Source organism: Pseudopipra pipra, chromosome Z, assembly GCF_036250125.1.
Source record: "Pseudopipra pipra isolate bDixPip1 chromosome Z, bDixPip1.hap1, whole genome shotgun sequence".
Classification (NCBI taxonomy): domain Eukaryota; kingdom Metazoa; phylum Chordata; class Aves; order Passeriformes; family Pipridae; genus Pseudopipra; species Pseudopipra pipra.
Window position 1 is genome coordinate 37,869,979 of NC_087581.1, and position 144,179 is coordinate 38,014,157.

Genomic DNA, 144,179 nt, shown 5'->3' on the forward strand with positions numbered 1-144,179 from the left:
CATTCTAGAAGTGGCAGAAAGCAACTCAATTGTTTTTTTTATTTGTTCTGGTTTACCTCAAAATGCCCATAGGGGTTTAATGTTTGGCTGCTTACTCTTGCTCATTGCTTCTCTTTTCTCTACAACATCCTTTTTTTTATGTTCATGGCATGTCCTAGGCCATAGAAAGAGCTGACATATAGGATACATAAGGGAAGGATGCTGATCTGTTAGAGTTTTCATTGCATTGCAATTTCAAAGGAAAGAAAAATCTCTTCCCAAATAAAGCTTCAGGAAAACACGGTACAGTGACAGTAATGCACAGACCCTCCAGATTGAGTGCAAGCTGGCAAATCCTTTATTGATGGTCAAGCCCAGATTTCTATAGCCCTCAACTACATAAGAGGTGACATAACCATAGAACACGTGCTACTCTCCACCAGTCATTCTCGAGCTCGTCCAGTGGGCATGCGCAGTCGAGAGCTGTCTTTGAGGGCCTGCTGCAGAGACTACATTTCCCATCCTTCCTTGCGACAACCTTCCTGTAAAGAATTAACCCTTTCCCTACACAACCTAAGAGCAGAATTAATTCATCTCCCCTTCCAAATGCAGAATCACAGAAGGGGTAAGGTTGGAAGGAACCCCAGTGGGTCTTCTGGTCCAATTTCCTGCTCAAGCAGGGTCATCCCAGAGCACATGGCACAGGATTGTGTCCAGGCAGTTCTTGAATATCCCCAGTAAGGGAACTCCACAAAGTCTCTGGTCAATTTGTTCCAGTGCTTGGTCTCACACACAGTAAAGAATTTCTTCCTCATATTCAAGTGGAACTTCCTATGCATCTGCTTTTGCCCATTGCCTCTTGTTCTATTAATTAGCACACTGAGCAGAGCCTGGCTGTGTCTTCTTGTCACCCTCCCGTCAGATACTTACAGACATTGATGAGATCCCTTCTCTGTCAGTTTCTTCTTGAGGCTGAATAGGCCTAGCTCCCTCAGCCTTTCCTCATAAGAGAGATGCTCCAGACCCTCAATCAACTTAGTAGCTCTCTGCTGGACCTGTTCTAGTTGCTCCATGTCTTTTCTGAGGAGTCCAGATCTGGATATAGCACTGCAGACGCGACCTCATCAGGGCTGAGTAGAGAAGCAGGATCAACTCCCTCATCCTGCTGGCAATGCTCTTCCTAATGCATCCCAGGATACCATTGGCCTTCTCGGCCACAAGGGCACATTGCTGGCTGATGGACAGCTTGTTACCCAACAGGTCATTCTCACAGATCTCCTTTCCAGCAGGTCAGCCCTGAGCCTGTGCTGGTGCCTGATGTTGTTCGTCCCCAGGTGCAGGACCCTGCATTTGCCCTTGTCGCATTTCAGAACATCCTTCTCTGCCCATTCTCTCCAACCTACTGAGATCCCTTTGAAGCTGCACAGCACTCTGGGGTGTTAGTCACTGCCCCCAGCTTTGTGTTGTCAGTGACCTTGGGGTGCCTCAGGAGGCACTCTACTCCTCCACTGATGAACAAGTTAAACAAAACTGGGCCCAGTACAGAACCCTGGGGGACACCATTAGTGACAGATTTTTAAAACAGATGTTTAAAAAAACCCAGAAAAATATTGGGGTTCAAATTTTCCTGTGCTGTATGCACTATTTCTAATCACATTATTACTGAACTTCAAACCAAAATTGGCTAAAAAAGTAGCTAGGTCCCTGCTGAAAGGCAAACATTAAATAAACATTGATTCTAATTAGCTGGCTTATTTGAATTATTTAAAACATTTGTGTTATTTTGGTAAGGAAATGTATTTTTCACACTGTTTTAGATCTAGGTGAAATTATCATTGTGGATAGCCCTTTGAATGGCTGCAAAACACTACTGCTTTTCACAAATATCAAACACCTGTCCAGTCCTGCTGACTTCACTGGGATTGCTAAACCTCACTACTTATGAAAATCAGACTAAGCATCTAACAATTCTTTGCTATTGTGGGGCACATCATCTTGGTATTTCAGAAGTAAAGGCTGATGAATGAAATCTGAAAATTTAGGCAAGCATATGGCCACTATTATTAGAATTTGGAAGAGATACATTTTCTCATTATTTTTTTACCCTAAATGAGTAGATTTCTCATTCTTAAAGGATTTGTCATTCCAGGTCTTCTAGCTCTTGAAACCATATTGCATTTGGAAAGGTTTCCATTAGTAAAGATGGTAGAGACTTTACAAAAATAAGTGATTTCAAGATATTTCCACTAACACAGCCAAAATCTTTTTCACATAGCTACCTAATATTTTGGTAGTTTCAAAAGCAAAAGTCAACGCTTCTCTTCATGAATGTTTCATGCAACCTGGTTTAGAAAATAAAAAAACCATTCCACTCTGTGTAACTTGTCTCTTCTCTAAATCTGGGTATGTTTTGTCTTTGGTATTACAAGCAGAATAAGCATGTGTACCCTTTCCCACTTCAAATTTTCCCTAGAGTACCCCTGATCTACATGATTTGACAAATGGTTAATGAAATAAATTGCAGTTGCTAATATTTATTTTTTTTAAAAAAAAGCCTATATAAAATATGGGTGAAACGCTCTGTGTGATCGGATCATATTTAAGGAACATGCTTATAGGCTTATAGCCCATAAATATGTGCTGCAGTGCCATCAGAACTCCGTGAAGGGTTTAAACTTTGTTTTTCTGCTTTCAGTTTTCATCCTTTACAAAGGTGGATGACATTTCAGAGTCCTCTTTGGTGGCCTCTGCCAACCACAGTTCAATACCATGGAGATTTTTAACCAAGGATAGTATCACTTAATAATAGGTTTGCTTTCACTTTAAGAAACTGTTTTCCTTTCCAGTGTTCTTGGATAATATGTCCTAGTCTGGTTAAACAGTTGGTTTAACCACATCTCTGAGCCCAGGGATCTCGGCGTAGACATGGTTCAGTAACTCCTGTGCAGCACTGCTGTTGCTGGAGCTGTGTTCAAGAGCTGATGAGCAAGCAGTGGTAGCAGCTTAGAGGAGGAGGAAAAAAGGTTGCAGTGGACAGTCAGCCTAGGAGGAAAAGACAATGACTTTTGACTAGGATGGTAATAGCTGCTTCTTGAGGTTAACTACTCCCCTTCTGACAGCTCTCTGATCAAAAGGTTGTAATTAATCACATCTGCTGTCCTGTAAAAGAAGAGAATACAGCATGCATAGTATTACTGCACATTCATGCCTTTACATTCCTGCATCTTGGCTACTGACACTGGAGTTTCATGTTAAAAGGGCCTAAAACTCTAAGACTCGGTGCTGGTAGATGATATTGTTCTACATGGTGATTCAGGGAGTCTATCTGGGACAAAGAAAAGACCCCTGAGTAGAATAAGGAAATATTAACTGTCGCGGTCCGAAAAGGGGGGGAGGACCGTGGCACTACATGAGTCCAGGACACGAGGCTGGGATGCAGGCAGAATGATTTATTCAGGCGTGCGCAGGATTCTTATCGGTTCAGGCAGGGAAAGGACCAGAACATAGCGTGGGGTATCAGACAGACAAACGGGGGAGCAAATCAGGATAGGGGCACAGGCAAAAGAGGTCGGAACGTGGGAGGAACCGGGGAGAGAAGGGGCGAATGGAGGCTGTTTCCTCCCTGCAGCTCCTCCAGCCAATCAGCAGAGAAACAGGGGAGCAGGGAGGTGAACAGGCCGGGATATGCCCGGAAGATACAGATTCTGGGGGAACATACAATGTGTGTGTACATAATAACTATAAAGTCTGCATCATAGAATCCGTTCAATCACTGTACATCCTTTTCCACTTCTGAGATTTTCCCCATTCTGATTCCTAGTCCTTCACAGTTAACTGATAGGCTATTTAACTGGACAATAGGCCCTTCTGTTCATGTATTCCTTTTTCTTTTTTTTTTTTTTTTTTTTTTTTAACAAGCTGGTATCTGAATGTGTGCAAAGATAATTTGATTCAGAGAATCTGCTTCTGGAAGTTAAAAGGACACCACTGAGAAAAAAGATCATTCTACCAGTGAACTTATCCTAGCTGAGCTGTAGGCTGAGCTCTTGTACCCTGCAGTTATCAAGTGGGCAGGAAGACAACTGCACTGCTGTAAGGTACATATTAAAATCAGAAACTGAGACGTCTAAGGGGAAGCAGTAAGAGTTTAACTGTACATATATTGAATGCTCTAGAGGTAAGGGACTATAAGCATACTCAGCCCCAGTCATGAAATGCAGTGTCTTCTTTGTCAAACCCATGGCTGATGCTTGTGAACTCTTGCTAGCAGGAGAAGAGATGAGAAACAGCTCTCATCTGGTAGTTCTTAGTTTGTCACATTACACTTATTAAAATCTAACTTGGCAAATCCTTGAAGATCTTTTTCTTAAAGGAGTGCTTCAAGCAGTGAAGCAGTGGATTTTTTTTTTTTTTTTTTTTTTTTTTTTTTTTAATGCAAAGGGACTGTAAAGCTTACTTTGGGTTCACAAAAGAAACTTGGATGTTCCGTTGTAAACCAAGATCACATGGGTGGTCTTTGCTACCAGTCATGCAAAAAGAGTATGACAAATGTACAGTTTCCCTCTTCTTTTTCAGTGTTTCAGAAAGCTAAGGCTTTTCCTTGTTACAATAACTCATATTGGTGTTGTGTAGTTTTCTATCATGTTGTACTGGTTTTGGATGGGATAGAGTTAACTTTCTTCACAGTGACTAGTGTGGGGCTGTGTTTTGGATTTGTGCTGAACACAAGGCTGACAATTTAGAAATGTTTTTGTTATTGCTGAACAGGGCTTACACAGAGCCAAGGCCTTTCCTGCTTTTCATACTGCCTCACTGGCGAGAGGGCTGGGAGTACGTGGGAGACTGGGAGGAGGCACAGCCAGAGCAGCTGACCCCAACTGACCAAAGGGATATTCTATATGACATCATACTCAACATATAAAGTGGGAGGAAGAAAAAGGAAGGGGGGGGATGTTTGGAGTGATGGCATTTGTCTTCCCAAGTCGCTATTACGTATGATGGGGCCCTGTTCTCCTGGAGATGTCTGAAAACCTCCTTGCCCATGGGAATTCCTTGTTTTGCTTTACTTGTGTGCACAACTTTTGCTTTCCCTATTAAATTGTCTTTGTCTCAACTTGTGAGTTTTCTAGCTTTTACTCTTCTGATTGTCTCCCACCTCCCCTGATCCTTCTGGGGGTCAGTGAGGGAGCAGCTACATGGTACATGGTCGTTGGCTGGGATTAAACCATGACACATGGAGAAAACCTCAGAAAAGAATCAGGTCCTCCTGAGATGGGTGCCCACAGGAGAGCTCAGAATGTTGAAAGAGTTCATTTTTAACCAGTCACGCACACTGAAGTGGCCCACTGTCCTGAATTTTCAATAACAACTCAGAGGAAACTTCCCATCACTTGACTGTGTCAATGAACTTCTTGGGTTTTATTCACCTTGAGGGTCTTACTCATCTAGAAGCCAATCTGAGTTTCAGGAAAAGATGCCTGTGCCCTTATTCTACTGTTTATAGCTGTTAAAAAAACACATTAGAAAACATGATGCTGTTATTTCAGTGTTCACCTAAAGGTGAAAAGGGCAGGAAATTGATTGTAACCTCAGGCTGTTCTTATGCTGTTGTTATTCCATTAGACAAGAGAAATAAAGAACGATACCATGCATTGGTAGCTAGAGATCCTATGTGTCGAGATGGACTTCTGTCATACAGTTATTGAAGGAATCCAGTACGGTATGGGGATACACTGCAGTTTATTCTTGAAAATTAAGCACTGCTTGCACATCAGAGAGAAGGGATCTGAGTTATCTCCTGTGGCCAAAGGGTGAGTGGTTTCCTTTCTGCCACACTGTGACTAGAGCATTGACCTGTATTTCCGTGTGAAATTCCAAACTGAAACATTTTGGGGATTTTAAATAATCACTTCCAAATAGTCTTCTTTGTTGTTGTGGTGGTTTGTTTGTTTGTTTTTGTTCATTTGTTTTGGAAGGATCAAAGTCATTCAGCATAAAATACTCTGCTGCAAAGATAGTAAAAGTGTCACCCTTTTTCAAATAAGCCCTTATTTGTCAAGGTTTGCGTGGTTTCCAGATCTGCTAGGTGCCATGTTCTTTAAGCCCCTGAAGTCTGAAAAGAGTTCAGGAGTAGCTTCTGGCTGGGGTATCTACAAATATACTTGGGAACAGAAGTCCACTATATAGCATAATTTCCTGGGAATACAGTTGAGCTTGTTGTCTTCCTGAGACTGATGCTAAATCCTCAAACTCTGACACAGTGAAAATACAGCCTTTCTAAAATCCCCTGACATATTTTACGCACTGTTTAACCCTTGAGAGATACTTCATGTATTGGTTTAATAACAATATCTTTAGCAGATGAGATGTCTAATGAGATAAATCCTCTTTTCTTTCTCTAATTTTCCTCCTCCCAAATATTGGCAAAGTAGAAATTATGAGGAATCTGAATGAAGAAGGAAAAATAATAATTTTACTAAAACCCAGAAAGAAACAAAAGCAAAAAAACCCAACAGTAGCAGAAAAAATCACCTCGCCACCCCCTTCCCCTACATTAAAAGAAAACCTGGATGGATATGTCATTCAAAAAGAAGTCCTATGCAGCCAGGGTGGTAGCATTGGTTCCTATGTAGCAAATCACATCAAGTGACAGTGGTGGGGCCAGGCTGACACAATGCAGTGCTGGCACTGGGCAGTCACAGGTCAAGCAACAGCAGCGCTTTGTGCAGCTTCCCAAAGGGAAAATCTACTCTATCAGCAGCAGTTGGTCGTGCCAGGATGACTGCGCTGGGGCCAGCAGTCTAGATCCTCCTGGTGGTCGCTGTGGGGCTCCTGGAAGGGAAATTCCCGAGCTACCGACGTGACTGCGCCGGCAGCGCTTGCACCCCCACTCAGCTGGGGCCGAGAGTGTTGCAAGAGCCACTCTGAAAGTGGTCCATGTTGCATGGAGCTAGGGCAATTCTGGTGGTCCTTTCCATCTGCAACTACACCCAGGAACAGGAGAACAAGTTCCATAAGCACTGAGGATTTTATCCCCTGTCTCCTGAGTTTCCTGTGATGTTTCACTTCAGGGACCATACTGCTCTCTTGGCAGGTCCTGAGATGCTGGGGACAGTCCCTCTCTGGCTCATCTTGATCAGGTTCCCCGTGCTCTGAACCACTTGGTTGTACGAAAAAATTCACCAAAAATCTCTCGCATTTACCTGAAGCTACAACACTTGTGACAGAAATTAGACTTGGCCATACATGAATGTATATGTGCATACACACAGGGCATTTTTGAAAACATTACTTTTTCCGGAATTAGATATATGCAGTATATACCTTTTCAGCTCCTTTGCTGCTCTAAACCAGTATTTGTCATGGGGTCAAACTGCAGTGCTCAGTACAACTCATGCCGTTCACTCTGAACCATAATTTGTCTTGTCCAGATTGCTTTGCTTTTACCACTGCAAAGCCATTCCCTCAGCCTTGTATGATTGTGTGAGACTGTCTGACTTTTGTTCAACTGGTGCTTCATGGCTTTCCTTTTGCAAAATCCTTCCTCTGTCCAGAAAGAAGGGCTATTGCTTTTCCTCTCGTCCTTATCATGTTTTTCTGTTAGTCCTATGGCTATCTACTGTATCTGTTCTGGGAGCAATGTAATAGTATCCTGCTAGCTCCTTAAGACAGGTATTAAAATAGACAATATCACAGCTCCATTCACATCAGCAGCAATTGATAAAGTATACATGAGCAAATCCCTCAAATCAACACAAGGACTAAGTCATGAGTGGTTGCCATGGTACTAAACTGTATTTTCAACAAATAAATGATTTTTCTAACTCAGCTCTACATATGTTACGTTAATGTGCTTGAATTATACGCAATGGCCTACATCTTCTTACTTGTGTATATAATATCTCATATAAGTTTAAAAAGTAAAGCATAATATGATGTACTTACATCACATGTAGACTGTATGTATATCATATGTAAAGTATATTGTGTTATTGGTATAGATTTAAGCCTTAAACCCTCATGTGTATCTGTATCCATAAAAAACTTTAGCATGCCTTGGAGCTGAAGTCATTGTCTTGGTTTCCTCAAGCTGCACATAACATGCAATGCAATGAAAGTCAATTAATGCAATACATTCCATGCCTCCACTTACGTGTCATAGACCTGATTCACTGATGCCGTCCATCTGTTGGGCCTAGAAGCGGGAATGGTCATGAAGAGTTCCTTGTGATCTACTGAATATGGGATTTTGAGAGACAAGATCACAAAATGTGTCACTGAGCACATCTCTCTCCCTCCCTTCTATTAAACAGGGTTAGATTGTAGACAAATCTGCATGTACTTCCAAAGAAGACACACCTTTGTGCTGTGAGCATAATACTGACAGCTGCAAAGGAAGACAAATGTCATAAACAGGATGCTTCCCATGAGCCAGACTATGTTTGATTAATGTTTCTTCCTTTCCATTCTCTGAGTCACTCCCAGTCTCTTTTAGCTTCTGTCTTTCTGTCTCACTGTCCCCTCTCACTTTCTCAGGTGGAAAATAGGATGTGACCCCCTCAGTGTGTCTGTCAAACATTTTGACTCTTCAGCTAATCTTTGACCAGACCTGACTGTATTCCTTTCAGTGAAGCAGATGATTGGTTTCCAGTTAAGCCTTTGGAATCCTAGGGCTCGGGAAGAATAACTCTGAGCACTACATTTGAGAAAGCTTTATTAACAAGTTGAAAGTGAAAGAAAGGTAATAATTGCATTTAAACAATCAACCAAAGCAAAGCTCACCTCAGGGTTTATAAATTTGTAGGGAAGACATAATTACAAGGGGCCTGTGTTGCTACATCGCTTTTGCTTTGAAAACCAGACTGCCACCCCACTCCCACTGGATGGATAATTGGGTCCTCATAGGTCTCTTGAATCAAAGTAGTGTTGCAGTAAAACTTTATTTCTCCAGTGCTCATTAAAAGAGAAGCTGAATGGAAAACTCCCACTTTGGGGACAGGATTAGATAGCCCTAGATTATTCCTCTTCCCATGCCCTTTCAAGGTTTTTTGTTTCTAAATCTGCTCAGCAAGAAAAAGTAAATTGCCAGAAGTGAGATTAGTGAAGAATATTGTCCCAGGGACAATAAGGCTTTATTGCAAGGCTGGTATGAGATCCCTGCTTCAAAAAAACTACAAGACCTGGAGGTGTGTGAGCTCTTAATTGCCTACTTCTGAAAAACTGGCAGTGAAAAAAAAAAAAAAGAGGAAGAACAATCCCATTCAGCCATGAATTAGCCTGGATCAAGTCCACTTGCTAATCAGAGTTTAATGAGGATGCTGCTGATCTTAACATATTCAAAATGTTCAAAACTGCCCTGGCTTCAGGTTTGTGCAGTTAGTATTTCCTCTCTGCTGCCACTTGTGCACAGAGGCCATCATGAATCTTCGGAGAACATAATTATATCTGGGACAGGCATGGTAGGGAGAGTGGGAGAGTATGTACTTCAGAAGGAGTGAAAATGTAAGGCTGAGAGTTACTCTGTTAATTCATTCCCATATCATCCAAATTGTCTACGCCTCAGCTGTTGGAATAAATACCTTGATTTGCTCATTGTTAATCAGACCCACAGAGCTTGGATATATAGCAGGATTTCTAATACTGTATCACAGTCAGCCTTTATCTGCCCTTGCTCTCTCACAGAATCCATGGGATAGTTGTGTGTGCTGGCCCCAGGATTCAAGAATCACAGGTCACACCACTGGCAACCACAACTGCCACTTACTGCTTCCACAACCCCTGACAAAGACCAAATATAGCCACTGTGCCAGAGAGCTCAATGTGTAATACCAGGATATGCTTTGACTTTTGCTGGCTATACTGAAGTTAGTGAGTTAGCTCACTGCAGTAGCTACATGACTGAAAGCAGAGGCATTTGTGCATACAGTAGGCTCCAGAGCACTGGCAGAAAGAAGTGGGCACTGGCAGGTACCCTTTGATCCTCATTCCTCATTCCCATCCTAGTGTTTTAAACTACGTGCTATAGTGGCACAAATTAAAAAAAAATATCTGAACAAAGAACAGGAACTCTTTGATACCTTCTAATTACAGACTTGATGTGGGATATGGGACTGGTCACATGAGGCTATAAAAGCTTTTACATAAACCTTTCTGGTTTATGTAAAAAACAGAGTACTGCTCTATCCAGAGCAGTATGTGACACTCAAACCATGAGAAAAAAAGTACCACATCTTCTTCTGTTGTCCAGCACGATTGGGGCCATATGGTTCAGTCAGAGACTGCTGATCAGCGAAGATGCTACTGAGTGCAGTTACAGTGGGTCATGTACATGCTGTCAAGTGCTCAAAGCTTACTTTAGCCACAGCCTACCGTGCACAGTCTAACGAATCTAACAAACTGATTATAGGACTGAACTTTGTACACTGCGAGGAATGTGTTACACACAGCCTGATTCACCTTACTCTTATTTTATACTGCTGTTGAGTTCAGTAGAGCAGCTCATGACTTGCAGCAATTTGAATGAGAGGAAAACCAATGGCGGGAGACCATGGGTGTCTTTCTAACACTCAGATTTTTCTTGTGTATTATCTGTCTGACTCTGTAGAACAGCTCTTCGAAATGGCTGGGAAATTATAAATTTACTATCATATGTCATCAATAGTTCTTGAGGGTTTTTTTTGTTTAGACTGAATATTTTCATGACTTTTACTGGTGTGGCCTCACAAAATCCAACATTGCTATTGGTTTTAGTGAAAGTAATATGTTGAGGCAGGATATTATTAATTTGAGGTTGGAACTATATGTAAAATGTACAGTAAGTGAAATTGATCCCAGGCTTTCTCACCCTTAACATTCATGCCATCCATTATGTAGTTGGAAGATTTCAAGTACTTTTTTTGCAGTGGTATCACACAGAGAGATCAATCAACCAACCAGATATTTATTTTTTTTCTCTTAAAACTAGAGGAGTAGTATCAATGTGGCAGCAACTTCGGTGTTTATTCGTAAAGCTCTAATGTCTAGTGTTAAGAAAGGCAATGTTTATATTGACTATGCAAGGGATTTTGAAAAACTAAAACTTGCTCAGTAACTAAAATTGCCTTAGGTAAACAATTTTTATATACATTAACATTTTTAATGAAAAGGCACTTTTAATCAAATATTCGTTGTCCAAAGGGCATCTTCAAGACAATATCCCATTATGGTCTCTGTGAAAAAGGCATTGTCTTCAAAGAATACTTATGCAAGCATGGTCCAATACTGCAGAAATGCAATATAAATGCAATTTAATGTAATATGACCCCATTGCAAATAATGTTTTCGAGCAGCAGGGGAACTGAGAAGGGAAAAGGCAGGGGCAGTTTATACTTCATACATTTACATCTAAATATATTTTATGCTTTGAAGAGAAAGATTTTTAGAAATGCTTTGCAAAATCTGGATAAAAATCTGGATCTCTGTAAAGCTTGTTCTGTTTTTGCTGTAATATTTCATCAGTTTTAATCACTGAAACACTGGAATCCCAGCTCTTCTTAAGTACTGTGCATTAGCAACCAAAAACTAGCCACATCTGCTTTTTTGAGTTTTCACATAGTTTATGATTCAGTTTTCCTGCTTTTTTTTTTTTTAACTAAGAGGCACAGCTTATCTAAAAATCTACATGATAGAAACATTTTGTGACTAGAAAGAAGAAAATATGTTCATGTAACCTGAATATAATCGAGATAATTTCAAAACAGCACATAGTTCTTGCACCATTTAGAAGCAACAGCCTACTTTCCAGCAAGCAAAATGATCCTATCTGATAATTCAGCTTTAATAAAGATGCTTAGGTAAGCCCAGACAGATATGAATAATTTATGTTTAAGAATGCTGAAATGTTCCATCTGGATGGAAAATTCTTAATTGAAGCATTTAGACATTTCCAGAGTATTTTTTTTACATTTTCAAAATGAAATGTTTTCATATTTTAGAATCAATCTTTTATCCACTTTTCATTCTGTATGTTGCTTTACCATTCTGACATTTTGTTTCAGTTCAGGACAAAACCAAATATTAAAACATCCCTGCAGTAAGAAATTCCACTTTTGGCCCAGGTCTGTTTCTGATAATGAGCAGCATACAAAGTTTTTGAATATGTTATGAATGTAAAAAACTGTTCTTATTTTATCCAAATTACAAGGGAAAACTTGCCAGTGATTTTAAAAGTGCTTTGCAAGATACAGAATCCTGTTGTTTCAGAGTGATTTGTCAGAATTGAAAATATATAATTCATAATATATACAATAATATATAAAACATTTCTAGGAGCTTTAAGGAACACCCATAAAATAAGATTTAGAAGACAAACTATTCAGGCAGTGTAAGGTCATAGTAAAACTCAGTGCTTACATTATAACTAAAAAAGATTAATAGTATTTGTAGAAGGCCAGTGTGTAGCTCCAGATCCAAATTATTATCATGTAAATCCAGTGAAAGAAGGCTTAAACTTTCCTATGAGTGTTGAAAGACTATGTGTTGCCCAGTTCAGGCTTGATTCTTGTGTGTTTCTGCAGATGCCCTGTTTACGTTGAGCAGATACATGAGAAAGATGGATGGATGCAGATGATGTAAAGCCATCACTAGAAGCATTGGACCTTACTGCATTTTTATTTGCCCATGGGAGGCATCCAGGATTACCTCCCATTGGAGCCAGGGAAACAGAATTTAGCTCCCAGTATAGCTTTATGCACCTGTCCTGTGCATAGAGGCTGCAGTAGCCACCCTAGCTGAGCACTGGCAAAGTACAGATGAACATCCTATCATGAAAGGAAGAAGAATGGTTGGGCCACTACCACTTTAGCTGTTTTGAGCTACAGACTGGAACAAACCAAGCTGTACAAAAAATATGTATATCAAAGCAGCTACTGGGCTGCTGTAGCTATCTGCAGGAGACTGTGGCAGCCTGGAATCCGTGACATGAAAAAGGTAGTGCAAAGAATGCTTGAACTCCTGAGAGGCGCAGGAGTAATTTAATCACCCCACTGGCATAAAATAAATGTGAATGAAGGAGAAAAGATGCTTACAGTTTACAATAGGCTCAATAATACTGCATGCATTTTGAGCAGGTGCAAAAGAACAGCACAACAAATGCTTCCAGAAGGTTCCTAAAAAGCAGCCTTTCTGCTTAGATAATTTTTCAAGGACTTGGTATGCAGGACTGAAACAACATTTTAAAAAGGAAATTTCCAAGTCACGCACTTCTTCTTTGAAGGGGTTCCCAGTTCCTTCAAAACTGAGAAAGGGTTTGTGTTCATTTCAAGTTTTGGGTGAGAATTTGGGTCAAGTTTCAAGATGGTTTCTCGACCTCTAATTACTATTATTAGCGTTCCTAAATGGATTCTTTAGAAAATCCCTTGACTAAGGAGGGCTGGAGTGAGCTAATGAGTATGAGAGTGAGAAGAAGGTCCTTGTTTGAATTTTAAATACTCCAGCTCACTAATTGGTGACTACGGAGAATGCTTCTTTTGGAGTGAAGGAGTTCAGGGGCAGGTGGGAGCAAAAACAATATTTTTTAGACCTGTCACTTTTAAATATACTCACTGCTGCTTTGACATGGCACTAAATGAATTTTTAAACAACAATAAGTAACCTTATCCTTCCTTTAGGCACTTTCAGGACTTAACTTATTTTTGTTTCTAATAAATGATCTGGGCAGGTTTTTCCAAGGTCTCATGGCTTTAAAGAAGAATAACAATCTCTTATGATCCTGGCAACAGGATTATTCTTTTCCAAATAAAAATGAAGAGGCAGAGAGCCTTGTGCCTACAGCTGTGTTATGTGTTAGACCAGCAGAGTGCCCACTGACAGTACTGTTCGAATTGGACACTCTTTCTGTCTTCCTATATTTCTGTTTCTCATGTTCTTAGTAAATATATTTTTTCCCACCATTGCATGCATCATTGTCACCCTCAGGACCCACCCTCATTTTTTTCTCAGAGGATCTACAGCTGTGGCAGTCTCTTCCAACACAGAGAAGATGTCCAGTCTTTTTTTTTTTTTTAACGGACATCTATTTTAGTGATCACCACCTGAATGCAGCTGAGACAAACTCCATTGTTTTTCTACTAATAAAAAAAAAAAAAAAGATGAAGAGTCCAGTTACAAAAGTATATATTTCTTCTTTTTGTTTACAAGACTTGAAAAAATGCAAATGTGCAACCTTATGAGTCCCTCATGAACTTAGAAATTATGTGGACTCATGCATTAGTGCCATGAAAACTCTGCAGATTGGGCTGTACCTGGTATTTCAGAAAGCATTTCTAAGTCATGAATAACAGAGAATTGAAGTGACTCCATATCTCCAGGAACACCTTCTTTCTATATGCCAAGTAATCCAATGAACTGGAATATTTCATTTTGACTGATTTTTTTACCAATTATTTTTCTTTTACAATTGCACATATATAGTCAATTTCATCCATCTGAAGCCATACAAAGTTTAAAGATTAATTAGGGTCAACCCAAACTCTCTGTAGTGTATAATGTTTGTGTTTCCTGGCTGTAGAGAGAACTGAATCCCACAGTTCCATGGTGACAGACTAGCTGGGGGTTGATGTCTGACTTGAAGTAAATTTCACACTTGTTTTCATCTTATATGTATGCTTCCAAAGCCCTGATTATTCTTCTACTGACAAAATAAAGGAAGCCTCATTTATATATGAAAAATTTGCTTCTATGTATGACAATGCTTTAGCACCAATGCGAGGCAATTTTGCTTATCATTTTGTATTTATAGAGGCTAATAAAAATCTGCTAAAGGTTTTGCAACCTGATTTTGCAAAATGGTATTGACAAGAATGAGTTTAGTTAATCTAAACTGTCCCAGAAGGGGTCAAAATGTGCTTATGCATTTTATGACGGATATAGAATTGCATGATGTGTTGTGGCCCAGTCTTGCAATATGCTGAAGCCTGTTTGTTTTCTGGTGCGTTTCCAAGGCACCTTGGCACAGGCTGTCAGACTGCATAAAATTCTCAGGCTGTCAGACTGCTTTCCTCCCTTTCCTCCCATTCTTGCATAACTGTCTCTCTCAGTCACTCAGTTTTGTCTTGTCATTTTGACTTACCTAAGGAGAGACGAGGCAATAGATGTTAGGACTAAGAGGAGAGACTACTTATACTTGCTCTTACAAAGTGTTTTATAATACATTGCACAGAGTACCTCTTAATTTTTGTTGTGTGCATTTTCATCACACTGGAGGAAGAACCTGACTGGAGTAAAAATGGGGGTAGAGGTGAGCATGCTACTACACTAGAAATGTAGATCTTGGCTCCAACTATCAGCTCTGTAGAGATGTTGTTGCTTGCTTTTCCCATTTTCTGGGCAGACTTTGCTCTGCTCCTCAGGCAGAGGCAGGCAGCTGTTTTCAATATCCAAAGGATGAATCTTGAAAGAAGTTCAAAGTGCCATCCTTGCTCTCTGGCAAAAGATTATGAAAATATTTGACTGAGACAAGGGATGGCAGCAAGTAAGAAAAGTTGGCAGCTGCTTTCTACATGAGCTGTGGAGTCAATCTCTTGGAATGAGAATAGGTCACCTAAAATTATTCTCTCTTTTTATTAAGGTTTAAATGAAAGCAGATTTCTGTTCCTCCTTCCCCATTCCCTTGACATGCCAAGATGGTGCTGTCTGTGGGAAGCCAGGCACATAATGAATGGGATACATGGGACATATGGAATTGGTTTCCATCACTGATAGACCTGTGGCTCTTCTCCTTAGACCTGTCATGACTTCAGTAGTTGAAAATTAAGTTGGGCACCAGAAACGAACCATGAAGTAATTAAAAGCTACTTCTCATTAAACATTTAGATTCCTACAAACCCCATGTGCACAGAATATGTCTTTCTCTTTGTGGCACTGTGCAGATGCTTATGAGCCTCCAAAGAGAGGATTCAAGGATCTGGTCAAAACTAATCAACCCTTAGTTTGCCAATGGCACCTACAGATTAGAAGGAAGGATGTGGATGGCTTTTTGTAAATATTTATCCAGGTTACAATCTCTGAGATGGACAGGAGTTCTCCTTGCCATGCCTGGTACAGAGCTCCCAGTCAAGAAGCACTATTCATGCCCTTGTCACTCCAGCCAGGTTCAGAGACTCTGGAGAGCCCAGGAGCATTCAAAGATAGTTGTCTTAACTGGTTAATGAGTTCAGTGCCAAGCATGTTTTGCAACCTCCTTAATAGTCTCAGACATAATAGTGTGACTCTTAGGGTGTCCTGTGCAGGGCTAACAGTTGGACTCGATGATCCTTGTGGGTCCTTACCAACTTGGCATATTTTGTGATTCTGTGAAGTCAGGCTAGAATTGGCTCTACTAGTTATGCTCCTGCATAGAATTCCAGGCATCAGCTGTCCTGGAGCATATGGAAAACATGCAAGGTCTTGGTTATATTCATATTTCACAGATACTCAGTGTTACTTAGGCATCTTGCAGAGTTCAAAAAACCCAAGACCTATTGACATCAACGACAGGAATTGAAGAAATCAACAGTCAAAGTTCAGCTTTGAAAATCTGATCTAGAATTGTCCTAACTAAAAAAAATTTAAGTATCTTGAGATACAGGCACTTACAACCATGGCTATGTGTCACAGAGAGTCATTCTCTTGGGCAGAGATGCTAACTGGTTGTGGGGTAAAAAAATGGACACCTAATTAGTACTTAATTATTTCAGTCCTAGGCATGTGGATAGTCAGCAAGCACATACCTGCACATCCTACAACAAAAGCTGAATTCTTTCTGCCTGGCCAGCATATGTAGGGCACTTTGAAGGCTGAGCTCTACCAAACACAGAAGCAATGTTCCTTGTAAGTATGGTTGTTTAACTTGTACATCTGCTTTCAAAAGAGCAGCAAAGTCCTGCAGCTTGCCAGACTCTCACTGGAATGGTCCAAGTCTCAAGCGCTGGGTGTAAGGAATATATCTATGCAAGAAAGAAGATGATGAGAAAAACAATAAAGAAGTAGAGTAAAAGAAAGAAATCTTGAATATGTGGATGTTGCTTTCAGAAATAAGACACATCTGTTTGGGAAATGAAATCTTTCCAAAGAAATGAGGAGGGGTCAGGGGAAAAGGTGAAACATTGCCAATGAAATAAAAGAAAATCTCAAACTTTCCCACAGAAGTCTTAATCAAACCAACATAGAAACAGAGGAGTTAAGAACAAGGGATTTATTTACAAGAAGGAGCCAAGGCAAAGATTTCCAGACAGAAAAGAAGTGTCGTTAAAACTGCAGGAGTCAGGAATGATGGTAACCAATATCATCCAGCAGGTCTGGATACATTTCTGTTTGCTTTTCACTTTTTATGTGGAGCGCTTTGGCAGGTCCCAAGTGTTGAAGTCATCTTTTGTACAGATCATTTTCAGTGGTTGTTCCTCCCATAAGGCAGATCCCGCCTCCCCTTCATCTGATTAATGCAGCTCTCAAGGCACAAAAAGCAGCAGAAAACTACTAGCTCTGACCCCAGAATTTGGTCCCTCCATGGTACTGTCACCATATCAGCCTCTACTTACAGCAGGATCTTGTCTGAGAGAGATGAGTGTTTTCAGGCTCTGTTCTTCCTTAGCAATTCCAGGCTGTCAAAGAAACCCCTTGGAAAACTGTCAGCCATCATAAAATCGGTCAGCCTCCAATTAATTTGTGTGGCGTGAGCCCACCTGGGCACTGTACTAGCATGGGAGAAGTATATTGTAACTCTTGCCCCTAACACCCCTAATTTCTGCTGGATGCAATTCAATTTCAGAGTCAACCTACAGGTACTACCATGGCAGAAACAGCAAATTGGAAGTTTGGTGCCTAACAAATATCCTCTGATTTTTTTTCTATTATGTAGCCGGTTCCCCATTGTATTGACAGAAAGCTGATTGCAATAACAAATCTCCGGCACTGGGCAATTTGAGTATCCTACTGTTGCTTTCAGTAGTGAGGATTTTATAGGCATTCCTGTGAAAAACCCACCTGCTGTGGGGTTGCTTTCTTCTCCATAGATCCACAGTCTAAGTCCCTCTTTTTGATTGAATTACTAGGCTTCAAAGAAGAAATGCGCAGTAGAGTATAGCGAGTCAGGAATCATAGTGACAGAGAAAGCAATTGGTATTATGGATGCATTGTAATACCTTACTTTATTAGTAGTAATGCTTGAAAGAACATAATTTTTTTTAGGAATAGGCTGCTTTTTAATATCCTTCTTAAAATGACCTAAAGAGTATGCAAAGGCTTCATAACTTTACTCTTGTATTTTGTATAATTTGAGGTGCCTAACAATTCAACATAGACATTGTCATTATCACAAAGCATATAAAATGTGGGTGGTGAATACTGCAGAGAGTCCTCATCCCTAATTCGGACTCCAGAACAGAATCTGGCAGTAAAAAAAACTTTCAGACCTTCATGGAAAATGAAAGCTTAAGTCATAAGTAACACAGGGAAAACAAAACCAAAACCAAACAAAAAACAATGGCGAATGAGAAAAATATGGGAAAAATTCCAGTGTCTGTTCCCGCTAATGGCATTCCCACTTGCAAAACCAATTTTAATTTCTTTCAGCAGAGACATCTACTTATAACGTGCTGGATTGTGAGTATGTCTGCTCCAGAGTACTGGTAATGACCACACTACCTATATGCCATGTATCACTTTTCTTCCTTAGAAGACCATAGGAAAGAAAAAAATCTGGTGCTTTTGAGTCAATTGTTACGTTTGAAACTGCAAAGCAGCCATGTGCACTGAACTACTGATGGGAAGGTCACATATTTAAAGTTTTGCAGAAATAGTAGCCAAACTGCAGTGTTTAGCACTCTGCAGGGTTTATCCTGCACTTTCTCTTTTTTTTTTTTTTCCATTGGAGATGCAGGATTATTATGGCTCATTTAGATTGTGCTGTTCAAAGCAAACTCAGCTATATTTAGTGTTTTCATTAGGGAAGGATACACACCTGAAGAACAGGATGGCATCCAGAGGGACCTGGACAAGCTTAGGAAGTGGGCCAATGGGAATCTTATGAGGTTTAATAAGACCAAGGAAAAGGTGCTCCACCTGGGTTGGGACAATCCCCATTATCAATACAGTCTTGGAGGATGAACCGCTTGAGAGCAATCCCATCGAGAAAGACTTGGGGATGCTGGTGGTTGAGAGGCTGGACATGACTTGGCAACGTGCACTTGCAGCCCAGAAAGCCAATTGTATCAGTTGGCAGAAAACTACAGAAAGCCACACTGCATCAAAAGCAGTGTGGCCAGCAGGGCAAGGGAGGTGATTCTGACCCTCTACTCTGCTCTGGTGAGATCCCACCTGGAATGCTGCATCAAGCTCTGAGGTCCTTGGCACAAGAAAGACATGAACCTGTTGGAGCAAGTCCAGAGGAGGGTCAGCAAGATGATTAGAGGGATGGAACACCTATCCTATAAGGGAAAGCTGAGAGAACTGGGGTTGTTCAGCCTGGAAAAGAGAAGGCTTTGGGGTGACCTAATTGGTGCCATCCAGTCCCTGAAGGTACCCTACAAGAAAAAAGGAGAGGGACTATTTACAAGACCATGTAGTGACAGGACAAAGGGTAATGGCTTCAAACTGAAAGAAAGTAGGTTTAGATTAGATATTATGAGAAAGTTCTTTGCTCTGAGGATGATGAGGCACTCGAAGTTGTGGATACCCTACCCCTGGAGGTGTTCAAGGCCAGGCTGGATGGAGATCTGAGCAACCTGGTCTAGTAGAAGGATTGGAACTAGATCATAGAATCATAGAATCATAGAATCATAGAATCATAGAATCATAGAATCATAGAATCATAGAATCATAGAATCATAGAATCAGCTGGGTTGGAAGGGACCTCCGAGATCAAGTCCAACCCTTGATCCACTACCGCTGCAGTTACTAGACCGTGGCACTAAGTGCCACATCCAGTCTCTTTTTAAAAATCTCCAGGGGCGGAGAATCCACCACTTCCCTGGGCAGCCCATTCCAATGTCTGATCACCCTCTCTGGAAAGAAATTCTTTCTAATATCTAACCTAAACCTCCCCTGATCTTTAATGTCCCTTCCAACCAAAACCATTCTGTGACTCCATGATATACTGATGTCTTCACTTATCCAGGCCTTGTTCTACTATTTTGTTAACATCATAAACCCTAAACTTCCAAAGATTTACTTGGTAATAAATGTAAAATCCCATAGGCAGTGAATATGGATAGGGAGCTTTCATTTCAAACACTGTTTGGAGAAACAGTGACTACTGATCAATAATTGTAGCCAAATTCCTTCATAATAAATACCTTGAGACCAAAGCCATTGCAAAGGGTTCAAAAGCAAGCCCTTGAGGCAGTCAAAGCTACACTTTGAGAACAATAGAAAGAACTTCTAACTTTAAACTGGAAAGAAAAAACTGAAATAGATCTTGTCTTGTTGTAATGGTCAAACAGTGAAAGCAAGAAGTGTTTCTAGCTTACATATAGAGAGTAACTATGCTTTGCTCCACTTGCTTTCTAGGATTCATGGCAAGCCAAAAACTTAGAGCTTCAGACAGGGAGACCAAAGTGGAAATGATACTGAACAGTGCCTAGCTTTGTTGTGTTACCTAAAAGAGAGAGGAAGATCTCAAAATCTCTTTGGTGAATTGGAAGTTAGATACTAGGGGAAAAGTGGAGCCTTCATTTTCTGATTTTCTGTTCAAATGAAGCAATTATTTGCTGACCTTGGGGTCTGAATTTCAAAGAAAGCTGAAGACAGGCTTAGACCTGCTGCTATGGCAAATTCCAAAATACCCAATTACTGACCTCTGGAGGAGTCAGCATTCCTGAGATTAGAGTCACTGGGAGTTTACTTCACAGACTCACTTCTAATAATATACTATAGTGCAGACACCATTAACCTGCCTTTTTCAGTTAGCAAATAAGATATGTCTCAAGGCAAAATAGTTATTAACAGCCAGTGGTAGGAGTTACATCTCTAATTGGAAACAGCAACATCTGCAGTGGAGTGTAATAAAAGTATATAACAAGTGAATATGTTAGTGGATTTCCATTCAAGCGTTCATCTGCATTTTGGAGCTGAATTCTATTTTACAGATGGCAATGTTAGGCCTTACATTAGGACTTGCCAGCTGCTGGCTCTTCTGTGGTCTACGGTCTCGAAAGACAGACAGCACATAGGTAATTTTGTCCCTTCTTGAAAACATGTATTTGACTCTGTTTCCAGAAACAGCAGTATAGTGGATAAGCAATCTGAGCTTTTGCTTGCTATTGTCCAGAACCAGATTATATTTCCAGCACTTTTAATTGCAGTTCCACGCAAGCTCTATGAAGGAAACATCCCCATCCATTCAGTAAAAGCAAACAAACCTATTTGCATGTTCAGATAATGGAAAAAAGCCACAATTACCTTGTCCCAGCAGTTGCAGATGGCAATGACATTCACATTTTAAAGTTTTGTAGAACAATGCCTTCCTCCACAAACATCCTAGAACAGACAACGCGCCAGGGGTATGTTGCAGCTGATAGATCTAGGAGCCTTTTCACCTTTCATTACCACCTTCTTATTTCTTGTTAAACAAGGTTTGTTTCAGTAGTACTACCATAGTCATCACAGCAAAGTGGTAGAGTCGTTCATGATTTAGGTGGTGAGGTGGTGAAGCAGCTCAAGCACACAAGGACTACTAGGCAACAAGACAAGCACATAGCTTCCTTCTGTTTCTTTGTATATCTGCCCTGAGTTTTGCATAGATAACTATGTCCTTTTACTAGGTATATCATGAAACTTAAAACCTGTAAAAAGAAAGCTGAGACCCCCAATGGTTTGTGAAGCTTATGAAATTCTTATTAAGCCCCAAAATATTGCAGCTGCACTTTCAAGAAACTTTTGCCAACCAACTTTTGGAGCCGGTTGTGTTATGGAGCTGTTCCCATTGCACCTTTCAAATGCTTTTGCCCGCTTTCAAATGCTTTTGCCCGAGTCTATGGCTCTGATCAGACTTCTTAGTGCTTCCTCAAAAGTATGGTAGTAACTGCTGGGAAAGGGAGATATTAGTGACACGCACAGTATCCTGAACATCAGCTCTCATAGATGTGAGTTTTCTCTAAACTCCAGAATATGCATGTTTTTCTTGTAGCTGTCCTTTAGTTGTAGCCAGATCCCATCCCCTGGATAGGTCAGAGGAGTTAGAAATAGAGGGTCAGCACACTGATGTATCTACTTCTCTGCTATTAATGAACTGGGGCAGAAATCAGACACTCATTTAATTTGTGAACATAAAAAAATCAACAACAAAATTCTTCAAATCTACAGCCTGCCCTAAGCATGTACTGTAGTAAAATAAAATCCCTAATAAAGTATCTGTGAAATGAAAACCAAACACCTCCATCTTTTGTAGTTCCAGCCTCCCCTAATGGAAAATGGCTGTATTTCAATCAGCCACATGTCCGAACTGTGGCTGTTCTCATAAGACTGAATTCTTCCCTTAAATGAGATCCATTCAAGAATGTGACACTGTTGTTTCTCTTTCTGCAGACCTACATGACAGTTAGAAACAGCACGGAAATGAGCTCAGTCTTGCAACACTGTGGTTCTCTTCAGAGATGCTGAGCCCTTCAAGCTTCAGATGAAGATGTTCAGACTGTTGGAGAAGCCAGCAGCTCTGGATTGCTCAGGAATGCTGTGGCAGCCAAGGAATAATGGTGTGGTGAGGCATTTAGGCAGCATTGGAGGCAGCTTTGAAGAGCAAAGTCCCTCTAAACCACCAGAGTGGTGTAGAGAGCTGCAAGTGGGAATCACATCTGATCGCAAAGAGCCGATGCAGTATCCTTAAATGGGAGAAGCCAGGCTGACTCCTTGGTATCTCCCATCTAGTTGTTTTGCTATTACAGACACTCAGCATGACGCAGCAAAAGAGAACGGGTGAATAGTTACAGCACTATAGTGATACCCATTTCTATTTAACTCTCTTTGCATTAATCAAGCTGTTTAAGTGGGCCCTAAAGTAAATATGAATTGAGTTGCCCTGGAGTCATTTGTTTGCTTCCCTGGGACAGCTTTGCACAGCAGAGGCAGAACTGTCTTTTACTGAAGCTTCATCAGACTAAGAAAGACTAAAATGCTGGAATAACTGATGATTTTAAATAGATCTGTTCTTCTGACTTTTGCATCTCACCCCCAGGGAGTGTGAATATAGGGCAGATTGCTAGAAAATGTTACCAGAACTTGTTTCAGTGACTTGTTGCTTTCTATAGGCTCAGCTGTTTGTGCATTCAAGGTGTCAGGATTTTCAACTTTGCCAGCTTTTTTTCACTAAACCTTCCAATGCAAATAATTTCCCAGATTTTGACATATACACTGATATGGTCCAGGCAATTTCTTTTTTTCAGCTGTTCATTGTATGAGAGTTAAGCAGTGTTAAGCCTTGTTATTTGTACCCTTCCCTATAATTCTATAAAACAAAGTCAATGACTTTAGATAGCAGATGAAGCTGGCCATGTTAATTTAAAACAAGCATTAGCTATTCATGGTAGTTAAATGTTCCATTCCGATAGCAGAAATTGATGTTCACAGAGGTGACTTATTTTTTGTCTTTTACTGTGTTTTCCATGTGGAATAGTGTGCCTATCTGAACAGCCTCTTGCACCTAGTGTTTTCTACTAACTATCTCTGTGTCACTCTGTGCTTTAGACCTTCCTCAAGACATCAGAATTTTTTTCTCTTCTATCATCCATAGGGAAGTGTGTGGATTTTAGGCTGCATCAATATGGCCTTTCCTGTCGTGTTATCTTTCCTAGAGGCTGACTTCTATGCTTCGTCTACAGACTTGCTGCAGACACATAGACTGCTCCTGATGAAATTATTTCCTGGTGGAAATTATTGTGTGGGCACTTGGCTTGTCTTTACAGCTTGCTGCTGCATGCAATGATCTGGAATCTAACTGTTGTCAAGTCCCCTGGTGCTGTCTGCCCCAGATAGCCAGGTCTGGCTTCCTTGTGAGCAGGTATTCTCTGCATTCATTTTCGCCACATCTCCACGAAGGAATGGTTCCTTTTGAAAACCATAGAATTGTCATGGCATCACTGAGAGGTCAGTTTGTGCAGCAGCTCTGGACAGGGAAACAGCAAAATGTCTCACAGAGTCATTTGAAAATGAGCAACTGGAGAAAGATGAAAGGTTATGCTTGACACCTCACCAGTGGTTCTGCCCCTGGGAGCTGGCCAGAGCCCCTCAGGAGGCTGTCTGCCCCTGTGGGCCCTTGGATATGCCAGGCTTCTGCTCAAGGCTGTGCCAGCCATGGGCCTGTCCTTTGTACTCCTCTGAGCAGAGAGCATGAGGAGATGTGGTCCAAGAGAAGGATCCCAGGAGCTGGCTACCAGTGCAACAACACAACACTTTTCCACTGCAACTGCTCCTACTTACCTGGTCAGTCAGCATTACAGTTTTAAGAACCTTTTCGTTCCAATAATTTGCTCTAACATTCTTCTATCAGCAGCTTCTCAAGGGCTAGAAATGTTTGGATGTTAATACTTTAAGCTACTTTTTGAACTATGAATACAGAAAAAATGCAGACGCTTTTGTTGCAGCTTAAGCCAGCCTAAGTTCTTATTTTCTTCCAGGCCAAAAAAAATTTTTAATCAGCTTCTTCTGAACTTGGCAAGAAAATGTCCCCCTGGCTGAAGGTAAAGAGTGAACACACAATATATAGGCCAAAGAGAAGCTTTCCCCAGGCTTTAGTGGTCTGAAAATTGGGGTGCCTGTTGCTGTGATTTTGGCACTGTAAGAGTCCCCTCTCTACTGGGGGATCAAGTGAGCAGGGGCAACCATGGTAGGGCTGTTTGTGCCATAATGCCTTGGCTATCAGAGCACTCCATGGGTCATGGCCAGGATCTGGAGGCTAGAGCTGCCACCTTCATAGTTCCGTATTTTACGCAGCCTGCCAGATTTTCAAGAGCTGCCTCATAAGTAGTCCTGGACTGCTTTGAATAACAACCCAGTGCTCAGCACATTGAAAATCCACATGTTGATTTCATACCTTGAGCAAAAATGCCAATAAACTGCTCCATTTGGACTAAGGAAGGTGGGACTGAACCCCTTTATAAAAGGGGTAAATTAAATTATGAGAATGTAACCCTTTAAGGGAATGAACAAGAGACACTGACTAATGAAACTCAACATGGCAAAGTGCTTAAGTTATGTTTTGCTTAAAAGGTGCTAATTTACTGCTCTTTGAGACACCCAGCTGTTCTGAGTTCTCCGACTTTACAAATTCTAATGGTGAGACTTTGGATTGACTGGAAATGATGGTTCCCTAAAACCTCAACTTCAACACAGAATCCTCACAGCTACTGATGCTTGTGACACCTCACACAGCGTGTGCTGCAAATATAGTTCAGATATGATACTATCCAAGTCATTACTTTTGCCTGTTAGAAACCCACAGAGTTTTAGAGACACTTGATCTGTTTCTGATGTATCTTTGAAGGAACTAATGACCATGCTTGCCTCTCAGGGGATTTGGAGGCTGGTGATAGGTGGTGGTGGGCGATGGGGGAGGGCAGGGTGGGTGGGTGGGTGAGCAGGGGAGAATGAGGCAATTGCTCAGGGAGAGTTAGAGGAGAAGAAGGGATTACTTGAGACTGGATTTTTGAAGGTAGGTCTCAGATGCACTATCAGGTAACAAGTGGATTAACCAGTTACTGTGCATCAGATGACCTGTAGTAACCAAGCCTGAATTCCTGTTAGCCTAGCGCAAACTAAAGCTAAGCACATTAGCTAACTCTTTTGCTAAGACCAATGACATGACCTTTAATTTGCCATGTTAAAACTCAAAATCAGTTCCTGATGATCAGTCTATCTTTTTGTCAGATAGGATATCAACAGTCATGCCCAGCCTTAGATGAAGGTTGAGGGCATAGAACAGGTATGAAACGCGTGATACAGAGGAACTCAGGGACGTGCCAAATCTAGGATTATAAACCATGGCTGCAATTAAAGAGATCAGAGGCCATCACTAAAGAGACAGGAGCAAGACATAAGGGGAAATCCATAGGGAATGTCAGGTCAGGTAACTGAACTTGCTGCATATTCTGACCCTAGACTACTCAGAATACCCAGATTTGGTGAGCAGCAGCCCTGGCTGTGATGAGGCTGCAACTGTTGGACTGCATGTGGGCTGACAGATATACTTCCAATATCTAAAGCTGTAGGCATCACTGCTTTCATTATATTTCATTTGTTTTGGTTTGCCTGCATGACTTGGAAAGGAGAGACCAGGTGATGTCTTGACAATATGTGAAGGTGTCTGTCATCTATTGTATCTTGAAAAGAATAATTTCCACAGTTATTGAGAAGTTTCCAGTAAGTAACAAAGCTTCTCTTTGTTCCTCAGATCGAATACAGCCATAAAAAAAATAAAAAATTCTTGATCCCTACAAGCCCTTCCTTCCTCAATTTCTGCTTAGATTTTCAGGCTCATCTAGACTGAAAGCTCATGGGTTTTTTGCTGTTATATGGTCACCATAAAACAGTGGTATATTTCAGTCTGAATAATTTACTTTTTTTCAGTTTTTCATATATGTTAAGAGCAAAGTAGAAGAGAAGGGAACAAAAGTGAAGGTTCCCTAAGGAAGTTCATTGGTTGATTCCTATTCTGACCACCTGCACAGCGCATACAGTGCAAAAACGAGATACAACCTCAATTCACAGGAACCCTGGCTAGAACTGCATGTCTTTCATAGTTATATGCATTACATGGCACCAGTGACCAAGGATGTAAAAAATTAACCTGTCCAAGTAATTTTCCTTGTTTTCTTTTCATGAAAGAAGATAGAAATAGGGAAGTCAGTGTGATAAGGAATTGTTTTAAAATGTTTAACCAGTTGAGCATCAGGTCCTTAGGTGTAAATCTGCATTGCTCTGGGACTGTATGAACATCAGCCTAAAATACTTGAGGCCTTGATAGAAAACAAGTCAGTAGTGAAATGAAAAGTCTGCTGTAAAATTTAAAATGTGAACAAAACAATAAAAGAAACACAAGAAACCACAGTGCACAATGTTGATAATCAGATGGTGTTTTATTCAAACCATCTTGTTAGTTCATATGAAACTGCTGGTCAGATTCAAAACAGAAGATTGAGACGTTAGAATGTAATGCCATTTTTGTACTCTCTGCTTATGCTTCAGTGGAAAACCCTAGAATTAGCCCTAAGGGGTAAAAATATTTATTTTTTGAACTCAAGCCCTGTTTTGTAGTTTTGTTGTTTTTTTGAGGGTTGTTTTTTTTTAAGTATGGCAAAAATAAAATACCTAATAAAATACGACATGCACTTACTTACTTCTCTTTACCTCTCTGAATCTAAAACAAAGGCAGATCAAAACTCTAAGTAACATTTGTTTATGAAAAGAAATCATTTCTGACAATTTTAATGACAAGTTTGAACTTGATGTGATTTAAAATGGGCAAGTTACAAGACCTAAAAAAGTGGGGTTTTATAATGGAAATGCTGACAGACCCTTAAATTCAGCAGCATTGCTGGGCGCCACTAATAAAAGGTGGCAAGGATCCAGAAGTATTCACAGCTGCATGTCTAAACTTTATTGAGTATCTGACTATAGTTTGCAGATCCTCGCCAGATCATAACTCATTTCATTCTGACGCATTCCAGTTTATAATTAGTGTTGTACTAATATGTTCCTAACCGGTACCAGCATATCCTTATTTTTTTTTTTCTCCTGTAAAACAAGGCTGTTCCCCAAACCCAAGGATGCACTGACATTTGGCAAGAAGCAAGAACTGCTTCTTTCTAAATTTTTTTTTGAAATTGTTTTTGGTTTTTTATCCTTGGGCTAAAATATGTTAAAGGCCAATGTCTGTAAATGAAGCATGAAGAACACTGAAACATCTGTAATTCCCCAGGCAGAAGAAATAAAAAAATTTCCAGATTTCTCTAAGCAAAGTATTTTACTTGTCTTTAGCATTCAGCGACAAAGCAAATTGTTCTTAAAATACATCAGTAATAGTTTGTAATTAGAAAATAATTGTAAAAGCAAAATAAGCAAACACAACTATTTCAGAACTTTTCCAAGTAATAAAATAGCTGTGCTAATACGTGGAAGGTATAAACTTACTTATTTAAATCTACTGTTGTGTGCCTGCCACCTGAAAACCAGGACATTTTGAGTAAGCGCACATTTCCATAGCTTATTTGTGTTTCCTGGCTTCACCAGTCTTTGAAACATGAACTCTTTACATGCAGGGTTGATCATTACTGTTGTAATTGTTTTCTATGTTCTTGGCAGTTCTTTTCCAGTGGCTGCTGTTAATTTCCAAACTGCTTCATTTGTCTGGCCATGTCTCTGGGCAATGACCTCTGTTGATGATGGTTTTGGGGCAGCCACGGAAGATGGACTCCAATAGCGTATAATAAGTCTTTCCAAATGGTGATAAGCTAATCAGCACTATTTTGGAAATCTTTCTGAAGTCTTGAGTAGAAGCACTCTTTGCTTTCTTTAGAGAGTGCTTCTGCCAAGAGTTGAAAGGGCAATGGGGACAGCACCCCTGGTGGGAGTGGGGTCTCCTTTTAGGTAGCTATACCCTTATGGCAGTTGATTGAAAGACACTGAATTTTGAGTGAGAGTCCTTCCATTCCACTAAGAGGGACAACCCTCCCACCCCATTTTGGAAAAAGAACCTTATTTTTCTTTTCAGCTAAGGTCCTAAACACAACCCAAAGCAAAAATCCAGTAGGATTTTGCATTTTGCAGTCTGAATTAATCGGGAACTGAAATCCTAAAATGTAATAAGTTTTTTTGGCTGACTATCTATGTATTGGTCACAGAGACATGAGTAGGTATATTCAGTTGCTGATCCAGTAAACCATTTCAATGCTTAGGGTGAAATAAAGGATGTTATATTTATATTTTATCAAGTGTAACAATAAAGGATGGAAACAGAATTGGGATAATGAATTAAATCATCATTATGACCCTTTTCTTTTAAGGTATTTAAGGTTAAGAAAGATAATATACCTGCATGGTGATCAATATTATATTTCTAGTGCTTCAAATTAATGTTTTGGGTCTATGAACAACTATAATTGCAGAAGTTCCTTTAACACATTGGTTTCTTGACTTTCTGTGAACAATGTACATTAGCTCCTCAGTGGCTGAAAATTTAGAACTTTTCCTAACCAATTCATAGAGAAAACAAGGAGGACAAAGTCTTCCCACCTACAATATGGACCTTTGTGAAGGTGAAGAAAAACTAACCTTTGATATTTCACAAAAACCAGTTTCATATTCACTTGAAATGCTGCACCCCTTTTTTGTTTTTTTTCTGATTCAAGGCGACAGGCACAACATGCAGCTGCTTATCACTCAGCCCAACATAAACCTTATAGCCTTCAATTAAATTACAGACTAATGTTTGACTCACATTCAAACAAGTATGAACATACATGGTGATGAAAACAGGTGGTAATTCTGCAATTTTCACAAGAAAGAAAAGGAAGGAAAGGAAAAAGAAAAGAAGACAAAAACCCCAACAAGATTAAAGAAAAAAGTTTTAGGTCTGTATTTAAAGAGGCTTTTGGCACATATTGTGGAAGAGTTGGCTTCTATTAATATATTTTTCCATTTTCCAAATTACTGCTTTTAGAAAGTGAAACAACCTGACAAGTCGAAATATGTCTTACCTGCCTGCCCAATATTTGTACACAGAGGCTTAGGTGTTTGCTCCTGGCAGAGTTGTGTTAACTTCATACATTATCAAGAATGAAAAAAATGCTCTTTGGCCTCAGAATTTGTATAAGAGTCCTACTGCTGATCTACAGTCACTAGTCTTAAGGAGGCAGATTATGGGTCTACCATACCGATGGGTGTGTCAAACTTTGTAACAAAAGGAAAGAAAACAATTGCTACTATTGTCCATGAAAAATTCAACGGATCAGACTCAGAAATACCACATACGCTTTTTAGGTAAAAATGAATTTTCTTAGGATTTACTAAAAAATATTAATTTCTTTATGAGTTAAAATAGATTTTGACCTATTTTTAAACTATCTTTGAAGAAAATTAGTGCAAGATTCAGACCTGGATCATATCTGAAATGATTTTAATGAAATCACAAAAACAGTTCAAAAATCATCTTGCACACTGAATTTTTAATGTTTAATCATCTGTATTGTCACCTGTTAAGAACAACATATCTCCCTCAGTATTTTTCTACTCTTTCTCAAAATGTTTGCTATATATACTATCAAAAATATTTCCAGTTTTTCTCAAAAAAAAGCATGGGTGAAACAGATCTAGTCTCCAAAAGGGAGCCCCACTTATTTTCTTTCTCCATCTGGGTCTGAGTGTGATATCTACCACCAGATACTAAGGACAGCATAGGTGAGATATATAGGCACCTGGTTCCACGCAAGACTCCATTCAGCCTCCGAGACATCCTTGCAAGGCTCACAAAAGGGGCAGAGGCCTACAAAGGTCCCTATTTGGTATCCTGGAGGGTAATGCAATGTTTCTGAGGTTGCAGTAGGCTCCCATGTCAAAGCAGATACCAAGAGCCTCATCCTGTGAGCCAGGGTGTCCATGGGATATCCCAGAACTCAGACCAACAGATCCTGAAGCCTGCAGCTTCTTCCCCTCTGCAGTGGATGAAAGGAACCAACAGGAAGTCCAATCTTTTTGCTGCAGCTGCCATTGCACTTGCTGAAGAGCAAAGGTTTCCAGCATTTTTTAGATGACCATGCTGCTGCTTTAATAGCAAAGAAATGAAACACAGGAAAAAAAATATGTGAGAACAAGGCTTTTTATTTAGAGGTCCTGATTGTTCTCTTGCTCCAGGGATTATTTTTTCAGTCAAAGCATCAATAATAATTTAATTTCACAAACTATTATGGACTATGATGAATGATCACAGAATGAAAAGAAGATCCTATGAAGATAGGCTGAGAGATCTTGTCCAGACTGGAGAACAGAAGATCTCTCTGGAGAGATATTTTAGCAGCCTTCCAGTACCTTAAAGGGGCTTATAAAAAGGATGGAGAAGGACTTTTTATATGTGCAGATAGAGACAGGACAAAGGGCAATGGTTTTAAACAGAATTAGTGCAGATTTAGATTAGATATTAGGAAGAAATTCTTTACTCAGAGAGTAGTGAAGCCCAAAGTTGTGGATGCCCCATTTCTGGAAGTGTTTAAGGCCAGCCTGGATGGGGCCCTGAACAACCTGATCTAGTGAGTGGCATCCCTGCCCATGGCAGGGGGATTAGAACTATATGATCTTTAAGGTCCCTTCCAACTCAAGCCATCGTATGACTGTGATTCTAATAGGCACTTGTTCTCTGCCTGCTGCTCCCTTCCAACAGTTGTTTGCCATTTTGCTCTTTTGAGTTCTTTCCACTGGTTTTCTACAGTTAGCAAGTATGATTTAATTTCTAAAAGATCCCAGTCTACATATTTGAGGCTTTGAAACCTTCATGCACATTATCCAAAGTTTCCCTCTGTAAATAACATTCAGATTCCATTTTATGTCTTTGTTTTCTTGGTGGAAATTAAGATTCATGCAAAGCATTTAATCTTCAGGAAATAGATGTCTTGGAGTCTCTTTCTCCTCTGAAATTGAAAATACACTGCATCTAAGTAGGACTTAGTTACTTTAATCTCTGGCCTTTGTGTAAAAGGCAGGGAGACATACTGGTTGACTAAAATATTACTTGGCAATCATTTTGTCTTCAGTTCTGAATTGAATAGTTTCATGTGTACAATTTTTCAATTTATCATTAATATTTCTCTCTTTCATCTTCCTTTGTCCTTCCTGTTTTGATTTCTATTTTGATTTTCTATTGCTAGAGACTTTGAAGGGAGAGCCAAAATTACTATCATCTAGAATTACCAGCTCTATGAGCAAAAGTACTCTCACAGCACTTCTTGGTGATTTTTTTTTCTTTTTCTAACACTATGTTCTCTGCACACTCATACACAATATGGTGTGTGTCCAAGTCCTCTGCAAGAATGAACTCTGTGTAAAAGCACAACTGTCTTCTGCTCCAAATGATCCTGGTTTCATGTTTAACATTTGCCAAGATGATGATACAACAAGCAACTGTGCACAGTGAGAGAGTGCAAAAAACTTCAAGACTGATCTTGAAGATGAGGAAAGATCCTTTCTTCTTATACTTAATTTACTCCAAAGTCTTTGTTTTAAATTAGATTGCAAGATTTCATAGCATTCAGATCATGACATCTGGTCTGTGCTTGTCTGAACTCTCACTGAATTTTCCCCAGTTCAAGCCAAGAAGACAGGTCCCAGAGCTGTTACCACAACTGCCAGTACTTGGTGCTGGATTTGCTGAGTCATGAAGGAGAAAACCAAGAAGAAAGGAACTCATGCATCCATTTCTTCACTGATATTCATAAGCTGAGTCACCAGGCCTTTGACTACTGCACCCAACCCTTACTAAAACACTGGTTTCCAGAGAAGAAATCAAATTGTGATTGTTCTTGACAAGGTAGAAGGGCAGAGGTGCTGCTCTGCTCTGCAAGACAGCATGGAGATGAAAGCAGTGAAACTGAGCTCTGCAGGCAATGGAGAAGTTTAATCATATTTAAACACTAAGAAACTGAGGATGAGACAACTACGTGACAGAAGCAGGCACTTCACCTGCCTTCTATGGGCCTCTGCAAACTATTTCCCTGCAACTGCTGTGTCTTTCCAGGATCATGCAGTTTCCACCCCCAACCACCATGGTTCAATTGTCCCAATGTGATGTACAGTGTGTTAGTGCTCAAGAGCTGTGGGACCCCATCACCTTCCAGTGCTCCAAGGGCAGTGCTGCCACTCATGGCAACCTCTGTCCTGCCCTGAGTGGGGCCATTTGGCCCACTGTGCCCATGAACTCCTTCTAGTGCTGCTGCTTTACCACTGCTCTAATGAAAGTGAGCTCAACTTCAGAAAATGTATTGTATTGAATTCTAAAATCTTATTGTGGACTGTGATTTAACTATTTTCAAGCATCATTGAGTCATGTGGAGTTTTGTTTTTCCCATTTAGCGCTATTGGTAACCAAAGCCAGATTGATAAAGCCCAGACTACATGGTGCAATATCACAAGAAAACTTTATGATCTAAAATTACACTTGAAAACATTATTATCATATATCTTATTTAAAGTGGTAAAGGAGTAAAAAGGTTTTTCTGGAGACTAAGGCAACTTCAAAATCTTCCATTCACATTCATTTCTGATACATCAGAGTCCCAGGAACTGAGAAAGAGCAGATGTGGTCCAAATGGGACTAATTTACCCAGACTGTTATTTTAAAACATAGTTAATGCAAATACAGCATTTAAAATTGGTCATGCCTATGGCAATATCTTTTGCTGAACTTATATTAACAATTTAAAGGTATAGTAGTCTACAAAATGTAGGGTTAATTTTCCCCAGCCCTCTTAGAGCTGGAGTTGCTCCTGTAGCCAGACGCTATGCTTTTGATTATTGTTTTTACAACTAAGCATTTGTGCACTTTCAGGTACTCTCGGCTTTAGCTCTGAGCATTGGACCAATAGCATTCTGGGCTAAACAGACATCTGCAATTTTAGTTATAGTATTTCATGGTCTGTTTCTTCACCTTATTTTTTCAGTCTGTATAAAGAATAATAGTCACAGTTGGTTCTGTGGAGATGTTGCTTTTTTGACATTGAAATTACTGTTTGCACTTTTCTCTAAACTTTCTATGGAGGAGCAAATGTTTCCTGAGTAGTTCATGCTACCAGTTACCAAAATGTTTGAAATGCAGGGAGGCGTGCTTGCAGCATGCTTTCATGCCACATAGAGACATTTGATTCAGCTCATATATTGAACACAGCAGACCATAGCTACATATATTCCTCCTGTACCTTTTCCTGCAGTTTACCAACACTTAAAAAGGGTCTCAGGAGCTGACAGGTACAGCAAAGCAGAGAACAGGGAAAGCCAAGGCTACTGATCAGGGTGACATCAGGAGCAGCTGCACTTTGCATCCACAATGTTCATTACACCTGTGTATGGTTGTTTGCATCCTTAATGCTCATACCTGTCCCTGCCTTTACCATCCCCACCACTGCCACCCTCTGCACAATTCTCATCCTCATGATTGTTGTGGGAAGGGAGCAAAGTACAGAATGGTCACAGCAGTAAGAAGCAAAAATGAAAGGATGGGTTTTGATAGCTGAGGCTGTGATGGCAGGGAAAGGAGAAATGGACACATTTGTCACCCCAAGGAAATCTCATCCAGGGAAGCTATCATAGGATTAGCAAGGCCAGCAAGGCCCTTGCAGGAAGCAGACGAACCATACACTTTATGTAGCATTAGGCATCTGACCTAATTACACAAATTACTGTGTGCCTGGGAAGTGCCCTCATCTCTCTGCTGACTCTTTAAGGAATGTAGTGTTGATCCTCTGAATCATACCTAAGTGAGATGTCCAAATTTGATGGTGTGAATAACCCTCTAGGAGTAATAAGTAAAACCCTGCACAGCTTAGTACTGGCAGGAAGTATGTTTTGATAGTAGTCATGTTTACCATTCCCAACTGAATAAGCATTACTCTTAGAGTTGACATTGTTGTGAGAAGACTTACAGTCTATAATTTCAGTATCTCTTTCTACAAATTCTGTAAAGTTTACATAGCATTTTAACCAGTTCCCTCACTGTCCTGGACAGCAGCATTTGCAAAGCAAGAGTTTAGAAAAAGGCATCTCTTTAGGCTGCCACTCTGCACACCAGGATTTCAATTCTGAAAAGCAATTAAAGAAGTTTTTGTGTTCCCTGAAGACCAGGCTCTATTACTATATCTAAGGATGAATAACGAAGTCTCTACTCACATTTGAGCTTCTTCTTCTATTTGAGCCCTGATTATAAAAGATAAAATGTCATCCTAGCCTACTGATCATCTATAGGATACAGAAATTCCAGAGTTCTTCCCTGGTCACTCTTCTACTCTACAACTTTTTTGCTTTCCATCCTACTCTGATGAACCAATTTATCTACAATACTTATCTCTGAGATGATACACAGTGCCAGAAGAAAAAGCAGTCTAAAAGTTGCAGATTATTTAGTAATTTAGACGTAGATTATTTAGTAAGTGAAAATCTAAAATGGAGAGTGAAAATATACTCTCAGAGTGGAAACAAAAAGCCACTACTGAGTAATGGGATTTGAAGATGTTAAAGGTTTCTTGCTTCCTTAAAAAGCTTGGCTTTTCCTTGTTCTGGGTTGACTAATTGCCTTGGCATCTGTTTTTTTAGCTAGCAGAAAGGCTGCAGTTTTTGTGTTCCACCCTTTACTCCCTTGTTGGTTAAATCATAAAAATGCAGGGCTGAAAGCATGCTTGCCTACCCTACGTAGGTTGCAGCTGTTTTTCTTCTGTGCTTTACCTTCTGTATATCATATACCATAAAGTTGTCTCCTGTTCAAAAAGAAAAAGGCAGTATAAGGACAACGTTAAATTCTTTCAGTACCCACTTAATGCACAAAGAGCATCCTTCAAGCTTTGGGCATCATCAAAATAGAGAACAATGGACATGCTACCTTTCTCTTATTCATGATATATTATTGGATCTGAGAGAGAATAGCCCATTGAAGCAGCTCTTGCCCCTTCAAACTTTTCACGAAGGAGGAAGAGCGCTTTGATACTCAACTTTGAGCTGAGAGACGTCTTAAATCTTTTCTGCTGTTACATACTGCTTTAAGTTACTGTTCGACTACTGAGTCAGGTTTGCAGAGCACAGGTAGACTTCTTGGTCACATCACTAAATATGGAAATCTTAAGTGGCACATCTAGGTTCACCTTCTTTGAAAAAAAAGAAGTGCCTTAATTTGAAGCAAAACCTGTTTTATGTGGTACAAGAGCCTACAAGGATAGATGCCTTAGAGAAGTAGACAGATAGAAGGAGACAGGGGGAGAGAGAGAGATAGGCATGCAAGCAGGCAGACATTAGAAGACCAGTCCTTGACCTTCATATGCCAAAGAAATTATTTTTGTTTGAGGTGGAGGAAAGTCAATCCCTTAAGAGAAAACAGAGGAGGGGTGAGAGGTAGTAAGGAAATGAGTCAGACACAAAGAATTGTTGGCAAATATAGGCACTTCCTAGTAAAGGAGGACAGTTTTCAGCTGATCTAATGTTAAAAACCACAGATAATATGTTTTTTATTTAGTCCTCCTTGTAGCTAGAAATATTAGAGTCTAATAAATGAGGAAAAGGGGAGAAGCAAGACCCTTTTCTCTCTCTTCACTGCTTCCCCACATCACACAGGGGAACAAGCTGAAAGTCTGAGTGTTTTTCTTTGGTTTTAGCTATTTTTTTTCCTCCCTAGATAGGAGCTGTGAGAAGTTGTTTCACTGTAACCATTTAAAAAGAGGTAAAACATGTGGTTTCTTCACAGGGCTGTTTCTAATCAGATTGAATTAACTTGTGTAACTGTGTAATTATAATGTTGATAACCAACATTTTATTTTAGATTTTATTAACCAAGGAACTCTGAACTACTCTAGATTCGTTGATAAATCCCCGAGGTCCTTCTTGCTGCAGAATCTGCTGGGTCTGGAACAGCCACAGAGCTTTCACAATCCTCCTGAGCACTCAAATTAATTGCAATCTAAGGGGCTGGCCAGAGACTTACCCAAATCCTAAACATTACAACCTAACCAGTGTGGGATCTATCAAGGCATAAAGCCTATGGCTTATCAGTACTTCTAAATTAAAGATGCAGTTATGAACAGCAGAAACATTGGGGGCAGCACCAACTCAAGTAGAAACAGTCATGGTCAAAAACAAAGAATGAGACTTTTTTGCTAGCTTGGAAACAAACCAGGAGGGAAGAATAGGAGTATACCACTGCAGTCAAGGATGGCCAAAGTTAAGCAAATGAGGGATAAATGTGGAAGATCTGTAGTTTGTGAAAGAAACTGAGCTGTAGAAACACTGATAAATTGATTTCTGAATTGGTATAAGCCTTTGTTGTAAAGTCACGATCTTCAACCACCAAAAGTTTGTTGAAGAAATGCATTCTCCTGTGAGGTACCAACTGAATGTACTGATCTGATTTTATTCTCGTAAGTCCGAGGAATCAGAAATTGGAGTGGCACCTCTGTACCTTGTTCCCCAAAGTACAGAGCTGCCATAATTCTGGAAGGCAGAGCTCCTTCTCTGACAATGTCACCGGGATTTAAACAGCTATGCAACAAGGTGTTTTTATTGTCAGTAGGGCAATCACTGTATTCCCATTCCCTTGCGAGTTGGGAGGGGATTCTTTTCCTATTAAATATATATACATATATATGATCTTTAGTACAATTTCAATTGTGGCAGCTCTTCCACGCAATTTTCTCAGTGATGTGCTTACAGCAGGCTAAAGTCACTGTATTGGCTGTTCTGATAGGCAGAGAAGGAAACTGTAGCGTATAGGTCCTGGCTGCCGCCTTCTGGCAACTGTTTCATAGGAGGTCAGACTAGGCTAGCCTGTATTTGGTCCCTTTGGGTTTGACCTATAAGTCTGTGAGTTTAAGGCATTGACAAAATTCCATTATCTTCTTTCTTAGGTATAGCTATGATGAGACATTGTGCCTAGATGAGGAAAACTGTGCATAAAGAAGAAAATACCTTAACATTTTTATCACAATTCATGGTTAAAACACTGTGAACATAGTGAATTAGTGTTATAAGTTTCTTTTTCTTTATGATTCTGTCATGGATGTTTCAATATGCTTTTCAATATAAATTTTCAATACACATTTCTGTTGGGACTGCAACAGTGTTGACCCTCAGTTTTGCTTTGGATGTCAGACAGAATGAGGGCAAAACCAGCCAAGCAGCATCCTCTCCCACTGTCCTTATGTTGTTAAGATGCACCTAAATGATAACAGGTCTCTAAGATTGTCTATATGTACCTCAACATTCTGCATACATCACAGCTGATGGCGCATACATCAGCTAATGACACAGAGACGTTCCCACTGGAGAAAGTCCATATCAACCATCCACTCCCATTGCAATTCAGGATAAGAGAATGCAGCATTACTGACTGCTCATACTGGTGGGTAATAGTCAGCCCAGAAAGCCTCAATGTCAGAAAAAAAAATCAGCATGAAATGAGTATTAACATTGTTCAAAATGCATATTTTGTTTTACAAACATATTTCAAAGTGGAAAAGAGCTCCAAACGTACATGGCGACTGAGCTCTGTGCTTTCTGTGAGTTACAGCATAATCATTCAGCTTGGTTTTGTTCCTTCAATTCTGTCATTGCTATAAACTTCAGCAACTAAATCTTTTAGAGAAATTACACCAGGCACAACTAATTAACTGACTCATTTATTCATTGCCTGAAAGTATGCAGCGTTAGCAATTCCTCCCATTCATCCCTTTTTGTCTCTGACAGAATATACAGTGAAACACCGCTAAATGAACTACCAGAAATTCATTCAGTCTATTGTCTTTTTAAGCAATTTTTGTTGTGGAAAAAGTGAAGCAGACTACTGCCACCAACAGAAATACTGATTGAGCATGTATAAGTAACCTTACACTGACAGGAGTTAATCAGACCTGTGACACAGGTAGTAGTCACTCAAGACAAAATAACAATCCCTACAAATTTTAAAATCTTTTTAGGAAACAAGATATGCACTATTCATCTTAATTATTTCAGATGTGCTCCAAAGCATTTCAGAGATCAGCCAGAAAAAAGAAATAAGCTGCAGTGTGCTCCTTCCAACTTTCTATTATCTGTCATCATATGGGGTATTCCTCAATCTATCATCTTGAATAATTTTGTAGATGTAGATAGAATCATAGAATCAGCTGGGTTGGAAAGGACCTCTGAGATCACCAAGTCTAACCCTTGATCCAACACTGCCGTGGTTACTAGACATAGCACTAAGTGCCACATCCAGTCTCATCTTAAAAACCTCCAGGGACGGACAATCCACCACTTCCCTGAGCAGCCCATTCCAATGCCTGATTACCTTCTCTGTAAAGAATTTCTTCCTAATATCTAACCTCCCCTGGCAGAGCTTAAGACCATGTCCTCTTGCCTTACTGATAGCTGCCTGGGAGAAGAGACCAACTCCCACCTGGCTACAACCTCCTTTCAGGGAGTTGTAGAGAGTGATGAGGTCCCCCCTGAGCCTCCTCTTCTCCAGGCTGAACAGCCCCAGCTCCCTCAGCCTCTCCTCATAGGACTTGTGCTCCAGTCCCTTCACCAGCCTTGTTGCTCTTCTCTGGACCTGCTCCAGCACCTCAATATCCTTCCTGAACTGAGGGGCCCAGAACTGGACACAGTACTCCAGGTGTGGCCTCACCAACGCAGAGTACAGGGGAAGAATCACTTCCCTGGTCCTGCTGGCCACACTGTTCCTGATCCAGGCCAGGATGCCATTGGCCTTCTTGGCCACCTGGGCACGCTGCTGGCTCATGTTCAGCTTCCTGTCAATCCAAACTCCCAGGTCCCTTTCTGCCTGGCTGCTCTCCAGCCACTCTGTGCCCAGCCTGTAGTGCTACATGGGGTTGTTGTGGCCAAAGTGCAGGACCCGGCACTTGGCCTTGTTGAACCTCATCCCATTGGAATCAGCTCAACTCTCTAATCTGTCCAGGTTCCTGTGCAGAGCCCTCCTGCCTTCCAGCAGATCAACACACTCCCCAACTTGGTGTCACCTGCAAATTTGCTAGTGGTAGACTAAATCCCCTCATCTAAATCATCGATAAAGATATTAAACAGAACTGGGCCCAACACTGATCCCTGGGGGACACCACTAGTGACCGGTGGCCAACTGGATGCAGCCCCGTTCACCACCACTCTCTGGGCCCAGCCATCCAGCCGGTTCCTAACCCAGCACAGAGTGCCCCTGTCCAAGCTGTGGGCTGCAGCTTTTTCAGGAGTGTGCTGTGGGAGACGGTGTCAAAGGCTTTGCTGAAGTCCAGATAGACCACATCCACAGCCTTCCCCTCATCCACCAGGCAGGTCACCAGGTCATAAAAGATCAATTTGGTCAGACAGTATTGATGTAAACAGGATTTCTGAGCAAAGATGAAGAATACTAGTGTTGGTGTTTTCCTGTAAAGCTTCAGCTCGAACTTTTGGTTTACCAGTACTACCCAGGGCTTTCAAAAAGAATCATATGGATGCTTGACCTGTAAAAGAATCCATAGGTAAAATATTTCTACAACTGGATATGGTAGAGAAAAGAATCAACCAGCATATACATTTTCAACATAGGTGCATATTAACTAGAGTTTCATTAGAGACCAGCATTTGAGAGACAGTTTTCTTTTCAGTCATGCTTGTGTAGGCTTATTGATGACAGTAAATTTGAAAATATCTGTTTGAAAAGTATATTTGGTCCTATGTATTCACTAAGCATCAGAGGATTTGTGCTTTGTTTGACATTGCTGTATTTAAGGATATACTTTCAATCTTTCAAGAACAATTACACTATCAACATCTAAATTGGAATTTGTTGAAATACGGGCACTACTGTTCTATTTTCACTGAGGGTTTGTGTCTCCACAGAGGCAACATGGATAACCTGATGTGGCAGTTGCTCAGAATAATCTTACCTTTTGCAGCTGAAGTCCCAGTGAATCAGCTTCATTCTGTGGAAGTATGAGGACACTGCCAGCAGGCACCAAAAAATAAATGGTAGCTAAAGAGTATGTTGTCCTCACTGGGTCATAATTTTATGTCTTTGCTTAAGCACAAACGCCATATTCAGAACTGAATTGCAACAACCCTGAACTAGGTACTTGCCTCATCCTTACTTTCTTGAGCAATGGTAATTGACCACTATCTGAGACCAAAGAATGGACTAGGTGGTATTCCTATGAGTACATTGCCATAGCAAGCACCTTCATGGGGAGTTAGGCTGAAAGAAGTGTGATCCCCATTCTCATCAAGAAATCTTCAGTGGACCAGTAGGTCCATTAATTTTATTGCATTTCTTTGGTAAAATACAGTGACCACGCTTACGTGGTCATGTTTTTAAGGGTAAACAGTGACTGCCTTGGAACAGAAAGAGAAAAATCTCCTTATACAAGGAACAGGAGATCCAATCTGATATGTGGCAGTCCCACCATGAGATTCTATGGATCACTGATGAGTCAGGTTCTGGCCAGATCACAGGAAGGCCTCAGGAGAAAAGTGGGGAGATGAGCTGGCATTTCTGGTGCTGATGTCGCTAATTCTTGCCATGAGCTTCACAAAAGGTAAAAGGGCAAACAGCCACCCAAAGGTAGGAGTCATGCCTGAGTAATTTCCCCAGAAACTTTGTCAGTGAAGGACTCTTTCAAAGATCACGGTTGCAGAATGAGACCTGTCTGCTCGAGGTCCTTCTCTATTTGGCATTTACTTTTCAAGATGGCAAAGGAAGTCACACCATTCGTATGGCATGACTGCGTAGCTGCCATCTCACCCACTCTAGCTCTCCTCCCATGCCTAGGAGAGAGAGGAAGGAGCCAAAGGCGTACTCATCTGCCTACTTAGATGGCAGTCTTTTACAAATAGTAAGTTTGTAAATTTTGGCAGATAACAGAATGAACAAAGACCAAAAAGAATGGCCAGAAGGACACCATGGAAGAGAAATATTTTTTTTTCCCAAAAGAAAAGAAGTTGGAAAGGATATTGATAAAGAAAAGAACATGAGAGGAACATAAGGAGGAATGGGAGAAGAGAAACATGAATTCAGGGTGATGTAGTGGGGAGTAAAGAAGACAGAGTAGGCGAGAAAAGAAACCATTGCAATATCTTGCTAAAATGAGAATAAATAAATAAATTATTTATTTATTTATTAAATTTAAATAAAAAATTATTTATGCTTTTATTATCATGCTTGATTCTTGATGTGAAATTCATTCCTCTTAGTTAAGGTCTTAATTAACCTAATTACTATCTAAATTACTGTCTAAGTGCCATCTAAAGATGTTTCTTTCCTCCTGCAACTCATTATGGAATTTTCTTGTTACTTTGAATATAAATTAGAGAATTTGTGTAAGCAGTCCTACATACACAGCACTAGGTTTCAGAGCAAGGAAAGGGTACAAACACTTGGAAAAATGGTTCTTTGAATGATACCAGGCAATACTGGTATCTTAACAGATCTCTTAAAAAAGATTCTTTTTTGACTAATCAAGCAATGTTTCATCAATCTGTAATTATTTCTGATGATGTAATTATTATTAAGAAGTGTCTGTATTGGAGAACATTTGCCTTTCATAGATTTTTATTAATTACAAGATATTCTATGACTTGTAGCACTTTCTGCAAAGGATTTTGGGACAATACCACGTAGACAAATTATGGGGCATACTGAAGAATTCTCTTCCCTTTGGTAAGCTTGTGGGACAGGAAAAACAAATCTTATCATTTTTGTACCCACGTGGAAGTGATAGGCACTGTCACATCTCCTAAACTTTGTCTTATCATCTTTAGTTTCTCGTATCCATATGTTACTTTTCTATCTTGACCCCATGACCTTGTTGTTGCATCATTTTTATAGTTTTTCTAGAGAAGCAGAAGTGGTCTAGAAGTTGGTGTGTTTGCTGTTAGAACTTTCAAAGTAGTTTATCTTATATCAACTAGGAACAAATAAATGATGTTGGGGTGGAGATGCCAAAGAATTCAGATTTAGGCCATAAACAAAGTATTAATTTTGTCTCATATAGCAGACTCTGCTGAAGCATCTTTTACTGTTATCCCATCTACCCATTTCAAGTGACATAGCTGGAGTATGGGAAATGAGAAGTAGGCCCCTAAGGAGGGAACTCACATGTTGGGTTTTTTTACCACATGATAGAAACACAAGTTAGAAGGTAGCCCTGGCAGAGTGAAAGATGTATTTAATCTCTGGGTGCTTTTGGTTGCATCATGCAGCTTAACCAAAATAAAATTAGCCCTTTCTTCTAGTTTGGATTTTAGAAAAGAAATAAAATAGTTAGCACAGAAAATAGTTAGCACACATTGTTCTTCTGATTTTTTTGTCCTTTTTTTTACTGAAGGTAAGCTACCAAGAAGCAGCTCTGAAAGGGTTCCTCACCTTGGGGCCCTAATAAAGTCGACCTCCTTTGCTCATTCACATGCTGTCTTAACGTGTATATATGCAGATTCACTAAAAGAATGTGATGTCTGAATATCAGACTCATAGGAAACCAGCTTAAAAGAATACTTTTAATTTTTTGTTACTCCCAAAAATATATTTTGAAGAACCTAGCGGTGTTTCACAGTTTGGTTAATGAAAGATATTACTCAAAAGTTGAAAGTCATCTTGAACTTTTTCTTAATGAGAAGATAAACATTAGTTCTGCTGATGCTTTCTTTCTTTTCTTGAGTAATCTGACTGTACCCCATTTCCTTTGAATTTTGATCTTTTCCGCTTTGCGTTATACCTCTTTCCAATAGTATGGTATGAAATACTAACCAAGCACAAGCTTTGTTATGAAGGCTTTCTGTGGCTAGGACATCAGCAAAACAAAGACTTTCAAATTAGCCTCTACAGAAAAGAAGCTGTCCTGTTGACATGTTGTTGCAAGATCTTTCTTGAGAACTCTATCACAGCCAGCTGAGCAATGGCCTCATGCCATTAAGCTGAACAATTCGAGACTTTGCTGTGGATGCAGAGGAAAGAGAAAAAGAAGCCTACCGAAGATGGACTGTAGCCCTAAAAGAATCAGATGTACAGATGGACTGTAGCCCTAAAAGAATCAGCAGAAGAAGAGGACTTTGTTTAAGACAATGAACATAACTTAATAGGAGAAAAGTTATCAGAGTAGAATGATGAGTTTATGTTAAGTTGGTATTTGCAAGTTGAATGGTAAATGCCTATCCCCAGTTTCGTAATGGTTTGTTCCTAGACAAGAGCGTCACCCCTCCTACTTTATCCATGTTCATTTGTAGTCCCTCCCCTTGTGTTCTGTATCCAATTGCAACCTTCCCTTTAATGAACTCCTCCCCCTGTTTGTAATACTCCAGAAAGTTCTCTGAGCTCCCCTATATGAAGGGGAGCCATTTTAATAAAGTGTTCACTCCTGCACTACCTACAACCTGTGTTGGACCCTGAATGGACATTCCCCGTCACCCTTAGCTGGGCTGTGTTACTTTGCCTCTTTTACTTAGAGCTGAAGAATGTTTTGACGTTTGGAATACCCTACAGATTCACATGACTACGAGAAAAATGAGGAGATGCAAAGGATGGGAAAAATAATTTACATTGTGTGTTAGAGGCTTTCTGAGGCATCTCAGAATCTTTTCTTCTGTCACCTTTTTAAGGTGTGCCTGGACGAGGTGATGCACACAATAAGATGATTCCTCATTTCCAAACTTATGTGCCAGCTGCAGCAGCAAACTTAGAAGCTCAGTTTTTCTGGAGAGACACAGGCAATTGCTCCATTGGTGTGAACAGTCATATTGCTTTCAGCACAGTTTGGACGATTTACATTGGCTCGAGAAAGTCTTGCATGGTGAATTCACATTCTCATTGTGACAGAGACATGGCTCACAAACCATGTGAAGAAATTTTGGGGGATTTGTGACCCCACAACCATAATTTTAAGCAGTTCTTCATGAGAAGGAAAGTGCTATTCCAGGAACAATTTGTGATTTCTGAACAATATATTAGCATACAGTTCTGAACAGGAAATTAGTTCAAGACGCAAGTTATGACTGGCAGACCTCATTTATATGCAGAGAAAGCATCACCTACAGCTTTCTTGAGATTGGCCTGTGCTCAACATGCCTTCACTGATTACATGAGTTGCCTGCAGCTCCGTTTTGATTGCACACACTGTATCCCCATGCTCTCTTGCAGGAGAGAGTTACACAGAACATGCTGTTCCATAGGAACTTCCTTTGACAAGAAGTCTGTCTTCTCTGTTATGTCTATCATACCAGACATAAATCAGTGTCAATATACCACTCCAAAAACAGTCTGGGCCTGCTCTTCCTTCAGGCAGCCTTAGACAGTTGGCACACACTGCCTCTGTCCCAAGATCTGGAGAGAGGCAGGTGCTCCTACAGCATTCCCAAATATATGAACATTTGTCAACTGAAAGAGAAACATGAGTTTCATGAAGAGGCAAGATCTTCCTGTCTTTGACCCTGTGAGGTTTTTTCCTATTTCTTTTTGACTTTGTGCATCTTATCAGTGGCTCTTTATGTCTGCCCAGTCTAACCAATTGATTCCTTTATCTTGTGATGCTTTTGTAATTGGCTTGTAATAAATTATACCCTGCTGTTTAAGAATGTGTCAAATATTGTTTTAACTTGTCCAGTGCAAATGATTGAGAACTAGAGACTGAATCATAAAACAACATAGATTTTTGCTGGTATTAAACAGACCCTTAATAATTCTGCTGTCACTTACATCTACATAAATCCAGTATGAGTACGCTGGCCTCAAGTACTTTCTCAGCATTTACACCACTGTGAGTGGTGGCAGATTTTAACTCTTCATTCCTGTGGTGAGATAGATGGACTCCAGGCCAAGATATACAGAGTTCATTGGGAAAGCAGTGAGTAATGCTACACAGTAATTCCAAGAGACTAAATTAAAAACATTGGTGGTTGCCTGAGGATGCTATATTCCTGAAGAGTATGGCTAAGAAGTACCCCCTTACTTAGTACCTAGTATTGCAATGAATCTACCATGGATAAAACCAGAAGTTCTTAACATATATGCCATTAAACTAGGTAAAGTATTATTTCCTGTACTAACAGGACTCAGATAATATGAATAGGCCGTCAGGCAAAGACCACAATTTTCTGAAAAGAGCGATTGTTTTCCCTATCACTGTGAGTCAATCTGGTCTCCGGACTGCTCCAGGCTCTTCTCACTGCAGCAGACTAGCCAACTGCATAAAATTATGTGTCAAGGCTTTTGGCAGTGCAACCTGTTTCCCACAGAACACCAGAGAATTGAACTCTTCATTTAAGTCACTGACTGGACTGCAATCATTGAGCTCTTTCATACAGGCTAGAAAAGCTCATCTTTCAGCTGTTACTTTGCATGAGGTCTTCTTTTTCCATTATTGTGGCCACATACCACTGCCAGTTGTACAGATTAAAAAATAAATGCTATAATCCTCCACAGGCCCTTGACAGTACCGTTCACACATCCTAGGGGTAAACTTTTACTCAATTGCTTCAGAATTTCATTTAAATAAAAAATCCTAGAAAGTAGATGGGATGTTTTGTACTGCTTTACCTGCACAAGGAGGTGCAATCATTCTCTTCATATTTAAAATCCTGGGCATGAATCATTACAACTGACCCATATAGAAGCAAGGAGGGTCAAAGCCTGTTTTCTTTCCCTCTTTAAAATGCCAACAGAATTGTACGTTAACAGTGACTCATGTTAACCTTAGCTGAGTTGGTTGAACCTCAGGAACCCAAAGAATGACTGTTGTTTTATACATTATTTAGAGATTCCCTATAGAGACTCCCTTTAAATGAGGAGTGTATAGGCTGCTAGCTCTGGCATCTTGGCAGGTGTTTTTGATGGCATGTGTTAGAAATCAGGTCCCACCTAGGGAAACCTGATAATGAGACAGATGGCTGCTGTGGACCCAAACTTTTTCTCAGCAGGGACCCAGAAGTGCAGAAAGTTTTGGTGCCAGTGGTTTAGAAGTGGCACCCTGCGGTGCTGATAGCAGAACTTTGTCCATAAGAGGTACATTTATAACACTTTTTCTGGTCCCTGTAGTTCACGTTCCTTTGCTTTAACTTAGGACATGTGGAAAAGCGCACACATACTGTTAACATATCTGGTACAACTTCAAATTGAATGTGAGCATTTGCTCTGGAGGAAAAATTCTGACAGATTCTGTGCATTTCCTGGCTAAATTTGGTCCACCAAGATTTACAGCAGTGACTGTATGATACACATTGTTTTTTTTTGAAAGTCTTTAGTTTTGTCTTGTATCTTATTCAGGTCTCCAATTCTATTTACTGTGTCTAATTTAGGAAGATCCTCTGTTTTTTTGTCCACTTCATGTACCTCTTGGAAAATAAGTGAAAACGGGCATGACTCAAGCAATAAAAAGTCCTAAATAAGGAAAAGACAGATAGGCACTTATGGAACTTTTAAATGAAAACCTGACACAGGAAGAAGAAATAAGTCTAACAAATAAACTTCTTATTTGTTGAAAGATCAAATAGAATCAAAAATTGAGCAGTAAATAGAACACATCTTTACTTTCCATGCTGCAGAACAATAGAGCTCTCCTTGCAGACAGAACAATTGGAAGAGCTTGAAAAACTTATCATTCAATTCTTCATGATTTTTTCCTCCATTGTTCACATTTATATGTAGCCAAATCTTCAAGTCTTGACCTACATTATACTCACTCCCTGCCAAGACAAAATTGACACTGGGCCTATATTGTTGCTAATGCTAGAGTGTATGAAACATTAAGGGTGGTGTTCTCACAGCTACTGTTTCTCAACAGGGAATTTCATGGCCTTTTGAAGTAATTCAACATATTGTTTGCAGAAAAGTTCCAAAGACAGCTAGGCACCTAAATCACTTACTACTTTGAGAACACTGCTTTAGAAGGACTAAAATGAAGTCAGGAGCTTGGCCAGAGACAAGCAGAGTTTCAGGTGGGAGTCCTATAGAAAGTATTTAATTTATAAGCCAAAGTGAGATTTCTGTGACTGCCAACCTGCTTCAGGCCCCAGCTTGTGTCTGACCACCATGCAGCTCCCTGTTTCATGTATCATCGCCAGAGATCTTGGAGTGGGAACTGTGCTGACAGCCCTTCTGGCAATGCTCAGGGCTAGGTACATGTCATTCCTCTCTCATAGCAGCGTTGGCTGTACAGCATGATCAGTCGTTGAAACTTGCTCTGGTTGGTAAACAGAGCAGGAGAGACTTGCAAGATTCACAGGGAGAAGGTGTTTAGCAATGTTGCTCCTCTGTTTCAATGAGCACACTGAACACAGAGGGTTCTTCAACAGCTTCCCAGCTTCTTGCAATGCCATGCACAGAGCCAGGCCTTACTTGAAGGAAATATGAATTCCCATGCCACAATTTTGTTTCTGTAAGCCAAGTCAATGGAATAGTCACCCTTCTGATATTTGTAAATAAGTTAGAGCAGCATTTCCCCTGTTGGAATTAACTGAGTACCTAATTACAGTGAATGAGAACTATTCTTTCGTGGCCTAATTAGAATATTGAAATACTGTACTTATCCTCTACTAAGGCCCATGTACATCTGCGTGACCAATCTTTCTTTAAAAAACAAAACAAAAGCATCAAAATGACACATGGGCCTATGTGTTGGTAAAAAGACAGGAGCAAACTTGTGTATGTCCTACCATGAAGGTATTTTCTGTGAATTGGGCCATAGGATTGCAATTCTAAGCAGCCACACAATTAATTCTTCAGTTATGCAGTCCAATTAGGACAAATGCTTCCTTTCTAGTTCAATTAGAGATGGGTAAGCTCGTTTGAGCTTATTTGTATAAAATATGTGCTCATTAAACAAGGCCTGGATTTTGTTCAGCTTGTTAGAAATGTTGTGAAAAAAGAGCTTTCTCACACTGCCTCTGGCCTTTTTAACCCTTAAAGAACCACAAGTCTGACAATGTATCAGTTACCCTCGGTGTACAGTACACTTGCACCTCCCAGAAAAAAGGTGATTGTGCTACAGTTGGTACATTTGCAAAATTCATGCAGCCATGGAGATAAATATCTGCCACCATCAGATATCACTTATTGCAACACCTATCCCTGTGGGCTAATGCAACTAACTGAAAATGGGTTCATAGGGTTTGTTCATCTTTTCAGAGCCCTGGCAGCAGAATGAAAGAGAAACTTCCTGGCTGACACAGAACCTGTCTGCTGAGAAAAGAGCAGGGGACTTACGAAACAGTATGTGAATATCTCTATGGGGAACGAAAGCAGAAAGGTTTACACTAGAACTATACAGTATGAAGACACAAAGGGCACGAAGTCAGTTGAATTGTTCCAAGGAAAGACAATGCCAATGATTTGAGCCTACTGTTTTTCCCCTTCCCTCCTCTAATGTTAATTATTTCTTTTGTGAACTTGTCTAGTCAGCAGAGAGTAGTTCACTTCTGTGATGAAAGCACCTGCATGAATCTCATGCTGAAAAATGTCCTGAAGCAGGACATCACTTATTCAAACAATACCTGCAGAAAATCAAGCACTCCATCCTTGTGAGCAGGGCAGATTTTCTTCTGACATGCTCCTTCAGCCTTGGGTCTTTGAAGTGGAAAGGACGAAAGATTGAGCCACCTTCCAGGCTACATGTGCCACAGAGAAATGAAGCCTTACCAGACTGTCAGGCACAGCTGAAAGCACCCAAGCCTTGGCAGAAGCCGTGGTACAGGGGCAATGCAGAATAGGAAGCTCCCAGATGGCTAGAAAAGGCATGAGGGCAGACTGTCAAAGATTAAAATCTAATTTATCCCTCTTGGATCCACACATTCCCCCATGCTGTCAGCAAAATGGACAAATGCAAATCACAGGCTACAAAGTGGTAGATGGCAGCCTCAGCCAAATGAGCTCTGGGGCATGACACAGCTATCTTACAAATGCAAATCCACTCCTTTTCTCCTGCACTCGAGGGAGATTAAGCATGGAACAAGTGCGCATTCAAATATTGTGTGCACAAACACAGCTCTTGCCCTTTGAAATCCTGGCCCTGAACACCTCTAGTTTCTGCTGCAATGATTAGACCTTTGGTCTGACAGGCAGAGGAGGAGAAAGCTGAAGTGTAGTTCCCAGGTCTTCAGGTGATTTCCATAGGGCAGAAAGAAGCCCATAGACTAAACAAAGCTTGGATTTGGGGGTTGGAGCTACTCGTTCAAAAGCTGAAAGAAAATGGCGTGGCTCTGGAATCATGACTGTCTTGACCTATGAGCTGCTTGCAGGCATTTGCAGGTTGACAAAACCTTTGAATCAGAGGGAAGATGTAGCACATATACAAGATGATGTTCTAAGCTGTGCATCTGGGACCACATCCAAAGTCCACTGAACTTAACAGAAACCTGGACTTCAGAGACCGTGTAATGATATAGCAATGACACATAACTCAGTCCTACAGGCAGAGGTTTGGGCTTTCTCCAGTGCATGGTGCTGAGTTTCTTACTGCCTCAACATCTGCACTTTCAGGATTGCCTCGTGTGTGATATATGGTGTGAAATAAAGACATTGTAATTTTTAAAATTTTATTTAATTACTGCAGATTTATGATGACATCATGGTATTTATGACCTTGTATTTTCACAGGTGTCATGTCGTCATGTCTTAGTCTGAATGGTTGCTTCATTACAGCTAAATGGGATGAGGTTGAGGGGAAATGCTGGTTTTGAGCTGAGACCTACTGGGACCCGTCATGTCGTATTAAAAAATAACTAAGTGCAGATCTTTCTGCAGCCATGTGTCAGACAAAAATAACACCAGAATCTCTTTTTAAGGATATGTTGGTCCCAAGATGCCTTTTACTTTCAGAGGGAGAAGATTTCCTAAATAATAAACCAAAATGCAAAGGGGAGACCTTCGTAATTGGTAAGATGAAGCACCAGTGCAGAGGTGTATCTTCTTTTCTCTCTCACTCTGTTGACAGGCAACTTGAAGCAAATAGAAATGCTAAAAGAGAGGACAATGACCTGAGGAGTGGGGGGTCTCCCCATCAGTCACACAAGGGGAAGAAAGCTCTTCTGGAGGTAAGCAGCATGAAATTTTCTCTTACTTCTGCAAGTGAATGATGCTTCACTACAAAGGAAATTTTCTTTTACTCTTATTTTCTGCTGTGGCAGTGAGTAGAATCATAGGGGGTAATTTAACTGTCAATGTGCTTGTCCCTCAAGGTAGGACTTTAAATACTTTCCAACACGTTAATAAATATGTAGGCCAAAAAAAGGAGAGAAAATATAACAATCTGCGGTTATCAAAGAGACTTCAGAAAATTTTTATTTTTTGGTTAGGTAGTAAATGATCTAAGTAGTGTTAGTATGGCCATGATTGCCAAACATAAGTCAAAGCCATTTCAGCTGAGGTTCCCCCAGCTTCACTTTCTGACTGCTAGCAAATCATTCTGATTTTATTTCAAACTGTAATTTGGTATCAGATAAGTGACTGGCCTAATTCCCAGCTCCCGTGCACCTTTGCCCTCATTTTATTTCAAACTTTATTCTAATTGTCAATATCCTCAAAAAAGCCAGGCTAAAAATGTGTAAAAGGGTTACTTTCAGTTATCAGATGGTGTAAGATACTTATCTGTAGCTATGGCAGTTTCTGACGTTACACAGAGAAGAAAGAAAGCAAACAGCCACCTGAGGGCATAACTTTTACACCAAGCATTGTTTGCCCTAGTATGGCTTAAAGATTTTCAGTAAAGTAGTTCAAAAAATTCCAAGATATGTAAATATTCTCTAGAACAATGTGATATATCTTTTCAACCCTGATTTTACACCATTTTTGCTGAAAATAAAGACCCATGATTCTCTACAACGAAGTGCGCCCTTACTTTTTCTGCCCTAATGAGTAGTATGGCCAGTCTTCGCAAACGAAGATTTGGGAAAGGTCATTGCCCTTTGAGCCTGTGCAGTGGATTTTTTAGGTGAGACACAGTGTGCGCTAAACTGAGCCCACCCTTTAATCCTAAGGTTCATCTGCCAGGGCCGAGTGAGCTTGGACAGTGGCAGCGAGGTCCTCAGGGCGTAGGTTTGTTTAGAGTGACCTTCTCTTAGATGGATGGCCTTACAGGGCTGACGAGCTCCATCTGCCCGGAGGGGTTCCCTGACCGGGAATCGAACCCGGGCTGCGGCGGTGAGAGCGCCGCATCCTAACCACTAGACCACCAGGAGGCCCCTTGCCCTAATGAACTGACAGAGTAATGACACAGATATTCCAGTTAACACTAGTCCAAATATGTTAAATTTACTACAGGCAATTTCCCTGTGGGTAAAAAAAAAAAATCTTTGAGCACTCACACAGCCCAGAGAGAGGGAACAACTGTCCTATCATCATGCCAAGCACTTGGAACAGGAGCTATGTTTTGTGTCATGTTAATAAACATTTACAATTGCAAGAGGTTAAAGGTGGAAGGGGAGTGTGGATGATAGAGATACCTCAAGAATTTGGCTGGCAGATAACAGGGAGGGCTAAGAGGTCTACAATAAACTAAGAAAAGATCCAAACGAGAAACCTTGCAGGATGAGGAATGTGCCTGGCTAAACCTGCTGGATTTGCTGCATGTTCCACTCCATCTGAGACTGAAGAGAATATTTTTCATCAGTACATCTCCCTTCATTTCACTGAACAAAGAGATACAAAACTGCAATGTCTGTGAGGCTGTTCATGGAGTCCTGATAACTGGGGCCAAACCTGAGTTACCAACAAGAGGATTTTCAGGTACTGCTGTTGCTTCCTGGCAGTGAGTCAAGGAGGATGCACAGTTCTTGTTTTGGCATCAGGCAACAGCATTGTCCCTCAGCAGAGGTTCTTCATGAAGTTAATCAGATTTAGGATATGAAGCATAAACCTTGCATAGACTAAAAGAAATTATAAAATTAGATGTCAGGAACTAATAATCATTTTTCATAGTGGAAGTTGGTCATCAAGTTGGTCACAAGGATTTCAGATTCAGAAAAGGGATATTAGAATCTACTGATTCTATCTAAGTTTCTATCTAAGATTCTATCTAAGGAGGTAAAGATGAAGCCCAATGAAAAAGAACTACAGAAAGGCTTCACAGCACTAAGACATTAAGCAAGAAAATGGCCAATGAAATTCAGTGTAGACAACTGTAAACTGATGCAAAAAACTGAGACAAAATTTCAGTTGTACTTACACTATGAGAAGCTCTGGTGGGGCTGTCTCTATACGGTAATAGGATCTTGGTTTTCACAGAAAAAAAAATCAGCTATTGGTCTATGTGGGTCAGAATGGCAATTTGAGTGCTTGGAATTATTTGAGAGAGAAAAAAAAATCAGAGTAGAAAATGCAACGGTATAACCTTGTGGTGGGGGAAAAAAAGTTTTCCCCCTGGAGTTGAAAAAATGGTAACCCCCGAGGGGGTGGTGTCCCTTGGGGTTGAGCCAACCAGCGCTCCTGCAAAATATAAAGATATCACAACCAGACTGGAAAAGAAGGTTGTTGTAGTTGTTGTTGAAGAGAGAAGTGGCCATATTGTAGAGCCACAAGGAGAAGAGGCAGGAGCCTCTCGGGGGCCACGGCCTCCCAGCCCCCAGCTGGGGTCATAGAAACTCGGAAACAGTGTTAAACTGGACTGAGGTCTGTAACTGAGAAGCTGGGAGTTTTCTCCACCGTGGATGGGCAGAAGGAGCAGCAGCAAAAACAGCACTGACTGAGAACAGTGGCAGAGAGCCAGAAGAGAAAAGGAGAAGCAGCAGAGACAGCATGCAGCAACACAGAGAGAACTTTTGCAAGGAGAGAGAGAGCCAGCAGCAGAGAGAGAACTAAGCTCTACAGAGACAGAGTTTTGGGGTAAGAACTGAGCCAAACTCCCCAAATCCCTCTGAGACCTCCTAGAGAGGAGGAGGAGATGGACTTCTATTTGAGAGAAGTCTTGGAGTGCAGCATGCACCAGAGAGAGGAGCTGAGAAGCTCAAGATGTCCCGGAGCTGGACCGGGACGGCCTGACAGAATGCGGAGGGGGTGACCTTGGCCAAGGCAGCAGCTGAGACAGAGCACAGGAGCTCTGATAGAACTCTTGAGGCAAAGGCTTTCAACTGAAAGCTGCCCGAGACGTTCCGACTCGGGTGAATCCCCTGAGGAAAGGGACCGTCACAAAGACCCCCTGCGCTTCGTGATATGACGTGGTGACACGAGCTTGTCCCTGATATTGCAGCCCATGGAAGAGAGGGGGGAGAGGAGACCCCCTTGTGTGTAATGGAAGGAGATCCAGCTGCAATAGTCCAGCTACAGCTGCTGCATGGAAGAAGAGAGGCTGCTGCCCTGAGAGTGGAAAGGATCTTTCCTTTTCCCTTCTGGACTTTTATTGGAGGGAGAAAAAATTGATCCATTGTAAATACTGATTTATCATAGGAGAGATAGTTAGGACCGGGACCGGGACCGGGACCGGGACCAAGATCGAGATCGTGGTCGAGACCGGTCTGCTGATCTGTCTCTGTAGCGTCTGTCCCTGTGGTCATCTTCATAATCAGAGCGCCCGTAAGGCTCATCTCTCTCAGGTCTTTGTCTGTAACTAGAATCAGAATAGTCTCTAGAAAACTCATTCCTAGATTCTACTGTTTCTTTTATATGGCGCAGAACCATACACAGCATGCTCACAGGCGTTTCTGGCATGTTTGGAAGCATTACTCCTGCCAAGATATGAACATATGATGTAGGAGCACCCTGGATTATCTTCTTCCACATGGGCATTGTGCAAGTGGCAACCTCTGGGTCATCAGTGACGGGATCGTAATGAGGGTCCTCATACATAAGTTCCAGCAATGCCAATTCTCTTAGGTACTGGATGGCGTCTTCTATCTTGGTCCACTTCCTCACGGGGCACGGTAAATAGTCTTTAAATGGAAACCTTTGTCTCACACTTAAGACAAGTCGCGCCCAAAGACTGAGGTTGGGTTTCTCCTCTGCAATTAAGCGATCAAGTTCACGATCTCCGGAGATGGAAGCTAGTTGTTCTGCTTCAGCAGTTGACAACATGTGACCTCTAACCCCACGGTCTCGGCATCGGAGCAACCATGATAAAATTCGCTCACCAGGCCGTCGAGTGTAATCTTTTTGTAAGTCCCGGAGTTCTGATGGGGTCATTGACCGCAACTCTGTAGTTTCCATTTTTTGGGGTGGTGCTGCTCGTGGAGGTGGAGTTCTGGCACTGGCATCAGTATCAGTTCCCTCTCCGTTATCTCCTGACCTGTTTTGCTCTCCATCTGGTCGTAGGCTTAAAGTTTCGGGCGCTGGTACCCACGACTTCCTTTTCACTACAGGGGCGAGAGGTATCTCAGGTGGTGTAGTCTGGGTTCCGCTTTCAGTGCCTGTAGTAGAGGTGGCGCTGGTCTCAGGTGGCAGGGTTTGAGTTTCCGCCTCAGCCTTAGTCTTCCGAGCATAGTCCACAGCAGCTCTATAGGCACTCGCCAGGCCCCAGTACAAAGCAAAAAACTGCATATTTGGGTCCTCGTAAGAAAAACACCCTTCTGCCAGACGACGTGCCACCTCATCAGGATCAAACACCTGCTCTGGTGTATTGTATTGTAATATTTATTTGTACAGTGATTGTAATATAATTCCCTTCCCCCGATACTGAGTCTTGTGTTGTGTCTGGAAAACCCATCTCACAGTGGGGTGAGATGTGGGAGGGGGGCTTGGACTCAGGAATTGGATTTTCAGTACGGTGTAGTCTCTCAAGGACACAGAAGAAACGGAAAAGGCAAAGAGAAAAACACCAAGAGTGATCAAATGCTTTTGTTCAAAGAACAATTAAATAGACCAGAGGTCTATGGGAAAGACTACTGAGGTTGTTATTAGTAGTTCCTAATGAGGTAATCAGTGCAATGGGAAAAAATAATAGGGAAAATGGGAAAAAAATAATTCCTGCATCATTTCCTCTGTTGCAGGAATAAGGGGACATCAAATGAGATGAGTGCGGAAAACAAAACACGAAATACCTCTGCACTGAGCGTGCAGTTAAGCTAGGGTGCTCCACAGTGGGGGCATCAGGGCAGTGTGCATGCTAAGTATGCAGAGTTTCAAGAAAGAATTGCACAAATTCAGAAGAGAAAAATCTGATGGGGCCTACTGCTTATGAAGGCCCAGGAAATTACTGAACTGCTTGTCATCAGATATTAGGAAAGTATTCAAGGGAAATACACCTCTTTCTTTAGCATCTGGTGTTGGACACTGCTGTATAGACAGGATGTTAGGCAAGGTCAGCCTTTAGTTCTGTCTTTTCTAAGTCTTTAATCGCCTTTCTGTTTGCAACACAACACAAACAATGACACAGCTGTGAATGCTTTTACTCTCTCACCATCACCACCATGGTGATCCAGATAGCTGCTGGCATAAGAAATCTGCTCTTATCCTTGAGCTTCACTAGGACCATTTCCCAAAATAAGCCAGTGTGTGATTAACTTTGGATGTAGCTCTCATTGACTTCTGTAGGACTTGGTTTAAAATTATTTATCTGATTAAGAATTTTGCTGAAAAAGAAAAAACAAATTATTACTTTGATGAAAGCAGCCTACCATGTTTATGTCTTTCAACTGTAAGAAATCATACCACCAAGCAATGAGAAATATGTATGGAAGCTAATAACCCTTTTTAAAAAGTTTTAATTAATCTTCTCTCTGTTCCATTTTTCAAATTGAGTTCTGTGCTTTGAATTGGCAAATGCTGACAGGCTTCTTTATAAACATCACATCTATTTTTTTATTTTTTATTTATTGCACAAAGACAGGTGAGGACCAAGAATATGTCTCCCTTTGTGTAGCTGGATAGTTCTTATCTAGCAAGACATTGGCTGCTGAATTAGAGGAAATATTTCATCCACAGTAAAACTGGAGAAAAGATAATGGCAAGTCTGGATAATCTGGGTGAATGAAATAACAGAGATGATCACATTTCTAGACTGTTCTGTTATTTGTTCTCCTTGGGATATATTTCATCACCTTCTTTTCAATACTAGTGTTAAGCCCTTGAAGAGATGATTACAAAATGGATGAAAAATTACTGTGAAGCAGGGAAAGGTGAAGAATTCATGACAAGTGTACTGATGTACTCATGCTAGATTCCACAACTTTGAAGACACATTTGCTACTCTCCAGAAATTGAACTTCTTTGAGGAGTTAAATCAGAAAAGCCAAGCATTATAGGTAGTTTGCCCAAGAAAGATATGAGGTCCCCCTGTCTGTAGGTGACAAACACTTCACAGAAAGCTAAAACCTCAAATTTCCCTCCATTGTCTCATGGGATAAGATGGCTGTACAAGGTTTCTCCTCAGCCTGTCTGGACAAGACAACCCATCCCCAGAAAAGTTTTCATCCCAGGAAAATGAAAGTGTTGAGGCAGGGACATGTTTCAGCCTCTGAACTGCAGTAATGCTAATTGCTTATTTCTTACGTGACACCATAACAAAAGAAGGCCTATCTTTGGGTTTGTGATGGTGGAGCAGAAGAGTCTGCATGTTCTTTCAATCTCTTCTGCATCTCTGCAATCCAATTCCCCCTCACGCCACTCTTAAGAGATAGAGGAGTGAAGTTACTCCAGTTTTGAAAAATTTATTTGAAATGTTAAGCAGACTGCTTAAGCTCACAGGCTTCTGGCAGCATGCAATTTCTTCATTTCCAGTTCTGAGTTTTCATCACAAAATCTTCCACTAGAACCAGAGTTCAGCCTCTAGGCACTTCTCTGGAGATCCAGTCAAACCTTCCTGTGAATGCAGAGTGGCTGCAGGCAACCCACATGTGTGAAGAAGAAAGCAGGGATCAGAAATTTATTTATTTTTGTCAAAAATGATCTACTGGAACCTCAAGTACACTTCCACTCTGAGGACTACATTACAATAGAGTTCACTATGTCTCTATTTAACCATGATATTCTTTTCTCCAGTTTAATCAGGGTAGAGCCATGTCCACTGCAATCTTTTGAGGCCCATCCTTTGTTCTTTTGGTTGGCAGATTACGGCATTGCACTAGGACTCATCGAGGTTTTCTGGTCTCCAAAAACCTCTCTCTCTCTCTCCCAGAGACACCTTCTAAGCTTTTCATTCTCATGGTAGGACTTACTTTCTTAAACATGAGGATGTCTGCCTTGTCCTTGCATGTGTCAGGCACTCATTATAGTTCAAGCTCTGCTGCAGACATCTGTATTCTGCATCCAGGAATGTGTGACAAATGCCTGCAAACAGGTAAGTATCTTCTAGGACTCTCCTGCTTAGCAGCTACTGTGGGGCAACAGCAAACAAAGGGTCCTGACAAAACACACGTATCATCGCATCTACTCTTATGCTTCATTACAAGCCACGCCAGACAGGCTTTGTGCACAAAAATAGTTCAACATCTACTCATATTCATTGGCAGCCCTGGGATCCAGTATGTTTTCAGTTTAATTCCCAGCATGTCTCTCTCTCCTTACTCTCTCAGGGAGATGAGACTGGATATTTTCTAGAACACCCACCTACCTTGCATGAGCCTGGACCCAACTACTACACAGCAAACAGAATGTTTGTGATGAGGCCCATGCAGTTTCACCAGTCAGAAAGTCAGGTTGTCTAAGAAACTCCTCAGGAAGGGTTGCTCCACTGCTGAGCACATCTGCTCAGATTCGTGAGCTCTGAGTCCCTTACCTTGTGACCCGTTTGACCTGTGGCAAGGGCATCCAGGCTTTCTGGTCCACTCTTGCCTGCACAGCGAAGGATCAACACCCTTGTCACACCTTGGGCTATGAAGCTGAAATGGTGCTAGAGGTGCCCACAGTAACTGTGTGGGCTGAGCTCTCAGCTGGCTCTTCTCTGTGTGTGCTCTGCAGTCACAGTGTGTCTCTCACCTCTTATGTGGACATTGACAAACCAGTAATTGTGCAGCTGTCGTGCTTATACTCCCTTGCATATCTATGCAACACAGTGCCATCCCACATGAAAAGTCCTGCCCCTCCTTTTTGCTCTTCAGTTGTCTCTTTCACCCCACTACTTCCACTGTTTCAGATCTGAACCCTGTCCTTGTTTTCCAACTCAAACTCCCTTCTTTGTCACTTAAAACCTGTGGCACAGAGTATTTCAGGTGGAGATGAGTTTATGGCCTCAGGTATGCAACAAGACTGCAAAATAATTGCAGCCTCTCCAAACATGTTACGACTGGATCTTCTCATTTGGTTGTTGGTGCAAACCCAAAGGTAGGAGCTCAACATCTGCTGCTTCTTGCTATTATTATTATTATTGTTGTTATTATTATTATTTATTATAATATTGACTGGTGCAGTGAGAGACTGTGGAAGCGCCTGATTGGTTTGACCAAACTTCCCTGACAGATGTTTTCTAGTTGTGAAAGGAGCTGTCATTCATAAAAACCAAGAACTTTTTAATGTGCCCAAACACTGGAAAGAACATCATAGTTTAGTGGTGATTTTCATATTTTGAAAGGTAAATTTCTAGCAAGCATATATAGTAATTGTATTTGTACTTGTTTAAATTAAAATCCAGCTCTATTGGTTGCTCTTAGTCCATTTGACTTCCAGCATTGTTCTGAGCATCTTCAAAGTTCTAAAATGAGACATCTCAATTGATGGCAGAAAAGCAGTTAGTAGAAGCAAAGTACCAGAAACCTACTAACTCTCTAATCAGTTATTAAAGTGACTTTATCAGACCATAAATTGCAGCTATCGCATTTCCCTATAAACAGACTTCCCTACCCTGGTACTGGGGGCTGACATCTAGGACATGTTTGAAACATCACAAAATGGGTTACACATATAATTTCTTTGAGATCATTCGGAGAGATAAACTAGAATAGATGAGGTAAAGGAAGAAACCAAAGGTGGTTTTGGTCCTCTGTTTCCCATACTTCCTGCAGCTCAGGAAGTCTCTCTCCCAAAAGAGACTCTGAATGCCAGAAAGTTTCTCTGCTTATTTATTCTAGTTGCACTCAAGCTCACAAATCGTTATGGGCAAATTTCTTCTCTTTCTTTTAGCAAAAGGAAAGTCACGCTGAAGTTCTGACTCTGATGAACACAATATTTACTCTATTTACTGAGCATCAGGAAGGGAATGACTGGATATTGACTTACTGACAGTAAGACCTACTTCCAAGCACCCTTCTCTTCTTGCTTTCTCTTTTCTCATGTCTGCCCTCTTACCTCACAATATTTTATCCCTCTCCACTGAGATCACCTCTATACATCCAGATATGGACCGAAATATCTTCTGACAGTCTTGGAGCAATAACAAAGTACTGGATTGAGATTGTTTCCTTATGACAAATGAAATGAAAATGCTAGTTACAGTGATACAGATCTGAGCAGCTTTTGGATGCAAGAGGTTTTTAAAACCTCATGGTTTAAATCCTGATTCCAGTGTTTGTGCTTGAGTTTCAAAATACAAATTGTTCATGTATTGCAGGGCAAATAAAAACAAAAGAGTAGTCCTATGCAAATTTGACTGTGGAGCCATGATTTTTCAAATGGTCATTTTCTCCTACTTCTGCCTATACAGAATTTTTAGCTTTGAATTTTGTTTTTTTGCTTTATGTTGAGCAAGACAAAAATCAAAGTACAGTTCAGATACAGCCACAGAAAAGTTCACAAAGCTGGTGAAATACAAATTTTGCAGGGTCTCCAGCAGAGTACCACAAGTAGGTTCCACATTCAGAGACACTGGAGACAACTTTGCTTTGTAGATTTGCAAACCTGTGACTAATCAAAATTCATTTATGGAGTGCATTGCAAAATCTGAATCCAGATGTGTTTTGCGTCATTTACAGTTTATTGGGTACATTTAGCTGGAAAGCACATATTTTTTTACTCTCCTTATTGGGCAATGTTTGCACACAAAAATTCCTTAAGCAACCCACAAATTGTCTTTAAAATATTAATTCTCCTTGTACCTGAACATTTTAAATTTATAAATATGAACTCATCAAGGTGTGTAACACTGCTTTTCCCAAGATACTTGTAGGTATCTAGACTTGAGATACTCCATGCAGTCGCATAAGAAATCTGGTGATAACTAAATGTTCACAATAGGGTAAGCAATTAAAGAATTCTGTAATATATTGTTTTCCTATACTATTTGTCATGGAGATATTCATCTGCAAAAAAAAAGACAGTAAAAAATTGATTTTTGCAATTTAACAGGCTAACTTTACATCAGCTAAAGAACAGCAATGTATTCTGAAGCTCACTTAGAAATGTGCACATGTATTTTAAATGCGTAGTCTCAAGTATACAGAAGCTAATGCACTTTGTATCATCCTGAATGAATTTTAAATTGACAGATTTATAGAAAAACACATGAGAACAGGAGAAGTATTTTATGCATTTGAAAATCCACAAAGCAGATCTGTTTGGGCTTTTCCATACAGCAGGGGAATCCATCATTTTTCAAAACTCTGTTCACACCATGGGTGATTTCACTGCAAAACTATGGGTTTATTACATTTTTGAAATTCCTGTAGCCAGTGTCAACTAGAGAATGTTTAATATCATACCTGACAGAATACAGGAATATAAAAAGCATTTATCAGTTATGTCAGAAGCCTTTGAACTGCATTTCTACTTCACTCTTTTGTTTATCATGGTTTTGTGTGAAGAACTGCTCTTCTCAGTTAAGAGACAGCCCAGTAACTACAGTAAGAAACATATCTTGAATTACTTACATTATTGAAAACATTGTAACCTACTGTCCCTAGAGAGAAGAGCTGCACACTCACATGCAGGGAACAGAATCAAGGACCTGCTGTTTCCTAGGATTCATATGCCAGTAAAATCCAGGGGTTTTTTCCAAGCTTATGATAAACTTGGCTGCTGTATAGTTCTTTGAAGGAAGAAAGGGATCATAACTGAAGCATGGTTGGAATTTATTTCATCCAGCACAACCCAAGCAACAGCTCAGGTTTGGTCTCACACTTGTGCATTGATCAATACCTTATGCCAACATACTAACCCATTAATCAACACAGAAGGAGCAAATATTATACCAAAAAAAGCTCCAGCAAGACTCTTAATTTCACAAATAAATGCCACACCCTCTCATTTCAGAAAATAAATGTTTTATATGTTAACTACTACATATAAAGTAAGTGCTACGAGAAGAGCAAACCTCTGTGCAAATCTCATAAAATGTGTCCATGTTATGAAGTATGCTGTTAAGCCCAAATGGGGTGGACTAAATGGATAAACTAAAAATCTGTTTCACCCATGGAATCTGCTTATAATTATAAAATCCTTAATTTAAATGTTAGAACTATTTGGTAGGATTTGTTAGTGAATGTATACTTTGAGAAATTTGCTTAACTGAGGTTCTATTAAGAAAATACTTATTAATGACATTATTATTTGAAAGTCAGCAGCTTAGAATAGCTCTCCTGTCTCTGATGAATAGCATGGGGCTAGTGACATCTTTTCACAGATTTAGTTTATTTGTGTGACATTATTTATGTGAAAGAAGCCTTTGCTACAGAGTTTTTTCCTGATTTATACCAGTCTCTTTTTTCCCTATACTCTGTCTCTTGCTGATAAATTTACTTGGGTTCACAAAGTAAACAGAATTTCAGAGCCAAAAAGTGATTTCTGCTACTTTCATATCATATAGGATGGTATGGCTCTAAAGCAGTGGTTGTTCTGTTTCTATCCATAGAAAGCACACTTAGGAAGCTGAATTTTCTCCTGTGCATTCATGTAGAATGCAATGTTACATATAGAATTGTATTGACTTTTAATTTTTCCACTGTAGGGTAATTTCCAGAGAGTATAGGGACAATAAAAAATGATATGTCTTGAAAATATTAATTGCACACATTTCTCTGGGTCATCAGCGATGGGATCGTATTGAGAGTCATCATACATGACTTCCAACAATGCCAATTCTCTTAGGTACTGGATGGCGTCTTCTACCTTGGTCCACTTCCTCATGGGGCACGGTAAATAGTCTTTAAATGGAAACCTTTGTCTCGCACTTAAGACAAATCGCGCCCAACATGAGGCTCGAATAAATTTTAGAACTATAAATTTTAGAAATATTCTTAGCTACGTGCAATTCTTGTAAAGCTATATATAGCTTTCAGATTTTGACTAGTGATCAGAAAGCACATGATATTGTGCCTGGGCATCAAGTTCACTCTTGAGATCCTCTAACATCTTTGTGAACTTCTGGGGACAAGACTGACTATTCTTCAATCAGATATCGAGAAAGAGATATATATGTGTTTACTGATCCTCTTCATTTAGTCTGGAGTCTGGGCTTCACTATTCCCTGTATCATTTGTAAAGCTAGATACAAAATGCAAAGCAAAAAATTGTTAGTAAGGCTTCTGCCAAATAATTTTTGGACTAGAATGCAGCACAGTTAAAATGCATTCCTGGGAGAGTGCAGGTGTGTTATCCTCAGCCGAATACATAGCTTTCCCTGTGTATTTCTTTTTGTCTGTAGCCAAGTTGGGGCTTCCCGAAGAAAGAAGTAAGGAAAACTCATCAGGGACTGATCATGGACTATCTGGAAGAAGTACTCCTTTTGTGTTCTCTTCTTATATCTCAGTGATCTTTCCTCTTCATGAAAAAAAAGAATCATGGGTATCTTACTGGTTGTTTTTTTGGGAAAGGAGCAGCATACTGATTGGATTAAAATGCCTCATGTCATGTACTGATTGTGCTGCAGGAGAGCCTTTTGGAAATCAGAAACAAATAACAAAATTTGTCAGTGCTTTACTCGAGATGGAAACAAGCAACTTGCTAGAGAACATGCAGGTTTTTAGTAGACAATCAGAAAAAAATGGGGGTCTTTACATAAAACCACCTATACATAGGCAGAATCTGACAGTTTTGTTCTGTACAAATGAGCTCCCATTGCTCTGCAACTTTTTTTCTCATTTATCCAACAGGCTGCAAAAGAAAACACCATGGAAAAAGACTGTAGAAGAATTAAACTCTCACAGGGGTTTCCAGGCTCTGCCCTTTCTTCCCTTCTGGACATTCATCCTCCTGAGTCACTGCAGGCTCAAGAGGAAATTGCATAGCTCTTGCCTAAGATGGGGGACTGGAGAAGCATGTGGAGGTTGGTCATTGCAAGAATGCCAAGAGACCATGATAATGGCACCAGGATTTTCCTTGAAACCAACAAAAGGAGACAAGAAATGGCCAACACCCACAAAAAGATAATATCCCTTCAATGATGTAAATAATAGATTTACTTTTTAAAATATTTGCTGCTGGAATACACCTTTACAAAGTGGGTGCCTGCTTAACAATGTCTCCCTGCCCCTGCTCTGCATGTTTCACTGCTTCATTTATGAAGAATTGACATTTATGACATAAATATTTTAATTTGGGTTGTTTTTATGTCTAAATATGCACATTTTCAAAAGAACTCTTTCCATTAAAATATATAAAGCAAATAAATGCAATATATTTTGGGCATTAGATCAGAAGACTAGGTTTTTTTTCATGTCACCTCCTAAGGGGAGTACACATTAAATTGCACTTTGCATGGCAAAATAAGTACAGCTTTTCATCATCACTGGCTCTCAAAAAAACCTTAGTTTTTTAGTGGGACACACAATCTTTTGCTGGATGGTGCTCTGAAAGCAATCTAGATGTTTCTCCATTAAATAAGTGTGAACACAAGGAATATTCCTCCTATTGCCATTGAGTAAGTCCCTGAAGGAGCTCCTGAAAAATTTGGGCTGAAGATTGCTTTCAGATTTGTAACAGATTGGTGCTTTTTTAAAGTGTGCTGTGTGTGCGCCTGCATTGTATGTATGTGGGGGTGGGTGTGCGCATGCAAGCAGAGATACAAAACATCCTCATGGTCAAACATCAGTCAAATGGAATATAGCCTGTGTTTTGGCTTAGATTGGCAAAGAGGAAATTGAATGCTTCAAAGGATTATTAGAACATTCTAAAAATTGGAACATTTAAATGAGGAAAGGAAAAATATGAAGCAGGAGAGGAAGATGAAAGAGAAACGCATGCATGTAAAACTAAACACAACAGATAAGTGTCCCGCTTTCAGACTTTTAGTAACAGTGACTGCCAAGCTTGGTCTTGACTGACTGCCAAATGTGATGATTTTAAGACATGCAAGACCTTATAACCCAAGAAACACCTCAGATGAGTAACTTAGGACTTTTCTCAAGCTCTCCCTTTCTCCTTCTAGTGCTAGCTTTAATGTATTTCTTTTATATATGGACATTTTTTCTACTACACACTTGCCTCCCTTCCTAATTTTCATAATACAGAGTTTTGCTTCAAAACCCACAACTATGTTAGGATAAGGGTTTTTTTTTTGCTGTCTACTAAGCAGAAATTTTTGGGTTGTTAGCAAGAAGAAGATACAGCTGATTTTTTCCCCCTCCTTTCTTTTAAATGGCCATGAAGGTAATCTGGAATGCCTGAAGGTCTTGAAAAGATCTGTAGCTAGGATCCATGAAATTGACTCCAAAAGTTACTCTAGAACCTTTGGAATAATATGTTTTAACAAGCATAGACAAGGCTGAGTATGCTTTCAATATGCAGTAGATAGTTGATAGGAAAGTCAAAGCTTTAATTTGCCCTCAAAATTACTGGGTCAATATCTGCCAAAATAAAACCTTGGTGTGCCAGAAAATGCTCAGAAAACAAAGATTCTTGTGTCCTAGAGACTCTGCAAGAGAGGCCTTAGTTTTGAGAGGTTTCTTCAGGCCTGGAGCACCTTTCCCTCTTACCGGTTAGCACTTTCTCTGAGGATGTAATATTAGCTTGTGCTTCTGTTAAACAGCCCTCAGTCCAATTTCTAAAGTAGGACTGGAGAGGCCTTAAGGTCAAATCCCATTATAATTAACTGGAGTGATTCTCAACTTTTATCTAAACACCCAATATCTTTTGACCTGAGTTCCAAACAGCTTCTCAAAGCAGCTACATCCAGTATCTGACTCTTTAGAACATTATTGCACATAGTTTCGTGTTATTGTTCTTAGTTTAGCATGCTTTTCACACCTTTTTACAGCTGGTTGAACTATTTTTTTTCGAAACTAATTATCTAGGAAACATTTCTGTGGATGGTTCATTCTCAAAGTGAACCTGTATTTTTGTAAATATCATAATAATTTGCACGTTTTTCTGGATGACTTAATAAAAAGTTAGTCTTCAAGTTGCTGATACATTGTTCATATCAACTATCATGTTTATTCTCTATGTACTACTTTTATGGTTTCATGGTTTGAGATAGTCCCCAAATCCAATTCCCTAGCTCCATCCCCCCTCCCACATCTCAACCTAATGTGAGATGGGTTTTTTCCAGACAAAACACACCAGACTCAAAGTGGGGGAATGGTAATATATTACAATGACTGTACAAATAAATATAACATCACATTATACACATGATTACAAACTATCTCTACCATGACATATAGTATTTACAGTGGATCAGGTCTCCTCTCCCCTCCAAATAAAAGTCCAGGAGGGAAAGAAGGACGGATCCCTTCCAGTCCTTAAGCAGCAGGATCTTCTGAGGCAGCAGTCTTTCTGTCTTCTCCACATGCAGCAGCTGATAGCTGGCTTTCTGCCAGCACTCAACGAGGGAGATATCAAATTCCCTCGGCCCCATCGCCTCAACCGAGGGGTCTTCCGTGGGCTTCGTAACCCCAGACAAGGTCGTATCACCACGTCATATCACGAAGACACAGGGGGGTCTTCGTGAAGGTCTGGTATCTCCAGGAGACTCAGCTCCTTCTTGCAGGGCCTTTGTGCCACTGCCTCGCAGGCTGCCACCAGGGCAGCAGTGCAAGGGGGGGGGGAAGGTCAACTCCCCCCGCATTCCATCTGGCCGTCCCAGTCCAGCTCCGGGACGTCTTTTGAGCTTCTCAGCTCTCTCTCTCCGGTGCTGCATGTCTAAAACTCTTCTCCTAAATAGGAGTCCATGTCCCTCTTCTCCAAGAGGGTCTCCAAGGGAGTTTTGGGGAATCTGGTATCAGTCTTACCCCAAACTCTGTCTCTCAGCTGCTGGCTCTCTTTCTCCTGGCTCTGTCTTCCAGGAGTCTTCTCTGCGGTGCTGCATGTTTCTGTTGCTCCTTCAGTTCAGGTCCTTATCAGTCCTGGCTCTCTGCCACCGTTTCTCTGGTCAGTCCCGGCTGCTGTCTGTGCCCATGGAGAAAAGCATCTCCCGGCATAACTACAGGCACCTAGCCCAGCTTTATGCTGTTCCAGGTCCCTGCAGCCCCCCAGCCAGGGGCTGGGAGGGGGCCAGAGGCCCCAAGGGGCACAGAGCCCCTACCTCGTGGCTCTACAACATGGCCACCTCTTCTCAACAACCAAAAACTACAACTCTTCTCTTCCGGTCTGGTTGTGATATGTTTACATTTCTGCAGGAGCGCCCATTGGGCAGAATTTCAAAACTTCCAAGGGTTTCCACCCCTTGGGGTCTACCACTTTTCTCAGCCTCTGGGGGAAAACAAGATTCAAACCACGACAATGGTTTTTGAAATTTTGTTTTCTCAAGCATGAAAACAACTGTAACAGATCATGGCAGTGTACTCATGGCTACTAGCCTTTCTTGAAGGCAAATAAAGCTCCACTCCTTCCATTCAAACAGGAATCTCTTTACTGCAAATAGCAAGTTGTACAAGGGAATAATGTGTTCCAGCCAATTATCCAAGCCCATTTTGGTTTTGCACTCCTTTGCTTAAAAGACAATGAGACTGCAACCAGACAACAAAGCTTAGATACTATCTAAGCAGTCATTTTGGAAATGTCAGCTATTTTAGCAGTTGGGTTTTTTGGATCTCTTGCTACAATGAAGAAGAAATTTTTATGGATTTTACAAGGAGTTACTCCCTTCATCCAGTGTCTTGTGCCAAGGTGCGGTAAATAAAGTCTTGAGTTTTAGATAGTTTTTCTAAAGCTATAGGGTCCCACTTGGCTGAGGTGGTGTTCATTGTGCTACCACTACACTTTCCCTGTACTGAGTCAGTGGTGCCATCAGCAGCTGGGTCAGATGACTGGGACTATAGCATATATTTTGACTACATGAAGCAGATGCTCTTCTTTATTTAACATTGATTTAAAATCAATCTGACTTCTAAGTCTTACCATCTGCAAAACACATAGGCTCAGGAAGTATGACAGGGATTTTGATTAAGTACATGTTTTTCTTTCCTCTTCTTTTAAAGGTATGAGCGAAACATGAGGAAAATGACACCCAAACTTCCGTGGTGTCTGAAGGTTTTGAAATGCTCAGCCAACTTTTTCTTTTTTTTTTTTTTTTTTCTCCAACCATAGTATATTATTTCTTACATCTGGGTTTCAGGAAAAACAGGAAGCTGATGAGTCAAATGTCCACAGGGATTGCCCTTATGGATGTTTCAAAGATGTTGGCAAGAATGACGTAAATCACATCAGACCTCAGCTTTTGAGGCTTTGGTAAAGAATGCATCACTGAAAAGGCTTCAGAGAGGAGGAAGGCCCCTGGCAGGGAGATGGTAATTGCCATATCAAGTGGGCTATAGTCAGAGTTGCCTGAAGTCCACTCTAACTGCAGCTAGCAGTCCTTAAACACATTCCCCTTACAGAAATATATCCATCTTCCTCAGTGACTCCATTAATGGGTTGGAAAAAGGTTGTGGAGAAAATAGTTTGTCTTCCAAGCTCAGCACAATTTTGAGATAGTTATTCTTATCTTCCTGAATGGGAAAAGACAGTTTTAAGAGCGAGTGCAATTTCTGCTGTGCTGTATTTGCTGATCTAGCTACTGACAGTACTTGAAGGAATTTTGCTGCATCTTCCTGAGTGGGTGCTAGTCTAGCTGAAGAATGGAAAACTGCATGAACTAAACTGGGATTTTGTTACAGGCCCGGTCAAAAACCCACTCGCAAATGAATTTCCCTTGGACAGTTCTCTTACTCCATTGCAGCCAGTACTATGTGTGTATTACACTATAATTTCTATCATGTATTGCAGAATAATTAAAAGTCAATTAAAATCAACTTTCCCAGCAGTTTACTTGACACTTGCACTGTATAAACAGGAAACTTTGAACTCCACAGTGAAGAATACTCAGTATAAAAGCTAACATGATCTAGCTAATTTATGAAAAAACTGTCATGAGCAGAATTTTTTTACCTTACAGTAAAAATAATCTATTTATGACTCATAGTTAAATTCAGTAAATTAGGTAAATATTAGGTTAAATAGTAAGATCATGCCTAGTTTGAGTAGTTTTAGCTTTGGAGAGCCAAGTGAAGGATGGTTTATATGAGCTCATGTAATAAAACCACCATTTAATAGAGGAGAAAGAAGAGTAGAATAACTCAGTTGTCCCATTAGAGATGATAAAAGTTTGGAGATTCATGGTTTCATTCATACACTCAGTAAAATATGCCTTGAACACATCAAATTCCAGGTCTGATGCACATGATTCTAGGATCAGCACCTGAAAATAATGAAGTATATGGCTTCATCTTTCTTTCCCTTTCTACAGCAAAAAGTAGAGAGGCTGGAAGTCTGGGTGAATAAGAGTCAGATATATCAATTAATTTAGGAAGAAGCTGTTTTGAATTAAAAATATGACAAATCCCAAATGATGGATGTTTTTGGGTTTAGTTAAAAACAGAGCAAATGTGGAAACCCAGCTTGATTTGTCTTTCATTATTTTAAAATTAAAAGCACAAATTTTTTTTTTTTTTTAGGTATTTGAGTCATGTCTTACTCTTTACAATTGTTTGGGCTTTTTTGGTTTTTTTCTCTCTTGTATAATGGCATTATAAATGGTAGGAAAATACTCTTTTTGTAAAACTGCAATACGATATAAAATTTTGAAAATATAGTATACAGTTTAAATAAAAGAAGCAAGCATGAAATCAGCAGAGAACCTGTCTGCAGACATGTTTTCCCATATGAATGCAACAGATAAAAAACATAATAAATTCATTCATCTACACCCACTTTAAATATCTGAGTTGATCAGCAGTTTCACTGATGTGCGGCCAGACTTTGAAGTCTATCTTAGTTCTCTGGAATTCGACCAGCCACTTTCCAGACCATGTAATGCATTGCAGATCTTTCCACATTATGTATTCCAGATGGCCATATTCTTTGTGCATTTTTCCCTTCTTATTTAGGTTACTGGGGTAATTTGGGAATAAAACTTGCATGCTACAAAGTGACAACTGACATATTGTTATGCTATCATGCTGCTTAGATACTGATGATGGTCTGTAATTAATGTTTATGAAGTTTGGGTTTGTTGTTTTTTTTCCTCTCTTTCAATCACTTTTATGCCCCTGGAGATTCTTCATGCATCAGATGTAAGGCTTGAGTTTCAGAGGTGCAAGCACCCAAAACTTTACATGAAATTACTCATAGCTGGAAAAACTTAGCACCTTTTGTGGATCAAGCTGCTGGTGAAGGCAAGTTTCTCCTAGGATTTCTGCAATAAGGAAAGCAGCCCATAAATTGAATTAGCTGAGGCCACCAAGCTTCCCTTAGGGACCAGATTGTCTATATCATCACAGTCTTCTGCCTAAGGTTGCATTTAATCATTCTCACAGGCCTCAGCAAGATCTTTTCCACTGCCACCCTGAAAATAGTAGCTAGGTAGCCAAGTAATATATGGCTCTTGATCTCCTCAAAGGCTCTGAGAGAATACTACATCTTGGGAGATACCTCTATGCTGTTTGTGACTCAGACCTCAAGATGGATCTTCATCTTCCACTTCATACTGTCTGTCCTACTACACAGACCTGAAACAAAGCCTTGAGTTTCCTAGGGCTACATTATTCTCACCTCCCTGCCCTCACTTTGCACTAATCTCTCATTCCTTCCTTGAATCTGATAAGTCAGGAGAAGCTGGAACCCATTTGGAAAAAATTGTAACTCCAGAAACCACTACTTGTTGCATGTTTACTACAGTAAAAGAAAAAAAAAAGTCACAGAAAACTGCCAAAAGCCTTAGAGAACATAGATCTAAAATCTGCAAATACTTAGGTAAAAGCACAGGCAAAAGTGTCAAATGTTGGCAAAACTGGGACTATTAATGCTATCAGAAAAAAAACATTGTGGAATACCATCTAAACATATGTCATAGTTTGAAGCTCAAACTGCCACAACGTAATACCATAAGTTTTGTTCAGTAGACAGATGAAAATTTCATCAGCGTAGACAAATAACTTTTCGTTTTTTTCCAATGCAATGCCTCATACAGTATCTGTCTTTAAGAAAAAATATTTCTGCTTTAAGAGCTAGTTAATTGAAATAACTTGTTTTATATTGGTACTCTGCTAATGCCATCTAAAAATGCAGATATGGCTGAAAAAATAGGTTTTTCTTCAAAAGGATATTCTTTGCGCCAGTGACCTACTATGTCCACCAAAACCTGTATCATCACTGAAGAAGTGTGGTGTGCAATCTTGAAATGGGACGTGGGGTAAGAGCAGATTTGTCAGAGATACCAGAATCCATGCTGTTTTCAGTCTTTCATCATTATTAGCTTCCTGGCACAGCAAATGTCATTTAGGTTGCAAAGGCAAAATTATTGGAAAAGGAACTCCCCAGAATATTGTCTGACACCATAACGAAATAATGGAAATCTCTGCTTCCCTCCCTGCCTGTGACTGTGGTCCAGTCCCAAAAATGGCACTGTCTGAAATAGGTATTTTGTGACTATAGCCTGATGCTCTTTACTAAGATAGGAGTAGTACATCTTCTCCAAATGTGATTTTTGTCTAATGCTGGAGACATTCCCCAGCGCTATCTCAGATGCCCCATGGCTGCTTTCACGGCCTCCCGAAGTGTTACTGTGAGAGCCAAGTGCCCACTAGTGCTCCAGTTTTCAGGAAGATTCTGGGGAAAGGTGCTGGCATTACTAAGGTTATTGGATGTCCCACAGGAGTAATGACTGCTTGACTATTTGTCCTATGGTTTTCTTGAGTTCCCAGACAGTCTCCCACACTCCCTAAAAAGGCATTCTCTTCAGTGCTTTACCTGCTCCTCTGGTATATACCAGAGGAAAGAGATTCTATAACTGTATTTGTAGAGGGATAGCATGGCTAAAAAGTGAAACTACAGTCAAATTTCATCCCAGACAGTGTGCTTTTTGCACAGATATCACATGATTGTTTCCTTAGCTGTTGCATTTGCAAATAAGTTCTGTGTTTATTCAGGTTCCTTCTGGAGCTCTTCTTATTTTCACTATGTTCACAAGGAGCACTTCAAACCAGAGCAAATTAGGAACTCTCTGAATGTGGTGATAAAATAACAAAGCTCTTCCCAGTACATTTCAGTAGGTTGGTGGGGGTTTTGCCAGCACCTGTGACTGACCAGCTGTTAGCAGGGAAGAAAGCCATGAAGCTGAAGAGTGCTTATTCCATGTTCTTTCACAAATCTTCACACTCAGAATAATACAGTTCAACCTCCAGATACCAACTTTTATTTTCTGCCTTTGTTCACCAAACAGGAAATGAAGGTATTTTCATATTTGCTGCAGGGTATAACATCAAATGAAAGTACAGCTTCCTGCTTCAAAAGAGGGAAATGCACTCATTGCCACAATATGCATGAATCCTCAAAATATCTTCTTACTCCCTCATTTGGGTTAATGTTAATTTTTTTATTTTAATTCTTGAGAGATGTGGCTCTTCAGCATTTCTCTGTTCTATGACACTGTTGCTCAGTTTGGTGTTTTGGGGATGAAAAAATTCTTCAGCAATTTTTCTTACAGACTGCCTTTTATCCCCACTGTTGTGAGAAAAATATTGGAGGTAGCTACTTAGCTTAGCTTCTGCAATTCTTATACTACTCATGCTCTTATTTTTAATATCATTATGTCCCCAAGGTGTATGGGCATGCAGTCGTATTTTGTGTGGAGATTCTTACGCTTGCCCTGAGTTTGTTTTTTCAACCCAATACAGCTGCTACTGTCCAATACACAGCTCCCAGTTGAAGTAGGGAAGGGGGCAGGATCTAGTTTTTCACATGAACACAGCAGATTTATTTTCCTGATGCCAGAGCTGGGGCCTGCTGTTTCTGACTCCAGGATACTGCCAGTCCTCAATGGGTGCATATCAACAGTGTTTCTGTGCCCCTTCTCTTTGGCCACTTGCCTTAAAGGCTCAATTAATCACATGCATTTTCACTCCTGATTTAAGAAACAAATTAACCTACTAAATTAAGTGTTAAGAATTCAGACCTAAGGGACTGGATACCTTCTTCAGTACGGCACCAGAAACTATACGTGAGCAAAAGGAAACAAAACAGTACAAATTACTTTTTTCCTTATTTGCTTCTACGTATCTTTGCATTATTACCACCAGAATAACCAAGCTGAGAATGAATTCAAAGTTCTGAGTGACGAGGCAAAATGATTGACATGGTTACATCTCTCCCATTGTACAGTTGATTGAGCCAAAATCAGAGAATCACAGAATCACAGAATCACAGAATATGCTGAGTTGGAAGGGACCCACAAAGATCATCAGGTCCAACTCTGGCCCTGCCCAAGACCATTTGCAAGAGTCACACCATCTACCTGAGAGTATCATCCAAACTCTCCTCGAACTCTGCCAGGGTTGGTGCTGTGACCACTGCTCTGGGGAGCCTGTTCCAGTGCCCAATCACCCTCTCGGTGAAGACCCTTTTCCTAATATGTAACCTAAACCTCCCCTGACACAAATTCAGACCATTCCCTTGGGTCCTGTCACTGGTCACCACAGAGAAGCACCTGCCCCTCCTCTTCCCCTCACAAGGAAGTTGTAGGCTGCAATGAAGTCTCCCCTCAGTCTCCTCTTCTCCAGGCTGAACAGACCAAGTGACTTCAGCCTCTCCTCATACGGCTTCCCCTCAAGGCCCTTCACCATCTTTATTGCCCTCCTTTGGATGCTCTCTAAGAGCTTAATATCTTTCTTTTATTGTGGTGCCCAAAACTGCACGCAATATTCAAGGTGAAGTCTCACCAGTGCAGAGCAGAGAGGGACAATCCCCTCCCTTGACCAGTTGACAATGCTGTGCCTGATGCCCCCCAGGACATGGTTGACCTTCCTGGCTTCCAGGTCACTGCTGACTCCTATTCAACTTGCCATCGACCAGGACCCCCACGTCCCTTTCTGTGGCACTGCTTCACAGCATCTTGTTCCCCAGTCTGTAGATACATCCCAGGTTGCCCCATTCCAGGTGCAGAATCTGGCACTTCCCCTTGTTGAACTTCATCTGGTTGGTGATTGCTCAGTCCTCTAGTTTGTTGAGGTCTCTCAGTTGGCTGATCAAACCTGGTAGCTGCTCTGCTGTCAGTTGGCCTGTGAGTACTGTCTTCAACCCTGGCAAGCCAGCAGCCCATTCACAACCATGTAGCTGTCATTAGTTGAATTCAATGGGTTTCACTATCAGAAGATATGCAGAGGTACAGTGACAATGGTGACACTGTATTACAATTTGGTCATACCTCTATGGTATGACCAAAGCCACACTCCCAGAGGAGCAGAACAACAGTTCTCCTCTAGAGACACTGCTCAACAAGAATATTTGTCACAGTTTTGACCAGGAAAAGGAATGATTTCCACCTATGCCCTAGAAAGGTCTAGCCTCTGATATTTGTTTCCATGTTGCAGCCTGTGTTATAGATGAAATCTTTTGAGGACTCTGCTAGATGTTGGTAGCCTGTCTGCAGCTCCAGGACACTTTTCAAGATGTCTATCCATAAGGGAATGTGCTATTTTGGAGGAGAGCATGTGAGCCTGCACACCTGGAACCCATTCCTCTTCTTCCCCAGCGTCACCAAGGAATGAGACAGGCTATATCCCTGCCTCATCTTCTTAGTGCCCATATATAGATAATAGATGTTGCATACAAATTTCTCTAATGCCTTGCTTGAGGCCTTGCTGGTAATGTCTGCCTTCTCACCCTCCTCTGACAAGTTCCAGTGGTTCACTGTGTGCACTGCAAATGGATACCTTTTCATCTGATTTAAGGTGATCTATGAACTTCATGGAGTGTTCTCTACCTCTAGCATTGTGAGATTTACCAAACAGGATCCTGACATCCAAGTTATTCACTACCTTTACGATTTTGTAGATGTGTCATATCATCCCTGAGCCCTCTCCTTTCTGCATCAGTCATGGTCCTTCCAGACCCTTCTTCTAAGGCTATGCTCTGCCAATCAAAGCATTTTGCTTTCCCTTTTATGTGTGTTTTCTAACTACATTACACTCCTCTCAGGCTCCAGAGACAGGCTCTGCATGCAGCACTACAAGGTTTTATTAGGTGGCAAAACAATGTCTTCTGCCATCAGGATCCTTCTTGTTGATGCCCAACATATTTTTGGATTTTTTTAGGCAGCCAGGAGGGTTTACTTAACTAAACTGGAGGAGAGAGCAAAGCTGTATCCAGAGACTTGAGTGCTTTGGCTGCAGAGAATTAATCATCAGAGAGGGTGTTCAGAGAGGGAGCAGAGAGCTGCTGAGAGTCATGGCTGGTGTATGTGAGGGCATAAGTAAATTGTGGGTTATGTCGAGTGTTTGTATATGATAAAGTAACAGCTTTGAGAGGGAGAAGAAACTGGTAACAGCTTTTCCTTTGCATCGTGGTAGCCCAAAAGAAAACATGTAATTAATTTGCAGTCGCTTCTGAAGAGGAACAGTAGCCTGGACAAAGGGTCACTACTCAGTAACCATGTGTTCTGTGGATAGCATTTATTGCCTCAGACTGAAATGTTTTAAGGCAAAAATTAAAAAAGAAAAATAGATGCCTCAATCTTTGAACTGGGGGTTGGGTTTTCTTCCTTCAGCAGTGAGACAACATATATTTTCCAGCACATTTCTCAGATAACTGGCCAGCTGGCTCACTTGCTAAGGGTGAGTTTTCAGTGTCTGGCAATGTCCTGATGGATGACCCATTAGTGGTCAGAGATCAGAGACTTGGTGTTCATGCTATGAGATCACTCACAACCAGATTTCCCAGCCTCCTGGGAAGAGCCACAGTCACCATTTCTCCACTGATTGACTCCCAGCCAGTGTAGTAGGAAAGGAGAGTATCAAAACCCCCCTCAATTCCAATTCAAACCACTGAAGAGCACTTTTGGTGCTCTACTTTTACTTTGGTAAAAGAAGATTTTAATCAAAAGCCATATATCCCATAGAACAGTAAAACACTTCTAGCAGAACTACTGAAATGCTGATTACGATAAATATTTCCTTCAGGAATGTTGTTTTTATTTGAGTTTTCCCAGGAAATCAGTGGGCTTCACTTAAAATTTTCTGTGGAGCTAACAGTGTTTGTTGAACGTTGTGGTTACATGAAGCACGTTGCATATTCTAATTTATCATTCACATATTTTTAAAATCATTTCTCATCAAACCCCCTCCACTACAGGTGCACTTCAGGAAAGACAGCTAATAATCTGACACGATTTATGTAGTGAAGACCTGACACCTCCAGCCATTCTTTTCAAGTGCTGTTGGCATTAGTTAATATTTTCCACCTTTACTTTAGGTAATTTCCTAGTTTTCTATAGACAAGAAAAACATTCCAATGACACCCACAGCTCCAAACCACTACTTAGCACATAATGAACTAATTTAAACAAAGTCAGTTTGATTCCAATTTTCTGCCATGTGAAGCAGATGCCTTTGCCAAGGCCAAGAGCCATACATACAGAACAGTAGCATGTGAACACATTCCTAGCTCTAGGTGTAAATCAAGCCTACATAGTACTACTTTTCAAACAACATTAAGTATAAAGTAAGAAAATATATGAATTTACAGGCTTAAGTATTCTGCATTTGCCATTTTATTCCAGGTCACGTCATACTGGTAAAATTTTGCTTTTTGTAAGGTTTTGTTTGCTTGTTTGTTCTGGTGATGAAAAGAAGGTTCAGCAGCTGCTTATTTTGTCTGTTGTGAAAGTGTGGTTTTGTACTAAAATATTTGTGACAATCTGATGAAAACATAAATCAGCACAAAACTAAGCTTCTGAAATTTAACTTCTAGCATTAACTATTGAATAAAAATAGCACCTTTTTTTTACCACAGTGCATCCTACTCATACTGAAGCAATGATGACTGCAGCACAACCTGTGTCTGCAAAAGATGTCTTTCAAGCAATATACATATTCATGTATTTGCATTTCAAGCTTTTGTATTTTTTTTTATCACCACACAGCATCAAAAGCAGGGTTTAGAACTGCTAACAAAGTCAGAATATACAATAGTATCTCTCTAATACTACCACATGTGACTAACAATGGGACTGCAATAACAAGCTACTAATTTAAAAGTCAAGGCTTCATGTCTTTAAGTCATAGGCTTTCTGACACAACTACATCTTAACAAAAAGCAAACACTACCTTAGGAAAGCATTTGATGCTTTCAAGTCATTAATGGTGGACAAAGATGCTCTCTTTGAAGAGCTACGAGGCTGGTGAAGGGACTTGAGCACAAGTCCTATGAGGAGAGGCTGAGGGAGCTGGGGTTGTTTAGTCTGGAGAAGAGAAGGCTTAGAGGCAACCTCATCACTCTCTTCAACTACCTGAAGGGAGGTTATAGCCAGGCGGGGGTTGGTCTCTTCTCCCAGGCAACCAACAATAGGACAAGGGGACATGGGCTCAAGCTCTGCCAGGGGAGGTTTAGGTTAGATGTTAGGAAGAAATTCTTTACAGAGAGGGTTATCAGGCATTTGAACGGCCTACCCAGAGAGGTGGTGGATTCACCATCCCTGGAGGTTTTTAAAAAGAGATTGGACGTGGCCCTTAGTGCCATGATATAGGAATTGGAGTTGGATCAGGGGTTGGACTTGGTGATCTTGGAGGTCTTTTCCAACCCAACCTATTCTATGATTCTATGATTCTTTGCTGTGATTTTGGGAAGGAGATACCTGTCCAACCATCTCCCTTCTGCTACTACAGAAGGTAGGATTATATACTAACGAAACCTTTGCTAAAAGAACAACATTTTGGTATCCATGAGAGCAAAGGAGATAATTTGCTGCTTGGGCACATTTTGCCTAAGCAAACACAGCAGAGAAGTTCTGTCAGCAGTCCTGAGACAGTTGAGAAGTGATTGTATGAAGGAAAGAGGTGGTGAAATTTTCTATATAGTGTTTTCCTATTTGTTATTTATCCAATGGCAGGTTCAACTGTTTATCCTCGTTTTATTGTCTGATCATTATCTTTAAGCTATTATTGAATGCATTTTGTAAGTGAATTCAGAGCCAAAAGAGTAAGTAAAGGCACACAGAACAAAAGTCTGAGACAGTAGGAGCTGAGCTCACTTGTCACATTGCAAGGTCATTTAAACAAAGGAAACAATTTGAGAACCTTCCTAGAAAAAATACAGGGTCTTTAAATACAGTCATATCTAGAATGATCTACAATCATCATCTGATGATTGTAGAGTCAGAGTGTGAACTCTGACTCTGTGATGGACATAGTGGCAGAAAATCACACATTCAGAAGGTAACGATGCAATGTATGTCAGTGACCCAGACATCTGTGTACCTAATAAGTAAACAACTCCTGGAGAACACTTGGAGCAATACCAAAGAGACAACATTCAGAACAGATGTGTTTCAGGAGTTTTGTCTCAGACTAGCTCTGATTCTAGTTTGTGCTGAATGTCCATTAGCAGTGGGAATACACTCAGTGTGCTACTAAGTGATGTCCTCTGGTTTAGTTAACCATAAGGGAATGTGGTTTATGTGCCCTGAGACCAGTGAGTGATCTGAAACTCCATGAGCAAAGTTGGAGTGATTGGGAGACTTCCACAAAAGCGCTTTCTTACCTAAACCAAAACACTAATATTACCTAGTGGAACTAGAGCAGCAGCTCCTTCTGTAGGCCAGCACTTCATGCTAACTTTAACCATAACTCTAACCCTTTTGCTCATTGTTTCATGAGACTGATAATCTCTTCACTGCTCTGGTTCCATGACAGTGTAACTCTAGTGACAGACACTGACAAAACCAGAAATCACTCATCAGTATATGCTTAGTATGTAATGCATATGTTAAACAAAAACAAATGCTATTTAATATGAATCTCATGTACTCTGATGCAAATTGTTTCTCAAGATAACTTTGTACCTGTATGGAAGCTCAGGTCAGACAGTATCAGGTGATTCAAGAAGAGAAACCAGGCACACCTGTTATTTGTGGAACAGGTGTTGAGGGCAATGATTTCACTGGAGCTATCACCTGTACTAGACTTCAACCTCTTCCAAAGGCTGAAAACTATACAGTGTGCTGTAACACTGCAGGAAAGGGTGAGGCAGAGACACGGGCAGCATAAATGACATGGCCAGGTACTCGGGGCTAGTCTGCATGTGCCCAAACTGTGGACTGCTCTTTCTGTGGAGGCTTCCCTTTCCAATTCTCTGACCAGCATGTGACACAGCAGTGGCTTAGGTGTAGTTCCAGCCAGACTAGCTAAGCACGTATTGCACTTTCATCAGCATACCCAAGGAACTTGGTGAAAAACAGGATGTTTGGGGCTTTTTTCAGTACTTCAAATGAAACAATGAAGATAATTACTTATTTGTTTTGGAAAATGATACTGAATTTGTATCTAATTACAAGAAGTACCTGGAGGCTTTCCCATGGATGTTTGGGCTTTTTTTCTTCCTTCAAGAAGGTTTTTCGGCATAGCACCTTTTTTACAATCCTCTTCTTCCCTGAGGGATCAGCCTTCCAATACTGGCTCTGGCAAGGGTTCCCCTGGCTCTAACAAGTGCTCACCTTGAGTCTATGTTACTCACTGGGCCCTTGATGAATAATTTAATTGGCAAATGTGGATATACTGGATCCTTTTGCTGAAAAAGAAAATCGTGCTTCTTGAAACTATTCCATCTGGATTAAATTCACCTGAGCGACTGTTTCTGTGTCAAATATTTCACTTGATGTCTTTAAATGATTATAAATGGTAATACATGGTACTTTGATATTTTATGTTACTAAAAAGTGAGAAAACATAAGAAAATGCTTTGCTCCATTTCATGAAAAGAATTTTATTTCAGATTCTATTTCTCTGATTTTTCATTTTGCTTAGGTCAAGCAAAAAATCTTTTTAAAACACCCATATAACCCTTTTTCCCTTTACATTTGTGTGCTCCTTAGACTGACCAGCATCAGTAACAGTGTCTTTAGAAACCTGCAGGTGAGAATGATCTCATTCTGAATCCCACCTGACAGCTGATAGATTTGTTACAATTAGCAGGTGACAGGGCACAAGAATTTCAGCAACTGGTCCAATAAATCACAGAATCACGGAGTCATTTACATTGGAGAAGACTTCTTAGACCACTGAGTCCAAAAAATAAAGAAGTGGCGCATCAAAGCACATCTGGTGACCCTTCGATCCTGCAAGTGATTTCTCCACAGAAAATTTATTTCTTTTTTGGTGTTTCATGGATTTCAGAAGAGAAAGCTTTTTACTGGAATATATCTTATAATACTTTATCTTATTCAATGTTAATGTTTCTCATGCCAGAAAGTTCCTTTTTTTTTTTTTTTTTATAACCTGATAGTTATCTCTCTAGAAAAGGCCATTGAAATAATTTGTTGTCAATACCTAATGATGTCCAGCTCTGTCCTGTCAAATGGGAAAACTCTCACAGACAAACTAGAAGTTTACTTAAGTGGTCTGTCAGAAGAAGAATCAGGAAAGAAGACTGTAAGTACCAAGCCACTGGAGCCACTCCTGCTGGGGCTCCAGGCTCACAGGGCACATTTTGTAGGGCAGGCTCCTGTGTCTGACACAGACTAGTGGACCCACCTTGACGCCTGATGGGAGGGGTAATCACTGCCACTCTCTCCTCTTCAGTATCCTTTTGCAGGCAGCAGAAACCAAGAGCGTGTTGAAGAGCTTGAGAATGGAGCCAGGGCAATGGGCAGCCTGGGGGTTCCCCAGACCTACTGAACTCCTGAGTGAGGTGTGGAAACACAAAAGGACTTGCTTCAAAGCTGAAGAAATGGAAAAGATGACTGCACTCACAGACATACTCCAGAGCTCCGGAGCTGGAGCCTGGCCAGGACACAGGATACTGCAAGGTATCTGTCACCTGACTCCTTGCACAGTGCTCTGCTCTCCTCTTTAGGACACTTTGAGATCTTACAATGGGACATAAAGCCTCCTATAGTTTCTCTTTTGTTGCTCAAACTTAGCCATTTGTCTAGGAAAGTTTCGATGCATCCTTCAGTTTTAAAAATCAGGATTTTTGCCTACCTCATTCATAAATACCACCACAAAAATAGCATAGTTTTTCTTTCATTTTCATGTGTTAAATACTGTTTTCCTTCTCAAGCAAATGCTTCAGCATGTGCTAGGGTTCAAAATTTTTAATCTTACTAGTTTGATATTTTGCTAGAGGACAGAAAAACATGATTCAATATTGTTTATCAGTGATTTCCTATAAGTAACTGTCACACCCGTTTTTATTTCTGGATTCCAGAGAGAAAAAAAACAAAGAAAAAATGTTGACTGACCATATGTGTTTCGATGCTCTGTTTTCAAGAGAGTTAAACAGTCTTGATATTTTTATCATGGACTATTAGGAGTCTGCAACTGCACCAAAAATGACAGAGACAGCAGATAGGGAGGATAAGAAAGTGGAGATATTATAGATCACAAACAGAGATAAATAAAATACTAGCTAAACACATTGAAAGGCCAAGATGAAATTCCAAGAATATAACTCTGACATTGAAGGATTTCCTACTTGAAAATTACAGGACATTTTTGCTTCTAACTACATGCAAATGCAGGAGTGCAATCTATAAAAAATGTTGTGTGTCAGGGTTAGTGTTACATAAATCACAACCATCTCACTTCAGTCAGTTTTAAGCCAGAAAAAAAAATCCCTAAGCCCATTTTGAAATATAATACTTTGAACTGAGCCAAGTCTATTGCTAATGCATTTATTAATAATTCTGGCTTCCTGTGTATTTGGGAACATTTAGAGCCTCAGATTTCCAGCTGGGCTGCTTCATATCGACTAGAAATATGTCAGATTGTATAGTCTGTGATTGGATGCAAACCTTTCACATGCATGTTTTCATTTGAACCCAGATAAGGATCGCCCTTTTACAAAAGCAAAATGGATGTGATTAGGTACCATGCATTTCTAATTGCTCACCTCTGCTGAGTATTCACTGGGAGCAACCGAAGTGTCACACTGATTTTTGCAGCTGCCTTTGCAACCTTCTACCTATTCAGTGTATAACTTTTAGGTGCACTTCTAAATGTGCAGAAATAAAAAAAAAAACAATGCAGCTGGCAGCAGAAACTCAGAAAGTCTTTGTACTTTCCAGGACAGAGGTGGCACAGTTTAAACATGCCTATGATACTGAGGTCAGAAATATCTTCACTAAAGCTAAATGTCAAGTATATGCTAATTCTCCTGTTAAGTCAGATCAGAGTGGCTCTCCTCGGTGTGTTTTAGCCTGACAGCATTTCTCAGTTCCATTTCCTAATGAACCCCTGTATCTAGGGTAGATGTGTGACACTTGTAGAATGTGGCATATTATTTGAGATTGCAGACAGCTGTGCACACATCTTGCAAGAGGCCAAATCCTGCTCACTTCACTCCGCGTACGTTTGCCTTGTGTCTTTGTCTCCATTCCCCTAGATTAATTTCTATGCTAAGATGCTGCTACTGTTCTTGGCAAACACCCTCTGCTCACCCCAAACTTTTTGGGGCTCAGACCATGACCCCAGATGCATCAGGGAAAGCATGGTGATCAATGTTCTTCATTGTCCCCTGTTGGTGTCTGCAGAATAAGAAGGAGCAAAAGAAAGTCAAGGAAGATGGAAATCTACAATCATATTTTCCTTTATTTGCTGGTGTCTTGCTGGGACAAAATCATCAGGGATGGAAAAAAACAATATACCCCACTGAGGGTGCTCGAACTGTTTCTTGGGGCAGGAGCAAAGGAATGAGTAGAAAGCCTACTTCAGATAATACTCTGGGGACTGTGAAGCCATGCACTACTGTATTTGCAGTTGTATTTGCTGCTCTGGCTGCCCAACCCTTGCAGGTAGAATTGCATATGAGAGTTTGTTGGCTTTGCTCAGAATCACAGCACTGCTGTGATCCCCGGCTTGCCAGCAGCCTTTGACACTGCTGGCTCATGTAGCTCTCTATCTGGAGGGCTCTTCCTCATGAGTCTGGGGCAAGCCAATGTTGGAAAAGAAGCACTGTAAGTGCAGTATATTCATTGGTTGGGTAGAGCTGGATAAACTGCCTCTTGGGCCTCTTGTCCATGAGAGGAAGACATTGCTGCAGTCTGTGCCAGCTAAGATAGACCTGTGCTGAAGGCATCTTCCCTCTTTCCCCATTTTGTAACCAACAATTTGTAAGCATCAGCAGGTATAAACCAGTGTGATGTGCAATGTTCAAGTCAAAATACAAGCTTAAAAAGCAACCTAATTCAGGGAAAAGTTTACTACAATGCTGTAGTACACACAGCTCTTTTACGAGCTCTATATTGCTTTAATGCTACATAGCACTAAAATTTCCTTTTGTCTGCATTGAGCTTATTTGCAGATCCACTGTAATTTTGTTTAGTAGCCAAAACTTTCACTTCTGTTGAGAGCTGCTCTGTTTCAGAGAGGACAATATGTGGGACCTTGCTTTTACTCCAGTCAAGCATTGTTAGAGTTACAAATGGTTCCCTCAGGTCTTCCCTCATGCAAGTGTTCTGACACAGGGAATTTTTACTTTTTAAACCTTTTGGAAAAACATACAGCTAAGCTTCTGGGCTCTAGTTCAGGAAAGGACACTCCTAATGTTAAGCATATGCCTTGGAACTGCCAGTTAAACCAAGGGATCTGAAATGCATATTTCCATTAAATGTTGTCTGGATAGAAGTATGTTCTGGATTTGTGCAGTAATGAGGGTGTCCAGGGACAAACAATAACTACAATAGCAAACAATAACAGAGGAGATCTCATCACTCTCTACAACTCCCTGAAAGGAGGTTGTAGCCAGGTGGGGGTTGGTCTCTTCTCCCAGGCAGCTATCAGTAAGACAAGAGGGCATGGTCTTAAGTTCTGCCAGGGGAGGCTTAGGTTAGATATTAGGAAGAAATTCTTTACAGAGAAGGTAATCAGGCATTGGAATGGGCTGCTCAGGGAAGTGGTGGATTGTTCATCCCTGGAGGTTTTTAAGATGAGACTGGATGTGGCACTTAGAGCTATGATCTAGGAACCACAGCTGTGTTGGATCAAGGGTTGGACTGGATGATCTCAGGGATCTTTTCCAACCCAGCTGATTCTATGTTTCTATGATTCTATGATTTTTTTGATTCTATACTTTTTAGATTTGCATTAGTTCTACATTACCTGCCAACAAAAGCAGTGCCTACGCATGAAGGAAAGCAATGTTGACTACAAGGTAGTCAAAGGTATGGCTGCACCTTGCTGTTTTCAGAGAGATTGTTAGATTTTGGGCTTTAGTTCTTTAAGATCACTAGTGTTTTCTTGGAAGACCTGAGTCCTTCCAACACTCACTGCATTTACAGGCATTCAGTGCCTTGCAGGATTAGGTCCAGCTACACAATTCTGAAAAATCTCTTTGATGCTTGGTGGCTATATTTGAAGTTCATAGCACCATTTTTTTATTATTTTTATTCATGCATGGAGCACAGCCACTTCAAGCACATTCATATGTCTAAAACTGAGATAAAAAACCAAATATTCTGGGGTTTTAGAAAAGTTTCCAATTATTTCTTTTTCATACGTCCAAGTTTAAAGACAGAACTTCAGAACACATTTTTGGGCTGTGTCCACAAACACATGTGATGACGGCAGTGTTTGCTGCATACTACCTGCAGCAATGAGTTCCTATGCTGGAGAGCTGGAGGGGTCAAGTCACTAGCTAGTATCACCTTTCTCAAAGACAAGCGAAGTTTCCTGAGTCCTCTAATGGGAGGCATTTGTCACATGATACCTCCAATGGTCTTCCAAGTGTCAGATGCAACATAACACTTCTCAACTAAGACAATAAATCGGTTTAAATCTAACAGGAAAAAGACATTTGGCTCTGTACCATGCTTGATAAGCAAGAAACAAAATATAACATAAAGGAAAAGAAAAAAACAAAAAAATGGGTCATCAGAATATCTTTTACAGACTCCCTCTCTCCCCTTCCTCCCCTATTTTTGACTTTTTTTTTTCCCCATTTTCTCATCAGATGTGGTGATGGAAACCGAAGTATGAAGCTCCAGTAATTATCCCGGATTCCTGAGCCCTCTGTCCTTCAGCCGGGCCAATAATGAAGACAGAGGAGAGAGGCCGGGATGTGCCTGCCTGCCTGGAATGCGGCTGGAGCTGAAAGCTGACACCAGCTCGGTAGAAAAGGGCTAGCGAGCAAAGGCTGTCTCCAAGACAACAGAGTATTTTCCCTGTGATGCATTTACACAGTGGGGTTAAAGTTCTGTGAAAGCAACAGCTGTTGTAAAAACGTTGTATTAAATATGCTTAGAACTGTAAAACGTGTGCTCCTCATGTTGCACTTTGCTCGAGAGAAATGTGGAAACCTGCAGTATGTCTAAGGGAGTGTTTCTGCTCTCTCAGAGGCTGTTTTATAAATGTCATGCTCCATTTTCGGCCTTTTCCTGCTGAGAGAGCTTCTTCTTCAGACCATTTTCCTCTATAGCTGACTTTCAAATTAAAAGTTGACGACTAAAGCATGACTGGGTCTATACCTTACTTTTACCCCTTTAACCTATGCCTTTTGCTTGAGAGCTTGACTTCCTCTATATGCATGCTCTTCCTTTGGGCATAAGCAGCTGCAAATGAAGCCTGCTGATCCTGGTGCCACCCACACATGTGGCCCAGCTATCATTTGCAGTTCAGACTCACCAACACTAATATTTTTCCATCCCCAGAAAGCAAATCTCCTGAAATACTCACACATTACAGACTTTGTTAACCTCTGGGGAAAAACCTTCCATTTAGGTAAAATATTATGATGTTCAAAAATCAGAGGCTGGTACAGATTACAGAGTGCTTCAGAGCTACTCTCTTCTCACATTTTGCAATTTTTAGAGGCTTCTTAAACAATTATACAATTTTCAAGTCATAAGGCAAAGAGATAGACATTGTAAGGGCCTCATCCCATGTGACCTTCCTCAAGTGGGACTGCAGCAACACAATGCCCAGTAAGCCTCTGCAGGCACTGATATGTTGGCTTTATTTTTAATCCTTTCCATGCAAACCTTGTAAAAGCTGTTGATGCCGTAAGGTCCATCTGTTTTTTTCTTATTTTCCTAATTTTATAAGCTTTTTAAGCAGTTAAGTAGCAGAAGCAGGTTTTAGAAGCAGCAGCCCTTATTCCCTCACCCTTTAGCACAATACCTTACACATTCCCTACCCCATCACCCCATTCTATGTTCCCCATATCAGTTCTACCCCTGAATTCCAGTAGAAATGTTTAGTCTTTTGTCAAGGCAGGCCTCTTCTGTTAGAGGACATCTAATCTTGGCCTGAACCACAGAACACAGTCAGAAACTAGGTGACCATGTACCCTTTGTGCTCTGAAGCTGATGAAGAAAAGCTGCCAGACCCAATTCCCAGGGGGAAGGCCAGGGGGTGGACCAGGGCAAAAACTACGAGATGGACAAAACTTGGATTGGTCGGGTAGTATTATAAATTGTAACATGTTAGGCACGAAGGGTGTGCGCGTCTTGTAATCTTTATACCTCAGAAGCAAAAATTAAAATACTTTCCTTATCTCACCCCAAAATTAATTTGCCTCAGAGTTTTTTCTCCCTAAATTTTTCTTTAGGCAACATTGTAGACTTCTACAGTAAAGTGTGATTGCATGTACTGTTAAAATTTGATTTACTTCCATGCTCTTGAAGGTACAAACTTCACATATGTCCTACAGGAACCTGGCAGAACAGGAGTTGTAGTATTTTTACTGCTGGCAGAGTCCATGTGTACCGGATTGTGCTGTCATCCCACTTCATGTTAGAGACGGGACCTACGTGTGTGTCATTAAATTTCTGTCTGAAAACACAAGAACCATTTTTCTTCAGTAGGAAAAGCATACATAAGCTTCTTCAGCAGTTTTGAGAATTTCAGCCTAACTAATCTTAACTGATCAGAAATGAAAAGGTCATCTTACTTGAGACAGAATCAAACTCACTGATTTCAGGTGAAGGGTTGGGTGTTCAGCATTCTTCAAGTGTGGCTTCTGAAGGGACAAAAGCCCAACCATTCAAGAAAATCCTCTCAATTATGGAAAACAAACATCCCCAGGAGGAAGGGAGGCTTTCAAAATGCTCTTTCAAGGGGAGCTAAAGGAACCAGGTGAGTTCAATACCAGCTGGGGTCTGGGAGCATCTTTTTTTAAGTAGCACAAATTACAGCCCCTTGTCCACTTTGGTTTGTGGTCATTCCAAATTTTGAAGACATTTTCCCATCCACCTCTTCTTGATTCCTCTGTCACCAGGAAATGCATGGCCATGAGAGAAACATCTTCAAGTTCAATAACCAGAAGGCACCACAATGCCCTCATTACCAGAGGGTTCTAACTAGTGATTATTTAGTGAAATCCTTCCAAACACCAGGATTTTTTCAGCTTTCTTTTTCAATATTTTCTCACAACCCCAGAGGTTAAGGGCCAGATCTTCAAACAGAGCCTGTGACTGGCAGTATCTCAATTTGCTAGATGGAAGAGGAAGGGATTCTGTCTCCAGAGGGAGGCAAAAAATGGGAAAGACTTAAAATTAAAGGGCATTTTGAAATAACCCCTGTGCCTAAAACTCTCACTTCTGGGCTGAGCTGTTAGCAATATTATCACAAAATTGTTCTTCAGATGAAGGGTGTGATTTTGTTGGCTTTCCTTCCGGTGCCTGTGGAAGTCACCAGAGGATTCACTACCAACTGACAACAAACAGCAATGTAGTTTAAAGCTTCTCATCATGTGAACCTATCATTCAGGGCAGTAAGAGACATAGTTTTTGAAAAATACAACTACAGAGGCATTTATTTATGCATTTAATTCAAAGGGAAGTTTTTAAACAAGTGTATCTATAAAAATCAAGTGGCTGATTCTCAACAAAGCCAAAGCCTTAATTGCATGATGAACCCGTTATCCCACTCTCAACTGGTACACAGTTCCTGGTTTTATATCAGAAGAAGGACATTGTACTTTTCTTAAGCCCCAACCTATATGAAATCCTATTGTTACAGCATTCACCACAACAATAGCCCTTTGGAGCACTCAAAATGCCTGGCTGTCAATTAGGTTACTATAAGGAAGGAACAGGACATTGTTTACATCACAATGCAGCATCAATGAAGGTATATACATTAGACAGATGAATGCACTCTACTGTGTTTCAGTAAGCTCAGTGCAATCAACATTGATACAATGAATATCAAGCAGGTCTCTTGCAACAGACCGTGCAGGTATCAGCTGTACCATGTCTGGGTGTCCAGCATAACTCAACAGGTGGTGCGCTCTGTAGATTGGCAATGTTTTGGAGCACTATGCTTCAGGGGAAGGCTACAGATGGGAGGAGGGGTTCAAAGATACCTAACAGCCTAGCACTGACCCATTGAAAATAAGGAAGCAGTTTCATACAGCCTCACCATTTGCCTTTGTTATTAGGAAATAAATCAGCCTTTGTTTTTTCTGGACAAAGTGAAGGAATGTCATTATGACTTATAAATTGTGCAGTTACAAAACAATCAGGAAATCTTCCTATTTAAATCTGAATAACTTTAATTGTTGGGAATTTAAACTTTAGTCTATTGAGTAAAACAAATGCATAAATAGAGCTCTTCATTGAAATTCTGAGTTTGAGCTAAAATCCACATTAAAAAAACCCAAAACCAACTGTGAGTCTAGTTAAAGACTGAAAAAAAATCTTACAATTGCATCATTTAATGGCTTTTGACCAAAGATGAGACGAAACCCGGAGATTATAAAGAGGCAAATTAGTGTGGTTGGTAGTGCTTTATTTATGGTATTGTAAATGCATTCAGAGTGTTATTTCCATTTCATGTCACCATACAGTTCCCTCAAGTCTGTCTGGAGTTTCAGTCCTGAACATAGTGGTGCATTAGTAGTTAGTACATGAAGACAAAACCATGAAGTCAAACATACACAGAGTTCTTTTTTTGCTCAGAGAATACCATCAAACATTTTTATACAGTGCTTGTTCCAAAGTTATCAAAGTTTGTCCACAGAAATCATTATGTCACTGAGATAAACCTCTCTGACTTGATGGTAGCAAGATGAAGCAACTCTTAGCAGAAGAAATGGTACAATTCTTGAGAAATGGATAGAAGTATTGTTCTGACTTTGCATATGCCTAAAAGTAAATGCTCCACTTAAAAAAATGCCTCTCTGTCACTAGGCAGATGAGCTGGCAATTGGAGCTGCAGACGTAGAAATGATCTGTGAATAACTTCGGCACTCTCATAGCTACGATTTTATTGATGCTTTCATGGTGTAAGTGCCTTACATTGCTAGAATTTCCTTTTTCCAGCCTTTATCTTCAGCTAAGCTCCACCCCTCATGGATTTTCACACTGTCCCTTCTCAGGGATGACCTCTCTTCCACCTCTGACCTCTTTCAGAGTTTTCACCCTTGCTTTAACAATTGATTTATGATGTGCCTGTGAAAGGGTCAAACCTACTTTTACAGTTTGCTTAAAATATTTCTTTTTTGGGTAGATACAGAAGTGGTGCTTAATAAGTGCTAAGTAAATAAACTAAGGATTGGAGACAGCTTCCCTTTTCTACTAACTACTAGATGTCTCTAAAACTCTTTGTAACAAGTGTTTACCAAGTCTTCAAACAAATTAACTGATAACTGTAATAATTTTGTGCCTAATGAAATGTGTCAAGAGTTTAGGATTTCCAAAAAGAGTAATTTCAAATTAAGTTGTCTCAGTTCAGTGGAAAGGCAACCGCCAAAGATAATTCAAGGACTTGTATATGTAATGGACAGGGAGACTATTTTTCTTTTAGTTTGAAAGATCGATCTTCCACAGGGAAAAAAAAAAAAAAAAAAGGCTAAAAGGCAACTAGGCATAAACTTTCTTTGCCATCAGCCTCCCTGTGCCAAAACTCCTTTTAACCTCCCTTCAGGTGGTGTCAGGACTGCAGGATCAACAATCACCTCAAAGGCAGATTTTTTCTTCCATTTCACTTGTCCATTATCTTTACATGCACCATAATTTATTATGCACATTCAGTTGTGGGGGTTTTTTATGTGGTTCTCATCATTCACTGTGTCCAAATATCATAACTACCTATATTCAGATTTAAAAAAAAATCATTTGGACACTTGTGCTTGTATTTATGAAGCTCAAAGTAAATACTGACTAGATGGCAATGCTTATCCTTCTTGCCACAGATCATATCATACATGAAGCAATTTGAAAATATGAAGAGTGTGTTTTGAGGCTATTTCAAGCTGAACTGCATACTAACATTTTCTCTATAAACTTTGTCACACGTGTCTCTACCCAAGCTAAATGGTATCAGATGATATTTTTACAGATGCAACAAGATACATTCTCCTGGTTTCTTTAAATTTTTTTGCTGTCCATTAAAAACTTGATTTACTCTCCTGATAATTTTAATAGGGAAAGAGATATTTTTGTTTATTGCTAAATTTTTCTCATTTTCACATTTCCTTGAAATGCTACCACCTAGTAGTAGTGGAAAACCTACCTACCAGCTAGCACTCTATTTGGTTTGAAAAGGAAAGCTCAGAGAGGACAAATTTACATGGTATTTCTCTCTTTATAATTAAAAAAATACTATATTGTTATAGTGCTTGCATGGTTTCAAAACACAGCCATATGCCAGGAGCTGGAATGGGGAGACAACGGGGGAACAGGAACCACTGGTACAGAAACAAAATGTCCAATTCGGTCTGTGTCATGCTTGCCCCCAAGCTGAAGTCAGAAAGGACAGGGATGCAGTTTTGTTCCTATCTACCCTGTCCAGGAAAACCACAGAAGGATCAGATGGAGCAGAACAGAGGGTCTGAAAGAATCATGTCCCAAACACAAAGACTGCTGTTAGGACTGGACACTGTCTGCCTTGTCACCATCTACCTGTGTAATCACCAGACACAATTAAGTCTATTCATTAAAGACCCCACTCTGGGCTCCTTTGGCATGCCTAATACTTCTGCAGACTACAAGGATCTTTGGAGTGTTCAAAAGATAAAAGTCTGAAAACTATTTATAGTTCTGCTGATGCTGGGAGGATGGCTAAAATCCTAAATTAATTTCTCAGCCCATGTTCAGCTTTGAGCTGAATGAATAGCAAAAATAAATAAATAATAACCATGAAAAAGATGACTCAATGAAAGCACTGCCTTTGTTTCTGTCCTAGATGTGGAGTGGTGTCACTTGTTACATGTTGGTGTACAGAAAATGGCTTTTGATCTTGAAAGCTTTCTGCCAGTTTTAGTCCTTTTATATTAATCACCCCTTAATTTCATTTATAGGATGCAAATTACCCTTACTCCTGCTCAGATCATTTAAGCTAGCAGATCAGTGAGCTGATAGGCCAGCAAGCAAAATAGTTGGGAAAAAGTTTACCAGAAAAAAAAAGAAAAGGAGCTGAAAATACTTACAGATCTTGACTACACTTGACAAAAACCAGAAGTGGCCTGTAAACTATCCATTAGCTGAAACACTGGTATAGATCAGTGTCACTGCATTGAAGACAATGGTGGTTTGTCAGCTGAGAAGCAGGCCAACTAGACAGAAGGAAAATGGTCTTTTCCTGGCAGAGAGTTAAACCAGCTCACTTACTCCTTTCTGAAAACTTCTTTCCAGTGCCTTCCATGGAAAGCTTTGATTCTGGAATATTTTGAGTGTAGGTGAATAAATGCTTTAGATACATTTCTGTGTAACTATGTCAATAATGTACTGACAGTATTACAGGCTAACTGCACAGGTTTAATGTCATCATTGTCCCTTTTTTTATGCTATAGCTGCTTTTCAACAGCACTTTTAAAAAGAGAAATTAAAAAAACATATTCTGAAACCCTGGGATAAGGGCTTGTTGAAAGGTTTTTCCCTCCATGCCTAGAAGGAGAAGTGACTGAAGTTTAGTCATCTTCTGAACTGGAGTTTCAAACTTCCCTCCTCTGAACTCAACTAAAATCTCTCCTTAACATTAATTGTGTGGGAGCAGGACCTTTTCTACAGAAAACATGCTGAGCCTGGTGCCTAACATGAGGAGCAGTGTGTGTACATACCTGGGACACCAATGGCAGCCATCAAGTCTCTACATCGAAGGAAATTATGATTGGCTAAAAGCTAACTTGATCAAATCTGTTAGGTATCCTAATCTGGAGAATTATGAAAAATGAAAGCAGAAGAATATAACAAAAACAATGGGACGATCACAGATATCAATGCTGTAATACGCATGCATTAATTGCAGCAATAATGACACAGATAGTGAGCTTCTGTTGTGCTCACTCGCGCCTCTATGAAATATTCTTAATGGATTTTGAAACCTTCATGCAAAGGAGCAATTTGTGCAATGGACAAACCCCGTAGAGTTAGGGGAAGAATAAAGACTTATAACACAAACAGACCTGGTCTTTAAAGTCCTTCAGGGTCAGAGTAGAACCCTATGAGCAGCTCAACCCCACCTATCAGGCAGAGGTCGTCAGCTCTGCAGTACTGCAGGTGGTGGGGATCACATGGCCACTTCCACTCCTGCCTTGGGCAATCAGCCAGAGCAGCTCAAACTACTTCCACTACCAGTTTCAGGTGGCCTGTCCTATTTCACCTGAATAGATTACTCTCTAGTTACCTTTCACAGACGGTTCTTGTAGTGCCCACCAGCCAAGACATGTTATTGATTGCAAAGAGCCGCAGTCTTGTTTTTTGAGAAAAGGAGGCACTTTGCTGCTGTTCCTCCATGCAGTGTGAAGACGCTAGTTAGTTTCTGCTCCTCCATCTCCCTTCAGAGGAGATGGTCCCTGTCCTATAAAAAGCACCTGGCCATAACTGCTGAAGGTGGAGGGATCTCACATTTTACAAAAACACTATAGGAAATTACAAAGGGGTTACAAACAGCAGCAGGAACAGCAACTCTCCTCAGTTCCAGTCATCTCACCTCTTGTGCTAACAGAGCATGCAGCTTGCCTGATCCACTGCTCCAGAAGCAGCTGCCATCCCCATGGATCTTGTTTCCTCTTTAGAATTCACTAAGGTAACCTGGGATTTGGCACAGATACAAGACACAGAGACAGCATCAATCTCATGACAAATGAGTGGTGTCCTGAGGAGGCTCTGGAAAAGGCAAAGATGACAGGGATCTTCAGAGCAAAGTTCTACTGTACTGCTTGTGACACCACTCTGAATTGTACTAACTATGGGAACACTACATTGCATACCAAAATAATCTGCACAGAAATACCAATTTTCTCATGGATTTTTGATAAAAAAATACCTCCCTTACATTTTGGTCTTTCCCTATATAGAGTATGATTTTAGCTAAAACAAATAGTTTTGTTTTCTAACATTTTTTTTTTCCCCAAAAGTGAGACTCATAGAAATCCCCATGGAAATCAACTGTGGACCTAGAGACAGCATTGGATGCTGGTAGCAGAAGCCTGTAGTAGATCTGGGAACAAAAATTCACCAGAATTTGGACTATCGTAAATAAAAGGAAAACCTTTATAAGTAAGGGAAAGCCCACAGATTCTTTTTCCCCTCCTCTGCCTCCTGCCAGTTTTCCCACATGAGAACAGAAGACCTTGAAAGCAAAAACTGTCCCACTGCTAAGACTGAATGAAGACTGCAGTTTTGGGCCCATACTGTTATTATTATAGGACCAAATTCTGATACCACTGACACTCAGTGAATCCATGTTTATTTTAGCTGTGAGTATAAATCAGGTCAAGAATTGGCATATAAGGTAAAGCTAAATAGTGATTTTGGCTTTAGTACTAAATCTTCCTGTCTGTTTTTGCATAGCTTCACTATCATGATAAATGGCTGATCTTTGTGGAGGAAATAATTTAGTTTCCAGTAAGATGATGAGAATGAATTATCAGTTCAGCTATCTCTGCAGCCAGTTCCTACCTGAATATCATTTCAGTAAAACATAAGGATGTGTTATGTCATGACCGTCCTGCTGGAATGAATTTTTAAATGTGAAGAAAAAAAAATTGTTTTTAAGTTTGGGGGGTAGTGTAATGTGAATTTCCCCTTAAAACATTCCTATCATGCCGCTTCATATTCATTAATTAGTCTGAGGTTTCCCTCGTGTTTAGTTTACAAAGCCACTTAAACCCACGTACCCATTTAACATATTTATGACCCCAGTTTTCTTTCTTTTCTCTGAGACTGTACCGTAATTGTTCTCTGGACTCAGGGACTGCAGAGTGCCTTCACTGATGAAAGGAGACAACATAAAGAAGGAAATGAATGTGTGAGGGATGAATACCTTCCACAAAACAACTGGGTGCAATTTGGCCCATGGCCCCGGGGGTCACTTTAATAGAGTGGAGCCTCAGTCTCTATTGAGTGTATGGGAGACTATTAACTCTTAACAACTCAGTCTCAGGTTATTTATTTATTGCTTAAATGATTTGTTATTGCTACTTGAATTTAATATACCCTCTGGGAACTAAGATGGCAGCATCATGTTACAGAAAAACTACAAGTTATTTTAAAACTGTGATTGAATTTTTATGAGCACCATAAAATCTTTCTGAACAAATAACTTACCATTAATCAGAAACTTCAGCAGAAATTCTGTAAAATTAAGTATTTATTAGAACAGCACTGTATTTGTGTGTTTCTCTGCAAAAGAGAGGATTAAATATTTGATTCTTCAAGTAGTTATTATTTGAATATAATAATACTTAAGTAGCACCTGATATTTTCAAAAGGTCTTACAGATACAATATTAACAAAACAGATCATTCCTTTCAGCCTGGGAATACCTGATGTTCAGGGATCTAGACTAGTGCACACCTGTTCAGGTATGAATGTTTTTTCAAAAAACTTGAGGGTATCTGCAAGGAACAATGACAAATCTTCACATCAGTTCTGCTAAATGGACTAGAGTTTCAGGTACTTTTGCACAGTTAGTGGTTTTCTCCATCCTTGCCTATGAGCTGCTCTCCCCTCTGAAAGAGTGTATTGGTATACTTCTTTAAATCATCCACTTTCTCTTTTGCTTTTCTAATCCTTAAAATCATTAGGAGAACTTCCAAACCAAACAGCATATTTCAGAAGGGGATAGGGGAGGTGGGGAGGAGAAAAGGAAGGGAAGGAAAATGGAAGGCAACATAAAAAGCAGAGGCAAAAGGAAATTCTCAGAAAATTAAGGGGGAAAAAATAGTCCTACATGAATAAGGTTAAAAAGCAGGTTTAAAACCAGAAACAATAAAAGTCATATTAAGTATTGCTATAAGACTGGTCTGTGTTCCCAGATATTTCTAATAGTGCACCCAAAGGTGTTCACCAGAAGCACTGCCGAACTAAAGAGATCTCCCATTTTAACATCTTATTGCTTGCAATCCTGCCATGTCCTTATATAAAGAACGATTCTATGTTAGATGTTCTCTTCTGGAAATAGAATGATCAAATCTGAATACAATACAAATGTTCAGATTGTGTGATTGATGCACATAATCCCATAAAAATATTTATATCATACCCTTTTCCATCCTTATTATAAATTGGATAATCATAATTTCTGATTGTTTTAACGTATTGTTTATGTATCAGTTACTTGCAGAAAGTCTAAACACATATATATAACACACATAATCATTCTCCTTCACCCTTTGGATTCTACAAGTTTAGAAAAGTATAATTTGTATTCATGCTGTTTTCAACATGCCCAATTCTTCTTGATCTCAATGGACAACTAAGGAGCATTAAATGATTAGGTATTAATTACTTTCTTGCAGGACTGTTGGCTACATCCTCTTAAGTCTTCTTTCTTACATGTCCAGTGACTAAAGCATAGTAGCTAAAACTGCCTTGTAAAATGAAATTCAGTCATTAATTGAGTTATCTTTCAAACTTCCTCCCAATATTGAGAATTATAAGTATTCTAATTTTAGTCTTTGGTAAGTTATAAGAGCTACAGCATGGTGTTGTCCACTTACTTTCCATTATTCTGAAGTTGTTGGTCCAATCTGATCTTTCAGCAGTCTTTTTAAATTTTCCTTGCTTCTACTGACCCTTGCTGGGACTCTAACTGCCCCTCACTCCTGCCATCATGTCTCTTGGCATGAGATTAATCTCATCTGATATCACCTCCTCAATGGAGAATCCTTGACATTTCTTGAGGACACTTTGTATCAGTTGTCTTAGGTATGTGGCAGTGGAATGCACCATCTTTCAGATGTGCCTGTACCTGAATCAATTTAAGTGTTAGGCCTTTCTTTTACCTAGAGTCTCACCCTATATATATTCTATTTTTAAAACATTAAAATGGAAAAGCAATTGCTTATAACTTTCCTACAGACATTAAATGAAACAACTGTTCTGCAAATAAACTTCCTACGTCACTTAGGATGCAAGGCGCTGGTACCTTCCACCCTCCTCTCTGCACTGTGTTTGGTTGATTCTGAAGATGCCAAAAAACTGGAATAACATCTCATCCCAGCAAGTATGTTGTATGACTTTCTTTGCCAGTTTGACAAAGCACCTTTCAACCTCTCACCTTCTTATTTCATGCCCTTTCCTGTGGCACTGTATGTCACACACCTTGCAGATACTGCTTGAGAAAGAACTGCAGAAATCTTGTCAGATATAGCATCAGGGTATTATTTACATAAAGACATGCTGTTCTTTGTCATTTCACCAAGAGGTTCAAAGAACTAAACATTTCTTTTCCTGACTGTGTTTATGATGCATAACTCAAGGAGAACTGTGCTTCATGAACTATCTAAAGTCCTAATGGGCCAATGTATGCTAGTTCTGACTTTGCTCTAAAAGAACACAGATTTTGTAACTGTGTAGTGTTCCTGAAAAAAAAAAAAAAGGAATGCCATAAGGCAAAATGATGAGTGCAGTGTCCTCCTGCACTCTACAATAGAGCACACCACAGCATTACTTAACCCTGCCACTTGAAGATCCAGTAAAGTTGCTCCCTTGCCACCCCAGTGCCTGTTGCGAGCCATGCAGCACTATGAAAAACTGATATCTCAGGCCAGGGTGGAGAAATACATAAAGGCATCAGAAGACAGAGAAGACTCTTATGCCATGTCCCAAAAATTGCTGTAATTAACTGCATAAACACAAAATAAAAAACAAAACAAAACACCAACAAGGCCTTAGCTACGTTTAATGGCTGTTACTAACTGGCTATCTGCTTTGTTTGGCCAGTTCTTCACTCTTGTTGCAGTGAATAAGAAGAGATGTTTAAAGGTATCTTGACAGAAGTACAAGTCAAATACAGTAACAATCCAAAACTACATTATGTATACATGTGGAGACAAAGAGCCTCATGTCACTGCTGGACTGACTGCAGGACTACACTTTGTTGAAGAAGTTGACAAGGGATAGTCAGAGAGTATCTTCTTACAAGCATTTCGAAGGTCACTAGTAACTTCTGGTTTATTTAAATACATCTCCATAGTGAGCCTGAAGTAGCCCGAGGTTTCTAAAAAAGTACAAATACCAACAGCAATGTAGGGAATAAAAAATCCGGTAATTCAGTGTGTTCTCTGAAGACTGTTGTGATGTTATTAAGCTCTGTGTGCATGAGAAGTACAAATCACTAAAGAAAACAGTCTGAAGGAATGTTAAAAAATGGAGCATTCTGCAGAAAAATAGCTGTCTTTATTTTCTATTGGTGTGAAAAATAGATTTTTCTCAGCACTGTTAAGCTTACTTCCCTGAGACAGACTTACTGAAATGTTTTATAGTTAAGTAAACACACACACTATTTTTTTTTCCTAGAATTGATGTTTCTAACATTACAATGTCTCATAGTGGGTCACATTGGGTCACAGAATAAGAGTGTAAACTGCTTGTAATGAAATATGTAGTTTAGAAATGTGATGTCAAATGCTCTGAGTGTAACAAGCTGATGAAAAATAATTCTAAAAAAATAGATAATCTACAAAATAGAGATGTGGAAGCTTCCATGCATGTGTAGTACAGCTGCCTCCCAGAAACTGCAACAGCAGCAGCTGACATTTTTAAAACTTAAAAAAGACATCTGAATTAGTAGAAATGCTTATCAGAGCCAAGGGGGAGCATGCCAATATGCATACACAGGGAGATAGATAACGCAAACAGACAACCAACTCCATAAAATGGAGTTCTGGAGGGTACCCTAGCTCTGAAAAATATGGGCAAGCACATCTGGGTGCGTATAGGTGGTACGCACATCCATGCACAGTTCTTTAGATCCATGTGTAAAGAATAGTTTGATATGTAAAGGAGTTTTCATGCCCTACCTCTGGCTGATACAAACTCCAGAGAGGCAGGCAAAACTTCTAAATCCTGAAAACTATGGAGGAATTTTTACTTTGAATAGTCACTTCTGGTATTTATCATAAATAACAATTTAAAAGATTGTCAGACTTTGGCAAAAGCAGACTAGCAAAAGCAGACATTTAAGAGCATTAGAGGATTCACTGGCCCAGTCTTCTAAGGCAGGGGTTTGCTTAAGTAATTCAGACGTTCAGGTTCCATACATAAGTTTCACTCTGATCTCAGATCTTATTTCCATCTATCACTTTATTTCCATCGCTGCCCATGAGCTCATGAATTTTTTGCTTTGCTTTAAGTTACTCTATACTTCCTTCACCAAAGGAACAAAATGCATGTTGTTGCTGATAGATATGGAAAGTTTTAAGGACGTGAAAATCACTACTACATTGCTTTGAATCCTCAAATTGCCAGGTCACTTAGTATCTCTGTATTAAAAATATGCCAATTAAGAAATACTGCTAGCCAAGGAAATCAAGTGCTTGAAGAGGAGTCCAGACAAACAGCTGGAGTAAATCAGATATTATAGTAATGGCAGACAATGGAAGGATGCTGATTTACATCCTCTGTGAATTCTAAACCCAGGCATTCTTCTTGTAAATCACAGCAGTTTTTCTGGGAACATAGTAAAGAAGTGTTTTATCTACACTTCCTTGTAACACACAGGGCTTTTTTATGATTTCAAAATTGTTCCAGTTTTATTAGTATGAGTTTACAGCTCTTTGTTCCCTGGACCGTGTGAAGAGTGGAAGCAGGGAGACTCACTGCTACTTTACTTTTAGCTGATGAATCACAGAGGATGTCTCACATTTCATTAGTGTTTGAGTCCTTAACTCCTCATATTTCTCAGGTTCTTTTCCCCTTTGCGCAACGGATGCGGGGACAAAAATGTGTAAGTGCCTCTGCCACCCCATTCAGACTTTCACTGAATTGGTGTAATTGGATTTTGCACCTCAATTTGCAAGATACAGTTCCCCTGAAAACCAACACATTTCAGTAAGCATAAAAATAAAACGAAATAAAAATAATAATAAAGACGAGACAGGCATTCATAAGGTACCAGGTCTCCAGATTCTTCAGCTGAGAGACCCCAGATTTCAATGTACCCTGAAAAGGGTGATTAATTTAAAGTGAGTGGAGTCTGTTTCTTTAAGACAAGCTCATAAATCGTGAAAGATCACCACTTCTTTTCAAAAGGCTCTCCACGGTCTGAGTTTCCCTTCTGGGTCAGTAAAGGCATTGAAGTTTTAATGGCATGCCATGGCAGATTACACGATACAGCTGTCCCGGCACCGTGAAAATTAAGTTATGCCCCGTGTCAGCAAGGTTTTTTTCCCTTTTCTTTCCCTACCCTCCCCCCTTCACTCTCCCTCTTTCTTTCTCTCTCCCTGTCCCCTTCTTCATTCTCCTTTTTGCTGGGAAGTGCGCATCCAAGGAGGAGGTGGGAGCCCGGCAGGAGCTTCTGCCACGCTGCTGTTGAGCCCCAGCTATTGAGACTCAGTAAATGGAGCTGATGGGTGAAGAGGAGCCATCAAAATGGAGGGATTTGTTCCTCCTCCTATTCTCCCCAGCGCCCAGGGGCAAAGGCAGCCCTCACTGCTCAATCACACGCAAGCTCCTACTCTGCCTTCCCAGCGCTGCTCGCTCACACGATGCCCCTCTCCTCGGCATCTCGGCGGATCTACACTGCCCAGCCCTCGACTCCTTGGCTCATGCACCAGCCAGTCCCTTGCGCTGCTAAACACTGTCACAGGAGGCTTACGCTCCCGTTGTCGGAGATGCCTTTTCCCACAGGTCAGGGCCTCATGTGTTGGTGCACACCATGCACAAGCATGCCCAAGAACAAGTGCAGCGTTTTGCATTTAAAGAAATAGCAATCCCCGCTGACCCTCTAGCTCCCTTTCTTCACTCTGTAAAGAACGAGAGAACATAGAACTTATTAAAGCATGAGAAATTAACTGCATTAGTATTTAGTCTGGCAGAGCAGGGATGTATGAGTAGAAGAAAGAGATAAGGAAACAGAAGGGACATAATCATTTGCAAACCTATCAATATTCTGGGTCACTCATTTCCAATCTGCTCTTGATTTTTAATTCCTTGAAAACTCTAATCTCTGAAGATTAATTTACACATGCTGATCTGGGACTTGATGGTTTGATTTCCTTACGAACTTCCTGAGGATGCCCACAACCACATAGTGTAAATGGGCAATGGTTGAAAATTATTGTTCTATATCATATTTATAATACCTCAAGATACTGAGTTATGACAGGAGATAGCACCTATGCCTCTTCAGTCAAGTCAGAGTTGTTTGGCAAATCTTTGTTTTCCAAAATTAGTAAGCTAATTAAGACTTCAAATAGAAATTCCCCATTCTGATATGAAGCCAATATGTTGGCTAGTTTACCTCTTCCTGGTCTTAGCCTGTATTTATTAATGAGTATAAAGATATACCTTACATATAAACAATATTGTCCATCTGAAGTATTTGCATTACACCATATGCAGTAACTTAGCCAAAAGCTTCTGGCTTCAGACTTGCACACTTTGCAGTTAGCTTTCTATTCTAATCCAGGCCAAGGATTTCAATGGGATTATTTGTGCCTGGGCTTACTAATGCAGGGATACTTTGATTAAGTTCTTTATTTGTTCCACTGTTTCTGTGTGTATTGATGCTAGAGGATGAAGTCTGACTACCAGCATATTCAGCTACTTCTAGCTTCTGAAAGCTTGATTAAATATTAAGGTATTCTAAATTGAAATTAATTTGCTAATAGGACTTGGCAGTTTTTCCCTGCTTTTCACAGTTGTTTCTAGGTACAACCTGCTGTTCACAGACAGTACATTGCTCAATATGCTTAGAAGAATGTTTGCTAACGCAGCTCAAGCTGAACTTCCCCAGCCTACCAAAAAGTGTCTAGAGCTGGGACAAAATGAAATTTTTGTCATTATTACTGAGCGGTTGCTTGCGATGTTCTTCACAGGCATGAAAAGTTCATGAGTTCATGAGAAGAGAGGACTTTCAGCCAAAGGATTCTGGACCAGGAAACCTTGTCTAAGAATGCTTTAGCAGCCATGTGTCTCCTTATGTACTTTCTGTTTGCAGTTGACACAAATTATTTGATAATGGAATTTGTAGGATACCATTAAATGCGGGCAGAATAAGGGTCTTGCAGTTTATCTTCTACATAGGTGATGCATAAACATTAAATAAGAACCACTTTTTATTCTGCTTGGATAGTAGCAGAGACAATGACATCTGGGACCAACTCGGCCTTAGATTTACCACTGCAGTTGTTTTCCTCCATACCTCAGTCTCCTAATACATATCAGTGTGTGGGGGAGAGGTAGTTGCTATTCTTATCTGCGTTGCTGCTATTCACAACAAGTAAATCTTTCTCATGTTTTTTGTGAAAAGTTCAGGCCTTTATTGAGTGAGGAGAGCTGTGAGCTGCCCAAGAGCTGTTTTGTTGGCAGGGAGTTAAGGAAAATTGTCTGTCACATCAATTATCTGCCCTTGAGCTCTTAGAAAGAAGGTGCCTAGAGACTGGCCACTTCTCTTCCTTGTACATCCACACACATGGACACCAAAACAGCTCACACTTTGATTGGAAGTTGCACTCCCCCTCTCTCAGCAGTGCTGCAATCCATGTTAAATCAGCTCATTCCTCCTTCTCAGTAAAACTAGACAGGCCCCTGCTTTGAATACGCTGGACCACACAAGGGAGAGGGGAGAAATATCTTTCCCTCAACCCTTTCTTTCCTTCGTCATTTGGAAGTCTGTGTTCTAATAACAAATGGTGATTTAAAAAAAAAAAAAAAGACAAGCCTTCCCTTCTTCCTTTTTGGAGTGACAGCTCTGAGCCTTCGTCAGGGGAGCCCATGAATTGGACTTGCAAAGGGCCCGGGAGGGGTCCCTATAAATCTTCTCCACACAGAGGTGGCTGTCTGTCTAATTCTGGGCTGTTGCTCATTGTAACTAAAGTTTAACTGCTTTACTTTGATTCGGGGGGAGATGGGGGGGAAAGTCACATAAACTTGAGGTTTATGGATATTGCCTTATTTCCTTGTAATTTTCAAAGGCATTTGTTTCCTTCATTATTGTCCCTTAGAAAAGTAACAGACATATTTTTTTTCTACTGACTTTATTGCCTAATTTTCTTTAGTTCTCTCTCTTATCCTGCTGTCTGTGGAATGGAAACTACATTAAGTCACCAACATTTGAGAGAATATGAACAGACTTCCTTTAGCTGCTCATCCTAGAAAGACCAAGACGACTAGTATCAAAATAATAAAAAAAAAATTTAAAAGTGATTATGTCTAAGTCCTGTGTTCCTGTGTGTATTATTACATGCAGGCATATACACAGACACACAAGACACAGAAATAGACATACACTTGATGGCTTGCAGAAATGCCAGCTGTAATTGCCACATACTAAACATGGCTTTATACTTTCTCACTCATGCGTTTACCCATCATATTCTGCCTTTCTGCTCATGACTTATTTCTTGATCTCATTTCATGGGTCACAGGGCAACATACCAACTCATTTAATAACAGTACATACATACTTTTTGGATATAGTTTGAGTATGATGTCATCAAAATTACAAGAATATAGAGTATTGTTAAATATCAACAATGCATGTGAATTCTTATCATTGTAAGAATGCATCATTCAGCTTTATTGCTGAAAAATGTAATTTTTATCTCCACAAATTGTCCTTCCGTGTAATCTGAATCTGAGAGCATAACAAACAATTTCAGATTCTGAAAATTAAATCAGGAGAATGGAATAGCTAGTTTTCACTTTCATGCACTGCAAATTATCCATGGTCTTTCCACATTTATCTTAAGGAAAAAGTTGTCTGAAGACTGAATCAAAGACTAAGGATTGTATTATGAAAGTGAAGCACAGACATTTTGAAATAGAAATCCATTTTTAAATCATGTTAAAGGTAGACAGTGAATTGCACCATTCACTATGGTTACTATGAATTTTATCCAGTTTTCAAAATCATTTGATTGAATAAGAAAAATTAGATCTGCAACATAAGGGGAGAATTGACTGGGGATGTGGATGTCTCTGTCTATGAGAAAGAAGGGGGAGAAAGATGTTTCTTCATTCTTAGACGTTGGCTTGTTTGCAGTACTGTTTGTGAGCAAAGCATTTGTTTGCTCCCCGCATGTGTGTGCACGGGTGGGTGAGGGGAGTTTGAGAATTCCTAATCCAGCAGCTCTCAGGACCTGGAGAGTTGTACCCCATCTGGGGTAACTGGATTAAAAATCTTTTCTCATTTCAAAGGTTTGATCTCAACAAGGGTTTGATGTGATGAAATCAAAGTGGCAGCTTGGATTTGAAAACTATTTGGATTTGAGCTTCCTGAAGTCAAGATCTGAGGGAATGGCTGCAGTGGATATGAATGTGTGGTAACTGCACTAATGCCTATATAAAGCAGAAAATTATGCTTGAAGAAATAGAAAAATATCCCATTTCTAAAATAATACCTATTCCAGTGAGAATAACCATATAGTAAAATAACTTGTCAACTAAGTGGCTCTTGGGCTATCTGATTTTAACACAGATCCTCACTGATAATAATAGAATATTTTGTCTTAATGTAGGTGAAGCTAAAATAACAATAGCTACAAAATTATGTATTATATGGTAATTCCTACTACTATTTTGTTGTCCTTGTCACTACCTAGTGTTCAAGGACCCCAAAGACTTGAGAGCAGTACACTGACCTATCCCAGAGAAAGGCAGATTCCACATAATTTTGAGCAAGTGGCCTTCCCTCTTTCTCAGCCTCCATTCCTAACCTGCAAATTGGGGGTAATAATAACATACTATTTCACAAAGTCTTTTTGAGGGAAATGGGCTATCTACAATGCTTCAAGGCATTCACAGTTTTGCAATGAAAGTTACAAGTAGTTCATGCATTTTTTAAATCAAATACAAATCAATTTCTCCACAAAAGCAAATAATAATCTATGTCTCCAGGTGAAATTTCATATGTACCCTTAGAGAGAGAGTTAATAAATTAATTTATAAATTTTAAAGAAACTATACACAAAGAAATTGTGCATATAACCCATTAAAAGGTAGGTACTCAGAATGAAAACACACTAAATGTCAGTCAGTCCTAAAATTTATAGGGCCAAAATACTTCAGCATGAAAAGGTTACAGTAAAGACAAATATGGCAATCAATGCTGCCTCTTTTGTAATCACCATGCACTATCTATATTACCCATGTGTTCTATTATACACCGACTAAAATTGACTAGAGTTTTCAAATTATACAAGATCATAACACTTACACAGAAGAAATTATTTTTGTTACATGGCAAGACAAAACATCCTCAGATTCTCCCTTCTTATAGATATTTTCTGTTTGACTGGGACAAAAACCATGGGCAGTATAAAGAATTCCTTAGAAGAATTGATTAGAAGATATCTCTGAGGCATGAAAGAAATTTATGTAGGTTTATAATGAAAGACTTATAAAAAAAGCTCACTACTTATAAAATGGGAATGAAATACATCATCAACAAATCTTCCCTGATGACACTTTGGGGTCATCTACTGAAAGAGTGAAACTCAGCTTTCCAAGCAACAGATTTTTCTCAAATACTGTTGCCAGCCTGTAGAACCATGCACTGCATATATCAGTTAATTAAAAAAACCCAGCACCTTCCATTCTAACTGCAGATTCACTTTGACCTTTTCTTGCTAAGTATATAGCATATAATACGTATATCAGTATCTGTACACTTATAAATACATATAAGAAGATAATGAAAAAAAGGATGTCTTCTGCAAAATTCTCTGTAAGACGAAGACTGAAAACTACACACAAGGGATGTCACTCAACATGGGAAAATCTTGGACAATTCAGACATACTTCTTCAGATGACTGAGATACAGACTTGTGTTTTAAATATACCAATTATTAAATTTGACTTCAAAAGAAAAAAGGAAGAACAGTATACAAAAAATAGTAGTGTATTATGTGCATCTATAAACAGAATACAACATAATAGAACCTGTGCAAGGTGATATGCAAAAGGATGGAGAAATATGATGTAGCATTAACAAAATATTTAAGTTTTACAATTCTGTCCTTCAGTGGTCTTTTCTTCTGTAAACACCAAATTTGGACAAGTCTTGACTTTTCCAGAGTGCCTCTGAATATTCTGGTTCTGTCCTGTAAGACTAGTTGTCTTGGTTTTGGCTGAGATGGAGTTAATTTTCCACATAGCAGCTTGTATGGCGCTGTGTTTTGGAACTGTGACCAAAACAGTGTTGACAATATATTGTTTGGGCTATTTCTGAACAGTGCATACAGTGTCAAGGAAGGCTTTCTCTCTTTCTCCAACTGTTCCTCTCATGAAGAAGTCTCAAGACACTGGGAGGGGAAACAGCTGGGACAGCTGACCCCAGCTGACCAGAGGGATATCCTATGGCATATGACACCACGTTCAGCAATAAAAACTGAATGGATGGAGAAGAAAGAGTGACATTCATGGTTATGATGTTTGTATTTCCAAGTGCATGTGATGCAAGATGAAGGCCTGCTGTCCTGGAGATGGCTGAACACCTGCCTGCAGATGGGACTTAGGGAATGAATTCGTTCTTTTGCTTTACCTGTTGAACTGTAAACTGTCCTTATTTCAAACCACGAGTTTTCTCGCTTTTGCCCTCTGATTCTCTTCCTCATCACCCAGTGAGGAGTGAGGAAGAGACTGTGTGCATTTCAGTGCTTACCAGGGTTAACTCACAACACTAGTCCAGACCAGCAACATCTTGTCAGATGTTCTTAAAAACTGTCAGTGAGTGAAGATTTACTCCTGAGTAGTTACATGTCTAATTCTAACTATGACAAATAACGTATTCTCTTCTTCCTTGCAATAACCTTTTATGTGCTGGAAATTCTTTCTACCTCTCCTTGCTATTTCCCTTTTCCCTTCCCTTCTCTACCCTTTCCCCTGCCTTGCCTTTGCCCTTGCCCTTCTTGCCCTCACCCTGTTCTCTCCACCATTTTCTCAATGAGTTTGTCTTGGTTTGGTTTCTGAAGTTTCATCTACTCTTTATAACATCTTGGAAATAATGGCTAAATATTCTCTCTGAAATGGCTTCATCCAACTTCATTAAGTACTATAGGATTAATCTCTTACAGTCATATAAATATCTAGTAGATTTAACTACTGTATCAAACATTATTTCTCTATTCTAGCTTGAGTTTCTGCCCTTTATTTACTGATACACTAAAATAGTACTGTTTGTAAGTGATCTTTTTAAGGAGCAGTTTGTAACTGATGAAAGTAAAAATGGAATTCTTATCATCAGATCCCCAAATCTGTTTAAAACAATTAAAAAACATTATTTTCCCTTTGTGTTTCTAGTAGCTCTATGAGAAGGCAGGGCAGGGTACTGAAGGATGTCAGGTAATACTGTAATTCATAAGCCACCCTGAGATCTGTGGTTGAATTTCTATCAGGGAACTGGTGTCAATGAAAACTCTGAGCACCTGGCTTTTTTTGATAATTAAACTCCAGTTAATTATTACCTTAGTATTGTTAAACACTATTGTCTGTGCTGACTATGCTGTCCCTATCTGCATTTTGAAAAGCTTTTTGACAATAAGCTGTAAAAACAAATATCCTGATTTCATAAAGCTTTATTTCATCATATGTATGACATCAGTAGGCTAGATCAGGTGTTCTAGACCTGACAAATTTGGTTCAAAAGGTATCTGTGGCTTGGTAGGAAATTCCTTCTGAATATCATTGATCTTGTGTCATAAGGTGCATAAAAATAATACTGAGTTCATGATGAGTGGATGAGCTCTGAGAATGTACTGCAAAACACAGCACTGCTTTAAATACTCCTTATGGTGGGAAATCACATGGAGAGGAAACTGAAAACACTACAACCTTTTGGCAGAATGCCAGGGTGCTATAACAAAAGCTGCAAGCTTTTGTATTTAAGTAGGAAGATCAGGAGTCTAAACCAAAATGGTAACAAGCAGTTCTGGACATCTTATGGGTAAGTACATTGTGACATTTCTAATTATGAGAACAGCAAAAAACTCCTTCAAAAAGAAAGGTAAGAGATTAAATTAGATTTTGTCCTTAACAACTAGTAGTGCACTACATTTCTTTCTTTTCTAATCTATGTCATGCTCATCGAATGGACTACCACAGCAGCAGAAATCCTGGGCTATATTGGTTAAAAATAATGGAAATTTATATAAACTGGGGAATGTGCAGTGCAACCCTTTTCCTAGTAAATCTTCCCAGTTACTGGGCATCAAAAGTATCACAAAAATCACTGAATTTAAATTTCCATATCTGTGTAGATCACAGTGTGTTATCCACCTTTTAAAGAAATCAAAAGGGAAAAAAGACTAAAAGACCTGCCTGATCATGCAGTGAACTCTGACAGAAATATAAAATCTAACCCTCTTGCATTCTATCCTCAACTAGACTCATCCACTGCAGACTGAACTGAGACACCCAAGTCATTGCATTTAGGGCACTAGTAGACATTTGTGGTCATTACTTTTCAGATACCCCAAGCTAGAAACACTGTTTCGCAATTAATTCTCTGAATCATTGAGTTCAAATCTATGTCTATATTCTTGAGCTTAGAAACCTAAATCTAAAAGAAGGAGAAAGAGTGTCTTCCTACAGTTCTGCTCCTCTTAGCCCTACCATGTTATAATAAAACTCTATGTAGTACAGAAAAGAGCAGGAAGAATGATCAGAATGATAGAAAAGGAAGCTTGAAAAGGGATGTGGAAAAGAGCTATAAAATCACTGTGGAGCAAGAGAAAGGTCAGGTAGCAAAGTCCACCAAAAAAAAGGAAAACCTTCTTAAAACTGTGCAGTTAAGTAGTGTAAATTCTTGCTGCAGGCTGCTGAGAATGCAGAAGGTGTAGCTGTAACATGGCAAACTGAAGGCAGAAAAATCCTGCAGTACTTCCAGAAAAATAGAATCCTTAATACTCTAATTCCTACATTGTTTCTTCATCTGTCATATATGTGAAAGAAAAACTGTAAGACTATCAGTCTGCTGAAATCTAAATAAATCTTTGTTGCTTAGGTCATAAACAGACCTCTGTGGAAATATAGGTATATGTGTGTCTGCAAAGTCCTCCTGTTCATGTTGAATAACAGACATGCAGTGATATTGTGGCAGCCAGGTTTCAAATCACATAGACTGATTTGTTTATATGAGTTTTCCTGTCCGTGCCAGACTGGAAAGGGCTCCTGCAGTCCAACCTTGCTAAAGGATAACCATGTGAATCTAGCAATTACTTGTTAACATGTCAAACGGAGGCATCATGTTAACATGCACCACTCCAGTCTCAGAAGGAAAGGCTGTGTGTGTGCTCAAGTCAGCACTGGAGATGCTTAGCCTGGAGGCTTTTTAGGAGGAGTGGGACAGGGATGGGAAAAAAAAGATGACTCTGACAACAGAAAGCACATCCAAAGTATCATCTCCTTCTTCAGCAGCTTCCCCATAACCTGTCCCTGTGTGGTACCAGCCTCAGCAGCTTTCTTTCCTAACTCTCTATGATGCTCTTTCTGCCTTAGGAGTAGTGGTGAGATTGAAGGAATGGCAGCAAATAAGTAGGTGCTTTTTTTGAGCACTGAGTAGAAAAAAGACAAGACATTCCTGTAAATTTTCAATACCACTTCAAAACAGGGAAACCAAGACTGACACAGATATTCAATCTTACACTTTAAAATGCAGCCTGAGCCTTTTCTGGGGATTAGTATAAATACTTGATTATAACATATGCTAAGAAACATAAATGCTAGTGTTTTGTAATGAGCAACAATTCATGCCTCTATCCTGGCTATATCCTGACAGGAAAAAATATTTTGCAGGTTTCAGAGAGATATGTCAAGATAAAATCATACAGCACTTATTAGCAAAAAAGTATTAAGTGTTCAGCAGTGTTTAAAAATACACTAGAACCCACATATGTGTTAATTTTATTTACATATAGTATAGCCAAACATTTTAAGACAACCCATGGCAAAGTGATATGCATATTATCAAATCAATACACACTTCAATTTATTATTCTACTACTAAACATGTGGGTATATTTAATATTAAAATGTCTGTGTCTCTATTTGAATGTGTAATTAACCCCAAGCCTGTTTTAGTCTCCACAGGTAGTTGTTCAAAAGGGCAGGTTTTAATGGCAATACTTTCTTTAAAAGATCTGGGAAAATCAGTTCCTACAGAGTCAGTTCCTATAGAGATTACAGAAAGTGGTTGTCTGAAGGATAAAATTTTGCTTAAAGTCTCTTTAGTCCTGCCTCTTATTTAGTAGTCACAGTTATGCCAAATATCTTACTCTTTTTTCATTAGGGAGCAGATAATAACTCAAAAGCCTCAGCCAAAACAAACTCTTTGAAAAGATCTTATGAAATCATTTCTCCTTGCAAATCCATAAAAATCACCTTGGACTCCTTATCAATAGAAAGGCTTAAAAAGGGTGCAGAAGTCGTTGAATTATGATGTGCTTGTTTTAATGAAATTCCGCTCCTGCTGGGATGTTCCCTGCAGATTTTCCATATTTCAGCATGGGAAAGGTTTGATGCTTTCCTGCCAGTGCCAAGAGTTAATTGAAAACATTTCAGGATAAATTCAGCTTGGGGGCCAACGCTCCCATTCCTTCATTATTCTTAACAATAATAGAGGAGTAATACAATTATTAATAGGCATGTTGTATCCTCTTAAAGTGGCAGTGTGTTTCTGAAACCGTGTCTTTCACATTCTTTTTTTTAAACAAATCTGAAACAAATGGAAGAATAGAAATCTTAGGAGAAAAGCAAGTCTGGCTGGTATATTATACCATTCATCACTTTTTCTCCAGAGTGAGTATTTAGCTATTGTTAAATACAGGTAGTTACTTAAAATATTTTTTTTAAAAAAATCTAATAAAAAAAATTACTCATCTAGACTAGAATTTCCTGAAGGTCTTCATGTTTAAAGTCTCAGCCCTGTGTGATATTAAATGGTTTTCTTTGAAGATATGTATATCCTCAGAGCTATTTAAGGAAACTCAGAAAAAATAAATGCAATTTTTAATAAAAATGCCATTGTTTTAAAGATTAAATTAGTTTTGAAGTGACATATTGTTCTTAGGATTTATGTTTTCAGTATAATGTATCTAAAATAATGGGGTTTTTTTTAAGCCAGAATACATTAGATTGTCTTGCTGGCTCAGGGCTACTTATGTGTTATCTTCCACAGTAAACGATTTATAGTACAACCTTGCAGCTGCAAGGTTGCAACTTTTCATTTTAATCTTTTTTTTCCTCTGAGTTAGTCTCTTGATACATTCGTAGCAATTTTGTCAGTATTTATGCGTTCCTGATAACTTTAATGTTGAAACTTGTAAAAGCTATAAACAGTTAGGGAAATATTTTCAAAATAGTGTTTTCACTTAGCTTATTATCATCGATGAAAAGCAAGGAAAAAGGTTTACCATTATTCTCTCCAAGTTTTAGGCGGAGTTTGGAATACATTTTTACCTCTTCTTCATACTACTTCTCCCAAAATAAACATAAAATATAAAGCAGCACTAATTGTTTGCAGAACAATTTTGCCATAAAGCTTGTCCACTGAAGGATCACAAAAATAGTCAAAACAAATGGAAGTTACACGATTTCAACAGACTATGAGCCAGGGACATGTTTGTACGATTCCAAAAGGCTGTATCTCATTTATTACAGTTACTCCCTTTTTTTTTTTTTTTAACAGAATCCTACTGGCAAAAGTCTTTGATGGGGTCCTTGCCCATTCTGGCAGCAAACATGATATTTAAAAACTGCCCCAGTGTAGAAGACTCTCTAGAACAGAGCTAATTTAACCAGCCTTCTGCACCCTGTCTTAATCTCCTCACCCAGAAGGACAGCAGGGGTAAAAGAGATTAAAGCTCAAACTCTTTTCCAAACAGCAGTGCCCTGCTGATATAGCATTCCAGAAGATGACTGAATGGCAAGTGGAGTTTAAAGTATTTCTATACCCTGGGATGAGGGTAGGGCCTGAGTAGAATCAGGGCAGGGTTAGAAACAGTTTCTGCCTCAGTTATCCCTACTGCAAAACAGAAACATCTTTTGAGTCAGAGCTGCCAATGTGTAACTATCTTCCTTAATTTACACAGCAGAGTATTGTGACAATGCTGAGCTGAGAGAGCATCACCACACAATGCTCTAACTTGTTCTCATAAGTTTAACAAATTTACCCTATTAAACTACTTGAGAAAATCAAATTTGCTCCCATGAATATCCTAAAGGCAGACTTTAGCTAGCTTATACATACAGCTTACAGGACAGGATGATTCTTAATACAGAGGAAGTGCTTGGTTGCTATACCTCTTTCCCTTGCTTACTGAACACAGCTGTGAGCCAACCAGACAATATTCTGACCAAAGTCTTCTAAATGAGATCTGAAAAGAGTCAGAATTATTTCTGAGTATATTCAGACTCTACATGGAATCAGTGTGTTCTAAGATTTAGCCTAATATTGCCAAAGACTAAACCATTCAAGGTTTGAGTAATCCAAAAGGGAAAAGATTCCAGTTCCTCAGATTTCCATATCATTCTTATCTACCGGTTTTACAGATATGTCCTCTCCACACTAGCAATACCTTTTGCATAGTAACGTTCTTCAACACATCCAAGCACACAGCTTTATTCACTTCAGTAGGTTTTAGGCCAACTCTTTTAGCTACACCAGGCCAAACCCAAGTGTTAGTTGCCTGTTAAGTTGATTCACATAACCTTGTGCCTTTTCAACCATCATTTAGCTGAGTAATCTTTCTCTCTAAGCATAGAAATACAGCCACAGGCTAAATACTAACAACAATTATACTACTACAAACTCAGACTACCTCTAACAGGATTCAATGATTTGGAACTATGCAAACAAGCCTTTATATCATAGAAAGGTGAGATGTTTTGCACAAGCTACTTGGCAGATATGTTCTTTCTATAAAATCCACACTCTTATATTACATTTTTTTCCATGGCCTCAGTTCCTGAGATGTACAGATCAACACATATATCTACACTTGACTTTGCCATGTCCTTTAGACTAATTTGCAAACATATGGTATACACCTGAATACACTAATATGAAAAACAAGACAGCATAAGAGTTTTCTGTGGACTGCTGCTTTATTTCCTGATATAATCCATTTTTACATGGCATAAAAAATGTTTGAATGAGTTTAGAATGATGCTGTAACTCCTGAAAAGAGATAACATGAAGAACGTCACTACTGAGTGTGATGGCGATTCCTGTAGAATTGTAGAATGGTTTGGGTTGGAAAGAACCTTAAAGATCTTCTAGCTCCAACACCCCTGCCAAGGGCAGGGAACCTTGCACTAGACCAGGATACTCAAAGCCCCATCAAGCCTAGTCTTGGACACCTCCAGGGTTGGGGAGCTCTCTGGACAACCTGTTGCAGTGCCCCCACCACCCCCACAGTAAAGAATTTCTTCCTAATATCTACTATAAGCCTGCCCTCCTTCAGCTTAAAGCCATTCCCCCCTTGTCCTATCACTACATGCCCTTGCAAAACGTCCCTCTCCAGCTTTCTTGTAATCCCCCCTTAGGTATTGAAAGGCTACTAAAAGATCTCCTCAGAGCCTTCTCTTCACCAGGCTGAACAACCCCAGCTCTATCAGCCTGTCTTCAAAGGAGAGACGCTCCAGCCCTGTGAAAAGCTTAGTGGCCTTCCTCTGGATTCATTCCAAGAGACCAACATCTTTCTTGTGTTGGAGATCCTAAACCTGGATGCAATACTCCAGGTAGGAGTACTCCAGGTAGGGTCTTATAAGAGTGGAGTAGAAAGCCAGAATACCCTCCCTCGACCTGTTGGTCACGGCTCTTTTGATGCAGCCCAGGATGTGGTTAGCCTTCAGGGCTCCAAGCGCACATTGCCGGCTCATATCAAGCTTTTTGTCCACAAACACCTCCAAGTTTTTCTCTGCAGGGCTAGTATGGCAGCCTGTACTTGTACTTGGGATTGCCCTGACCCAGCTGTAGGACCTTGCACTTGGCTTTTTTGAACTTCATGAGGTTCACACAGGCCCAGCTCTCCAGCCTGTCGAGGTCCCTCTGGGTGGTATTCCTTCCCTCCAGCCAGTTGACTACACCACACAGCTTGATGTCATCTACAAATTTGCTGGGGGTGCACTCAATCCCACTATCCACGTCACTAACAAAGATGTTAAACAGCACCAGTCCCAACACCTATCCCCAAGGACAACACTCATCACTGGTCTCCACTTAGACATTGAGCCAATGACTGCAGCTCTCTGACTGTGACCATTCAGCCAATTTCTTATCCACTTAGTGGTCCATCCATCAAATCCATGTCTCTTCAGTTTAGAGACAAGGATGTTGTGTGGGACAGTGTCCACTGCTTTGCACAAATTTGGGTACATGACATCTGTTGCCCTTCCCTCATCCACCACTGCTGTAATCCTGTCGTAGAAGGCCACTAAATGTGTCAGGCATGATTTACCCTTAGTGCAGCCATGTTGGTTGTCACCAATCAGCCACTTATTTACCATGTGTCTTAGCATAGTTTCCAGGAGGATCTGATCCATAATCTTGCCAAGCACTGAGGGGAGGCTGACTAGCCTGTAGTTCCCTGGGTCTTCCTTATTTCCCTTTTTAAAAACGGAAGATTTTTAAAGTCAGTGGGAACTCTACTGGACTGACATGATTTCTCAAATACAATGGACAGTGGCTTAGCCACTTCCTCCACCAGTTCCCTCAGGACCCTCAGATACATTTCATCAGGTCCCATGGACTTGTGCACCTTCAGGTTCCTGAGAATATTCTCAACCCTGATCTTCTACTACAGTGGGCAGGTCTTCATTCTCGTAATCCCTTGTTTCACCTTTTGCAACTTATGCAGTGAGTCTGGAGCACTTGCAAGTGAAGACTGAGGCAAAAAAGTTGTTGAGTCCCTCAAGCCTTCTACATGTCCTGGGTGACCTGATGTTCTGTATCCTTCCTGAAGGGACCCACATTTTCCCTTCTTTTATTGCTGATGTACCTAAAGAAACTTTTTTTGTTACCCTGGATTTCCTTGGCTAGATTTACTTCTGCCAGTGCTTTAACTTTCCTAACCATCTCCCTTGCTGTTCAGGCAATTTCTCTGTATTCCTCCCAGGCTACTTTTCCCTGCTTCCACCCTCTGTAAGCTACCAGTTTTTCCAGAAGCTCCTTGTTCATCCATGCAATCCTCCTGGAATTCTTTTCTGATTTTCTCTTTGTAGGGACGCAATATGTCAGAATGCAATAGAATTACAGAGGACAGGCGAGTACCCTGTTAGAGAAATATCCAAATATAAGTGTTAACATGCTAAAACTACAAAGGTCATGCTAACAATAGGCTTCCTCAGCTGCTATCAATATTTGAACTAGAAGGCTTAGAGTCATTGCCAGTGGATGACCAGAAATTACAGTGCTTGTATTTGTACTGTTTAAACCACCTAGCTTCCTATATTTTTTAAACAATTAAAAGTAAGCAAACCAAATATACACTCACACCATAGAGTAGCAAGTGATTGCATTATTTTAGTATAAGACATTATAAACAGGTGAGGCTTGATTTTGTATTAATAGATGGCATCTAGCAAGCTATATTTATTTACATGTGTTACATTTTTATGTGTTTTGTGACTACACTATTGTATTGCATTGTCTATATTTACATGCAGACATACGTGTAAGGGAGAAGATTCAGTGGTCTTTTATTTCTGTTGTTTCAAGGCAGCAACATACTGTGGTGACAAGTGCTCACGACATGTTTATAAACAAGCATTTGTCTCTTGCACTCCCAGTTTCCTCCAAATTCTTTTTCCTTATCCTTCCCTTTTTTAACCAAAATGCCCATTTTCCAATTTATAAATGTTACTGTCAGACACTTTCATTTTCTTCATTACATTCCCTTATATTTCACTATTTCCTTTGTGTTATAGTTCTTCTCTCCCTCTTTTCTCCAGGTCCTGGACTAAATTCTATTTCTTGTCTTCACTCTCTTCCTAAATTTCCATTGACCCCTTATCAACTGTTTCCACCCTCTCTGCCCCTGTAGGCATGTGTAACAGCCATGTCCGCTCCTCAATCTCCATGCATCACCATCTCCATTGCAATATGCCATATGTGTTCCTGAGACTCATGTCACTCTGTATCTACCCAAAGACCCTTCTGGATGTCCCATCATCAGATCAATATTACAATCACAGAATTATGGAAAGTTATTTAATGGGACCTCCAGAGATCGTCTACTCCCAACTTTTTCTAGAAGCTGTATTCCAGCCAATGGTAGATGAAGTCATATGTAACTCTTGCTAGCCAAGTCTTGAAAACTTCTAACAATGGAGGTCACAGAGTTTCTCTAGGAATCCTGTCTTGGTGCTGCACTACCTCCTTCAGCTCCCGGAAAAGTTCTTCCTAATGCTCAGTCTGAGTCTACCGGCCACAGTTAGTGCCTGCTGCACCTTGTCATACCTTCTTTCTAGTACTACCAAGAAGAGTCTGGCCCTGCAGTCTTTACAGAAGTCCCTTCCTATGGCTATAGGCTACCATTAGGTTCCTGGTAGTCTCTTCTCAGCTAGACTAAAGTTCAGCTTCCTCATCTTTTCCTTATTGGTCACAAACTCTAGGCATTCTGACAGCCTTCCACCAGCCCCTCAAATTTTCAATATCCTTCCTTAACTTGAGAGAGGAATTGTCTCAAAACTGGACACAGTGTTTAAGTGCAAGGTCATGAACACCAAGAACATGGGGATGATAGCTTTCACCTTAAGCTTATGGAGACGCGGGGGGGGAAAATCCTTTCCAAAGCTAAATATTCATCTTACTTCCATATTACTCCTATTTTCTGGCTCTGCCATCATTATTAAAGCCAGCTACCTTTCTGTGTTGCCTTCTGTCATTTTCAATCTGTGTCTCAGCTAACTTCCTGATATTTTTTGCAGCTTCATTCTCCTCATTAGCAAGTACACTGTTTATTCATTGTCCAAACTTTATCTACACAGTGGGCATCTCCTTTCCTTACCCTTTCTTCCTCTCACCCACTCGAGATACCACTTTTGAAAGTGAATCCCTTTTTACGTAGTCATGTCTTCACTCTGTATCACTTTATTCATGTATTTCTAGGTTGCCTACACATCACACTTCATCTCATGACCCATCCTACTAAACCTCAGTCCACGTATTTCCTTACTCTGGGGTGTTCCTCTTTCCCTTTGCTGGCGTATGTCCAAGGTATAGTATTAATGCTATATCACTGTGTGTTAAGAAAAATCTCTCTTCATGCACATTCAGCTTATACTATATTATCCACTTGACTCATAATAAATTCATTTTAAAAAGAAACTTTAAAGAAAAGAAGGGTTTGTCAATGACTACTTTAATTTTAAGCACCAAACTCTCATCACTAGCAGTAGCTACATAAGTCATCCTTCGTTATTGTTTTATTTTTATGCCCCTCAGTTACATTTGCACTGGCTGAATTTTGGAAGTAAATATCCAAAATATTAGCTGAAAGCTTCTTCAGAAAGCAAATCTTTCCCACATCCTTCCCTGCAGTTCCTCTTTAAGAGGTGTCAGAATGGCTGAGAGAATGAAGTGGCTCCACATTGTTTGCCTGAACTATTATGTGTTTAACATTTCCATAACAAAAGTGCCACTCGACTTCTCCCCGATTAATGCAGCTCGAGGGCTCTTGTCCTCCTTTAATAAAACATTGTTGAAATCATTTATTTAGAGCCCCTGGTTACTAGTGGGAGAATGACCATCTTTGTGCCAAAATATAGTGTATACAGTCCACTATTTTGTAGTAGATCATTCTGTTATTTAAGAAATTGATTAAATGGATGTCTTAGAAAGTATTTATGCTAATAGCACATAACTTATGTCATTCAGACAGTCAATGTGAGCCTTTTCAACTGTCTACCACAGCCAATGCCTCCAGTAAAATACAGTAACTTTCGACTTTACTGCTTACAAATCTGTATCACAGACATGAAATCGCACAGAGAAGCACTGCTCTTCCTATTTGCAAATCTTTTCTGTTGCACGACTACCTGTTTCTCCTGAGGACTTGCAATGGGTGTTACCACAGGCCGTGTGGCAGTGTGTGATGTTATTACTGGGGACAGGAACAAAATCGTTTGAAGGTCTGAATTTTTTTTTAGGGACATCTGAAGATGCAATGCAACTCAGTCACTCAAGAAGCATTTTCCATTACTCAGTTGGTGATGATTTTGTGTCCCACTACTTTTTATACGTGCACTTGAAGTACCTCTCACCTTCCAAAGGAGAAACAACCTTCAAAAGAAAAAAAACAAACCAAAAAGCAAGTACTGCTTTTGCATTGCATTGAGATGGAATGTCTGGTTCTGCACCTGCAAAGCTGTCTGCCACCACCTTTGCAGCCCTTTCTATGTCCTATAGGTCCATGCCTGCAGTGAGAGATCTGGTACACCAGAAGCTCTTAGGAGGAGTGGAGAGGAGATTGTAACAAAAATCCATCATGCCTTCCAATGTGATCATGAAAAGACTTGGCCAAACCAGAGCTTTGCTTATGGCCATTGTAAGCCTTAGTTTCATAACAATTTTAAAGTTATGTATAGCTGTCTGTATACATTGGTGTATATTGTTAAAAATAAACAGAGACCTTATGTTATGTCCATTGTGATTGCATACAAAAGCTTTGCTGTGTGCTTGGGTGATCAGTGAAGCTTGAATCTCCCTCTTTTTACTGTATGGTCACTGTCAGTTCAATGAACTGCCTCCTTGTTCTCCACCATTGTCCCACACTCCCTTAAACATTTGTCACTGAAGTGCCTGCAAAGACAAATAAACTGTCACCAAGAATTCAAACCTGGTAACTGGGAATGAAAAGGGAGCAGAACCTAGTGGATTATTTTACATGAAATGATGGAAAGTTCCTTCTCCCCCTGGAAGAGATAGGCTGGACAGGACCTCAGCACAGAGCACTATCCAATACCCAGACACACAAGAGAACTTCCCTTCCTGTGAAAAATTTCCCTCTGTCAGGGAATGTGAAGTCTTTTCCTTGCTTAAATCTGTCCTTGCTACATTACTTGACAGTTCAAGAATTTCCATTTGTCTAAATATCGTGCAAAAGACATAGAGATTTGATGGACATCAACATCTGCACAGGCTTTTTTGGCTGGGACACATACCAATACAGGCTGCCATTCCTCCTGGAAATTGTGCTTACTTCGACAACAGAATAAAACCCACAGAGGTATTTCCTTATGGAGAGGAGCTCACAGGACAGAATTAGTTCAGCTGTATTTACTGTACAATTATTTAAATTAAAACAATCCACTTTCTGTGGAGAAGGAAGCATACAGATGAGTCGTCCCTGCCTAGTGGTGCTCAGTGTTGATTTATTCCAGGCAGATGTTTCTGACAGGAGCTTGTAAAATCAAGTCTTGAGTTTATTGTAACAGCTAATTATCAGTGATTTTTAGTGTTAATGTCTTTACTCCTAACTGAAGAAAAATAAAGGTTTTTAGCTGGGACTTAATTTTTCATCAACAACGAGTTAAATAGTTCTTGTGGGTGCTAACTGTTGACAAACTGAAAATATGTTTCTGGTCATCTTCTGAAGAGGTATTTAAGATCATCCCTACCCATTTGTGAACTCAGCACTTTGTATAGAAAGCTGACTCTATTTACAAGACTCACTCAGCTACTCCGTCCTCCTCCTGAAGAAACAGTTTCCAGCTTTGTTTTAATAATAAGCTTACTCAACCATTCAGATGACTTTAAAAACAAACTTCAGATCATAGCCGCGCATGATACTCACACACTTGTTAGGTATCTCAGCTATTTGGGGCTGGTTTATGCGAGTGCATGTGCACTTGTGTGCATTGACTGCTGGGCAATATAATCAAATTCACATCCTGAAGAAATAATAAAATAATCTTTCATTGAAATAACTAATCCAGAAGCAGGGATTTCTAATTTTGTTGATTTATACAACAGACAGATGTGGATTTGTGCTCTGTCAAGATCTGGTAAGATGAAAAAAAAATTTCTTGCTAATCTGTCGCCCCCTCAGTCAAAGTTTATTTGTGGTAGCTTTCAAACTTCTGACTTGCCTTGCAATTACAGCCTTTAAAACGAAAAGCTTTAAATAAACACCATCAATAGAAGATAAATAAACTTTTTCCCCCTGCCTTTTTTTTTTTTTTTTTTTTGGTGAGTGCCTAGCTTGACAGTCCAAACTCAAATCCCCAGAGGACTGAGCTCTCTCTTTTGTGTTAATGTTTAAAAGATTTTCCAATGCTGGAGTTTATTCCTACTGCAAACATTTCTATTTACAAGGTCAAGTGTATCAGCACTCGACACAGCTTAAGAGTGTAATTATTTATCTAAGGGTGTTTGAGTGTAGATCAGTAGCTCTGGCAGCAAACCAGGCTTCAACACGATGCAAAGCAACTCCTAAGAACAGTATTACAAGATCTAGTAATTGCTGATCCCTTCAGTGTGTTTACTTTTGCATTCTTCGTTGTGGGAGAAGGCAGGCTGAGTGATAAACTTTCCGTTTTGTTGCAGTCGCCTTGATGCCTGTGCCCTTGCCTGCCCCAAGAGAAGCCTTGTTCGAAACGCTTGCCACCTCTGTGTGATGTATTTCTCACCACTTGTTTGCACGCCTAGGAGCATTTCTACATGAGTCAGTGAGAGCAACGTGCCCCCACGAAGAAAGCGCGGTGCATACATACATACAGGAGCACCTTCTTTGAATTGCTTTACTCTTTTCTAGCACTGGCAAGTTACCATGCCAACGCATTATAAAATGAACAACTCATTTAAAGTAGTACTTTCAAAGCTGTATTTACTTTTTGCATGTAATTATTCATTAAAGTAAGAATAGCAGTAATTTACATCCATGTAAAGTATTACAGGCAAACAGAGAATTTTTGTTTGTTGAGTGTTTTTTGGTCTGTTACTCTGCAGTTCAATTCCCCGCTTCCTCCCATCCCCCCCAACCTCGGGTTCTGAGAGTTCAAGTGTCCCTAGAAAACAATTTAACCGCATCCATTATTTAAAGCTCTTTCTTTACTAATTTACACGTTTAGAAAATACAAAAAGCCATACATATTTAAAACACAGGCCTTTTTTACACCTCCTATAAAAAATACAAGGTTTAAGGCAGCTCAGAAATGCGTTCGTACAATTCTAACACGTTCGTAAAGTCTCTTCAAATAAGAAAGTTAACTTTCAATCTGTAAAATACACTGTACATTTGATGTTCTAGAAAATAATTCACTTAATCAGTGTTGCTGGTATCCCTTTAAAGATAAAACGAAACCTGTACCTTTTCAGAAACGAGTAGCAAATGCAGCTATCTGGCAAATAGGATGCAGAATTAAAACTTTTTATTATTTTTTTAAATAAATTATCCCCAAAGCATACAATTTATAGAATTCTATATACAATGAACAGCAACTGGTAACAAATCCCAGTTTTAAATACTTTTTTTATATAAGATTTACCAGAGGTCAGCACCCTGATATGACGAGGCAATAAAACTTTTCAGGATATTTGTACACACATGTTCTCGAGTTTAAAAGTGTCTTTCAAAGATGGCAGTGCAGAGCTCTTTTAAAACAAAAGTTGCATTGTTCAGTATGGCCAACAACTCTGAAAAAAAAATATTTTTTTAATGTCGCTAGGTTACAGAGGAAGAGATGGCTGCTGGCACGCTTTTGTTATAGGGAAGACGTGTGTGCAAGAGTGAGTGCTGTAAACCACCGAATTTATTCAGTCTGCTATTTCCCTAAATTTAATTAATGGCAGATGCGGCGTAAACCCCCTTCAGGTACCACGGCATCATGAAGAGCGAGATGCGGCGAATGATAGTCAAGTTGCTGACTGATCAGTACGGCAACGCTTTGGCAGCAAGTTTGGGTTGCTCTCCTCTTACTAACCTTCATGCCAAAACTCTTAAAAGACCCTCACTACCAGCGTGCTACGACTCCCGGTTTGTACCGGAGGGCAGCTGACGGCCTCGCTCGCAGTCTCTGTCAGCCGCTCCGCTCGCTGGTAACACGAAGGCAGGGTGGCAGCAATTGCATAGTGCACACTCGAGAGAGACCAACACCCGAAACACGAGCGGCCCCTGCGCCACGGCCACAGCTCCAGCCACCGACTCGCAGGGCTGGGCCGGGGCAAGGGGGCGGAGGGGGGCGGCAGGCAGCAGCGGAGGCAGGCGGGGAGACACGGAGGGAGGGGGCGCCGGGGCGATGGGTCGGGAGGTCCACGGCCGGAACGTTTATAGCCGCTCCGCGCCGAGAGGCCCCGCCGGCCGGATCCCCGGCCGCCGCGGGAGCGTTCGACTGGAGGCCCGCGGCGGCTCGGCGCGGGGGGCCTGGCCCGGCCCGGCCCGGCGGTGGGGACGGAGGGAGGCAGTGGTGAAGACAGTCAGTGACAGAGGGAGGCAGGGAAGGATGCGAAGAGGGAGGGATACTAGAGCCGCGGCAGCAGGGGCAGCAAGACGGAGGCGAGCAGCGCCGCGGCCGCCGCGGCGGGCCGGCCAGCGCTATCCGCCTGCACTGGGAAGCCGGGATCGGCGCCGGCATTGTCCTCCGCGTCGTCCCTCCCCTTCTGGCTCGGCTCCTCCTCGTAGTCTTCGTCGTAGTACTCCTCCAGGCCGCCGTCCGAGCCGCCGCTGCTGCCCGCGCTGTTGCCGCCCATGTCGGCGCCGAAGCAGAGGCGTGCCATGTTCTCCTTGACCGACTCGCAGATGGGCCGTTCCAGCCCGTCGCAGACGCAGTCGTTGAGCAGCACGGCCTTGGGCACGGCCAGCATGTCCTCGATGACAGCGCGGCACTCGGGCGTGCAGCGCAGCCCGTTGAACAGCTTCCCGCAGTAGGTCATGTAGCGGTTCAGCGCCAGGCTGCAGCGGCTGTCCCAGTCGCAGCGCCGCCGCGCCTCCGTGCAGCCCATGACGCCGGGGCCACCGGGGCCGGACCCGCCGGGGCCGCTGCCCGCGGGGCTGCTGGTGCGGGGCAGGCAGGGCTCGATGGCGCGCTTGGTGGCGCGGCAGTTCTCGTCCTGCGCGCAGTCGCAGTCCTCCAGCGCCGGGCCTCGCCGGGTGTGGTTGAGCTGGATGAGCGCCGCGATGCAGTGGCTGGGGCACCGCCGCCTGGAGGGGGCGGCTGCGCCTGCAGCGCCCGTCGGGCCATCCCCGCCGCCCGCCGCCGGCGGCTGCTGCTGCAGGAGCACCGGGGCGCACGCCTCGGCGTACTGGTTGTACGCGTAGCTGCACTCGGGCTCCCCCTGACACTGCAGCACCGCCTGCCAGCAGATCAGCCGCCGGCCCAGCACCAGCGAGCCCCGCGGCGGCCACACTGCGCCCAGCGCCGCCGCCAGCCACAGCCAGGCGGCCGCCCGCGGCCACCGCCGCCTGCCGCCTCCGTGCCGAGCGGGCGAGCGGGCCACCATTGCGGACGGGGGTGGCGGCTGCAGCCGCGGGCGAGCGGGGAAGAGGCGCTAGTAGACGAGAAGAAAGAGGAGGAAGAGGAGGAGGAGAAGGAGCTGCAGTCCGTGGAAAAGTTTCCAAAACTCCCGCCGGCCGTGTGCATGAGGTCTCGCATCAATCCATGCACGCCGGGCCCGGGGCTCTCCAGCCCCCGGGAGCTGAAGCCGTGGGTACGAAGCAGGCGTCCTGTGCCGTCCTTTGCCCACCTCCCGCTGTTCCCGGCTCGGCTCGGCGGTGGCGGAGGCGCCCGGAGAGGTGCAGGGGGAGTCAGAGCAAACAGGGGCTCGGACGACAGTGGATCCAGATTGCACTCGGGGAATTGCAGGTTGCGCCGGGAGAGCTCATAGTGCTGTCCTGCTCTTCATGCAGTTCCGTCTTTTTTTTTTTCCCCCTCCACAAAGTAAATGCCCAGCTGCTGCTGCCTCCTCGGGCGCTTTTAACTCTCCGCTCGAAGCATCTCTGCACATGCCAGCCGCTCCGATCCCATTTACAGTCCCAGTTCCGCTCACTCCCTCTCGGTACTGGTCGCACTTTAGGGTGGCGAGGAGAAGAAACGTCTCTCCCCGCTAGCAAGACGAGAGCACGGGGAAAGGAGAAGAGGCAGCCTTCGCGGTCTCTTTCTGTCTGGGCGACTGATGCTGCTTCTGTTGTCAACACGCCCTGCAAGCTGCTCTACGGATCCGTCTGTGGATCTTTTTTTCTTTGAAAGGCTTTAAATACAAAAGTGCCCTCCGAGCAGCAGCAATGTGCTCTGATTAGGCTCCATTATGCATGCATGGAAAAGCAAACAAACAAAAAAAATTAGCAACGCTTCTTCTTTTACACATTCCCCCCCAGCCTGCGCTCTCTCGCTCTCTTTCTCTCTTTCTCCACTTTTTTCTCCTTTCGCTCGGCCCCCTTTCCCTGCCTCGCCACTTGCCATTGGCCCAGCCTGTTGTTGAAACCTTTTTCTTTTCCCCCTCCTTCTCTTTACGATGTGCTGGAGGGAGGGAAGGAGAGAGGGGGGCCGGAGGGCAGCTCACATTCAAAGCTTGAAAGGAAAGGCTTAAGGAGAGTGACAGCCCCCCGAGGAGCCCCTCCTCCCGTTAAGGCGGCGCGGCGGCCGGGCGAGAGGCGCTCGGCGGCAGCGGGCGGGCCAGTGCCCCGGGGCTGCCCGGGCCGTGGCGGCTTCGCAGGGTGCTCGGCAGCACCGCGCCGGGGACGGGCGGCGGAGCTCTCCGTGCTGCTCTTGCGGGGACGTTGCTCTGACGCTCGTCCTGCTCTTTACAACGAGGGGGGTAAAAAAAAAAAGGTCTCTAGCCCGGATGACGTGTGTACCCGAACTTCCCAGTGATTCAAGTCAGGGCAGAGCCGCTTCCAGAAAGGTAGGGAGGATCAGGCTCAAAATGGGACCGAGTTTGTTCTTACTGAAATAGAGACAGATCTCCTGGTTTCGGTGTGCTAGTACATTCAGGGAGAGCAAAGCTCTCTCTATTAGTGGTGTACTGCGACCATGTAAGTACTTCATTGCTATGCCTTCAGTATTGCAACTTGCCACTTCCCACATACTCCACCGATTTTAAACTCATTCAACTCAGGTTCTCGCCTGAGGTTTTTGTGCACGGTTTTAAAACACTGACCTACAATGGTGTCTCGTGACAGAAATACAGTAAATCTGAGTATAGTTCTTTGATAATTTATCTGCCAACTAGTAAAAAGTTTTTAAAAGTCTGTTAGAGAGTTTTCAGTGAAAGCAAAATACTTGCTGAAGTCTTCCGTTCGCTTTGCTTTGCTTATAAGGAAGTAGATATAAAAATATTAAGGCACAACGAGAGGAGTATAGCAAAGTAAATAGTGGTGAATTTACCCACTGCCTTTCGTTTCAGTGCTACCTTAATTCCAGAGCAACATCGTCTCCAACCACAAGGGGCATCGGTATCTGCTGCCTGTCAAAACTGGCGCTTTTTTTCATCCTGAGACTATCAACTCCATCTGTCACAAAAATCAGGACAAAATCTGTTTTCCAGAAACTCGGTGATTTTGGAATCCCATGCGTTGTGGAATAATGTCTGTCTAAAAGCACATGGACTGTGTAATGGTGGTGTGGTGTGGCTGGGAGTCAGTATGATTGATGTTTTGAGAAACATTCTTAAGGACTTGCTCCATTGTCATCAATTTTACAAGTTGCTTGTGTTTCTCCTTCAGTATAGTTTTGCGTATTCTGTTGCAGAAGTTGTTGTTTTTTAATCTGTGAAAACTGCGTACAGAAACCCTGCCTTCATCCTCCTAGTTTAGAGCTGTTTCTTTTAATTCTTGTTGAATGGTGGTATTAAAAATGCCAGATGCCATTCAGGCAGGGTGCAATAAATGCATCAGCTATCTACACTGGGATTGCTCAGGCATTACTTTGTAGTCTTGTTCACTGATGATAACACTGTCACTGGTGGAAATCCGCTAGTTTGGGGTGGCTAGGTTGAAGATGGCATTGCAGGCTCTATACAAAGTGCTGCTGTGGTGTCTGATTTCTAGGGAAACCAGTCCACCATGCAGCTAGAAAGAATGAGGCCTGGATGCTGGGGTGTTCCAGACATAGAAAGTCTGAAAAAGGGGACTTCAATGGAAAACAGGCATGCCTTGTGGCCTCCTGAGCTTCCCCAGCACAGGAGAGTAGGAGTGGCTGTCTATCCCAGTGGGGCTGCCTTCTGTGGACAGCTGGGGGATGAGTTCTGCCCCTTCCCAGCTCCTGCCTTCATCTACAGAATCCATCCAGCTCGACTGTACTTCATTTCTGGAGCAGAAAGCAGGCTGTTGACTTAGTGAGGAAAGACAGCCGCTGAACTTCGGACCTCCCAGGAGGGGGAGTAGAGGAGCCTTCACTGCCGACCTTGCACCCTTGCGTGACTGGGAAGAGGCTGCTGTGGTGCTGCCTGAGCAGAAAGTGGATCAGTGCCTGGTAGCACTAGTGCTGACGGGCTTCCCTGGCTAGGGACAGTGTTCATTTTGCCTGCCGGTCTGAAAGGCAAGGCGTGGCGTGAAGTACTGCATTATTCATAGGCAGAGATTTTCACATACAGCTTTCAGTTAAAGAAATGCAAGTTTCATACAGTAGTAATAATAAGGCAAATGTTGACTGAAGTTTGGAATTATCTTTGGTATCTTAAAACTGACAGAAATTTTAACAGAAAATAGCTGGGCTCTTCAATTCTCACACCTTTTAGCCATCTAGAATATGATCATCTACATCCAGGATTATATTCTAATCAATAAATTAGCTTCTTGAAATGCTTTAAAACTTACTTGTCTGTCCTTATTTATTGAGCATTTGGTTCTGTCTGTATTTGTAACTGCCATTTTGGGTGAGGACTCCAGGGATCACAGTGCTCTGTTGGAGGAAAGAATTGTTTTCTTGTATGGAACTAAACCTAGGGAAATAACTGTCTGGCCCCACTTCTTTGATTGTGGTTTTCTAACAACAGAAATGGTTTTGTCAAACTCAGCTTTTCGGTTTTCAGAGCAGCTATGAAGGTAAAACAGAAAGCAACTCTCGCTCTGCTTCACAAAGCACCAGATAAGACAATACATCCCACAACTTGATGTATTTTACTTTACACCAGTAAAATAAGATCTGATAGCATTCTGAATTTCCACATTTGCTAGGTTTTTCTATGCCATTTTTTCCTGTCTTAATTAATTTTGTTCTTTACACCAGCTCTCCAAATTATTATAGAGTAACTGTCTTTCAGCACTAGGGGTCATTTTGGCAACCAGAAAAGCCAGTGTTTATCTTATCTGGATTTATTGGAAGGACTCCTGGGCACCTTTTTGTTTAATCCTGATGTCTTTCCCCCCTTTCTTGTTTCACACATTTTCCTAATGGATCTCCTTTCTAAATCATGGGTTTTTTATCTCTTTCTCTGACCTGTTTTTCATTGACAGTGTTTAGAAAATAAGAAAACCAGATAGACACAAAACCAGTTGACCTTAAAAATTTAGCAGTTCACATTCAGTTGTAAATGAAATACATGGCCTGTATATGTGGTTAACTCCTTTCAAATTATTTTTAAGCACATTTCTTTTATTGGATTATATTGCTTTTTTCTGCATTTTAAGATATTTACAACTGCTATTAAAATTTTCTGGCTGTTGTCCTGTGAATTAATTTGCTGTCACAATTTCAGTATGTGCGTCCAATAATATCTTAAATATGTCTCTGATAAGGATACACAGTGAGAGAGCAATTTTTCTTCTTGAAGAAGGGACTCAATTCTCTACTACTAATAGATTTCACCTGCCAGTGAAAGGCAGCATCTTCCTATTTACATCTCTGTAAATAGTTCTCAGAACCTTGGTATTATGGTGCATGAGGGTCATGGGAGGCCGCAAAAGCCCTACTCATAACACCAACATTCATCCTGTAAAAATGGCCCAGTGTCACTCACAGTAGCCTATGTAGATGACTAAATATGAACATGTGCACACTGCATGGTACTTAGATTTGATGTAGCCTCAGAGACCTTTTAATAATACCTTCTGCATTCTAAAGTTACAAAAGAAAAACCTTGTGACTTACCAGATTCCCAGCACAAGCTGGGGGCAGGGGAATGAATATAATACCTTCTCAAGTGGTGTCTGTTTCAATGGAGAAGTAAGGAAGAGTGAAGGCATCTAAATTAGGTTCTTGCTCCACATCTGGAGTAGTTTATCTTTTTATTGTCTGAGCAGGGGCTGCTTAGGAAATTCATGTCTTAAGTTAGCCACCTAAACTAGGTGTGAATTCTCCCCAAAACAGTAATGTTTTCTTCACTAGAATGTGCGTGACTTTCTAGTGTGAGCACCCCTTCTCCCTAATGCTTTAGTCAGAAAGACAAATAATGAACAGGGGGGATAGACAGCAACTGTATTGACCAACAGTCACTTGGTTGAGTTGAAGCTCCTAGCCGATGAGACTACTGAATCTCATGCTGTAGGACCAGTTAGACATTGTTATGTTGGCTTTAGGATATGCATTAACTGCAGAATAGCTACATATAGCCCTAACGATACAATTGCGGTCACAGGCTTAATATCCCCAGTCAACACTCAGCATAGCTGAGGACACAAGGCTTACCAAAAGACATCACTTTGGGGGAGGGTGAGAAGAACAAACCTGTCAATCTGTCCCTGCAATTTCATGTCTAATTCCCTTGATTCGATGCAAAATTGAGGTACTTCTTGTAGCCACTGTTGTTCAAAATGTGGGGGGTGGGAATGTGGTCAAGTCTTTGTGGGTGTGTTGTACAGAATATTTCTTGTTAGAAGATGTACCTGGTTTGTTCAAAACATTTCTGAATATCAGGTCTAAGAATGAGATCGTGCAGCCTACACCTTGCTCCACATCCTGCCCTCCCCCCTCCCTCCCCAGTGCCATGGCAACACAAAACACAAGACCTCTATCTGGTTTCCATGCCTACACCTGCAGGGGTACCATCACCTTTGCCAACACCTGCCCATGACAGGGGGTTGGAACTAGATGATCTGTAAGGTCCCTTCCCAGCCAAACAATTTCATGATAGGGTACCACAGAACCACAGAATATTCTAAGTTGGAAGGGACATACAAGGATTGTCGAGTTCTGCTCTTAAATGAATGGTCTGTACCATGGAATTAAACCCACAACCTTGGTGTTGTTACATGCTCAAGTTCCAACCATCCTGCAATGAGCAGTGACATCTTCAAGTGTATCAGGTTGCTCAAAACCCCATCCAACCTGACCTTGACTTTTCAGGGACAGGGCATCCACCAACTCTCTGCACAATGTGTAGCAGGGTTTCATCATCCTCATTGCAGTAAATTTCTTCTTTATATCTAGTCTGAATTTAAGCGTCTTTTAGTTCAAAACCATTACCCTTGTCCTATTGCTACAGACCCTACTAAGAAGACTATCTCCATCTTTCTTGTAGCCCCCTTTTAGGTACTGGAAGGCCACAATAAGGTCTCCCTGAAATCTTCTCTTCTTCAGCCTGAACAACCACAACTCTCTCAGCCTGTCTTCTTAAGAGAGGTGCTTCATCCCTCTGATCATTTTTGTGGCCTTCTTGACCTGCTCCATTGGGTCTGTATCTTTCCTGGGTGAGGACCCCAGAGTTGGACACTGCACTCCAAGTGGGATGCAAGTACGCATTGCTGGCTCATGTCCAGCTTCTCATCCAGCACTACCCGTAAGTCCTTGAGGACTGCTCTCAATCCCTTTGTCCCCCAGCCTGTATTGATACCAGGGGTTACCCTGACACAAGTGCAGGACCTTGCACTTGGCCTTGTTAAACTGATGATGTTCCCATGGGCCCACTTCTCAAGCTTGTCCAACTCCCTCTGGATGGCATCCTGTCTTTCAGGGGTGTCAATCACACCCACTTGGGTTGGTATCACCTGCAAATTTGCTGGGGGTGCACTCAATCCCTTTGTCTATGTCACTGATTAAGATATTTAACAGTACTGGTCTCAGTAAGGACTCCTGAGGGACCCCACTTGTCACTGATCTCCATTCAGCCATTGAGCCATTGACCACTACCGTCTGGATGCAACTGTCCAGCCAATTCCTTATCCACCAAATAGACCATCCATCAAATTGTTCTCTCTCCAATTTAGAGAGAAGGACATTGTAGGAGACTAAAAAAGGCTTTACAGAAGTCTGGATAAATGATATCCGTAGCCCTTCCCTTGTTCACTGATCTAGTCACTCCATCATAGAAGGCCACTAAGTTGGTCAGGCAGGACTTGCCCTTGGTGAAGCTGTCTCAAGTCACTTCCCTGTCCTCCATGTGCCTTAGCATAGCTTCAAGTAGGATCTGTTCCATAATCTCTTCAGGCACAGAAGTGAGGCTAACAGGTCTGTATTTCCCAGGGTCCTCCTTTCTACCCTTTTAAAAGATGGGTAAAATGTTTCCCTTTTTCCAGTCACCTGGGATTTCACCTGATTGCCATCAATTTTCATATATCAAGGACCGTGTCTTGGCAACTACATTAGCCAATTCCCTCAAGACTCTGGGATGCATCTCATCAGGTCCCACAGACTTATGTTCAGGTTGTTCTTTTACTGTGGGAGAGACTTTGCTCCCCCAGTCCCTGCCTTGAGGTCCATCCATTCAAGAGGATACGCGGGTTGGTCTGAAATAGATTTTTAGTCCACTGTCTCCTTTTTTCTTCAATATGCCTTTTTTGTTTGTAGTATTTACTTAAAAATTGAGTAGCATCCTTGAAAAGTTGGAGTTTGTTATTTATATATGAAATTGTGAGAGAAATATATATGAAATTGTGAGAGATTTACCCAGTGCATCCAGTAGAGTAAACATGGAAATATTGCACAATACTTTGCTGGACTTCTCCTTTTTTGAACTCTGTTCCAATCTAAATTACAAACTAGACCACACATGCTGTTAAAACAAATCTAAGAAGAAAGTAGGCTGCCAACCCTTTTTTGGTGCTAACAAAGGCAAAAGTAACAGTGAAGCCAAGAGATTTCTGGTCACCTGTTAAGCCAATTAGATACAGATTTTAAATAACCGTGCTGTACAAAGATAAATATAAACCACAGGCACTGTCACTATGTGACATGGGATAGTCAGGTCTTCACCTTCATCCTCCCTTCCCCACACGCTTGTGATTGTCTCCAATGGGCAACATGATTTGTCTTAGATAGAACACTAGATAGGAATTGTCCTAAGATGAGAACACCAGGTGGCAGTTGCGGGAGGAACTGTCTGGGTGCTCACATGATGAATGCATTCTGGAGATGAAGGAGCTGTGATGATTGAGGTTGACTTTGTTACACAGTGGTCTGCAAAAGGGTATAAAATGCTGCTGGAGACTGGGCAAATTGGTCTCCCAAGGTTGCAGTCAGCTTCTGAGTGGATCCCCTCCCCAGCCAGGATGCCTGTATTGTATACCCAGCATGACAACAGGGAAACACTCGCTTTTGGACTGCTGAGGAAAAGTGCTGAGATCTAGTCCCATGTGGAAATAAAATTCTAAAGTAGCTAAAGAGGTGCTCTGCTGCTTTGTAACTGTACATTCAGTAAGACGAAAGACTGTAAACCTGTACATTTCTAGCTGAATCTGCTTATATTATAACCCTTAAGACATGCTTATATTATATACTGCATAGACTATACTTAGATACTGTACTAGCAATAAGTTCAATCATAATCATCATAATCACAAGATCAGTGCTATATTTCTTGTGCTCTACCAAGAGTCTTCTCTCTACTACTCTGCCATGTCAAACCAACTTCAGCCGTGACACCATTATGGAAGTTCTTTGTTGGATATGTCAACAAACACACACACAAAAGCAGTTAGATTTTTTTATTTGTCAGTTTGTTTTGGTTTGTTGGCTTTTTTATTTTCATATTTTTAAAATGTTTACAACTACATATTCCCTGAAGCAATTAATAAGTTTTTGTTTCATTTTTTGGATATACTTACTTGAAATTTGTATAATACAAATTTGCAAGAAATTGGAAATTCTGAGGTTTTCTATATGAGAAGCAGGAAGAAATGAGTAACTTTGTGGGTAAGCAGAGTTTCACTCATATAGTCTGATGGACAAAAAAAGAGTAGTGGTTTCATTTTTGTCATTTCACATTACACCAACACAAGTGGAACATGTACTCTGGAAGAGTAATACCTAGTTTGGTCTCCTACTTCTTCTACTCCCAAACTCAATTTCTGTACTACAGTTTGAGGATGGCTGTAGTGAAACGGTGAAACATGCCATTCAGAAACATATCATCAATCCGTTCAATTTATTAGCTATCTTGGATGTATCCTGTGATGATATTTGCCCAAGACATTGTTTATACACGAAAGTAGCTGTGGTTAAAATAAAACAATTTGATTAAAATAATAAAAATCTAATTCAACATAAGTTGGGGGTTAACAGACTGATTTTGGGTGTGTTCCAATAGGTTTCTTTGAGCACAGCTGGCTTCATATCAAGAAATAGTGATGGCTTTACTGAGTTGACCTGGTGTAAGTGTGTCAGACTTGTTTATGACACCTTCTTAGAAGAGTTTCATTCTTTCAATCTACTGAAACAAGATGTATTTAGACTAAATAGTGTGCTAAACATGAAGTAGGCATGCAAATATTTCACAGTCCTGACCTAGATTACCAACTCAAATATATTAATGTTACTCAATAAATAAACTAAGTGTGCTGAGGCAAAGATTTGCTTTGATTTAACTAGGCTTTTTAAAAGTCGGTTAAGTTAATCAGTGCAGCTTTTGTTATGGTCAGCAGCCTAAACTCCCTTAAGTTTGTTCATTCATTTGCTTGAAATATCGGAGGAGAAGAATTAATTAAGGTGGATTTCTGAATGGGGGGAGATAGCATGGATAATTAGCAGATTTTATTACAGGAACAGCAGCTATATTCATGCAGGTACATGCATCTTCCTGCACTTACCTAAAATTAAAAGATGTCAAAGCAGTTAGAGTTTTGCTCCATTCCTCACTACACCCTTAACTGTGGTATTTGAATACTGGGATGAAAGAAAAATGTCTTTGTGTCTCAAAAGTTTAATTTGCAAAAGTGATGAATGATTCGTTTGCTTCTTTATTAGAGGCACAGTCTGAGGCATTTCCAGACAGCCTGATTTTCAAAATATGTTGAGCACCTAACCTTTGAAAATCAGATTTTCTAATTTGATGTTCAAACAGGAATCATTCACAGTCATGGATAGATTTGAAAATGTATCTCCTTTCTGCAGCTAACAAAAATTAACGGTTTCTGATATGATAGAGAAACACAGTCAGTCATAAACTTGTCACTGTGCCAACAATAAGCATTAAAATATTGAGATGGGAAATCTCAGTAACAACACCACATAATAACTGTGATTTTCTTTTCAGGTGAATTATTGTGTTCATTTTTTTGATATATAAAAGTACACTGAGCAACCACCTGTTTACAGTCGTGTTGCAAATGAGTATTTTGTTCTTCCTAACAAATAGCAATCATTCTCTGTGTGCATTCTTGTGAAGGTGAGCTTCTTTCTACTTGCCTGAGGTGACTGCTCTTTTCAAAGTTCTACAAAAGGGATGGATCGGATTAGGGACACTGTAAAGATGAGACTAAAGTCATTACTTTTGGGAAAGTGATTAGCAGCAGTGGTACTCTGGAGATTTCCCAAACTCTGGTAACTAAGTTGTACGCAGGCATCATGCTGTTTTCTGGAGCCAGACCTAATATCTGTGGCTGGATAGCCCAAACATGTCCAGAGGCTTACAGATGTGAGACCTTAGAGATGGAATAAGAGGTTTTGGAACATTCTCTATCCCTATTGCAAGATTATGCAGTCAGTGTGAGATTAGTCATTGTGTTAAATTTTCCAGTGGTTTGTTTTGGCCTATTTTAAGTGTCCTAAGTGATAAATTAAGAAGTTGTGACTACTTTCTTTCAATAGATTTCTTTGTTTGGAAACATCTAACTGATGCATATTTATCGTCTTTAAATATCCTTGTTCATAGCTATATTTAATTTTCCCACCCAAGTAATTTTCTAAAAATGTTAATTCCTGTAGTATTCATAAAATATTAGGCTAATTATTGGATGATTAGTTATTCATGACACCCATGCCAGTTCAGTTCATTATGCTGTGGGTGGAACTGCTGCTTGTGTAACATTGTCTAGTTGCTTTTATCTGTTGTGGGTATTCAGACTTTAAATTGAGCTAAAGCAAACTAGGCTTAGGATTTAGTATAACATTTTTGCAAATATTCTTGTAAAATCCAGTCAATAGCATTTACATTTGCTTCATTCTATTCTAAGATTGGTCTTCTACAGTCACCCCACCACTCAATTTTTTCCTTTTGTTCACAGACTTTACCCTATCCTGGATACCCTACTTGTGCTTGTGAGCTGCAAGATGTGACATAAAGACTTAGAAATAGTGGAAAGGATACTCCCTAAATTAAGATTCATGTCTTAGGAAAAAATAGAGTAGCCTTACAAGTTTATACCATGTCCTTGCCTTCTACATTTGGCATTTGCTTCTTTAATTCAGCTGTGAAAGAGAGAAAATTCCCTTTTCTCTCTGCTTGCCTCTTTCTTAAAGTCCAAGTTGGATTTCTTCCAGTGATGGTCGGGGTTAAGTTCACAGAAGACTTGCTTTCGTTAAATTTGTTTCATACCACTGGGAAAGTGCTGTAGAGGTGCTATAGAGGTGAGCCTTTGCAATACACTCCTGGTACATGAGTGCTTTAAAACTTTTTATAACACCCTGTTTTCAAAGGATATGTCTATTTCATAGTTGGTTTTAACCTCAATTTAACCTAATGTATATGACTGTGTTAGACATTGGATTTTTGACAGAAAAGTGGGATCATTAACTGATTGCTTGTTTTGGGTTAGCCAGGCCTTATGAATTCCTCATGTTTATCCTCAACTGGACTGAATTCTCATACACCGAAAAACTTAGCAATGTGTTTTGATGTGGATAATCTGATGCTTACTGCAAGATAGTGAATTTCATCAAGGTGAGATCAAAGGATCATATATATATTCATGTGGCTAGTACCAATGTCCATTAAATTTTTTCACCATTCTTTATTCCACTTGGGAGTGTTTGTCTCCTTGTGATACCACCTTTATACTTATTTTCCCTATGCCTCTGTTTTTTTCCCTTGCATTTCTCTCACTCAAGTCCTTTCTTGATTGCTTTTATTTTTCAGTCCCTGCTGACATTTAAGAAAAAACAGCAGAGAAGAGGTCTTCTACTTGTCCATATTTATTGATACTGCTTTGGCCTCTCCAGTTGCCTTTTGCCAACTTTCTTAACTGAATTTTCCTTCACAAAACTATTTATCAAAGGCAAAGCATTGTACAAACTCATACCTAAATGTATTTCTGTGAGATTTTGCATCAGAATTATTTAGGTGTCCCTCCTGAAATCTTTCTGTGGATTTGGAAACGTTTCAGAAACCAGGAGTTTAAAACCAGGTGGAAAATTGCAGGCTGAATGGCACAGTACAAATATTCAAGGCTCGGAGCAGATGGTTCAGAGAAAGTCATTTGAATCAATTCACATGAAGTGTTTAGTGAATTATTAAAGAATGTGGCAAAATATGTTTGCTTGCACATCATTTGAGAACAGAAAATAGGGCAAAAACTGTCAAACAAGAAGCTTGTTGTGAACAGTTCAGGCAGTATTAGTCTTCTTTTAGGTGGAATGTGACCCTGCTAACCCTAAAGTGTGAGTTAGACCTTTGATGTTCAAGGGGATTCTGAATTAGGCAGACAGAATTCATCCAGCCTGAGACAGTAGCATGCAAGTGACTAGTGCAAACTCTCCCTTCAAATGAGGCCCAGTTTGTAATCAGCCTCGAAACAGGCTAACTCTAGTACAATGCTTTGAAGATGTGGGCAAGAGGTGGCCAAATATCTGTTTCTTAAAACAAATAAATCTTAAAAAATTATGAAGAAAGGAGGAAAGAAAATAGAGGAGAAACAGTAGACCTAACAGGGAAGAGAAATTGCACATTTTCTTCTTCCTTGCTTTTGAATAAGTAATTAACATATGTTGAACTATGACTGTCATTATTATCATGTTAACTTTTATTGTGCTGGACCATTAAACAAGGAACAAAAGGCCTTTTGTTTTTTTCTACATGTTTTGATTTGACAACTCAGTGAAAGAGAAGGGTTGGGGTTTTTTGCAGAAAACGTGAATGTTGTAGAGAAAATGTTCTGATTACAGATGAAAAGCATCATAATATTTCTCCACTATTGACATTTTGGATTCAATGTAATCTCAGTAATGTTCGTGTCTTCAGGATGTCTCTGGATGTTAGAATTTCCATTATATAGTCAGAGCTATGTAATCGATAAGTTAATGTGCTCAGACAGTACACCTGAAAAGGCACAGAAAGAATACAAGTTACACTTCTTTTGAGTCAGGTGGATATTTATCATCATTGTGGATGAAAATCACCCCTGTTCAAATAGCCAGAAAAAAAGCCCTGTGTATTCTTTTCTTGGAACTACAACTGAAGTGCTTAAAACTGGGTAGATTTAAGGTTGAAGGAGAGTGTCTACATGGCCCATCTATGTCCAGAAAGATTTTTATGTGGGGAACAGGTATTTGTCCCTAATGAAACCTGATGGAGATGGGCTTTGTTCATGGAACATGTCCTGGAAACGGTGAGAAGGGGAAAACTCTTGTCCACACTGGCAAGGTGATTAAAACCCAGCTGCAGCTGTGTTGTGTCTGTCTGCCATTTTTATCAGCAAGCATTGTCTTGCAATTTGGGTCAATATTTCCCCAGGAATGTAAAGCTATTAGTTGCATTCCTACAAGTTTACTTGGTTTTTCTCCCCATGAATAGCACTGGATTATTTTTGTCTGGCAGAGATTTTTTTTTTAATTGGAACACTTTAAACAAAGGTAAATTTAGTAAAAGAAAATTATTAAAGCTAGTTTTTATTTGACAAAAATATAAATGTATTGTATTTTTCCCTCAAAATTCAAATTATTGAATTGTAATGTAGTTTAGGAGGAAACAGCTTCCTCTTTAATTCATCTTAAGAGATAGAGTACAAGGTCATTAATTTAGAAATAGGGAAATTTCCTGTACTTTACTAAATCTTGTTTTGTAAAGGTAGAAAAACAGAAATAGTAAAAAGCTTTTATGAGATATAATGCATACTGTGTTTTCTGAACCTTCGAGAAAAGGGTTCTCTCAGTGCCCTCTCCTTGCTCTCAACCCTCTATTACCCACTGCTACTCTTATCAGATGGCTTCTTTGTGGAACGAGCTAGTCCTGTTTCAGGAACAAATTCTTATGCTGTATAAGGTCAAGTGGAATAAGTTTTAGGTGACCATATTTTAGTCTTGCTTCATTGTAAATCGTGAGAAAGTGTGCTGATTTTCATCAATGAGAATCCTTAATTGGACCCCAGGTCTCCAGGGATTGCTTTGTAATGTCATAAATCATCTGTGATCCACTTCTGAGGTCACAGAGACTTCTCCCGATGTTTGGTTCTGTTCTGACATTATTTCTTTCTAACTTTGTGCTATATACAGTTAGAATAAAATGCTTTGGGCACCTTTCATTTTTTTCCCTGTAAGAGGTTAGTAAAACATTAGGGCTATTTTACAACATGGTGAGTGCTATTTTGCAGTGTTTCATTAGCCACAAATCCACAAGTCACCTTCAGGAATTCCAGATGACAGACTGAAGGTATTTTTGCAGCTGTTCTGTGGGAGCTCATGAACTCTTGTTCTCTTTAAAGAAAAAACCCAACCTGATCTTTTTATAAATCAGTCCTTTTGACAGTAAAGCAAAAAGACTCATCTCCATTAAATCTGAGTATTGACCATCTTATCCATATGCCTGTGGATAATTCAAATATCATCTTTCCTGTAAAATATTTTTGCTGTAGCAATGAATAAAGTGAATGCCTTTGAATAGGATATAATATTCTCAAAATTCTTTGAATGACTGTTCACTTAATAAAATATTGCCTAAAGCAATGCTATCTTCTGACTATTATATGGTGTTTCATGAGTTGACTTTTAAATTAAATTCCTTGCCATCTTTATGTACCAGAGAACATCTTGAAAAAATCAAGCTACAAATACTGACTGTTTTCTAAAGGTCAAAGAAATTGTAAGGGGAAAAAAAAAGTAAGTCTTTTCTGAAAAGAAATATTCAGGAAGCCCTGAATATTTATATACTGATATCATCTTTAGACCTCCAGGGTGTTTCAGAGTACAGACAGCTACAGTTTTTAATAAAAATGTTTTCCAAACTGAATTTCATTTCTCATTTCATATATATATAAAAAAAAGATTAGTTTCCTGACTCATACTACTTTGTTTGAGTTTTAACAATTAACGTTTGGTCATTTTCCAAAACTATTTTTTGTCCATTTTAAAAGTGCTAAGGCTTGGAATATAGAATAACTGCCAAGGACTGTTTGGAAAAACGTATGCTGAAAACTTGCCTGCAAGGTAGTAAAAGGGGGTGGATAGTTCATTTGAAATGATCTCTGTTCGCTTGACAATGTTTTAGCATGTATTAGCTGGTAAGATAACGCATGTTCTATATTGCTATTTTAAAGTTGCTGTTGGTTTATTCAGTATTAGTGTGCAGATGACTCTGTCCATCTGATCTGAGTGCTGTTTTGGCAGGCCTCCATTTTGCAACCTTACCAGGATATACCAGCATCTACTCTTCTTTTCATGGTGATGAGGCATCATCTATCTATTTAAGTGGCAGTCTTGCTCAGCATCAGGCCATTTACACCTGTGCACTATATTTCTGTACCATGTTTTCTACAGCTGCACTGACACAGGAAGAGGAACTGCCTCTGCTTGTTGTCTGGGTAGAACTGAAAGAACATTGACATGAAGTATTTCCAAAAATTTAATTAATGGACTTGGACAGTCATCCAAAAGTCTGTGGAATGCAATGGGGAATGACATCTTTCTCTTTATACAGAGTACAGAGGTCAGGTATAAGGTGAAGGAGCAAAGAATATGAAGTCCTTGAATAACATCCAATGCAGGCAGATGCAGGTATAACCTTGTCTTTGTCTTCAGTAACCTTCCAAGAGTTGGAATGTGATGTGATGAGAGGATGTGGGATGAGACAGTAAGAAAGTAGTAATGAACACTTCACAGCAACAGCCTCATAGCCCATCTTCACAAATCAGATCAGTTCTCTTCTGACTCATATCGAGAAGTTGGATTTGAAAATGGAAGAAGCCATATGCGTCTGCATGGCTACTGGAGAGTTGCCCCTCTTTTCACATAGGTGGACTGTGCAGCTTGATAGCTGGCACTGGAGCTGGCTTGCACAACCAAAGGTGTATGATAACCACCATGTAGGTGCAGTTGCTATCATTATAGAATTAAGATTTTTTTTCTGTGTCGGCTGGACACAATCATAACCAAAAATATGGGTTGTAAGATGTCATAACTTGGGGGCAATCCGTGAGCTTGAACCCTGTCCCACGCTGTTGGTTGTTGTCTGTCTTCTACATTTTCTATAATAATTTGCCAGGCAAGACACCAGATATTGTGGGGGCCTGTAACAGTACACAGGAATATTGAATACACAACCGGATTGCTTAGGTCTCAGTACAAAGGCAGAAAAGGAGGTTGCCTTGTGTCTGTAGTTACATAGATGTCTTCCCATCTAGTAGGGAAACCAAGTGTTATGGTTTGAGATAGTCCCAAAATCCAATTCCCTAGCTCCATCCCCCCTCCCACATCTCAACCTAATGTGAGATGGGTTTTTCCAGACAAAACACACCAGACTCAAAATGGGGGAAAGGGAATATATTACAATGATTGTACAAATAAATACTATATCACATTATACACACGATCACAACTATCTCTACCATGACATATAGTATTTACAATGGATCACATCTCTTCTCTCCTCCAAATAAAAGTCCAGGAGGGAAAGAAGGATAGATCCCTTCCAGTCTCTGAACAGCAAGATCTTCTACAGCAGCAGGTTTCTCCTCATCTCATGCATGCAGCAGCTGTGGCTGGCTTTCTGCCAGCACCCACGAGGGAGGTATCCAAGCCTCTCTCTCTCGGCCCCATCGCCTCCAACCGAGGGGTCTTCCGTGGGCTTCGTAACCCCAGACAAGGTCGTTTCACCACGTCATATCACGAAGACACAGGGGGGTCTTCGTGACGGTCTGGTATCTCCTGGAGACTCAGCTCCTTGCTTGCAGGGCCTCTGTGCCCTGCCTTCAGGCTGCCACCATGGCAGCAGTGCGAGGGGGGAGCCAAGGTCAACTCCCCCCGCATTCCATCTGGCCGTCCCGGTCCAGCTCCGGGATGTCTTTTGAGCTTCTTAGCTCCTCTCTCTCTCTCCAGTACTGCATACTCCAAGGCTCCTCTAAAATAGGAGTCCATCTATTCCTCCTTTCTCAGAGGTCTCAAAGGATTTTGGGGGGGCTGGTACAGTCTTACCCCAAACTCTGTCTCTTTGCTGCTGGTTCTCTTTCTCTCTCCCTTTGCAGGAGTCCTTTCTCTGGTGCTGCATGTTGCTTCTGCTGCTCCTTCAGTTCAGGTTCTTATCTCTGGCTCTCTGCCACCGTTTCTCTGGTCAGCGCTGGCTGCTGCTCTGTGCCCATGGAGAAAAACATCTCCTGGCATAACTACAGACACTTAGTCCAGTCTAAGACTGTTCCAGCTCTTTGCAGTCGCCCCCAGCCAGGGGCTGGGAGGCCCCAGAGGGCCCAAGGGGCTCAGAGCCCCTTCCTCGTGGCTCTACAACATGGCCACCTCTCCTCAACAACCAAAACTACAACTCATCTCTTCCGGTGAGCTTCTGGAATGTTTACATTTTTGCAGGAGCGCCCATTGGACAGAATTTCAAAACTTCCAGGGGTTTCCACCCCTCGGGGTCTACCACTTTTCTTAGCCTCTGGGGGAAAATCGAAGTCCAAACCACTACACCAAGGCAGCTGCTAAATGTGACTTGGACAAGCTCCATGTGAACCACATGTGGGAGTCCCATCAGAAAAGAGGCTATGTAGCTTCAAATGCAGCAATTTGTATGGAAGGAAAAAGGGAAAACTTCATCTGCAAGCACTGAAAATGTAAGCTTTGGGGGCTCTGAAGCTTGTGCAGTTAACAAGGCACATGGGTTAGTGGAATTCTACTTCCAGGACTTCAGGCTTTGTATGCACCTGCACAGGTGCATAGAAAGACTAAGTCACTTTGGGTAGAACCCAGAGGTGAAGCTGGGAGCAGTGGAAGAAAATTAGGAGAGAAAAAACATTCTCACCTTGGAGAAAATCACTAGACGGTGACAGAAGCTTTTCTCTTTCTGTATTTCAATCCTAGACTAGGCAAAACTAAAAAATACTTGGCAGGGAGAAAGGCTCAATTTTAAGAAGGTGGGCTATGAGTTGCCTGTTTGCATTCTGGCCAAAAAGAATGAGACTGGAGATATTTTTGCACACTGTGTCAGTTTTTCCTGGGCATTTATTGAACTTGGATTTGAAAGAAAGCAGTAAAAAATAAATATCTGATTCATCAAAGAGAGTCTATGCAACAAATTAACCTTGAGGGAAAAAGGATCTCTCTGCCTTGAAGCAGATGGGGTACAGGGGAATGTGCACGAGGGATTCCCCAGTGAATTCTTCAGCCTGACAGCAAGAAAACAAAGCAGTGAAAAGATGCTGAACCTTCTGAACAAAGAAGTGGTGTAAATGAAGGAGAGCTCAGGCTAGTGGAAATCCCTAGGTGCTGCTGGTCTAGGTTCTCACAAAGTGGGGCTTGACTGTGGCATTCCGGATCTATGCACAGGCTTGGCAGGTAAAAATCACAGCATAATTTGTCACTCCTGAAAACAAACTAATGAATTCAATAAATCTTAATGTTCTTTTAGAGATGAGATGGGACAGAGAAGAAGGAGTGAAGAAGGTTGAGGAGCAAGGTTGTTCTAGTTTGGTACCTATACCCTGTTCAATTTGTTAGTGTTCACTTCCTCACTCCTGGCTTCAGAGCTCCTCAGTCACTTTTCTTTTCATTCCTTTCCAATCACTCCAAGATCCAAGATCACCTGCATACTCTCAACTTGCACAAGCTGTGCTGCTCTACCATTCCATTTGTGTACAACACACTCATTGAAGAATAAATGCACCATATATTCCATGTCAGTGTCTTAATTTGTAGTGCTTGCTCCTTTTCTTTCATAGTTCCTTTTCATGCTTTTGTTATCATTTATACAGGTAAGAAATATCCTCAAGAAAGTGTTCTGTTGTGTTGTTTTCTCATCACATGCTCTGTAGCAAAGTGTCAGTGTGGGAGGTGAAAAGAATGCAGGAAAAGAATGACGAGTCATGATATAAAGCTTCGATTATATAGATACAGATTACACTCTGGGCAAAGTTGGAGTCTTGCATTCTACTCAGCATCTATCTCCTATTCCACCTTTCATAAGCAGATGTGTTAACTACACCTACAGTTTCTGTATGTTTCCCACTATAAGGCCTGTTCATATGACTGATGCTAAATTTGCCAAATGGTTTTAACTGTTCAGGCTGGAAGTTTTCCATTCTGGATATCTGCTTCAAGTTGAATTTAGACTGTCTTTAGAGGAAATAAAGTATGCTACCTATATTTAAATTAATTTATTTTCGGTTTAATCTTCAATCCCACAATTTCAAGTAAGCCTTTAAAGAAGAGGGTGTGTTGACCTCATGGCAGAATGTGCCTTTTGTTTCCTTTCCTTTTCTTCCTTGTAATGAGCAAGGGAAACACCCAAACAATCCTCACACATTTGGCCATGTTTTAGGCTTTTTTTTGGTTTTGTTTGGTTTGGTTTGGGGTTTTTTTGTTGGTTTGTTGGTCTTGGTTTTCTGGTTTTGTTTTTTATTTTTGTTTGGTTGTGGGTTTGTTTTGGTTTTTTGTTTTTGTTTGGGTTTGGGTTTTGTTTGTTTTTTGTTTTGTTTATTTGTGTTAATAATTCAGCATAAACTTAAGAATTAAACAGCCACAGAGGCCTTCTCTGCTGACTATAGCCCACAGCAGACCAATAGGCACTGGGCACAATTTTTTTCTCCTCAATTTGTTCTTTTGGATCTCCTCTGGGTAGGAAGTTGCACTGAAAGAAAGGCTAGTTTCCTGTTTATAGCAGATGATGGCTTCTTCAGCCACTGGATTGTTTCTCTACATCTCCTGTAGGACTACCATTTGAGTCAGTCTCTTCTTGCGCGGCCATTAGCTACATATTTTTCTGACCATGCAAGGAACACGTCTGCAGGCAGGTTTTCAGAATGGCTGAGAGCACACAGGGGCAAGTAAAGCTGATTGCAGATGCCCCATACATGCAATATGTATTCAGGTTCTAAATATGCCAAAAGATCGAACACCAGCCACTTGTCTTTGACAAGTTTGGTGATCCCTTTCCAGTACATTATACTCTCAGGCTGTGGAGTGGGAATAGAGAGCACTGAACCTGAAAATGGTCTAGCAAAGGCATGGTAAGAGCATCCTTAAATGAGCCAAGATTGAATACTTGTGCATCCAGCACAGGAGCTTAAGTACATTGTGTCAAATAAATTGCAGGCCCAGGTGAGAAATGGGAACAAATAAAGAATATCCATCTGCTTACTCAATGGAGCACAGCTTGGATGGGTCAGAGGGAGGTTTACATGGCTATGTGGTAGTTTATATATAATATGGATTGGACAAATGACATTAAAATTGGGAAATCTTGCAACTTCTCATTCATAATTCTTGAAAGCTTGATTTTCCAGCCCAAATAATCCTTTGACATAGATGTTTAAGAGTGTATATGTCCAGTCTGTGGCAGCTCAGTTTCATTAGCATGTTTGGGATTTGCAGTTCCTGCCATGTATGTTATATAAATACTCTTCTAAAATACTTTGAAACTTTGAAAAACATTTTCAGGAGCTTGTTCCTTGTGTCTCTTGGCCCATTAAGCAAAGTCCCTTGACTGCCATGAGGAAAAGAATAATTAAAACTAGGACTTTTAGAACATATCTGAAATAATTTAGGATCCCTTGTATGAATAAAAATGACTTTTAAAGCCTAGTATCTCAGACTCTCTGCAATTCAGGGAGTTGGTCTGCTGGGAAGCTGCTAAAATTCTTCCTGTTTCATTCACTATGACAATACACATATACAGCTTTATAACAAGGACAAATTAATAATTTTCAAAATTCATCATGTCTGTCCTGGTTCTCATGCAGGTACAATTTCTGAGGAAATTCCATTTTTTTGGTGGGGGGAGGGAGGAAATAGTTCCATGGCAGGTTGGCTTTAAAATATAAATGGCGCTGTTTGAAACATAGCCAGAAATGCCAGACTGAACTGGGGAGACTGATTAATGAGTAGATGATGCAATTGTAGCTATGTGATAAATTGCTTGGATATTTCTTTATCAAATGCCCTGCAGTTCAATATGTCACACAATCATCACACACATACACATAGCCTGCATATGGATAGACAGATGTCTTGGGGCAGATCCTCAGAAAGCATAAATTGACTGAGCTCCTGTGAAGTTCCTTTAAGTTCTGGAGCTTTGCCGTTTTGTACCAGTTAAGGACTTGGCCCTTTTGTCACCATGTATGTTCACTAAGCTGCAGACCAAACCAATGATTATTCATCTTAGTAAGTGTTGTAAGATTCTGGCTCTTATTTGCTAATGAAAAAAAAATGTTCCAACATGAAACTGGGCTTAGATCCCAGTTTTCAGTCATACTCTCTATTAAAAGATGAAGGATGTGGCGTAGATCACCTGAGGAGCATAAATCAAATTGTAATAGTGCTGTTGTTTTCCTAAAGAACTCAGGGAAGGACTTAATTGCATTCACATCTTCTACTGCATCTAGCCTGATGTCCTGCGTCAGTTGCATTAAGATTGAGAAATCTTTACCAGAGATACAATGCACACAATGGTTACAGTCACTGATGTAATACTGGCGCCGGTGAGCATTTATTTTATTTTAAAAAATACTACTTTCCATGTACTTCAAAATAGTATAGACATAAAA

At 40.6% G+C, this 144,179-nt stretch overlaps 1 protein-coding gene and 1 long non-coding RNA gene across 3 annotated transcripts; one reads left to right on the top strand and one right to left on the bottom strand.

Annotated features, from left to right (window-relative positions):
• Window positions 1-24,172: 24,172 nt before the first annotated feature.
• Window positions 24,173-85,285, top strand: LOC135407754 (uncharacterized). Of its 2 annotated transcripts, none has more exons than XR_010427007.1 (3): window positions 24,173-24,405; window positions 50,598-50,697; window positions 63,547-64,086. It is a non-coding gene; the product is annotated as an uncharacterized LOC135407754 (long non-coding RNA). The 2 variants fall into 2 exon arrangements; XR_010427006.1 differs by lacking the exon at window positions 63,547-64,086 and adding an exon at window positions 84,809-85,285 and having other exon boundaries at window positions 24,174-24,405.
• A 34,715-nt stretch (window positions 85,286-120,000) lies between these two features.
• GAS1 (growth arrest specific 1) lies at window positions 120,001-124,664 on the bottom strand. Its single transcript, XM_064642881.1, has one exon. It carries the CDS (start codon window positions 122,627-122,629, stop codon window positions 121,652-121,654), a length of 978 nt encoding a protein of 325 aa, XP_064498951.1. The 5' UTR covers window positions 122,630-124,664; the 3' UTR covers window positions 120,001-121,651.
• Between the last annotated feature and the right edge of the window lie 19,515 nt (window positions 124,665-144,179).

Excerpts from the sequence above, each read along its gene's own strand:
- GAS1 (XM_064642881.1), bottom strand. The coding sequence starts at position 122,629 with ATGGTGGCCCGCTCGCCCGCTCGGCACGGAGGCGGCAGGCGGCGGTGG.